We start from the raw sequence: 123,286 nt of genomic DNA on the forward strand, positions 1-123,286 counted from the left end.
GTGATGAGTGATAAAAAGGAGTCTCAAGGCCACAGAATGTTTTTTTTTAGTACTTTGTCACACATGGTGCCGCTTCCTTTCAGCTCATGCATGCAGCAGCAGAGAAATTGTAATGAGTTCGCAGTATTGTCCTCACATGCTCGAAATCTGTTGTCTCTGTACCCTTCAGAAGGCCTCCGCCCACTACCTGCCCACAAATTTGCCTTCCACCTACCTTTAGTATCCATATGCTTCCGCCCACCTCCACCCTAGAAGGACCTATCCAACACCGGGCCACTTCCACCCTCCAGATGCCTTCACCAACAAGAAGCCCGCAGCATTGAAATGTAAAAGTGATGGCGAAATACAATTCAAAGCCGCAACGGGAAAGCAACCATTGTAGCAGTGCAATGTACAACTAATACTGCCAGTGTAGATTTGTCGTGTCACCTCGTATGACCGCCTGTGCATTTTTTTATTTTATCGAGTCCACAAGGAAGATTTGATTGATTAAATGCTCAAGGTAAAGTTAGTGTTATGAGGTAGTCTTTTTGTTATGTCTACAACTGTTTCATTATGAAAACTACCGCACCCACGGAGAATGGTGTAAAAATTCAGTGGTTTGCTGACACATCCTGTGAATAAATAATACACGCAGCTAGCGTACTAAAGAAAATAGATAAAGATAGGATAGAATAACATAAACAGAATAACAGGATTTATAGGGGCTAATAGCTTGCTAAGCACATGCATACTCTATTGAATGAATGCTTTGCTTTGCTTAGTGTTATGTGGTTTAACGTCCCAAAGCAGCTCAAGCTATGAGGGACGCTGTAGTGGAGGGCTGCGAATAACTCGACCACCTGGGGTTCTTTAACATGCACTGCCATTGCACAGTACACGGAAACCTAGCATTTTGTTTCCATTTAAATGCAGCCATCACGGCCGACACCGAATGAATGTCAGCAGCCGAGTACCATAACCACTGAGCCATCGTGGCAGGCATAGGCAGCTTGAATTTTAGCCAGCACAAAGGAAATAAAGATGCAAGACGCACACATAGGACCCCCGAGCCATTTCGCCCTTTCCAGGAGAAGTAAGCAAAAGTTGTAGCTGTACTATCTGCATGGCCACATATGGACATTTCCTCACTCCCTGGCCAACACCTCCCTAATGGCGAAGTCTCATATATACAGATAACAATCTTGTTAGGCAGCAAGAGAACATATTTCTTGGTTAGGGCACACAAAGCCAGCATGTGTGACACTACCAACTCGATAGGAGGCTCCTCACACATTCACCCCTGTAATACTTGGCATAAGCACTGTACCACCACAAACTAATGTCGATGATGTGTAATTTCTTTTTATTTGTGCTTCCCTCATCACAATAGTGCCGTTATTGCAGTCAGTTGATGTGACAATTCGCTGTGCAAAAAAAATAACCATGTGTTAAAACTGAGCAAAAAAGGCAAAATAGGAAGCAAAACAGACCATGCGCTGTAAGCAATATACATTCAACAAACAAAAATATCGAACATCAGCACAAGGTACAATGGAGGCATCAACACAAGCACAATAAAAGTAGAAGCAAAAGGTGCACTTAGACTAATTAGCGAACAGAAATAAAAGGATTAAATAGAGGGAACGAAAGGAAAGATTAACAGCTGCGCAGTAGTCTGTTAGCTAAAACCAGTTGTTTTATTCCATTAATGCGGAAAAGAGCAAAAAAATGAGTTAAAAGGTGTTCACAAGTGCAAAGCTTTCTTGTTAGTTATTATTTTTATTTTTCTGGTATTTTATACATTGTACACAGCTGAAATACAAAGATTGCTGGTTAGTGCAGTTTTTTTTTTTTTTTTGTCGTCCATGCTGTTTATGAACCATATTGCACGGCAGCAGCATGGCATCAACACAAAGGTTGAAAAACAAGAGTTGCAAAGCGAAAATAATGAGTACGTGGCAAAGAAAGGTACAATTGCGCTCAGTATAACATGCAACGTGCAAGATATGGCCAGAGCTTTCATCACGAAGTAAAGTCACTGTGAAGGCTAAATTCTTGCTCCGAGCTCAAAAGGCACGACCTTATGCAGTGTCTATCACGGTGCAAACACTCGCTGTAAATTACAGATTGCACTAAAGCAGCTGCTGATGTGTTGTGGGCCATACTAGGTATGGGTGCACGCCACTTGCAAGCACTGCTGGGGATGCATCATGGTGGAGGTAGGGCTGAGCAGTTAGGTGATTAATGTGCAGGTATAGATGCACAATTTCATTTCTACAGATGTTTGTGTATGCATTCTAGTGTAGTCTCAATGTACCGTGTATCGGGAACTGATTGCATGGCTCCACTCCACACTTACGCTGTTAATTACTTAGCTATTTGTTACGATATGTCTATGCAAATCCACAGCATACCACATGCCTTCGCAGAGCTGTAAGCTCTGACGTGGCCATCGGAACTTCAAGTCTCTCCTTTTCGATCTCAAGAAAAAAAAGGCGTGTGGGGGGGAGGGTGGGGGGGGGCACAGAGGTTTCAACCCTTGTACTGCCTCCATGGCAACTAGCGACTAGACCTTTATTCAAGCATAACAGGTAACCATGGGCCGTGGGACAAAGGCTGCGCTGGCAGCCTCTTCATCACTGGCAGTACTGGAACTTGCAAGCTGCCACCACCACATCACCCTCGACGCTGAAGTGGCTGACGCGCTGCAGTGGCTGGAGCCGGTGTTGGAACTGGAGGTAGTGCTGCCCATTGACGGCCACGTCGTAACAAGAGTCCAGAACCTGCACGACAGAGCCAGGGACCACTGTACTGCACCACCTGAAAGTCTCAAGGTGCCCTTCGGAAGAATAGAAATGTGCTCAGCTGATGATGACCTCCAAGCTGAAGAAGCAAACAGGTGCTTTGCACGATTTTTGAATGAAAGAGTTTTATTTGGTGTAAATACAGCAAAGTCTGGATAATATGAGAATTTTATTTGAACTCGCAATCAATTCAAATACTTTCAGCAGCTCCAATATTGGTTGGTTTATTGGTTTATTGGGGTTTAACGTCCCAAAGCGACTCAGGCTATGAGGGACGCCGTAGTGAAGGGCTCCGGAAGTTTCGACCACCTGGGGTTCTTTAACGTGCACTGACATCGCACAGTACACGGGCCTCTAGAATTTCGCCTCCATCGAAATTCGGCCGCCGCGGCCGGGATCGAACCCGCGTCTTTCGAGTTAGCAGCTGAGCGCCGTAACCACTGAGCCACCGCGGCGGGGCCCCAATATTTAAGACATCAGTTTTATCGAATAATATGAACACTCAGGCTGCCATTAGAAGACAGTTTGTTGCTTTAAATGTAGCTTCCAAAACTCCCACTGTGGGTGGATGCCACACCAGTTCTCCATTGCCAGCCACTCATGTCACAGTAGTAACTCTAAGTCGGCTACATGGCACCCAAACTGATGTTTCCTTCTGGTGTGCTCGCTTAACCTTATGGGCCTTGGGAATTGCCAGTTTTAGGTGCTTCAGGTCTCTCTAAAGTAGCATTCTTCAATTCCTTCCTCACAGCGAACTATAGAGCAAGCATTCACATATGCTCTTGCTAAAAGCTTCAAATGATTTGTGTGGTTACACAACCAAAAATGCCGTAGTAAAGAACTTTACTTTGCACCCAAAGGTGCGCCCAACAAGGAACATGTCTGAAAAATGTGGCACCTAATGGGACTCATTCCTTATTAAAGTCTCTATGTTCCAAATGCTGCCACAAAGGCAGTGGCGAGCCTTCGGGCGAGCTTTGAAAATCGTTGATTTACATCAAGGAAAATATGAAAATACATCCTGCAAATGTTGGTATCAGTGTAGCAGAAATTCTGCAACCAGCAATGACAGTGACCGCAACAAGTCTGCCCGAAACAATGTCATGTTTGCATTTTCCATTCTACTTCCTTTTCAAATAATTTGAAAACCAACTTAATAAGACTTCCTGATAGACTTCGAATCGGCAAAGTTCTACTCTACTAAAACGTGGTTGAAAACCGAGCTGTTATATATATAGTCAGGCACGAATTGACAACTCTGTCACGTGTATGAGTGTGTGCATGCATGCATCCAGCTGGAGCCTTTTAAAGCGTGAAATCCTTCCTGTAAGATTCACTTACAAGGCTTGTCAATTCAGGCTGTGCAAATATCAAGATTTGCAAGTATAAAATCGGAAATGAAAAGGGTAGTAGCAATAAACTTGCATAAAAAGTGCCTGCAACGAGGACCTTGACTAGTATATTTCTGTCAACAAAATAAAATACAAAACACCAAATGGAAGAAACAAACTCTTCAGACTAGCAAAGCTAAGCAAAAAAAAAAAAAGGCAACTATAAAACAGAGTAAAAGACAAAATATGGCTTTAGGTTAATGAATGAAGGGGAAAGGAATGAGGGATAAAGGAATGAAGAATAAAGGATTTTAAGAAATATACAGAGAAAACGGTAAGAATGAGGCAGGGGTACCCGAATGAGCAGGTCAAAGTGGACGCCCGGGGCGAAGGGAAATCCGTGGCACTTGCGCTCTTCGGTGCCCCAGTCCCCGTCTTGGAAGCTGTTGCGCACCATCTCCTTGTGGCGGAAGCGCGGGTTGAAGTGGAAGGCGATGTCCGAGCCCAGGCCCCCGCACTGGAAGTTGAAGCAAAACCTGCGCCGCACACAACTCAGTTAAAAAAAAATACCCTACAACAAGGCCGCTGTCTATAGAGAGAGAATTTGGCCTCCACCCTTAACACAACTAGAGAGCAATGCAAGTGTCGCTATAAGTTTTGCGGAAAAGCTCCATGTTGGAAAAGAAGGTTAAAGGTGCACTGAAGAGGAATCTGAACTCGTGTATTTTTACCGCAAGAACTCGATCTACACGTTCTGAGCGTTCCTAGAAAGTGCGAATTATTGCCCTGTGCGGCCGATTTCCCTATATTAACTCCGATTAAACATCCCGGCTCCCACCTTTTTTTTTTTAATTTTTTGCAAACAATGGAAGGAGTCGACCAACCTTTCACCCAGTCCTGTGGCAGCTTGCCGCTCTGCCATTGGTGGAGTGATACATTGTGATCGGCGGAAGCAAAGAGTCCACGTGTATTTTTGTTTCCGTGGGCCTAATTTGCAGTTACGTAGGCTCTGACTACATCTATTTATTCACGGAAACCTAAAAGAAACAAAATAAAAGCGAAAGCGAAGTCGTCACGCGACTGCCTGAAAGGCACTCCACGCGTTGTTGACTTCTCCTACTGTCCGTGGAAAATTAAAAAAAAAAAAAAGGCGGGAGCCGGACGTTTACCCGACTCAAATTGGGGAAATCGGCGGCACAGGGCAATAATTCGAAGTTTCTAAGAATGATCAGAACGTGTAGATCGAGTTCTCGTGGCAAAAAGACGAGTTCAGATTCCTCTTCAGTGCACCTTTAACTGTTGCCCAAGGCAGGTTTGCCTAATGTAAAACTTCCTTCCCCCTAGAAATTTGGCCCCCAAATTCATCTGGCTAACACACATTCTTACCAGGATTTCTATTCACCTTGCCTTGCATATCCCCACTGGAGAAAGACCACTGGCCGTTAAAACACTCAGCTAAGCAAAGTGGTTCTTGTCAAAAGTGAGGAGAAAAGTTGTCTGCAAACAGATGCAGAAAAGCTCAACTCACAACAAAGCCAAGTCAAGAAAGATGGTTCTATGCAAGAGTACACGAGGAGAGACATGCAGCATACGGAGAGAGGCAGAACGGCGTGTGTTGTCAGGAGGAGGAGCAAATATTCAAGCACCAGATCCGCAGTGCTGACACTGGTGGTTTTCAAGTTTGCATCCACGTCCCACCCTTTCACATCGTAAGGCACCTCATGGCAATGCAGCTCCATGTAGCATCGGCATTAAACAGCACTACTAGCACTAGTCCAAACCAGCTTGCATGGAGCACCGAATTGGCACTAAGGCTATGTCGGAAGACACACCAACGGCTGTGGGTGCAATGCCAGTAATGCTCAATGGCTTTGCAAGTATGTTTGTGTGCTCTGAAACCTTCAACTTCCAGCAGCACGCAGATGCCAAGGGCTGAAACTGATGTTTTGGAGCTACAGAATTGTTAACGCGAAATGTAAGGCAGTGGGGGGTTATGGGTGCGAGTCCAAGTTTTGTGTTTAAACATGTCAAGCAGCTTAAAGTTTGTTAACACTGCTTAGATCCCCGTATTATTTTCAACTTTTTATATGGGTAGGTGAATGCTGCAATGAAGCTTTTGTGTGTCACACAAGTGCTATTGGCGGGCCTGTTTTTCAAGACTAGGCTAATGACTGCACAAATGTTGTGACAGTTGTTTACGCTCGTAACACAAGATAGGACAACCGACAAACAAAAGACATAGGGCGTGTGCACTTTGCTCCTTGTCTGTTGCCATGTTGCTCAATGCCTTTTGTTGCCTGTTCCTCTCAAGCTGTCCTGTTATGTCTTGTCTGTGCACATGCGTGCCCTAGTACCAGTGAAAGCTACAGCTGACAACAGGAAAGTTAGCTTGTCGCATAGCATAAGATAGCAGAAATAAGAACCCATGCCCACACAAGACACTACGTTTGTTTCAAGCACACAGTTTGCTCTCTTGGGAAAGATCTGGATTCTTCTTAATAAGGCTGCCATTGAGGGCCCTAGAAAAAATTTGCGTGTCTCTATCTCTTCTTCGCCTGATATGTTTGTAAATGCTGGTTGTTTCTTCCTTCTTTTTAGAAGGTCGCATCAACCTGCTTCATCAAATAATTCTCTCAGATTGGCCGGATTAACTGACAAAACTGATTTAATTAAATGGGTCAGTGACGCGGCTTGGGGGCGGGGGATAACAGTACAAAAAACAAGCAAAAGAAATGTGTACAAGCAGGTGTACATGATGACCTTGAAGGCCTCATTGCTTCTGAATCCTGAATCTCTAACATGCACTTTTTTCAAGTTTTTTTATGGATCAGTCAGATTAAAGGAAAGAAAAAGAAAAAAAAACCAAGACGAAGTCGGGTATATCATCTTCCAATATGCTATCGTCTTAAGCAGGGTATGGAATGACCCTGTTTAGTGTATTGAAACTTGATTTGGACATGTTCAGGTCGAACGAAAAACTACCTGGCCCAGCACTTGTGCATGCAGTGTGCGTGCAACACAAGGGAAAGGCAGCTCACGAGTTTGCCTCGCTGTGCGGCCGTCCACTGAGGTACACCATGAGCCCCGGTGCCAGGCGGCCACCGGGCAGCATGTGCAGGAACGGTGTGGGCTGCACAGGGATAGGGGGGGGGGAGAGAACAGGAGCCTTCAGCACAAACAGTCTTACGCGAGCGCTTTAGTCGCTGACCACAATGGACGTACAGCCTCCCTGATTTTTAATAATATAGCGCGAGCGTCGACCGAACTGCTGGTCAGCGCCTTATAACGGCGATAAGCGTGCAACAAGGCGAGAGTTCGCGCACGCGCACGAAGGCAGAGTGTCGTCTGCTATGCTGTTCCGAGCACGAGGGCACACGCCCTGCCACAATATCAGTTCGCTAGATCCCGCCAAGCCGTAGAGCGCATGCGCATGATTAATATGTGAGACTGCATGAGACATGATTTCTTTCCCTCTTTTTTTTTTGCCTACTACGGGAGGCCAGCCTGGCGATGCAAAGTTACGATAAGAAAAAATAAAAGGAAAGAAAGTATCACATATTAATCATGCGCATGCGCTCTACGACGTGGCGGGATTTAGCGAACTGATATTGTGGCAGGGCGTGTGTCCTCGTGCTCGGAACAGCGTAGCAGACGACGCTCTGCCTTCGTGCGCGTGCGCGAACTCTCGCCTTGTTGCACGCTTATCGCCGTTATAAGGCGCTGACCAGCAGTTTGGTCGACGCTCGCGCTATATTATTAAAAATCAGGGAGGCTGTACATTTTATTTTCCCAAGGCCACTACGCGATCTCAGGACTCAAACTTACAACTCCCTTTGTTGACAGTCTTGTAATATTAAGCGAGAAGTAGCTTAACACTACTATTTGCCTTTGCCGGCACTACTAATGAATTCACTTTTTCCCTGACCCTAACTACAAAATGATCACATCAGAATGACCCCTGCACTATTTAACTCTTCATTGCATCTATTGTCCTTTCCAGATTGCCAACACATTCCTTTTCAACTGCTCTGTATCGATGGTAATGCTGAATGTAGCACCGTCATACTTTTTGGTGCCCTCTGAGGAAGCGAGCATCACTTACCGGGTTGTACACGATGGTGGGCTCATTCGCCATTGCCATTGGCTGGGGGCCCTCCATGGGAGGCAGCTGCATAAATTGGTCAAAGCTGTTCAATTAAATACGGCGCTGGAATGTGAGTCGGACAGAAATGAAATGGTTCGTGTGACAAACAATTTCCATGGTTCACGTCATGCCAAGCGCTGCATACTGCTCTCGAACAGCACAAAAAGGTCGCAGACAGCTTGCTGCTGCAGGTAGTGGCACGCAGCTCCAAATACTTGAAAAGGACACACCTGAGGCACCATGTCTCCTAAGTAATGTACACATTAATGAAGGAGCGAGAACAAGAACAGGGGCATTAAGATCAAGTGACATGTCAGAGCATTCAGTGTCCCTTTGACTTTTGTGAGTGCTGTCATGAAACAAATGAGCGAAGAAAAACCCACTTTTTGGAAGCGCTTAGCAAGATTCAAGCATGGCCTGAAAGATGTCCTTGCTTAATCTTAAGCACGAGCAGAGCTTCTTGTTACAAGACGCTCCGGTAGATGGCACCAGCTGTACCGGCAATGCACCCTCCACTACCTCCACTGTCGGAGCAGCAGCCAGCCACCCTCGCAGGCGATGCGCCGAGCGCACGGGCCCGACGACCGCCGTCCTCCTCACGCTCTTATAGGCAAGGAGCAGACGACTCGGATTCCGGGGGGTCCCCACTTGAACAGCTACGCAGCAGACCCAGCCATGTATTCCACCTAATCAGACCTATGTAGCCCAGACTGTAATAAACGTTCAATAATCCCCATCTAAAAGAAATCCTCAGTTAATAGAGTCATCCTAGAATAGACAGGCACGAAACACTTCTCAAAGAGCCATCTCTGTCGTTCACTAACACAGAGCCTAATCCCTAATAGGCAACCCCTCAGTCAGTTGTAAGTGGGTAGGGTAGTAAGGCTTTGAAATCCAGTGTCTCAGGAACATGATCCCAGTTCTTTCACTCGGAATTCAGCCCGATGTGGACTGCAGGCACTTGAAATCACTTGACAAGTGTGAACAGACCAAGCCCCGATGCTGCAAATGGGTGCACAGCGACACTGCCCCCCCCCCCCCCCCCCCCCATCCCCATCACAAGATGCATGGCGGCATTTGTGATTGAGTCACCTCCTCTGTACTGTGACCTGGTTCTGTGGGGAACTAACTTCTTAATAGCACATTCTACTTCTGCCACCAGGATCAGGAGCGACGCTAGCTAGCAAATTTGAAACTATATGACACCTTTTCATCAGATGGACAGACTTTTGCCATGGCTGGTTACATGGCACAGGAGCAAGCATGATCTACTGAGGTCACGTATGTAGACCCTTACAAGCAACCTCAAAAAACCTGGATTCCTCGCTTCCTTTATGACACCACGTTCGCTTTCTACTTTCCTTCGTGTCAATGAACGCAGATCTAAACATGCAAAGCAGTCTTCACTTTGTGATAATGAACTCCGGGGTTCCTTTCCCCACATGCGGTTACCAGGGATCCCAGTGGCGGCTTGTGCTCGACACGATGGACCGTGACACAGCCGTCCATCTTGAGCCTCTCCACTGTAGAGTAGAGCAGCCGGTGCTTGAAGTCAGCAAAATGGTGCTGGTTGAAGGCTACCTGCAAGTGCGTACCAGCCGCAATCGGCAAAATTGTTTCTACGGCGCTACTTAGCGGGTGTTCAGAGCCAAGTAAACCACCCTCATAAGGCTACTTCCAGGAGCACACAGCAGCCTTGGAAGGCATAATCAAAAAATTGAGGGACAAAGAAAAAATTCTACTTTCTAGATTCTCACACGTTTTGGAGGACCTGTGGCATCAAGTGATCAACTTGGAAAGCAGTTAATGTGTCGACCCATCTAAAAAAAATGAAGAAGAAAAAAGTGGGTTTTTTTATTAAGCTTCGCTCCCTGGACTGACTTTTAAGAAACAGAAGTGAAAAATGTTAAAAGAAGTTCATCGCATTTCAATATAGGTCCCACCAGAGGTAATGAATTCCCACCATTAGTCTATGCATATGCACCATAAAAGCCAACGTAAGGCTACGTTATAAATGCTCTATTCACCTGTAGTGATGGTCCAAGCTGATTGCTGGCAAGATTAAAAAAAGGAAGAGTGGGGCAACAATGTCACCCTGTGCATATTTAAAGATCCTCCCCTTAGTTGTATTTTTGCCATATCACTCATTTAGTTATAAGTAAAAGAAGTCAACTGCAGTTGTGATCACTGCATTAGTCACTAAGATTTTAGCCAATTTTAAACAGAAGGGTATAGGTAATGTCAAGAAACAGCTAATAAAAGTTTTTCCAATAGACTATTTTGCTACCTTTCTTGCACTAAAAAGGAACGGCCAAAAATTGAAAAGAAAAAACAGCAATAATGGCCGATAGGGCCCAATTGGTCAGGCAGCAGGCTTGAGTAACGAAAATGGTATTAAAAATGACATGAAGAGATGAGGACAGTAGCACACATACTGTCCTCGTCTTCTTAACGTGTTGATTTCAGTCCTTGCTGTTATTGCAATGAAGAACCACATAGCCCACTCCCACAAGAAATACAACAGTTTCAAGTACACAATGAACTAGCAGGATTTCACTATTGTGCAATTTGCCAACTCGGGCGATACTTTTATTATGTGCTGAGTTCTGTGCTGCAGGCTGCCGGCACATCACGGAAAAAACATGGACACCTGTTCGTGCTGTCATGAGCTGTGCAAGGAACTGAACAAATAAAACAACAATTTATATTTCCCACTAGCAATAATGCATGAAAAACAGTGCCCATGATGTCAACCAAGCACCTAAAGCAACATCTTCTTTGCCATGCCAACAACGAAAGTTGTCACCATCAAACTGCAGCAATAAGAAGCACATGTTCGCTTTCTACTAAACATCAGCACACATCAGTTCATACCCATTACTAGCACTTACCATGACCTAGAACAGTGCACCACACTCAAAGGCTGCCAATTCCTAAGTCTAGCCACAGGATTTAGACACATGAAAAAACTCGACAGTCTTCGCATTTGAGTGTGCCTCTCTGAAAGTTGCATAAGCCTGCAAGGCCTCAAAAATGGGCTGCATATGCATACTCTCCTCATGCTCCTGGGATATGCAACAAAGAAATTGAGGAAACAGATTCCAGCTACAAATGTGCCAATTTTCATTTGACCCCTCAGATGATTTCTTTACCTCGCTGACAATGTATTGCGTTGTTCTTTGATATGTGATGCAACAAGAAAAGATGACAAGACAAATTTAAGAAGAAGTGAAGAAATTTGCTGGTGTAGGCGTGCTGCAGCAACAAGAGTGATATAACTAGGATGATGATGATCAGAACCTCAGTTAAGGTTTCCAGGCCACAGCCATCTGTCGGTACCAAAGAATCATCACTGAACTCAGGGGTGGTATGGTATGATATGGTATGGTACGGTATGGTATGGTACATAGGGTTTAACATCCCAAAGCTGCACTAGGGGTATGAGGGACACCGTAGTGCGGGCTTTGGATTAATTACGTCCATCTAAGGTTCTTTAACATGTACTAAGTAGTGCAGACTTCAAGAGCCTGTGCAAAACAGATGGAATATTTGTCAGACCACAAGTCGTGCAGAAAACTAGCGTACCAGAAGTAGAATACTTAGCTGCCATTCAAAGAGGCCGTGCTGAACGAAAGTGAAGTGCCTATTCCTCATATATATATATATATATACTGCCAGAACTGTTAAATTTAGTGCACTGTTAGCACTGCCTACCCACTGAACTCTGTGAGCAGTAGCTTGGTGACTGTGGCAGCTGTAACCACAACAGTGTCTTCTGAGATAAGAACGGGAGCAGTGAGATATGGCAGCCTGTTGGATATCTGGCTTAGTCAGCTAAGTCATACTGTAGGGAAGTGTTTGCATTGGACTAGGCCCAGTGACACTATCAGAAGAAGATGTCGCGCGGCAGGGCACTGATACTACAGCCTGTTCTGAATCTTTCCAACAGAATTTGACAGAGTATAAAAGCATACGTGGTATCTACACACATACACTATGAAATACAGGCATCTGTATACAGGCATCGATAAAAACTTCGCGCTCTATTCTGCAGTGCACGGGTTCTGTAGCGATCGATTTCTGCACCATACCTTGTAGCCCATCTCTTCGACGAGTATCATTGCCTCAAAGTTGTGTCCCTGTTGCACGGGCAGACTCTCAACGCGCTCTTCATCCTCCCAACTGCCGTTGCGGAACGTGTTGAAGACCACATTGCCGACATCGAAGCGCACGCTGATGTGCAGGGCTATGTCGCCCGAGCCAGTCACCAGGTTGATGTGGAATCTGCGCAGATGCAATGATCGCGCATATACGCGGGCTGCGATGCGCTCTCGCGCAGCAGCAGTACTCTACCTCTTGGGGCTGCTCAGGACATGGCCTGTCAGTTCGATGATCGTGCCCGGCACGAGCCTCTCCAAGGGTTGGTCCATTGGGACGGCCTGTCACCAGGAGAAGAGGACCACAGTTCAGGTACTAGTCTGAGACGCGCGCAGAGGGGCGCGGCAATGCTCACCGGTTCGAATGTCACCAGGCGTGGTTCCGGGTACAGCGGGAGACTGTGGAATGACGACACCTTAGCTGTCATGTGCCGATAGCAGCGGAGCAGCTAAATACGGCAAGCGATGCGCGACACGCACGACACAGTGAGCGAGAAACGCAACAGATACAACAGCACAGTGGGACGCAGATGCTGCTTCCACTTTCCCAGTGCTGTTGGGCCAACTGGCTTACCTCTGTGTACTCTACCTCTGTCAGCTGGGTTTCAGAATGATGATGACACTAGCGTCCACTCAAACTCGAACCTCGTATGTGTTGCCGTCGCCGCGGTAAAGCTATGGGATGCGGCCTCATAATTGTAGGTGAAAGTTAATCGTGTCTGCTCTTACTTTATCCTTCCTACTCCAGTGCCAGTGCTAGACTCTTGTTAACTTTAATTACTTTGTAAAACTGTGCGAATAAGCAGTTTCGGTTTCCTGCACGCAGCGATTTTTTCCAAGAGTTTACTCCTTTCTCGTAAGGAGCCCAGATGATGCATAAAGGTAAAAATTTTGAACGCTGCCGCGACCGGTGTAGGAGACGATAACTGGCGATGGTTCTCACCTCAGTGGAAACCTCCTCTCGTACATGCCGTTCGCATCAGCTGCATCAGCGCTCTTGTCCATCCCCTGGCTCTCGAGATTCGGTTTTGGTACCGCCTCTCGACAACGTGCAGGGGTGCGCAGGTAGCGTGTCACTCTGGTTCTGGAGATGCTGCTGCCGACAAATGTGCTGACGATATCGGTTCGCTTTGCCGCATTGCTGTGTCCCACAGTACACACCTGCCACTCTGACAGCTGACTACAGCGCGGTAGCGCCAACTGTGGTGGTGACGCCCCGAAGCGTACTAACGGCAGGCACCGTCGGCGAACCCTTTTGAACCTGCTCTAATCGCTCTTACTGAGCTCTATGTAATAGGGCTTATTCACGCTGTTGAGATAGAGAAAGAAATAGTTCTCCAAGAGTGTTTGCTGTTTGTTTGTCGTTGGATGCGTGCATGCGGATGTGCGTGCGCCAAATAAAGCAACATCAGTTCATTTTTCCCACTGCTAGTACCAGCCGCGGCGACCGTATTTCGGCTGAGGCGAAATGGCAAAACACCTTTAGGTCAAAAAAGGATTAATGGATGATTTTTTTCAGACCCTATAACTGTTTCACTTCTCAGTGGACACCTGAACCGTACCCCAACTGTGCCGTGAAGGAATTAAGGAATGATGGTGAGAGTGAAAGAAAAAAAAAGTACTGTACGTAGCGGAGGCGGGCTACGGAATAACTTCTACCATCTGTGTCTTTAACATGCAGAGACATTAAATAAAAGCACCGTAAATAATTTAGAACTCAACTTTTCACATGTTGTTTCGGTTTCGGTTTCAAGAGCCGTTTGGTGCCTATAACGACGGTATCAAGGAGGTCCTTGGAAATTATCCTGCCAAATATGTAGACTTTCATATGCTTGTCGCCGTGCCGGTTCTTGGAGCAGGCTGGCGTAAGAAGCGGACAGAATTATAAGGGTGAAGCAACGCCATTGTATCGCAGTTGTTGTATGCCTCACTTCACCTCGACGGTGTCTCAACCAACGTTAGTAGATTGCAGGTAATTTAGTAACGTTGGTCTCAACTCGCCTGTGGTATGGTTCCCAGAAATAGCAACCGCTGCCTTTCCACTGTTGAAATTGAAAACAAAATATGAATGAAGAAACTGAATTACTGATTGAATTAATCAGTTGGTGCAGGAAAGCTCCACGCGGAGATCCTTATATATTCAATTAAGCACAGTATTTTAAAGAAAAGCGAAACGTGCAACCGAAACGATTGTCCCTGGAAATTGCTTGCATCTGGTAAATATGCTATAATTTATTCTCTCATGTTCCGCGGTTTCGGCTTACCAGTGATCACGTCATAGGGCGTCAGGTTTTTTTAGACCCACAAAAAATTGCGATATCTTCACTGCCTTGTCGTTTTATTTCACTACAACTCTTACTCCAGCCTGCACCTAGAGCCCGAAGAACAAATTAACTATACAGCTATTATATCGCAATTTTACAGCGCAGCTCTTAGGCGCCCGTTTCTGCGTTTCGCGGCGTCGACGTAGTCTTGTAACCAACATTACCAAAACAAACTTCTAGTAACGTTGGATGTAACCAGGAAAGGGTAAAAGCGCAACCTCCTTCTCTCCTTAGCAAGAAACAAACTTCTTCGACGGCTGCATGGATGAATGGATGGATGATAATGGCTTTGCCCTTTGTATCGGGCGGTAGCTTTTGCCACCTAGCATATACTTCCCCCATTGTTAATTTATTTCTTTTTTTTCCTTTCTTTCACTTTCGCTCTTACAATGTCTAGTCTGGCTATCCTTTCCCCTCCAAATGCACCCCTTCCTTGATTTCCGCCACCAATCCTCCAACCTCCCCTTCGTCAATGTCGCACCTATAGTGAACTAGAATAGTCACACCTTTCCCATCCACTCGCCCGTCCTCCCCAGCAAAACCCAGCGCTATCTCTATGGCTGTTGCTGCCCACTCGCCCCCTCTGGGAGGGCTGGGCGGAGTTCTGCGCACCTCAGAACCAAGTGCTCTATGGTCTCCGTTTCCGTTTTACAAGCAGAGCACAAAATATCCACTTCTTCAAATTTGTACCTATACGTTTTTGTTCTCAGAGTCCCTGTCCTAGACTCAAAAAGCAATGAACTGCCCCGCGAATTATCGAATAACCGCTCTCTTTTGATGGCCTGTTTTCGTGTCCTGTACATACCTAGCGCCGATTTTTCCTGCATTCTTTCTTTCCGTCTCCTTTACCTCCGCTTTCACGTTAGTATTTTGTTGCGTCCCATCCCTCACCCGTAAATACTTCGTTCTTAGCTTTCGGGTTCTATTTATTTATTTATTTATTTATTCATTTATTTATTTATTTATTTCTATTTATACAATACTGCAGGCTGTTAAGGCCCAAGCAGGAGTGGGATAAACATACAGAGAACTCTGACGACCAGCAGAAGACGACGCCAACAGCAGAATTCAGTAGAAGGGATGTAGTAAATACGGAGCATGAAAATAAAACCAGTCGCAACAAACAACAGACAATATTCAACGGTCAAGTACTTGTTCAATGGCCGCCGCGGTGGCTCAGCAGTTATGGTGCTCGGCTGCTGTCCCGAAAGACGCGGGTTCGATCCCGGCCTCGGCGGCTAGAATTTCTTTGGAGGAGAAATTCTAGAGGCCCGTGTACTGTGCGATGTCAGTGCACGTTAAAGAACCCCAGGTGGTCGAAATTTCCGGAGCCCTCCACTACGGCGTCTCTCATAGCCTAAGTCGCTTTGGGACGTTAAACCCCATAAACCAACCAACTTGTTCAATGGCAGAAAGCACATTTTCGGATACAAACACATGAGGGGGTAGGTTGTTCCAATCTTCTATAGTTCGAGGAAAGAAAGAATATTTAAAGTTATTGGTGCGGGCGAACAAAGGAGATAATTTATGCGGATGACAATGCCTTGTTACTCTAGTTGTTGAAGGTTTCATATACAATGAAGGGTCAAGACCGAACTGAGAATGGTAGAGTTTAAAGAGGAATTTAATTCTTGCTAGCTTTCTCCAGTAATCTAAAGGTTTGATGTTGTTGATTCTCATTAATTCAGATGGGGAGTCATGTCGACGGTACCGGTTATATATGAAGCGAACTGCTGATCTTTGAATCTGTTCAAGTTTGTTAATGTCTTTTTTAGTGAAAGGGTCCCAAACCTCGCATGCGTACTGCAATCTAGATTTGATCAGTGTGTTGTAGGCCAGAAGCTTTACATGGGAGGGGCAGTATTTGAGCCTGTGTCTTAACTGGCCGAGTTTGCGGAGCGCCGAGGAGCAGGTATTGTCAACATGAGCGGACCAGCTTAAATGTTCTGTGATCGTTACGCCCAAACATTTAAAACAGTCAGTTTGAGTTATGGGGATCTGCTTGATAGTGTACTTTTTGTTTGTGATACGCATAAAAACAGTTTTATCAGGATTCAGCTTCATATCCCTGTGATCACACCAACTGGAAACAGCATTAAGACTTTCACTAAGCACAGCCTGGTCATTGCTATTTTTAACAGCCTTGAAGAGCAAGCAGTCATCCGCAAATAATCGAATACTGACGCTTTCATGTATGAAGGAGGTTAAGTCGTTTACATAAATTAAGAAAAGAACAGGGCCTAGGACGCTGCCCACTTTGAGTTAATACTTTTCATGTACAGATACTTGTGCGCCTTTTTGCCCACCTTGTTTCCTCCATTTGGGTTAGTCTCTGATCATATTTCAGTTTGCTGATTGCCTCCTGAACCTCGAACGACGCCCAACCCATATCTCCCTGGACTCCCTCATTCGGAGTGTTCCCATGGGCTCCCGAGGCTAGCCTTTCTACACTTATTTGTCTGACCTCTAGACTTGACTGTACTTCTGATTAGTGCACTGCACGGGCTCGGGCCAGCCCAAAAGCCCGGGCCCGGCCCGGCCCGCGGGCTGGGCCAGGCCGGGCCGGGACATGAGTCATTTTGGTGGGCCTGGGTCGGGCTCGGGCCTGAAGTTGCGGGCCCGGGCCGGGCTCGGGCTTAAAGCTGCGGGCCCGAGCCGGGCTTGGGTCCGTACAGAAACGGCTGGGGTCCGACTTTTCATTCACTATTGCAGAGTGAAGTAGACAACTGCGGCACTGAAGCAGCGACACGGATAAGCTATGAGTTATAGTACGCGCTGAAAAAAAAAACTAAGCTTTATTCATTGACTTATTTATTTCCTTATTTCCACGCCGCGGTGCAGTAAGAGTAAAATTCAACCGGCCTTAATTGGCCATTAATCGTTCGTCATCCCAAAAACATACCTATACACTATTAGAAATGCATTCGGGAAGAACATATTAGTTTAGGACGCTTATAGTCTTCAAGCACAAACCGTGAAATACTCAAGCCTTTTAGCTTTTCGTTTCTGCTGAGAGGCGACCAGTTCGGCTATGAGCTCAACCTGTGAGATCGCGTTCACTAAAAAAATGTCGTCCTACTGCTTGCTAGGCGGCTTTAATATTTATACTTCGCGGGCGGCAGAATGTAACTGATTACAATCATGTGGGAACGCAAAGTGGATCGTGTATGCAGCCCTTTTTATTTGACTCTCGGAACTTCCGAGTTTATCTTTGCCCACCTGCATCAGATCGGTCTCCAAAAGACGGGCCTGGAGAGCACTACTCTTAATCACTTCCCTCTGTTTTAAAAAGAACCAACTCTCTGGAAGCAAAACTGCGGTTTCAGAACCTTTGTCGGCCAGTTCCTTATCGGTCTAGTAGCAGTCTACTTGCTCAAAGTGAGCAGTAAGCCTAAAGCGTTACTGTGAAACGGACCGGGCCGGGTCCGGGCTGGGCTTCACTCCGGGATTCACGGGCCATGCCGGGCTCGCTAGAGCGATAAGTTAGCGAGCCCGGGCCAGGCCCGGGCTTGAAGCCGCGGGCCTGGGCCGGGCTAGGGTTTCAGGTCTCGGGCTCGGGCTCGGGCCTCAGATTGAGGCCCGTGCAGTGTTCTACTTCTGATTTCATGCACAGGACTGCATTTCCAAATGTGAGGCCCGGCACCATGATTCCCTTCCATACCCCTCTAACCAGCTCATACCTATTATAGTTCAATCCGAAACTCCAAAACTCCGAAACTCGGAAACTCCAAAACTCGGAAACTCCAAAACTCCGAACCTCCAAAATCTCCTCATAAACATCCCAGGTAAGTGTCTGCTTTGAAAGCTGAAGACGTCATCGACAATAATGCATGTTTCATAATGTCTGAATTCCTTTTTCCTTTATCCTTCAGAATCCTCTCATGCTCTTCCAGATATTTTTTCCCTTCACTTAGCCATACACCTAGGTACTTATAAGTTCTCGCATGTTACAGCAAGGCTGCTGTAACATGCGTGCCTCATTACCAGTGCTTTCTGCTTTGTTGGCTACTTCCTGAACGAGGACAACTTCTTGAGCGTACACTGGACTATACTATCGGACAGCTTTTTGTGGCCATGCAGCCAACTGCTACTCAAGAAAGAGAAGGAGACGAGCCTCTGTCCTCGTGCAGTGGAGTGTGGGTTGTTCTTTGTTCGGGCTGGGGGTGCGGTTTGAGGAAGGGGTAGATATTTCGCCGCCGCTTCCACCGTGATAGCGCGAGGTGCTCACGACAGTCCAGTAAAAAATATGCAGCGCCCAGTTGCAAAGTTCTGTAGCAGTTGCCCATTATAGGCGGCGGTCCGATAGCGCTATCACGGTCTACATTAAAGGGGAATCTTAATTAATGTCCTGCAAGTTATTAATTCTATTGTTTTGGCGATAGCGGAGCAGCAGTGCGTCAGACACGACACGTATCATTTGTTTGTTACCCATGCAGGTTGCATGAGGCTGCTCCGGTGAACCTTGACCACCAACAAAGTTCCGCTTCGAACTGTTCAGTTCCGCAGCTACTGAGCTGTCCACTCGCTATAAAGCCATTGCAAGCATGCATGAACTCTTAAATCCTGCGCCGCTGCTGCGAAAACCAGGCAGTGTGTGCTGCAGACCTCAAGCCTTCGACGAAGTCCAACTCCTGACTGCGCCGCAACCGCATCGCTCTTCTGTTTCACTGGTAGGTCACATCGGTTGATTTTTCAGTCTCGCACTGGGCTTTGCCGCTGTTGCCAATCTACAAATTGGCGTGCAATTACTCTTTATGGAATGCTGCAAACTGGTGTAACCACAAATTATTTCGTGTTCCTGTGCATACCACTCTGAACTGCAAGAAGATGAATTGTTTCTGACTTGTTCGTAATACGGGTTTTAATTTAATTGTGCCACTTACGAGTAGCCTTAAGTGCATAAGAAAAGAACGCCTGTCGATTTGAGTCGTTAGACCAAATCCGAATTAGGTGCTCTGTAGCGCTTGTGGCGATTGTTTTGTGGCGGGTTGGAGAAGCGCACGTTGAAGAGAGCAGCGGCCAGCTCCGAGATACTGCCAGATCTGTGATCGGACTCGGTTCACCTACAATTGAGAGTCCACTTTCAGAAACCGTACGACGGTTCTGTGTGGGCGGAATGGCCATAGCTGCAGACGCGAAGAGTCGTCAAGCTCCGGCGTCTGCCACTCGTCTTGAGAGGCGTCCATGGCAAAGTGGCGATAACTCGAGGTCATACGTGGTGCAGTGAATCGGTTGCGGGGACGTTCGGGCAGACCTCGGTCAACAAATATGTCGCCCACAATAGTATGAGATGCTCAGCCGTCGCATTTGTTATTGCTGATGCCAAGCCATGGACGAAGGCGGGGAGTCATCCACCAAGGAGCTCCAGGACATGTCAGCTGCTTGAGTTGGGAGAGAGACCGGTTCTATTCCGCTCGCACTCAGCCTAACTGACCGCCCTGGCAGGTGGAAGTTAATTTAATCATTGGCCGCGAGAGGCCCCTAGGGAAGAGCAACATGGGTCGCACAAGCCCCCACCAATGGCGGCACCTGCCATCGAAGAGAGCAGCGCATCTCTTAACCACCGCGCCAGTAGTGTTATAAGGACTTCCAGGGATATGTGAATGTAAGGTAAAGATTAACCAACACCGCAGATATGGGCATTAACGCTATGGCGTCATACGCTTAAGGCGAAGCTTAAGTGTCCCTCGAATTTATTTTTTAATCTCAGGCAGTGTTTTACTACTGTAGCTGTTACGGGGACGATGGGCCGGTTGCAGGGGAGTTGTGGCACCTCGTATGCTGGACGGGCGTGCAAATGCTAATGAAAGTGCATGAGGCAAGGTGAGCTACAAAGACGAAGATGGGAAGTCGACGTCGCAGACCTGTTGAGACCAGACAAGTGCCATGGCCGCGACGAACCAGCGCCGTGCAGAAGCCGGTGCTTGAGATACGACACGTGTGTCGCACTTCCTTTCTGTGAATCTTCTGTCGGCATCGTCATTAACTGACTACTATTTGCCTGTGGAGAATATTTTACTGACGTATAGCACCGCTTCATTGTAAGAACGAAAAAAAGGCTGAGTAAATAGAAATTCTGATGACGGAAAAATATGTTAAATTGTGGGAGCAATTTCCTGGGAAGAAGAAAGCATTATCTCGTACATGCCTGTCTTGGGCTGCAGTCAACCTTGTTTTCCATCGTCAACCTTCAGGGATGTTCTGATGTTGCGTTAAATTTAAGACCGGTTCGTTCCCTTTGTTTGCAGAGGTTCAGATAACCAAACGTGGTGATTCGGCGATGATGAAGCAAGAAGCGACGTTGGAGACGAAGAAATATGTTGTTACAGGTTTTGTTTACGAAGGCTATTTACATAGGCAAGTCAACCCGAGCTTGGTGCGTCAGCGGCAAGATGCCGACCTTGTTGTTGTTGTTGTTGTCCTCAAGGTGATAATGGCGCGTACCCACTGCGGGGGATTGGCCAAGACGCAGGCGGTGACTGATAGGTGCTCAAAACGTTGAAAAATGAAATGAAATTGCCCGGTGACGTTGCATGGGTGTGGGCGCCTCCCCGCAAAAGTGGCTTAACCCAAAAGCTGCTGCCCTGATACACAGGACCGTTCATCGTGCTAGCACGCCTCAATGACCTGAACTGTGTGGTCTCTTCCCAATCTACGCAAGGACGCCGCTCTAAGAAAACCCAGTTCGTACATGTCGCACGGCAAAAGCCCTTCCACTGTCGGGAACCAGAGTGATTGACTGGCCCAGAGGGTTTCGGCTGCGAACAGGGAAATGTGAAGCGCTAACTGCGGACTTCGAAGTGCTCGCGCACTTCTTTGTTTTACGTCGGACAAGGCAGACGCTACAACAATTCCGCAAAAGAAAGGGGGATCGTTGCCAGAGAGATGAATGCCAGTAGCCACCTTCTGTGGCAATGCAACGCCTAGCGTGCACTTCTGTCCTGGTCTCACGTGACAGACCCTTTGTCGAAGCGTCGCCACGACGCCGGAATAGTTCCTCGAGCTTCTCGCCGGCTCCTTTTGTATCGAAAGCTATATTAGCCACGAACATGCGATTTCGCTGTGGCGGTGCTGCGATAGTTGCACAGAGACCGATTTTGAGCCGTTGCCTAGCAACCGCCGCAGCTGGCAGGACGCTGCGCCACCTGGTATGACGTCACACCTCGCGCCTCGCCGCGGAGCTGCCGTTTGGTATGACGTCACATCGGTTGCCTCGTCGTCGCTCGTCTCCGCTCGCTTCGTCGGCTGTGTCGCATGCCTGATTACATGTCGGGGGATTAAAAAGGAGAGCTCGCGTGCGCCGCAACCACAGCACAGTTGGGGCCTTTCGCTACGCATATCCTGGCATAGCCGAGCTGAGCCACTGCCGATTTTCTTGATTCTGACGGCACACCTGCGTTCACTAAGAAGTGAAGGGCCCCCTTCCTTAACGGTTCATTATTTACATCAGCCATTGGGTGCCTTAACGGCACCCAAAAGGCCATAATTATTTGGAAATGTCCACACTGGGCGTGTGTGTGCGTGGGGGGGGGGGTGCCCACTTGACACCAGTGGTGCTAATACCCTGCATGCCAATCTATTAACACACAAAACAACAACGAGATCTTAAATGAGCGGCGGTCTTAGGGCGGGTTCACACTGGCGAGTCGCGGAGGGTGTGCGACAGCTAGGAAAGCGTGACAAATCGATTTTTAAAACTGTCGCGCACGACCTCCGCTACTCGCCAGTTGAACCCGCCTTTGCCGTTGCTCTCTCGGTATGCGAGTTTGTTGGGGAAGGCAAATCCGCTGTATGGCTCTTTCACCGGAATTCTTTTGGCGCAGGTTCGACACCAGCTTTCAGCGAGGAGAACCGGGTTCGGATGTCTGATTCCATTTCAATTATCGCTTCAGCCACTGCTAGATTGTTCGCAGCAGCTTCGAGAATGGGATCTGGGCCGTCGCACGAAGCAAGTACTACTTATTTTTCTTTTCTCCTGGTGTCATGTTTGACCTGACAGCCCGTAAACCTCACCTACGCCAGTTTTGTTTGCAAAATAATTTTCATGAAGCCGATTTTTTACCGTTACTCCAAAAATTATGATATGGCCACTATCCCATCTTAGCTTTGCTGTGCGAACATTTATTCTCTTTTCATCTTTGCTTTTTCGTATGTTATATTATTTGGTTTGGTGTATTGGGGCGAGCAGGAGCGAGTGAGAGCTGTGTCCCGCGCGGCAATCACGCCGTCCGTCGCTTGGAGTGTCGCCGCGAGGCCGGCGCCATCTCTTGATAGTTAAGGTAACCAGGAAGAAAAGAGTCATCCTGGGGAAGCAAAGCAAAGCGGATGGAGCGGAACGACGCCCCACAAGCTGTATGGTTTTGGTTTTATTGGGGTTTAACGTCCCTAAGCGGCTCAGGCGTTCCTTATAGCTTTTGTCCTCTCTCCTGAACGCCTTAGCTAGCAATGTATATGTAGGAGTCATGTTTGTACCTGGTCTCTTTCATTAACTCCAGTTTGTTAAATTGATTTCATGTGTAATGCCGTAGTGGCCCTTAGGGTATAATAAATAAATAAATAAATAAATAAATAAATAAATAAATAAATAAATAAATAAATAAATAAATAAATAAATGACATGGCTTCATTTCACTTTGCGGCTCCCCCGTTGCATATTGGCCCAGCAATTTACGCTCCTGCATATAGGAACCTCTGTGAGTATCGCTGCTCGCGTCACAAACCTTCGGGGCTCTTTGTTCTCTCGATGACAGGCGAAGGTATTGGACCAACCCCTGGACAGTCTCAAGCCGGGATCAGTCATCGAGCTGTCGGGTCGAGTCCTCAGCAACCACAACTGGTGGGTGGGCATGCAGGTAATAATAGCAGCTCACGTATATGGCGTTGCTGCTTCTGCGCAGGTTCAGCATCAATCTGTTGACAGACTCGGGAGCCGCAGCCATGAACGTGAACGTGCGATTCAATGAGGGGTGCGTGGCGTTCAACTCTTACCGCGGCGGCTGGGGAAGAGAGGGACTCGTGATGCACCTGCCCGTGCAGCAGGACAGCGACTTCGAGGTCAAGATAGTCGTCGCTGAGGACAGATACAAGGTATTACGTGTGCTGCCGTTGGAAGCGTGCACTCCGGTTTTGATGGCAGTGTACTGTTTGTGGCTGCTTGTGTTTGTGACAAACATCTTTGGAAGTGCGCAAAACAATCGGTAGTGTCAGATGGTCCTGTTCATTGGAAGGGCTGCCCCGCAACATTTACCAGAGCGAGCTGACGGCTTAGTTGGCACATCACTACGAAAACAATGGGGAAACCACAAGCAGAAACTTCTATGTCTCGTATTTTCTCTGTCTCTCCTTGTGTTCGTTCCTGGCGCTTTATTTCAGCCTGGAACGTTGCCTTTGAGGCGTGGTTTCGACTTCATCGAGAATTGGGCGAAATTTCTTCCGGTCAGGCATAGGATGACGTCAGTCGCAAGGCAAACGATTCACGCTGCAGTACTGGTAATGAGAGACTACATGATGTAGACGAACTGTTGTTCCTTATACAGACATAAATCATGCAAATGAGGACAATGGCTGCATAGGACAAAGAAAGCAGCAGCGACTACGTTGCACTTCATCAATCGCATCACATCTAGGGGCGCGGGGCACGGGATGAGGTGTTCAGGAGTCTTGTACGTTCAGCATTTGAACCGAGAATACTATACAAGGCTCACTTCCATCGAACTGACGAGACGACAGTGGACGGAGCTAGGAACAGTCAATAAGAACGCAATGCGCGCCATCACAGCCTTTGCAAAGCTTATTCCCATTCTGATTCTTCAGGAGTGCGAGCAGCTGAACATACTGATTAACTTATTCAGCAAAGAGCGACAACAGGGCATTTGAAGAGAATGTACGTTACGCCCATTGTAGCCGCGTACAATGAGATGACAGCATAGACATAAAAAAATGACGGACCCTTCTGCGTGGGCATGCAGGACTGTAACTGCAAAGACGACTAAACTCCATCATAAAGCAATGGCGTGAACTCTAACGATAGTTGATATTGTTCGAATAATGTGTACTGCTTGATCACACGTTGGGAATACGTCTTGGACCACCCTTATTCGCTTATGGTGGAGCTCTGTGCGCTCTCCGTGATGCGATGGAGTACCCGTATCTACACGGGCACCTTAGCGGCTATTAAACAACCCAGAACAAGTCAAATACACTAAGCATCACTCAGAAGACACAATCTCTCACAAAGAAAATAATGAAAACGCCTTTTCAGATACACTGCACACAAGAAGATATTCAGAGTGTTGCCCAGTGGAAAGCAGCCGCCATTACACACCTTACACACACACAAGTGCCTCCCCCCCCCCCCCCCCCCCTTCAATAGCTTCCCTTTTGGTCTCTGCTGCGCTCTTCCCATCTTGTGATCATCTACAAGGAGAGTGCCTTGATTCCCCCGTGCACTATACGCCCTCTCTGGTAACTTTAAGGAGATTGAAGGAGGTGTTCCTTAGAAGGATAAGGACTGGAGCTGCCCTTATGCTCAGACTCAAAGCCTTTATCAAAAACTGAGTGCCGACAACTTCCTCTAAATTTTCTGCTTCACCACTGAGGAGGATCTTCGTCGCAATTTGTGGACGTGTACAGGAGCGCACGCCTCAAGAGCAGAAAAACTTCCCCATGTAGCTAGCGGACAGCACTAAGTTGCGGATCCTGCTCGAGTTTCGACAAAAAAATTGCCTCCACAACTTTCTCTAGCTTATCCTCGGCCTCATCTTATGCGACATGGCTAGTCGTTGAAATAAATAAAAACAAATGTGGCAGAAACACTTAACACTGCTGATGTGTGAGGATGCGAAAGTGTCAAAGTGCTGAGTCATGCTACGTTTCTGAATTACTCATAAGTAATGACAATGACTTCGAGGCATGACTATGCATAATGATTGTACGGCTCTATACACCTTACACTGCATGTAAAGTTTTGAGCCATGCTACGTTCGAGACTGATTATGAGTCTGACTGCGCGTCACGAGTACGCATACTTTGTACAAACTCTATACAGCTTACGTAACGTTACTTATAAAGTGCTGAGTCATGATACTTGCAGAATGACTGGGTCATGAGTCATGGCTTTCATAGGTCATAGCACGTCACGTTTTATGATTCATGACTATACATGTTCGCTTACATGTGTTGTGACATCGTGCAACGGCGTACGGCATCATCCGAATTTCGTGTCACAGACGGCGGCGGAATTTCGGGCCACGGACGGCGACGTACGCAGGCTTTTGTGCCCACAGGAGATATAATGCCTCCGCATTAAAAAGAAATCGGAGTCGCAAACGAAGTCTAGGAAGGATGGACGTTTCAGAACCACCCGTGGCTTCCTTCCTCTGACTTGCTCAGTGAGCGGAACTCACTTCGAGGCTTCGAATCCAAGTCCAACACAAGCATCTCTCTACACTATGACGCAACCGGTTGACTCAGCTATCTTGATTACCAATGGCTTATCTCAGAGCACGCTTCCCTATCCGAGAAGTCATTTATGTGGCTGGTATGTGCTAAAAAATATGTTTTTGTGGAAAGAAAATGACGCAGTAACTGTCTCGCATATCTCGGTGGACATCTGAACCGCACCGTTAAAGGGGTAAAGGAGGAGTGAAAGAAGAAAGAGGTGCCGTTGTGGATAAATAAATAGCTCTCCGGAAAAAATTTCTGCCCCCAGGGATCCTTTAACGCGCACTGACATCGCTCAGCACGCGGGCGCCTTTTGCGTTCCGCCGCCATCGAAAAGCGGCCGCCGCGGTCGGGTTCGAACCGGGGTACTCCGGCTCAGAAGACGAGCGCCTTAACCACTGAGTCACCGCGGCGGGTGGTATGTGCTAGCAGAACATCATTGTTTGGGGAGTCAGTGCATAGTCAAAATCAACGAAGCCAAAATTCGCTTGTCTGCCGAACATATGTGCAATGAGTTCGTAGTTTTCATTGGGCACACCCTCCAATGGGACCTCTCCTTGAGTGCAGGTAGTTTTTCTAGCAATGTGAACTGATAAATTCTATCTCTTTTTCACTTGCCCTTCTAGGTTCGCGCGGAAATTTCCATGATTACCGAGATTACGATACCTAGCAAACCATCACTGAAATTCTGATCATCGCCACCACCCTGGTTGAACTGCAACTTTTTTTTAATGAGCGATGGTATCAAGATAGGCTAGAGCCTAATGAAAGCTTGGAATACCCTCTTTCCCAGGACTACATAACTTTTCGGTGCAGTTCCTACGGGCACTGATGCATTACCGCTATCGGTAGGCTGTGCGAATTGCAGGATGCGCTCCTGAAAAACGTCAATATGAAGATGGTTGACCACACTTTGGTGGTCGCCAAAGGGCACAGCTGAAACTATTTTTGCCAAAAAGGGTGGGTGTGTTTTTGCAGGTGTCTTTCAACGGGCAACACTTCGCCGACTTCAGCCACCGGATGGACTGCTCCTTGGTAAACCGGCTGATGCTGACTGGCTGCCTCAAGATTCGAAGGTTCGAGCAGAAGAGGAACTAGTAAACGCACACGGAAAAGGCATCCTGGCTACATAGTGCATCACTATGCTAATGTGAAGGTTTTTAGTTAGCATTGCATTTTCGATGTCCTGTAACTGACACACGAAAAGGCATATTTGCTGCTCTAAGAAAAACGGAAAACGTAGTTTTGTTTAGACTGCACTGAAGTTGGAATTAAAAATACTTCCCAAATAGGGTCAAATAAGTGACCTCAGTGAATCATGTCGTTATATCTGCTCGGAGCAAAAGTATGTGGCCTGACCTGCACCTAGGAGAGTTGACCACGAACCGAGCCCACTGACCTGGCTCATTATAACAGGTGGAATTGCTGATCTATACAGGACATAGCCTGTTCCAGAGGGCGCTACAGACGGCAGAGAAGGGCGCCCTAACGACACGTTGTAATTGGTCGGGCAAGCCGACTTGCTCCCCTGCTGATTTTCCTCATAAAAGTTGTCTATACGCTGTCTGCAGACCTTTCACAGACTGTAGCCTTCCTATAGATGTTTCCTTTTGTCTATTCATAATATGTAAAGTGTCTACAGACAAAGGTCTAGAAGTGGCTATAGACTGTTTATAGGGTTTGTATTGCCTGTAAACTAGTCTATAGGATTTGTGTATAGAAAGTCTGTAGACTTAATAGACAAACGTCCATGGGCAGCCTACGGACTATCTAAATATATTTTTGTAAGGGGTACGTGCGTGTCTGCACCGCATGCACGGAACGAAACTTGTTTTGCTCGCGCGCGTTCGTTCTTCCTCGCTCGTTCTTCGACGCTTTTCTGAAACTTGTATTCTCAACTTGTGCTTTGACGCCGTTGTGAGAGGAGTGCGGCTGCGCTCCCGTCATCTTCTCGCGCTTGGATGCCGTTGGGAAAGAAACTTATAAGTGCGAAAGGATTACTAGGGTATGACGGCAGTTTCGTGTCCGCCAAGGTGTCGGCAGCAGTTGGGTCGCTGTCAGCAGAGGTGGCACAGTTCAGTGGTTGTAATCGAAAGAGGATGATGGGCAAAAATTCGATGTCGATAGGAACATTAGTTAATTCACGAGAGCAAAAAATGTAAAAAAAAAACGTCGAAAAATCGTGGACGTCGATATAGTTAGTGGGCGGCAAAATAACCGTGGATGGTAAAATAGTAGAAAATCTCTTTCGCGCAGCCAAAGCACAAGCTAAGCAGACGGTCATGGTATAAGTATTACACTTCCGAAAAGGCGTATAATTCAACTACCCAGAAGGCCAAACGTTCCGCTTTTAAGAATGAATTTCCCAAAATACGATGTACTAATGCGCGAAAATTCTGGACACCATCAACACAAAACGCAAAGGCGATGTCAGTATCACAAATCAAGCGGGAGACGTACTTATAGTCATGCAGAGTATGCTCACATGTTCAATGTTGCATTTCAAACAGTGTTCACTAATGAACGGTGCCGAACACTTTTCTTTATAATTTTATGTCGCCTGTTGAATTTAACACTTTGGGTATAAAATGAAACTTTCATCTTCTGACGGTTTCGATAATATCAACGCCAAATTTATTAAGAATACTAAACCCACCAGTGCTAGTCATTCATGCTTGCCATTCCAGCAGTCACTCTCTTCTGGCCAACGTCTTCGAGACTGGAAAAATGGGAAGGTCATTCCAGTCTTCAACACAAATTCTCCATCAAATTATCGCCCCATTTCTTTAGCAAGTGTGCCTTGGGAGATCATGGAACACGTCATGGATCATGGAAGACTCGTCGTCTTGTGCAGCCGGCGAGACTGCGCGGAACAGGCGTGATGCGCAAGACGAGGGGTCTTTCAATGCGTGCATCCGAGCATGGCAGGGGAGCGCAGTAGTTTAGGCCAGAGCACTGGAAAAGCTACTTAGTCTCTACACAGCTAACGCTCACGTACATACAAGCGTACACAGGCGCGGTTCCTAGTTCGCCGAGTGAGCCACCACTGCAGGTGCTCCCGTCGAAACAAACACCCCGTGCGCTACACTGAGGAGCGCCATCTTTTCTAGATCCCAAGGTATGTGCTGCCATAGCACTATAGTGCTGCTAGCGCCACCGTGTCTGCTCGTGCCTGCTCGTGTCTCGTGTCTGCTCTTACTTTATCCTTCCTACTCCAGTACCAGTGCTAGTTTCTTGTTAACTTTACTTACTTTGTAAAACTCTACGAATGAGCAGTTTCGGTTTCCCGCACGCTGCAATTTTTTTGAAGAGTTTACTCCTTTCTCGTATGGAGCCCAGATGGTGCATAAAGGTAAAAATTTTGAACTCTGCAGCGACCGGTGTATCAGGAGCTAACTGGCGATAGTTCTTGACTCAGTGGAAACCTCCTCTCGTACATGCCGTTCGCATCATCTGCATCAGCACTCTTGTCCATCCCCTGGCTCTCAAGATTCGGTTTTGGTACCGCCTCTCGACAACGTGCAAGGGTGCGCAGGTAGCGTGTCACTCTGGTTCATGAGATGCTGCTGCCTACAAATGTGCTGACGATGTCGGTTCGCTCTGCCGCATTGCTGGATCCCCCAGCACACACCTGCCGCTCTGACAGCCGACTACAGCGTGATAGCGCCAACTGCGGTGGTGACGCGCCGAGGCGTACTAACGGCAGGCACCGGCGGCGGACCTTCTTGAACCCGCTCTAATCGCTCTAACTGAGCTCTATGTAATAGTAATAGGGATTATTCATGCTGTTGAGACATAGAAAAAAAAGTTCTACTGGAGTGTTTGTTGCTTATTGTTGGATGTGTGCATGTGGATTGTGCGTGTGCCACACAAAGCAAACGTCAGTTCATTTCTCCCACTACTAGTACCAGCCGTGGCGATCGCATTTCGATGGACGTCAAACGGCAAAACATCTTTAGGCTATGCGATGTGAGTGCAAGTGAAAAAAGGACTAATGGGTGATTTTTTTTTAAAGTGGCAGTTTTGAAGAATGACACCAAATATTCTTTGAAACGATGTATAAACGACAAACTTTCATAAGTTTTGTGTTTGCTTTTTGATGAAATTTAAGGCCCAACTGTTCACTTCTCAGTGGATACTTCTACTACCTTACATCAATCATTCCGTGAAGGGTGAAAGTGATAGTGAAAGAAAAAAAATTCGCTGTGGCTTAGCTTGGTTAAGCCCGGTAATTGCGAAAGCAATATCCGTACCTACGCTATGGTTCAGCTGGTAGTGTAGCTGGTGGTGGTGCTTGTGGTTAGACTTGTGGCGATGCATCTGTTATACAATCCAATCCAATGCAATCCAATCGAATACAATGTAATCTAATGTAATGTAATCTAATCTAACTTAATCTAATCTACTGTATTCTAATACAATCTAATCCAGTCCAGTACAATCCAGTCCAGTCAGGCCGCCGTCCATGTGCACCGCCGTTAAACCGCCGTCGCACACGGACGGCGCGAGATCGCGAAGCAGTGTTAAGCCGCTGGTGGTTGGCACAGCTACTGCTTTCTAGCGACGTGAGTCGAAGCTAATCTCTTCAGCGTAGCTAAAGCCCCTCAATGAAATAAAAGTAGCGAAAAGCTTTGAACTTTCCGACACTCCTCCTCTCCTGGCGCGCCGCCGGAGAATCGAGCCTCCCATTGGCCGAGGCGCCGTAGTCACGTGTTAGCGCGCGCTTTTTGGCTCCGCAGCAGACGCCGGCGCCATTGCCGGGGTTGGGAGTCGCGCTTCGTTTTCTGTGGTCGTTTTTCAGTTGTCAGTCGTGTTTTTTAGGACGATTTGGTGTGAAGCGCCAGCGGCTGCAGTCTTTCTTCGCACTAAATGCCGTTTTGCATGATTTTAAATAGACTCGTTCGCTAGCGGGTACGAAAGCCGTGCTGAAGTGCAGGTTTAATGTTGCTCGCATTGCGCGGCGTGTCGGCTTGGTTGCAGTCGCGCTCGTTCGCATGTTGTTTGAGCCCCGCCGTTTACTTTGCTCGCTATGCAGGTCTAGGCTTGATGTTTCGCGCATTGCTTGCCGTATTTATGTTGCTGCAGCTGGACTCCTGGGCTCACGAACACGATACTAAAGGGGCGGTACTCGCTGTTCGAGCCTACGCTGTTTATGCTGCTCGCGGTGCAGGTGTAGCTTTCATGGTGAACGCATCGCTAGACGTATTTGTTTTGTTACAGTTGCACTCCTTCGCTCACGAACTCGACACCGAAGGTGTGGTACTTGCTGTTGAAGCTCCTCCTGCTCATGCTGCTTGCGATTAAGGTCTAGCTTTCATGTTGCGCGCATTGCTGAACGTATTTTTCAAGCAGGGTTCTAAACCGAAATCGGGCGTTACTGTGCCTAGGCACATTAACGCAACTGTCGCTTGAATACTCGATATCTGCGTGGATAATACTTGAGAATGCAAGCAAGGACCTCTGTAAAACATAGTTTCAGACATTTTGGGTTGAGGCCGTCGTCGCTGTCCGCGAATTCCTGCGAAAATCACGCTGCGTGGAGCTATGTAACGTGGATAGGTGGTGTCAAATGAATCACTAACGCAGGGGCGCGCGCAATGATCCAGACCATTTCCGAAGTTCGACATTGGAAAAGCTCCTCATGGCTTTTAATGCGGATGACGTGTTAACACTTGTGTATTCTTTTTTCAGTTATGAAAGGTCCCGCTTTATATTTTTTTTCGTACCTTGTATCTCCCACGCCACAATCTCAATGCGGCCGAATCGGAGGCAGAAAATGCAACAAAAATCATGCGGGCGCGCGGTCCGCTGCGCGCCAAAACGCGAGCGACGAGAAAGCCACTCGTCGAGCGATAGTGCCGCGAACTGGCTCGCGCGCGCCACTTCCAACGTGTGCTCCGCAGTCAAAGCGATCGAAGAACAAGAAGTTTCTATAAAGCAATCCAACGTTGGTCTGTGCAGTTATTACAGAAACTGATTATTCAATCTCTCATTTCATGATGTCATTTTGACCGACGCCAAGTCTCAAAACGCAACACAAAGTTCATTTGGGCGCGCGGTCTGCCGGGCGCCAAAAGGCGAGGGTTGGGAGCGTCTGCTAGCTGCTCCCGGCCTAGGTGCCGCCACCGTGGGCGCCTGGGAGAAGCCGACAGAAGGAGCGCCGGCATAGGAGGAGGAGGGAGGAGATGTCGCTACTTTTAGTTTATTTAGGGGCTTTAAGCGTAGCGCCACAATCGCGCTCCTAGCGGAGAGCACAGGAGTTAGGCGCCGGTGGCGGCACCGCCGCGGCTTGTGACGGCGCGAGTCGGTAGCCCTTCTCTTCGGCGTGACGTCACAAAGCACCTGTTGCGCTCCTGGCGGAGAGCGCAGGAGTTAGGCGCCGGTGGTGGCACCGCCACGGCTTGCGACTTCTCTTTGGCGTGATGTCACACATGACGTCACACAGAGGTGAACTAAACGTCAATGGTGGCACCGCCGCGCCACGGCAAAGGCTGAAAGTGCAAGTAGTAAAGCTTTCGCTTGAAAAGAGGTGCCGTACGTAGCGGAGGCGGGCTACGGAATAATTTCTACTGCCTGTATCTTTAACCTACACTGACATTAAATAAAAGCCCAGTAAATATACAACTGAACTTTTCCCATGCTGTTTCGGTTTCGGTTTTAAGAGCTATTTGGTGGCTGTGACGACGGTGTCATGTAAGGTGCCTTGATGTCTGCTGCTGTGGCCGTCGAGGCACCCTAGTATCATGGAGGTCCCTGGAAAATAACCTGCGAAAATATGTAGACTGTCATATGGTTGTCGCCCTGAGGCTGGCTAGCGTAAGAAACTGACAGATTTATCACGGTGAGGCAATGATTGTATCGCAGTTGTATGCCTCACGTCACCTCGACATTGCGTCAACTCGCCTGTGGTATGGTTCCTAGAAACAGCAATAGCTGCCTTTCCACTGTTGAAACTGAAACCAAAATATAAAAGAAGAAACTGAATTATTAAGTGAATTAATCAGTGGGTGCAGGGTAGCTCCACGTGGTGATCCATATAATGTGTACGAGTACAAATATGCAGAATATTTTAAAGAATACGAAACATGCAACCGAAAAGATTGGAACTCACAGCCAAAGCTTTATTCAAGCATAGAGGGAAAACGAAATGCCTTCTGGGAAAGGCTTCGCATTCGCGTACTTTTTCATAAGTACTGTAACTTGCAAGATGCCAGGAGCACATCGCCGTCCACGCTGAAGTGGCTGATACGCTGGAGCGGTAGCAGCCGGTGCTGGTAGCGCAGGTAGGGCCGCCCATTGACGGCCACGTCGAAACAGGAGTCCAGAACCTGAGCAACAGAGCGAGGGACCACTGTGGACAGAGCGAGGGAGCAACCGAGCGAGGGACTGTGAGCGAGGAAGACATCCCTTGAATGTCTCAAAGTGACCTCCAGAAGAAATTAAATACGTCCAACTGATGCATCCCCAGACTGCAAAGGACGCCATTGAAGAGCAAACCGGATATTTGTGACGGGACGCTCTTGGTTTGGTTTGGTTTATGGGGTTTAACGTCCCAAAGCGACTCAGGCTATGAGGGACGCCGTAGTGAAGGGCTCCGGAAATTTCGACCACCTGGTGTTCTTTAACGTGCACTGACATCGCACAGTACACGGGCCTCTAGAATTTCTCCTCCAAAGACATTCAACCGCCACGGCCGGGATCGAACCCGATCCCGGCACGGCGCTTTTGAATGAAGGCATTTTATTCGGCGCAAATGTAAAACCTTAAGAAATCAAAACCGATTCGTTCAGAATATTTTAAGCGGCCCTAAAGTTTCCCATGCCAGCTTTATCAAGCACCCGTCGCAGCCAGGAGTTAAAGTCTGGCTCCATCGGAGGGGGGTCGATGGTGATTCGAACAGAGGTGGAAAGGGAAACAGAGAGAGAGAGAGAGAAAGCGGCTGGCCGCCTGTTTTACGTATAGTTTTATACAAAGTGGAGAAATAAATTTAAGGGTGTTTTTTTGCTCAGTTTGTAACAGAGTTTTATACAAAGCGCATGGAGAAATCATCAGTTTATGACCCAGACCTTAAACAAGCGATCCCCACGGTCTGCCAGTGTGCTTATGATAGCTGAAGTAAAACATCTTGGAAAAACGCTTGCAAAAAAAAAAAAAAATCGCTGTGTGCCGATTACATTTCGCCACTAACCAAAGACAACAAGGCGAGGGGGGTCTGAGACCCCTGAGACCCCTCTGACTTTAAGCCCTCGTCGCAGTCAAGCTTGGCCGCTGACTTCGTCTATTTTCTCAGCAGCTTCAGAGGCTGTTAATGCGATCTAACTCTGAATCACGATGTATCTCGGAGTAAATAAGAAGAAATGGGCTTGGACAGGCCATGTCATGCGAAGGCAAGATAACCGGTGGTCTTTAAGGGTAACGGAGTGGATTCCAAGAGAAGACAAGCATGGCAGGGGGCGGCAGAAAGTTAGGTGGGCGGATGAGATTAAGAAGTTTGCGGGTACACGGTGGGTGCAGCTGGCAAAGGACAGAGTTATTTGGAGACACATGGGAGAGACGTTTGCCCTGCAGTGGGCGTTGTCAGGCTGATGACGACGATGATGATGATGATAGACCTGTCAGCAAACCGGAGATCAATCTCACATTTTCATTTTCGGTTTTCGGGCTTATGCTTGTATGGGCCTCGTGAATTCGCAAGATTCGGAGGTTTCAGACAGGACTAAGTCAAATTCTGCACCTTCTTTTTCACAGTAAGCTTCAAGAGCGCACGCGCGCGAGGTCTTTTGGGCTTGGGCGTCACCATATTACTCCATTAACCGCGCTGAGAGCCTGCGTTACCACTTCAGTTATGCGTGCGTCAGGTATACACAACGTTTCAGCGAGAAAGAAGGGCGGTGCCCAGAGAACACCTGGTAGCGACAGGCGCACATACAAGTCTATAGCGAGCAACATGGCTACATATCTAGTGCAGGTAGGCCCTGGTAAACAAAGCATTCAGCTGCTGACTCCATGAATTGTTCTAAAGAGCGGTACCTCTAGCTACACATCCTTTATCGAACTGTCAATGCTCCTCGCACTGCAGCGCTGATGGGGACTTGGATAAAAAGCAAGCATTTCTGTTGGGCGCCGACAGAATTTGCCATTATTTTCGATTCATCAAGGAAAATGCGCAAACATCCTGCGAGTTTTTTAAACCCCAGTTTCAAACTCTGATGAACAGTGGTGGTGGCGCCCATGATGATGCTTGAGCTGTCACGTACTGTAGCAGTAGTATAATTAAATCTCGCCGGCAGCTTCTTGTATGCGATGGTGATCATCATCATCAAGAAGAGTGCGGTGAGGGGCTAGTTGGTATGACATTATGAGAACAAAAAATAACTGCGCGAAAGGAAGGGACAAGAGAAAGAGAACCACACGGGACAAACTGGACAAACGCAGACTGACAACTGATGATGATCCACCAACTCCTCTTTCTGAAGGAAAGAGGAGTTGGTGGAATAAATAAGTTGACAGTCTGCGTTTGTCCCGTGTGGTTCTCTTTCTCTTGTCCCTTCCTTTTGCGCAGTTATTTTTTGTTCTCATAACATCGTCATCAGCCTGACTAGGCCCACTGCAGAGCAAAGATTTCTCCCATGTTTCTGCAATTAACCCTGTCCTTCGCCAGTTTCGGCCACCGTATCCTTGCAAGCTTCTTAATCTCATCCGCCCATCTAACTTACTGCCGCCCCCTGCTACGCTTGCATTCTCTGGAAATCCACTCTGTTACCCTTAAGGAACAGCGGTTATTTTGCCTTCGCCTTACATGCCCTGCCCAAGCTCAATTCTTTCTCTTGGATGGATGGATGGATGGAAAAAACTTTATTGCTGATAAATTTAAGGTGTTCTTGACCCGTACGGGTCACTGGGCGCCGTGGTCGATCCTTGGTCCAGGATGCCGCACTTGACTGCTGCCATCGTGGCTCGGCGCACAAGGAATCGTTGCGCTTCCTCGTCCTCGCTGGCCAGCAAGTGCTCCCACTGCATCACACTCGGGTTTATTCTTGGCTCTAGGTCTGCCTTAGGGCAGGTCCATGTGATATGTTCTAGTGTAGGTTTACCCTGACACCACGGACATTCGTCTGCATATTGTGTAGGGAAAATCTTGTGTAGTTTGTGAAGGTGTGGGTAGGTACCGGTTTGTAGTCTGCGCCAGTCTACCGCCTCCTCTTTGGTGAGCCTTTTGTGTGGGGCTGGGTAGCGTTTCCGCTGACCCCTGTAATGATCGAGTATATCTGAGTACGTGGGGGTAACTGGGTCAAAGGTGCCTGTGGTGCAAAGTGCTGAGTCTGCTCGGTTGACGTATCCTCGAGCTAACTCGTCTGCTGCCACGTTGCCCCTCATCCCCTCATGTCCCGGAACCCACACTATACTATGTTTAGTGTTTTTGTGTCTTCTCGTCGTGTGTAGAATATGATTGGCGATGCTGTCGATCCTGCCTCTTGTGTAGTTTCTACATGCTTGTTTGGAGTCCGTCACTATAGTGAGGTTGTGTCCTGTTGCGTTGCCGTGCGATATTGCCAGAGCAATGGCGGCTTCTTCAGCTGCTTCTATGTTTGGGTTGTTTATCGTTGCGCTGGTTATTTCTTGCCCTCCTTCGTCTGTTACAACGGCGATTGTTTTGCGTTGGTATCGGTACTTTGCTGCGTCCGTGTAGACTACGTTGGGATTGTCGCTGAGTTCCCTGGTGAGTGCTCGGACTCTGGCTTGTCGTCTTTCATGATGTAAATTCGGATCCATGTGTCGTGGTATTGGTCTTACCCGGATGTTGTTTCTGTCTTCATTATTAATCTGTTCCTTGTCTCTTTGTGTGCCTAGAGGTAGCCGTAATTTCTCCAGTAGGTGTCTTCCCGTTCTGGTTTGAGTGAGTCTGTCTAATTGCGCACTACGTTGCGCTTCTCTTAGTTCGTCGAAGGTGTTTGATACTCCCAGGGCCATTAGTTTTTCGGTTGGTGTGGACATTGGAAGTTTGAGCGCCGTTTTGTACGCTTTGCGTAGTATGGTGTCGATTTGTACAGTCTCTTGCTTGTTTAGTTCGTGGTAGGGGAGGCTGTACGTAACTCTGCTTGTGACAAGGCTGTCAATGAGTCTTAGGGTGTCCTGTTCTCTCATCCCCTTCTTTCTACTGCTGATTATTAGCACGATTCTGGCGACTTGCTCTGTTGTATTCTTAATAGAGGCAATGGTTTTGCTACATCGGCCTGTGTTTTGCAGCCACATTCCAAGTACCCTGACTTCCGTTTTCTCAGGTATTGTCTCGTTTCCGAGTTTCAGGGTGATTTGGGAGTCGTATTTTCGTGTACCTTTTTTGATTCTTACGTATTCTGATTTTTCTGCTGAGCACGATAATCCTCTGGCCCTGGCGTATTGTTCAATATGGTCGATCGCTTTTTGTAGCCGCTCTTGTTTAGCTGCTAGGGAGCCTGTGGTTGTCCATATTGTTATGTAATCTGCATACATTGCGTAGCTGATGTTTTCTATTTCGTCCAGTACTTTCGTGAGTCCTATCATCGCTATGTTGAATAGTAGCGGTGATATTACTGAGCCTTGCGGGGTACCCTTGTTTGGCACCGTGAAGCTCTCCGATCTTGTATCTCCGATGCCTATCGTAGCTGTTCGTTCCGTGAGAAAGGCTTTGACATAACGGAAGGCTCTGTTTCCACAGTTTATGTTATTGAGACCTTCCATGATGGCCGCATGTCCCACGTTATCGAAGGCTCCCTTTATGTCGAGTGCTAGCACTATGTGTTCGCCGCTTCTTGGTATTTCAGTGAGGACATCCTCCTTTAATTGTAGGAGTACGTCTTGCGTGGACAGTCCCCTTCTGAAGCCAAACATGGCATCAGGGTAATATCCGTTGTCCTCCATGTAGTTTGTGATCCTTTCGTTAATCACCCTCTCGTATATCTTCCCTAGACAGGAGGTTAGGGAGATTGGTCTTAGGTTTTCAATTTGGAGTCTTTTACCCGGCTTGGGTATCATAATTACCTCTGCATGTTTCCATTCCGCCGGCACGATTCCTTTTTCCCAGATAGCGTTTAGGTACTTCGTAAGCTCGGCGATGGCCGTGTCTCCCATGTTTCTAATGGTAGCGTTATTTATTTTGTCCTTTCCAGCTGCCGTATTCTTTTTCGCTTCCCCTATGGCTGCCCTTACTTCCTCCTCGGTGATTGGCCTATCCATGTCGGGGTTGTTTTCGCCGGTGTATACTTGGTCTTGCTTTGGGTGCATGATTGTGCCGTAGCATTTTTCCCTCAGTGCTTGTGTTAGTTGGTCTTCCGTTCCAGGGAAGGTGTGGAGTAGTCTTTTCATGGACTTGCCGCTTTCCGTTTTGGTTTTTGTGGGGTCTATCAAAGCTCTTAGTATATTCCAAGTTCGGGCCGTGCCTAGTGTTCCTCTAAGTGTTTCCGTGAACTGTTGCCAGTTTTGCGTGGCGATGTTGTCTGCGTGCTCTGATGCCTTCTTAGTCAGTTTTCCGATCTGCAGTTTGAGTTTCCTGTTGTGTTTTTGCTGCCTCCATCTCCTGATAAGGCTCCTTCGTGCTTCCCATAGGTGAAGAAGGTGGCTGTCTACGTCTGGGTGTTGTTCCGTGCGGACGATCATCTTCGTGTATTTTTGTCTGACCTTCATAAGCTCCGTGCACCACTCTTCTATGTTAGTTATCGGTTTTATTATTTCGTCGCTGTGGTTTCTGAAGGCTTCCCAGTCTGTGATTTTGGCAGTCCCTAGGCATCTCTTCATTTCTCCTGCGGCTATTTCTAAGTTAAGGATGAAGTGGTCGCTCCCTAAGGTTTCCATTGTATTTTCCCATTGGATATTCTCGTTGTTTTTTGAGAAGGCTAGGTCAGGCGTGGTGTCTTTGCAGACGCTGTTTCCTATCCTCGTCGTAGTTGTGGGGTCGTTAGCTAGCTCCATGTAGTATTTTTCTGCGCTTTCTGGTATGCTTTTACCTTTGGCATTGAGTTTTTGGTACCCCCAAATGGGGTTTGCCGCATTAAAGTCTCCTAGGATCAACAGTGGGTTCTGGCCTGCCATGTCGCAGGCTTTTTTGAACAGTTCGTGTATTCTGGGGTTCTTTTGTTTTGGGGGGCTGTATACGTTTATGATGAAAGCGCTGTCATCCGCTGGTTTTTCTGGTACAATTTCTAGTACAGTGTGGTGTACGTCCGTATCCGTTATGTTGGCTTTGCAGATTGCAGTAATTGACTTATGTACTAAGGTGACGGCCTTGCCGGAACCGTCTCCGTCATACATCTCGTATCCTGTTATGCTTGTTTTAGCCCTGGCCCCGTATTCTTGGATGGCAATGATGTCCGGCGGTTTTTCTTGGTTCTTTATGAGATGGATTAACTGAGTTTGTTTTCCTTTTATTCCTCTACAGTTCCATTGCCAAATTTTCAAGCTTCCTTTCTTGTTTAGCCTTGTGTGTTTGCCGTTAGACATTTTGTATTCTTGCTTCCTGCTCGTCGGAATGGATGGGCCTATTGCTCATGTGTTCTCTCATGCGTTTGCTGTGTGCTTCCTTCGTTGTAGTCGCTACTTTCCCTTTAATGTAGTTGTATTTTCCGTCCATTTTCTCCAGGTCTTCACTGACTTTGACATGGTGTTTCATTATTGCTAGCAAAGTTGCTCTCACCATCTCCTGATCGAGTTCTTGGATTTCTTGTAGTTGCTGTTGTGCCGCCTTTATGGCGGCCACCTCTGCGGATTCTGTCCTACGTTGGTACGTTTCGACTTGATCGACCTCCGTGATGGACATGGGCTGTCTGACGTGTTCGAGGTTTTTTAGTGCGTTCACGTATTGTGCTTTTTGTCTTTGGAGTTCTATTTTAAGATGCGTGTTTTGTTCTTCTAGCTCTTTGACCCTTTGATCGCTTTGAGCAAGTCGCTGTTCTAGTTTTACTATTCTGTCCTCAAGTTGCATTGTCTTAGAGTGTGACACAATGGTTGCACAGTTATGTCCAATTGGCCAGCTCACCTTCTTCTCCGGTCTCTGCTGTGGCTGGTTGAGATCTTGCTTCTTGTTTTCGCTCGCCAGGCCAGGGAAGTCCCCTTTGCGTTCCTGGAACCCGCTGTTTTCTTTGCGCGTTGTCGACCTGGATCTGGATCGCATCGCTGATGTTGACCTCGATCTCGTGCGCTTGTCGGCGTTGCTGCTGAGTGTTGCGTTGTTGTCTGAACGAAGCAGTTGCTTCGTTGCGTCTGCCCCTTGTTTTTCTCTGGATGTGCTCGTTCGTGTAGCAGCGTCCCCGGTGTCTTGCGTTCGCTGTCCCGGCGATCCAGCGTCCCCGTTGTCTTGCGTTCGTTGACCTGGCGGGGTCTTGCCTTTCGGTTGCCCCGTTTGGTACTTGGCTTTTTTATACCGCATCTCGCAGTCCTTGTCTCCAGTAGCGTGGTCACCACCGCAGAGCTCACATTTTCTTTCTTCGCATTGATGGTTTTCCTCGGGGTCCCGGGTTCCACATGACTTGCATACCTCCACCTGTGGGGTGGGGCACACGTCTGTTCTGTGTCCAGGCTGCATGCATGTGTGGCACACCTGCCTTCGGACTCGGTACGGGTAGCATTGGTACTCAGCCCCTGCAAAAATCACTTGCTTGGGAAGGAATTTGCCGTCGAAGAGTAGCATTGCTGAGGAGGATTTACCCAGCATTCTCGCCCCGACGATTTCGACTCCATGCGTTCGGACTCTAAGTTCCGCCAGTAGGTCTTCGGTCTTGAGGCCCGGCTCGACTCCGTGGATGACTCCTCGGATCACATCATCCGGCGCCGCAGTGTACGTGTTGACTTCGTAGTTGACGCCCTTGATGCTGAGTTGTCTTATTTGCTTGATTTGTCTTGCCGTCTCTTCAGATGGCGTGCTTGTGATGATTATGTTGGATCCAGGCCGGATTCTGGTAATGAAGTTCTCTCCTCCGCATGCTGAGTGGTGGCCGGTAGCCGCCTGGATTGCTTTAGAGATGAGAAACTGTGGAAACTGTTTCAGTTGCAGCCCTTGCTTAGGTCTTATAATGACTTTCACGTCGGTCTTAGGTAGCGGTGGTATCCTCCGCGATGGCGCCTTGCCACCTGTCTTCTCCAAATTGGTCGCTGCGTCCCGCCCGACTGGCGTCTGTAGCCTCCTGGCTTCCGCTCTGGCTTTCTTTTCTTCTTTTGCTTGTTTGAGCTTTTCTCGTCGTCGCGCCCTGGCCCGCATAACTGGCGTCCAGTTATCCGCGCCATCGTTGTCGTTTTCGTCCGCGTCCGTGTTGGCGTCGCTCGCGCGTTCCCGGCACGTTTCGGTAGAACTTTCGTCCTCAGAAACTTCGTCTTCCATGTGAGAATCCTCGCACTGTGAGTCCTCACTTTGCACGCCCTTGGGAGCGTTTCCGCTCCCGCAGGGGCTAGCGAGCATCCCTCCGTCGGCTTCTGTCTCGGCGCAAGCGCCGAGGTCTAGCGGAGGCCTTCGTCTCGTTAGGCTTAGCTGCGGCGGTTCGCTGGCGAACTTTACAACTCGATAAAAAGTCGCAAAATTGGCCTACCGTTTTGAAGTTGGTATCCAGATGCGTCGGATATCTTGCTTTCCTCGCACACCAAAAATGGTTGGGCCACGTCTGTTTTAACCTGGTAAAATTAGCCCACAATGCGGGAGGCGGTCCGACATGCGTCCGCTCCCGCCACCAGGCTAGCTGACTCTCATTTCTTTCTCTTGATTTCGACTAGGATGTCACAAACCCGCGTTGGTTCCCTCACCTGAACAACAGGAATGCCTCTCAAAATCTGAAAGACATGGAATTAACAGGGCTCTACTATGTTAGGTTTTGTCCCAGACAATCACGTAGTCAAAATAGCTGTCATATATCAGCAGTACACACACATGTAGTATTTTATGAGCATCCATTCACCTAGCTGTAGCCTCAACTTTAGAATGCGATGCCTCTTTTTGCACGGAGTAATCTCTAGATTGCTAATTGGAGTAATTTTACAAATATTCAAGCTTTTCAAGTACTGCATGTACTATAAAAGGGTTACCGCACACAAAACGGGCTTGGAGTTAAGCCCTCCCTAGAGAAAAAGACAGCAAGAAATTTTCTGTTGCCACAACAAACTTTTCTGTTGTATTTTGATGCTTCACAACAGAAATTCTTGTGTTCCAGCAGGATTTTCTCTAGTACTGTGCTGTCAACGACAGAGCCAGCTCTGCCAGGACAACAGACATCGTCGCAATACTACAGAAAAATTTGTCGTAACGACAGGACGACAAACTTGTTTGTCGTATAGTGGGACCAGCTCTGTAGTATTTTTCGAGTGGGCTAGCTGAGCTCTTATAACTTCCACAATGCAGTAAAATATAGAACACAAAAGAAAAAAGAGGATAAATGAATACAGTAACAAAGCTAAGGAAGGAAAACGCAGATGTAAAAAGGATTAAATTAAATAAGGGCCGAAAATCTCGGAGAGCAATTTTTCGGACATAAGTGGTGTACATGAGGTTCACGTACCCGAATGAGCATGTCGAAGTAAGCGCCCGGCCTGAAGGGAAAGCTCGGGCAGCTGCGCTCTTCGGTGCCCCAACTCCCATTCCTGTAGGTGTTGCGCACCATCTCCTGGTGAGGAAAGCGCGGGTTGAAGTGGAATGCGATGTCCGAGCCCGGGCCTCCACACAGGAAGTCAATGCGGAACCTACGCCACAACCACCCAGTTAAAAAAATAAAATTACTAGGAACTTTAGCGGCTAAAGTGGTGAAAGGCGAAAGCCTAAGAGCTGCATTCTGCTACGCGATTGTTCACTGCGCATTTTGTTGGTGCATTAATTAACTACCAATTAATGACGCTTAAGCTTCGCCTTTAGGAGTGGAACGTGAGAGCGTGTTGTTGCGCTGCCACGGAGTCCAAGGAACGCCACCACCCGTTCGGTGCGATGCGTTGCCCTTTGAAGGCAACGCTTTTTGAGGAAAGGAAATGGGGCTGTAATTCTCTGTCATCTCGGTGGACACCTGAGCCGCACCGTACAGGAAGGGAGGAAGTGTGAGTGAAAGAAGAAAGAGGGGCCGTAATGAAGAAAATGAAAATTGTATTTGAGGAAAGGAAATTACGCATTAACTGTCTCACGCATCTCAGTAGACACTAGTCGAAAATTGTATTTGAGGAAAGGAAGTTGCGCAGTAACTGTCTCACATATTTCGGTGGACACCCGCCAAATTCGCGCGCGGTGACGTCACGACAATTTGGACCAATCCAAAACGCGGACAAATACGCCTTGCTCGTTGGTAAATTGGTTTTTGAGGAAAGGAAATGTATCTGTCTCTCATATCTCGGTGGACACCTAAACCTCACCGTAACGGGAAGGGAGGAAGATGGGAGTGAACGAAGACATCGTATTCACTAGACGTTCATTCCAAACCATCGAGCTGGCATGGCGGAGTGGTAGCGTGCTCGACTCGCACTCCGGAGACCGGGGTTCGATTCCCAAGCTCGGCCAATTTCTTACTCGGTTTTATTTATTTATCTGGTCTGACTAGAAAGGTTAATTAGACTGATTGTACTCATTCAAACTTACTTGGAGCATCACTATACACGATCCCTTTAATTAGTTGCACGGTTAGTAGCCAAGGTACAATTGGCCCCGTTTGAAATTCGCGCACTGTGACGTCACGACCGTTTCGACCAATTGAAAAGCGTGACATTTTTGTCGACAGCTCCTGCTTACAACGATGAGGCATTAAAGGCTTCCGCCTTAAAAAATGGCTGAGGCTTAGCTTAGGTTAAGCCTAGTCAGATGCGAAGCACATTGTCGCCGAGTTGCATATCGAGCACGCCGCTTGGCTAGACGTTCTTCACGCTCTTCATCAGTCTCTGTAGCACGCCGCAACTTTTGCTTCTCATTCCAACGAGCAGCCCTGTCTCCAGGAGGCATCTCTATCCCGTGTACGCCTAGCAGAGGCAGGCGCACCCCCTTGTATACCGCCGCTCCAGCATCACGTGTTCACTACAGCGCACCTAGCTGCAGAAGCAGGAAACACATTGGTCGCGACGCCGCGCGCGACGGCGCGAGCTGGGGCCCCGTTTCTCTTATGTCGTTACGTCACGCATCACGTGATCCTCCTTGGTCGCGACGCAGCGCGCGACGGCGCGAGCTGGGCCCCCGTCTCTCATCTGCTGTGACGTCACGCACCACGTGGTCATCCTTGGTCACGACGCCTCGCGCAACGGCGCGAGTTGGGCCCCGGTTTTTCATCTGTTGTGACGTCACGCATTACGTGGTATGACATGGAGGTCACGAAAGGTCAATGGTAACGACACCGCCGCGCTCGAGGAGCTGGGTTGGGCTATTTTAGTATGCTTCGCATAAAATTCTGGGGGCTACGTTGTTTATACTAAAGTGCGATGAGGCGAAAGCCATTTCCGCCTTTGTTGCTGCCCCCGTTAATGTGGTGATGACGTCATAGGTGACGTTACGCGCATGCGCCGGCAGCTGCCAGGGTGGAATCGGAGCGGCGGTCGGCGCTCCTATATAGACTGTGATGATGACGTCATAGGCGACGTCACACGCACGCGCAGTACATTTCCAGTTACGAAACACTACACCATTTGACGACGCCATCAGGTCTTAGTATTTAACGTTTTTAAAACTTTTTAAATAGTTAATTTCGTGTTACGACATACTACGCCATGTTGATGACGTCATCGGTTTGATTGACAGCTAGGGTGGGACAACTTCTGCGGACGCACATGCCGTTGAGTCATGAGCCTATAAAGGATTTCGCCTAAAAAAATGTTCTTTAGGAAGGCAGCTGTCTACAGAGCGTGCTGGCCTTCCACACAGCTGTGGCTCAGTGGTTATGGTGCTCAAGCTCCGTGCGGGTACAGCTGCAGCTAGTCACGGGCAATTAAGGTATCTCATATACATTAGGGTCATTTCTTTAATCTGCACCAGCTACACCAGTGCAGCGAAGCTTCATTGGAGGTATTGGACATTTGCTACACTGGTGTAGCTGGTGTAGGTTAAAGAAATGGCCCTATTATGGGCCACTAAAATGACACCACCCCTGCATTCGGAAGGCGTTTTTTTGGCTAATTGGCTCAGCAGAGCAGCTGCATACGAACACTTTTTTCTTAAACCACGTAAACCACGAAGTTTTACAGTTTCAGAACTGCGCTACTTCCCTCCAAGCTAAAACTTTTAGACTTTACAGGGTTGAGATGTGATCTAGCCGCTTCTTTCTCGTGGGTTTAAAACAGTGCTAAGGAGGGCGTGCACAAAACTGAACAAACGTGGCGCACGCTATGCGCTGTTTTTGTTCAATTAGGTGTTCGCCGTCAAATTTAGTGACGATGAAGCATCGCTGGACCAGCTGGGCGTCCACGTGGTTGTTGTAACCATGGAAATGACGCTGTCAGCCTTGGCTAGAATGGGTTACAGCGAACAGGCAACCATTATGTGCAAACTTCCAGGACGCGCTCAGAAAGGCTGTTTTGATTGGTCCTCTCATAGTGTCGTCATTGGGAGAGCGAAAACCATGGAAGATTGTGGAAAAGCAAACTGATGCCCGCAGAGGCCCCGTGTATACAAATTTCGTGCAACAGAAGCAGCTCACGACTTTGCGTCGCTGAGGGGCCGTCCGCTGAGCTGCACTGTAAGCCCTGGCGCCAAGTGGCCACCAGGAAGCATTTGCAGGAACGGCGTAGACTGGACGGGAAGCGGCGGACATGGCTGCACGGGTAGCAGCGCAGGATCGGGCAGTAGCACGGGCAGGATCGGCCTGGGCTGCGTACGAAAGGGAAAGGAGCAAGAGGAGACGGGGGTCTTCAGAAGCACGAACATCTTTAGGCAAGTACTCTGTTCTACAGCGATAGCTGTATATCTTGAGGTTTATGAGGGGGCTTCCGGCGCAAAGCTTTAGTAGTTGCGTTTACATGAACTCGAAAGTGGCGCTTCTTTCCTGTCGTCTCCTTTTTCCCGTGAACGTCTTTTTAGCGCACAGCCTTTTAAATACGAAAGTGGCGGGTCGAGTCAAGGGATCGACTTGAGCAAGGTCATCCCAACTCGACGACTGCGTGTTGACATGAACTCGATTTCAGCGAGTCGAGACCGCTTCAACTCCAGCGACACCAAGCGTCAAACAGCGCAAGCGGGAGAGGGCAGTGGCAGCCTCCAAGATAGCGGCACGGCACCGCTATAGCACCCCTGTCTCGGAGGCGCGACGGCGCAGGCGAGAAACAGGTTTGTATTTATCTTCTCCCCTCCCGCTAATCCGACTCTTCGACTCCGTGCTGTTAGAAAGGCGGGTCAAGCGAGTTGACCGACCCCCTGCAGGCGAGTTAACTCGACTCCCTCTGTCGCTTACTTTACTCGACCAGACTGCGTTTACACGAACAGGACAACTGGTTTTTTATCCGACAAGCAAGCTGGACTCGACTGTATCGAGTTCATGTAAACAGGCCTAGTGAAGACGGTCCGCGGTGCAAGTTCAATGGTGTGACCATAGGCGGGTGACGTCATACAGCTAGTATGACGTCACAACGCAGAGGAGAGGTGCAACAGCTACCACGTACACCAGACTTCTAAAGACCTTTTGGCCGCTAATGCCGACTCGCCTTCCGTCGAGCACCCGAAAGTGCTAACAGATGGAGCTAGCAGCGCTCGCAAGAATGCGCACCAATGAGAACGTCACAAACGCAAACGGGAGGAGGCAGAAGCCGCTATGGAAGCTGCCAATCACCATACCGCTCCTAACGCTGTGCCCCCTGGGGTAAAGCGACGAAGGAGATTGAACGGGAGATGCGAGGCAATTCGTTTGTCTACTGTAGCTAAACCGTATATTAAGGCGGAAGCCTTTAATGTCTCATCGTTGTAAGCAGCAGTTGTCGACAGAAAATGTCACGCTTTTCAATTCGTGGAAACGGTCGTGACGTCACAGTGCGCGAATTTCAAACGGGGCCAATTGCACTTTGGCTAGTAACCATACAACCAATTGAAGGGATCCTATAGTGATGCTCCAAGTAAGTGGGACTGAGCTTAGTTAATTGCTTAATTACCCAATTAGCCTAATTAGCTTTACTAGTCAGGCCATATAAATAAGTAAAAGCGATTAAGAAATTGGTCGAGCTCAGGAATCGAACCCCGGTCTTCGGCGTGAGAGACGAGCACGCTATCCACTCCGCCATGCCAGCTCGATGGTTTGGAATGAACAAAGCCGCGTCTAGTGAATACGGTGTCTTCACTCACTCTCATCCTCCTCCATTCCCTTCCGGCGAGGTTTAGGTGTCCACCGACAAATGACAGACAGATACATTTCCTTTCCTCAAATACAATTTTCATTTTCTTCATTACGGCTCCTCTTTATCTATCTTCTTTCACTCCCACCTCCCTTCCTCTACGGTGCGGTTCAGGTGTCCACCGAGATGACGGAGAATTACTGCGCCATTTCCTTTCCTCAAAAAGCGTTGCGTTCAAAGGGCAAGGCATCGCGCCGAACGGGTGGTGGCGTTCTGTGGACTCCCTGGCAGCGCTACAACGCGCTGTCGCGTTCCACTCCTAAAGGCGAAGCTTAAGCGTCATTAATTAGCTGTTAATTAGTATTCAGGCATTAATCAGTAATTAACAATTAATTAGTGATTTGCCATCACTTAGTAATCAGTACTGAAATATATGTGACGCCACCAGTGCCACAGAAACAGCGAAGGTGGTGCGGAAAACGCTTCCGCCTCTACCCACTTTAGACAGTCAAAGTGCCCCCTGAATTTTTATATCCACTATAGCTAAACCATATAAAAATACTGTAGCTAAATTATATAGATTTACTATAGCTAAACCATAAGCGACAGCTGTCACTGGAATTCAACCATAAGCTGAACCAGAACCTACCTTAGTTAACTTTTTTTTAAGGACGATGGACGCACCTGCGAAATGAGTAGTGAGAAGTCGCCTCTACAGCGCACTTTTTAATCCTGTCTGTAGACAGATAAAACTCAAGAACGAAGTTAAAAAAAAAAGTTGCATATGCCTTTTAAAGGAGGCCCTCCATGCAGTTAATGGCGTCAACCGGTTATCATGACGTCTTGTTAATCCGTGGTTGATCCCCTACAGCTATAGCGTTATAGAGGACTAACCACGAATTAACCGCGCCCTCACGAAAATCGGTCGGAGCCACTGGCTGACGAGCCTATTTCAGGGCATTTGACGCTTCTTTCTTGAGTTGTATAAGAACATCGCAGTTCTACGCGAAAAGTAGCTCCAGCGCCAATAACCTGGCTGTCCATGTGTTCTACACACGTGCCCTCTGTTCCCGCTAACCCTTCCCTGCACCATTTCACAAACCGGTCACTTTAGGAGGAGCTCACCACTCCTACCGGGCCCACCAACGTTACTAGATTACTTTTACCAGCTAACCTAATAATATTGCTGCCCACACTGTCCTCTGTTCTTTTCCACATTCACTCTCTCTGTATCGTTATCACATGGCTGTTCTAGCACTGACAGAGTGCATGGAGTTCACGGACGTCCCTGGGATGTTTGCGACGCTCACCAGGCTGCACGTGATGGGCGGCTCATGGGTCACCGGCACCCACGGGGCTAGCTGCGCAAAGAGGACACAGTTCAGTTCAGGGCACATTCAGACACAGTTGGTGAGCTCGGCGGCTGTGCCACGATGCAGTCATCAAACCCGCTCGTTTTCGCCACGCAGGTTTTTGCACCGCTCATCACCCAGAAAAATGTGACCCACCCCTTATGTAATACCCCCAATCCTGGGGTTCTTTAGGGTAGTAAAGTGAAAGTGAAGTGAACTCACTCACAAAAGCCCAAAAGGAGGCGTTAGAAGAGAACTCATCATGCGGTGCTGACTATGGTTTCTATTGCTTAGTGACAGCAAGCACGAGGTGCTACTTTTATGTAGGGCACATGAGGCACAGACAGTATGTTGGTGTATGTAGTGGCACCTGACCCAAAATACTTGAAAAATGCAGAGCTTAGAAACAATTGCAATTAAGGTTTCGTGTCTTAAAAGATAAAATTGAAGTGCTCATTAATATTATAATAGGGGCCACAACAACAGGTGTGAGTAGTGCTAGGTAAGACTAAACCTTTGTGGCTGTCTCTTTGGCATGTTTATTCGACTGTCATGGGCATGAAAAATGAAGAGAAAAACAAAAAGCTGGCATGATCCAGGTAGGCACGAGACAGGTTTTCGCGTGTAATCTTGAGACACGAGCAATGATTCTTTTGATTTTGAGCATGCATTCTAGTCTAAAATAAGCTTGCACTCTCAGTGGCTGCAAAAACGCAGGGTTAATATGCCGGGCTTTACAGAACACGTTCTTTTGCTGCGTAGGGATGTTTCGACATATTGGCAGTTTACCAATATCCCTCAAGAGGAAAGTACACAACAGCTGTATCTTACTGGTACTCACCTATGGGGCAGAAACGTGGAGGCTAACAAAGAGGGTTCAAATTAAGTTAAGGACAGCGCAGCGAGCTATGGAAAGAAAAATGATAGCTGTAACGTTAAGAGATTGGAAGCGGGCGGAGTGGGTGAGAGAACAAACGCGCGTTAATGATATCCTAGTTGAAATCAAGAGGAAGAAGTGGGCTTGGGCAGGGCATGTAATGCGAGGGCGAGATAACCGCTGGTCCTTAAGTGTAACAGAGTGGATTCCAAGAGAAGGCAAACATAGCAGGGGCCGGCAGAAAGTCAGGTGGGCGGATGAGATTAAGAATTTTGCGGGGATACGCGGTGGCCGCAGCTGGGAAAGGACATTGTTAACTGGAGAGACATGGCAGAGGCCTTTGCCCTGCAGTGGACGTAGTAAGGCTGATGATGATGATGATGATGCATGGCGGTCTGTCAGCCAGTCGACTCGTCCTGACTGCAATTAGGCTCCACGTGGCAGTCCTGTGGCCCCGTAGCACATTCTACTTTTGTATCAATGGTCAGGATCAGGATCTGCACTACTTCGCAGTGTAGAGGCCATGTTACACCTTCGTTACCTGTAAGCACCCACGCATGAAAGAAGATGGGAAGACAGCTTCCAAGTTCTGTCCATTTACATCCGACTCCGAATTTTGAAGCTCAGGTAAAGACAAGGGACGACAGAACTGGACAGGACAAGCCCTTCTCCTGTCGTCCCTCTCTTCACCTGATATTCTTAAGTTCGGAATGCTATACCAGCTATCCCATCAGAAAACTTTGTTCAACCGCGTCGGACCATGCATAATCCACTGAGATCATGTATTCGGCCCCCTATGGTGGGGTATTTTTTCTAAGTTTTAACTTAGAATGGCCCTGAAAATCGGAATTTTCCGCTCCCCTTGCAACACAACACTCCCAGTTGGAACCACTAATTCTATCAGCGTACGCATAATGATACTCATGTGCTAAGTAGTTTGGATTCATTTCGCGAGTGCGTTTACCGAGGGCCTCTGTGGCTGCTTCTGCTCGAACCGATGAATGGTGACGCAGCCATCCACCTTGAGCCTCTCCACCATCGTGTAACGCAGACGGTGCTTGAAATCAGCGAAGTGGCACTTGTTGAAAGCCACCTGGAAGCAGACACCCGAGCTTATTGCAAAAACTGTTTCATCATGGGTGCTTTTCGAATATCAAAAACCTTTCCAATCATTTTCATAATGCCGTTTTCCAACAGCACACCCTTGAGTCACTGGATAAGCTTTCAGAGTACCGCAATCCTTATCTCCCCGGCACCGGATTTCGAAGCTTCGTGACAGCCCCTGCCTGACGTTCCAAGCACTGCAGTCATCCGTGGTCCCCCGTGTACTCGCCTTATCAACGTCGTTATCTGTGTTTTGAGATAAACCTCTACGTGATTGGGGCAGCCAACTTCATAGATATTGCGGACACTGGGATAAAACAGGAAACAATAATTTCGTAACCCGAAGCTGCAACTTGCGCACGTATGCCGGTCCTAGAGGAAAGCCCGGAGGCTTTGGAAGGTCGGCGCTTCATGAAAAAACTCCGGCAAACATGGAGGAAAGAAAATTAATGAGAGGCCCTCGTTATCCGAGGTGCACGCTAAAAACTGCGACGGAAGTCACGTGCTTTCGCAAGCACTACTGGGAGTCTGGCCGACGGCGCAACCAATATTAATGCTGGGCGCAGTGGCGTCGTCGGATACAGTGTCTGCTACGCTTGAGCAAGCGCTCTGGAACGGTGGTCAAGTAGGCGAGGAGCAGGGGAGAGCAGGCTTCAAAAATATGACCTAATCGCCCCTCCTTAGTTCTTTCCTTCCTCCATGCCTGCAAGCGTTGGCGTTTGTTGGTTTGGCAACATTGGGCCGCAGCGTCCATACATGTTCCAAGTTCGGCGATGCGAGGAAAAGGAACGCGGTACTCTGAAAGCTTATCTAGTTACTCCAGCGCCCACTAGTGTACACTGGGCTGCAACGCGGCCTAGCGGTGGCAGAAAGTCGTCATTGCCTGTGCTGCTACTCTCGACAGCAGTCGCCATCTGTCGGCGCGCCCGGCCCGGTGGACTACGGGTCGCGCGAGCCGCGCTCGTAAAAATTCAGGGAGCACTTTGGCTATGTAAAGTGTTACAAGGCGACAGCCTTTCCTGGCGCACTGTTTGGCATTGACTACGAGAGTGTTTGTTCTGTACTAGTGCTTTATTTGACTACACACTTTGACTACACATTACAACTGCACACTTCCGACTTTGACTGCTTCTTTAGCACGACTCTCTCTCTGCTTCGATGAGTTCAGTTGTATCCATGGCTTTGTTCGCAGTAAGGAGGTGTGTAATGTGCTCACCCACGGACGCCTTGCGCCCCCTGTCGGAGCGGACGACAACTATTTTATTACTTGTCGTCTGCTCCAAAAGGGGGCGCCAGGCATCCGTAGGTGACCTCATTACTACGAATCCGCGCACTCTGACGTCATAACTATTTCGACCAACCGAAAAGTGTGACATCCCTGCTGACAACCTTCTGCTGACAACCTTCTGTCGACAACCTTCTGTCGACAACGATGAGGCATTAAAGGCTTTCGCCTTAAAACGCATGGGCTACGAGTGGAAATTTGCATTTGAAAGCATATTTTTGTGCTAGCGTCTCGTTCGTTGCTGACTCTTACGTGAACTTCCGACTATGACAAATGTGTGTCTGCTTTTTCTCATCTGCTGACGATTTTATGCATGAGGGTGTAGATTTATCGATTCGATGGTGTAATGATCTGCAAGAGGTAGCCGGGTTGGTCAGGTGCAGACTGCGGTGTTGTTCGTGCGAAACGTGTGTTTTCGATCGCCAGTGGTTGGAGTTCATCAACCTTGTGGCCAGCTTGCTGTTGCTCGCTTTAAACATATTTTATGTGTGGGAATGTAACCACGAGAGCTATGAACTTAAATCGCTGTTTCCTTATGTCAGAGGGCAGACGGCATGGCAAAGGGCTGACCGTAGTATCTTTTTGCTGTTGATATCTAACCGCAGCAAAACGCACTAAATTTCATTGTATTCTATACGACAGTTTCCACAGTTTCCAAAGAAACGTTCGCACCGCGACGCGTCGATCGGCAGAAAATGGCAGTGTCGGAGAACGGCACTGGATTCTGGTCTATACAGAAGCGTGCTATGCCCCAAGGATAGAAGATGTTCCAAGCTTCTGTTTGTATCTAACATCATTTAATTGATGACAGAGATAAGCATTTCAACTAGGTGATCACGTTGATAAGAATTGCAATGAAGTTTTGCTGGGCCCCGCCCTGTCGGGCGTTGAGTTGCTATCAGGGAAACCTGACAGTATACATATGAGCGCGAACTTGAAATGGCATATGAAGAGGTTATGACATTTGTCACATTACACCAGCTCAATAACAAGCTGTTTTCATGCCGAATCACTATATTACGAAAGCTACCATTACAGACAATGGAAAGCGCTAACTACACCGTCATTTCTGAAATGACCAGAGGCCATGCTAAATTTGGTCTCATTACTTCTGCCTATCCACTGACTGTCGCCAACGGATGCGCTTTTAAGGTGTAGAAGCCGTAGAAGCATTATATCTCAGGCAGGGAAGCACGCTGTGAGGTATGCCATTGGTGTCCGAGAAAGATGGTTTAATCGGATAAGTCTTTATGCAAGTCGTACTTGTGGTGGACTGGACATGAGAACATACTCGCAAAAAGACTAAGATGAAATGCTGTGCTGTAAATAAACAGGGCAATGTTACTACCTCATGCTCTGCGTGTACTTCCAGAAGCAAGCACTATCATGAGACAAAAGTAAGACACCCCCAAGTTCGACCCATGCCATTCTGCCTGGGGGCGTCACCTAAAAAAGAAGCACTTGCGCTGTCGAGACCGGCGCAATGACCCTGTCCCGACACCAGAAGTGGCTTGACAGGTGGTGCCTTCACGCAGAGTGGCACCGGTCCGAACTTTGACGGGGGACTCTTAATTTTGCACACGATGGTACAACTGAGAATGAGGTAAACCAGCGCGAACCGACAAAGGCATTGCTATTAACGCTACAGTGCACACTGTGCAGCATCGATTCCCACACCGAAATATGTAATAGTACCTTGTAGCCCATCTCTTCGACGAGTATCATGGCCTCAAAACTGCATCCTTGCTGCACGGGCAGGCGCCCGACGCGCTCCTCCTCATCGTCCCAGCGGCCGTTGCGGAACGTGTTGAAGACAACTTCTCCCTCATCGAAGCGGGGGTTGACGTGCAGGGCTATGTCGCCCGTGCCAGTCACCAGGTTGATGTGGAACCTGCACAGAAGCAGCGATGGCGCATAAGGGGGCTGCGGTGGACGCCCGCTAGCCCACAATACCTGTTGGGGTTCTTTAGAACTTGGCCCGCCAAATCGATGATCGTGCCTGGAACGAGTTTCTCCAGGGGATGATCCATCGTCGCCGCCTGTCACGAAGAGAAGAGCGTTAGATATATGGGAGGCGCGCGATGCGATCCTGCCGGTTCAGATATCACGCTAAGGGTATTTGAACCGAACTATGACGAAACGATGTCCCCTTATCTGTATGACCCCCCGATAGCAGCGAAGCAGCCATAGACACGGCAGACGTTACGTCAAGCGTCGCACGTCGTAAACGGGAAACGCTACCGATAGTACACAATGGCTCGTGGGTGTCGCTTCCATGTTTCCACGTGTCCACGTCAACTGCGTTTTGCAACAATAATACTTGCCGTCCTCTTTGAAATCCAGTGAGATTGCCGGCCGCTTAAGTGGTGGCTAACGGCGCCGGCGTATGTGTAACGTAGCTGAATAGAGACCACATTTACTTCCATTATAATTTTTCCCATACCAACGCCGGCATTTTGTTTAACGAATAATAAACTATAGAGGTTTGTTCTTGCTGAACATCTGAAAAGATTCCATTGATTTCTTCCCTACCCTGTTGGCTCCAAGAGAATTCATTGATGTCAAATTTTAATGTCTACGTCCGAAGTGGCTCTTGCCAACGATTCACTAGCTCGCTACGAGGCACTTTAATTCAATGGTATTTCGGTCAGCGTACTGATGAATTTTCTGGCATTCCGGATGAATTCTGGAACGATCTTTTGTCAGAGTGTCGCCTCATCGTGTAACTCGGGCTCCAGAGTCGGTACTGTCGGCAATGTATAAAAATGCGCTGCTGATATTTTTTTCTCGACCATCTCGCGGACCAGAGCGTCTATAACACGGGTACGACAACTTAACGGTGACAAATTATGAGTTATGGTTACAAATTACAAGTGTCCAGCATCAACTAATGTTTGCTGGCTCACTGATTTCAGAGGAAGTACATTCATTCGATATTTTCAAAACTTGTCCAACGCAAAAGAAGATAGATGCTTCAGATATTCTTGCTTTAAAATCCAAGCAATGACATGCTGACAGAAATGCAATCCAATGCTGAACCAGCTTGTCTAATTTTTAATATAGTTTGTTTATCATGTCGGCTAACACAAGTGATCCTTTCAAAAGAGTGTAAGAATGTAAAGCTACATCATATGCAAAAAAGTGCGCCTGGATGGGATATAAATGCCTGTGGAGTTATGGCAAGTATTTTGTCTTCCGAAGTGATTGCGGTCACCACAGACTGGAAATCTGGACGCTTAAACTTCATGTAAACTTAAGCTGTATATTGACCCATGCGTATTGTGTTTCGAAAAGTTATTTGGACAGTTCTATTCACTTATGCCAGACAAACACCGATACCCTCACTCAGAGCGCAGAAAGTTGCATCAAAGAAGCGTACACCATAACCCTTCCTGTTCAACGAACAGTTACAACAGGAGCTTTTATAGTTCGCTGGCTATCGAAAACAAAGAGAAAAACGGAGAAGTAAGACAAATCAGTGCATCAGTGCATATTTTTGCATAACTACATGCAGCGCCATGTATCCCGGCCACGGTGGTTGCATTTCGATGGAAGCAAAATTCTAGAGGCCCATGTACAGCCGGCCAAATCTGCTGGCGTGCGCGACGGCCGCTTTTTCTGCGCTCCTGAACTTTACGACGGCGAAAACTTGCGTAAAACTCAATATTAAGCAGTGGCTTAGTGAGCCTATGGTTAGATTTGATATTTTCGCAAGTTTGCTTCGTCATAAGCTGCAGGAGTACGGAAAACGCGGCCGTCACGCACGCCAGCTAAAGATTTGGCCGGCTGTACTGTGCGATGTCAGTGCATGTTCAAGAACCGCAGGCGGTTGAAATTTCCGAGCCGTTCACTACGGCGTCCCTCATATCCGGAGTCGCTTTGGGACGTTAAATCCCCATAAACCGGATTATGATAAAACCCCATAATCTCTGCCGACCGGATTGTGACAGACTGCGCGATATCCAAGGTGGCAGTTAAATCAACGATTGCTCGCGAGAGGTTGCTGGGAAGAGCAACCTAGGTCTCCAAGCACCACCGGTGGCAGACGATATCATCGCAGGGCAGTGGCGCATCTCTTAATGGCTGCACCACTGCGCCAGGAGTAGTATAAGGACTCCCAACGACCTGGAAATGTAGAGGATGTGCAATTTCGCTTATAGGAGAATTAATCCACTAACGCTATTGTGTCATAACCTTAAGGCGGAGCTTAAGTGTCCATTCCAGGTATAGTGCGCCATCACTAAGGCCCCACACACCGATTTCGCCCATTCTTGCCTGAAGCCTGCTTCACCTTGAAAACCGAGCTTCGAATCGTAATCAAAGTGCTAATGCACTTAATTCGCACTTGTCATAATCACGCTATAAATCGCCCAACATTTTTTTCTTGTGGTTATAACAATCAACTGCAAAATACTGAACATGACCTGAACTGTACATGATGGAGATGACCGAGCTGGGTACATTCGGGACATCCTGCCTCACCCTTAACTCGTGCAAGTTACCCCCCTCCACATCACAACACCAACGTTTTCACTCAGTGTCAACCTCGCTACTAAATAGGCACAACTTTTCTGCCCCGATCCTCTCTCATCTCGTTCTGCCAGTGAGCAAGCCTGCAGATGAGTGCGAGGACGTCCATGTCTGGTCACATGCTGCCACATTTTAGTTTAGAAGAACTTGTTGTTGGGCTAGTTGGTAGTTATTCATCATTAAAATCAAAGGCGCCAAACCACACAAACACACACACACACACACACACACACACACACACACACACACACACACACACACACACACACACACACACACACACACACACACGCGCGCGCGCGCGCGCGCACACACGCACACACACACACACACACACACACACACACACACACACGCACACGCACGCACGCACACGCACACGCACGCACACACACACAGACAGGAGTTTAGGTTGACTCTAGTGTTCTCACTCCTGTTTACATCAGGTTTTTTGCAGTTCACATCTTTCTCGATCCAACCGACCCAGAAAAAAAATTAAAGCGGGCACTTAAACTCCCTCTTAAGAATAGGACGCGATAGCGACAATGAATTAATGTCCTTATATGCGGAATCGGTCACCCTCAACTTTACATTCATATGTCCCTGGGAGTACTCACACCACTGCTTCCGCAATGGTGCAGCGGTTAAGGAACGCGCAACTGCGCACAATGGACGTCAAAACTTTAATTGATGTCCTGAGAACGTTCAGGACGTCCATGGGACGTCCCAGGGAGTTTCAATGTCCATTGGGTGCCCTGCGATGGAAGGCGCTGCCGATGGGTCTTGGTGACCCAGGTTGCTTTTTCCGACCAACCTCTCGTGATCAATCATCAATTAACAGCCCACTGCCACGCTGGTCAGTATTGTCACAATCCGATGGGCAGTTTGCAATGACGCCACAAGGTCACGTGACCCTAATTGCCCACCTAGGTTGCTTCTCCGGTGGGGGGGGGAGCACATGGGTAACTCTCCGCCACCCTATTTTTAGCTTACAACGCTGACCACACCGACGCAGAATTTTCTACGTAATCGGGTTTTTAACGCTGTCGCGTGGAAATAAAGTAAGGGTCGACACTACCACCTCAACCCTACAGGCTAACTCACAGCATCTTTATTTCAGCATAACAAGGAAACCGAGGGTCTTTTTGCGAAGGCTGTGCCTGGAAGCGTTTCCTGTGCAGGAACTGTTCAGTACTTTCAGTACTGGAACTTGCAATACGCCAGCATCACATCCCCTTCCACGAACAAGTGGCTGACGCGATGCAGAGGCTGCAGCCGGTGCTGGAACTGTACGTAGTGCTGCCCGTTGACGGTCACATTGAAACCGCACTCCAGCACCTGAAACAGGAAGAGGAGTCGCTCTTCTGCATCGCCTAAATTCTGAAAGGAGTATAGCTATCAACAAGGTATCGATAAGTGATCGATAACTGATCGATAAGTTTTCGCTAAGTGATCAATAAGTGATAGACTTCCGGTTTGAGGGTCTCGACTTCCGGTCACGACTATTAGTTGACGTGAAAAGTGTGGAAATCTTTCTTGGCCGACGTCGATGTCTTGGTGTGACGTCATAAGGTGTGACGTCATGCTTACGCATTTCTCCAATGCGGGTGCCGCTGTGATCTCTAACGTTTTTGTATACGGATTACCACGCGGTATCCGCCTACGACCGCTAAGTAATCTATAATCGAATTCCTTTCTCGTGGAACTGTTTCGGTTTCGGTGAGGACCTTCGAAACAGAACCGGCGGAGGTGACGTTCACGTACCCGAATGAGCAGTTCAAAGGGGACACCCGGGGCAAAGGGGAAGCAGTTGTGGCCCTGGCGCTCTTCGGAGCCCCAGCCACAATTCTCAAAGCTGTTGCACACCACCACCTTTTGATGGAGCCGTGGGCTGAAGTGGAATGCGCTGTCAGAACCCGGGCCCCCACACTGGAAGCTGACGAAGAACCTGCGCCGCAATAACTTCGTTACTTAGAGTATCCCACTGTAAGGATAACTATTTCACGAAGACAATTTGCCTCTCACACAGACATAGCTAGCCTTGAGAGGGTCTTGAGAATGTTACTCCGCTTTGTGAATGCAAGCTTCGCATTCATTCACAGTGCGCGGTTTGCTGTAGTTAGCAATTGTAGTTCCAATACCCTAAGAGTAACTTTAGGCGCGCCCCAAGGGTCGGTGATAGGTCCACTTCTATTTTGAATTTTAATTAACGACATACCCAGCAATGTGTCTTCTAATTTTTGCACGTCCGCCGATGACTGCGTTTTTTACCGCACTGTTACTAATATCTCCGACCAAACAACGCTTCAAGACGAGCTTAACCGCATGCAAGAATGGTGTGACGATTGGTTAATTCAGCTTAACACTCATAAATGCAAACGGTTGTACTTTCACCGCCGCTGTAACCCACTTGATTTTCCCTTCGTAATAGCTATTGTCCATTTGCAGTCCGTTCTGTCATGTAAGTATTTATGTGTCGCCTTGTGTAGTGACTTGACCTGGACCTCACACATTACCAATATCATCGTGTCTGCTTATAGAACAGTTGGATTTTTACGCCGCCATCTCCACTATGCTCCTAAATTCGTAAAATTATTAGCTTATAAATCTCTTTTAAGATTAAAATTTGAATGCGCATCGCCCATTGGGAACCTGCATCACGCCTACGTCATAAATGCACTCGAATCACTTCAAAACAGAGCAGCCCGATTTATTCACTCTTCATACAACGACAGCGTGTCATGAGTGAAAGCAGTATCCGATTTATTACATCTTTCACTCCGTCGCCGTATTGCCAGCCTTTGCTTATTCCACAGGTTTTTCCATAGTTGACTTGGCTGCGCACCCTACATTGTCCCACCAGCCCGCAATCTCACCGCACACGTCATCCCACGTTCCCGCGCTGTCGCCTTTGCCGCTTCATTTTTTTTTTCGCGTGCAGCTGCAGACTGGAACGACCTATCCAACGACATCGCTGCCATCAAGCCTTCATCCGCGTTCGCCAAAAATTTTGCGAATCCCATTTCGTTGAATTAAAGGAATATAGACACCTAATTTTGGCGGCATGTTTTCTTCTCTATAATAATGCGTAAGGCATTATTCCGACCTCCTACGACCGTTAAATAATTTATAATCGAATTTTTCTGTCATGCTGTTTCGGTTTCAACAGCCAAATGATGGCTGTGAGGTCAAAGGTAGGTTATAGGTCACGTGCGGCATGAAAAAAACGGCGATTTAATCACTGCTTCATCCTTTTAATTCGCCAGGCAAGCCTTCCTCAAGTGCCGGAATGAAAACGTATGTGGAAGCATTGATTGCAGTTTTTCATGCATCACGTGACCTATAACCTCTCTGAAGCCACAGTCATCGTTCGAGTGTTGAAACCGAAATTGAAACAGCCCGTGAAAAATTCGATTATAAATAGTTTTCGGTCGGAGCAGGATACCACGAGGTAATCAGAGTATAATAACGCCTACGCCTCATTGCAAACGAAGAAAACACGCACCCAAAAGTTAGGTGTCTATACTCCTTTAACACTTGCTCATCGCAAATTTGTTACCATTTCTTATGTAACACCCGTCATCGGGTATTTAAGGAAATGAAATGAATCAATATGCAATGAGAACCGGGTTGGTGTGATTTTCGTCACAGCTCCAACCTTAACCGTGAAATAAAACAATTCATCTTAGAAACGTGTTCATGTGGGCAGGAGAACTTCTGCAGGCAGGGAACTTTAAAGAGGGAGGGAACTCACGACTTTGCATCGCAGAGGGGCCGTCCACTCAGTTGCACCGTGAGCCCTGGCTGCAGGCGCCCACGGGGCAGCGTATACAGGAACGGCGTGGGCTGCACAAAGGGGTTAGAGAGAGAGAGAACGATGCCTTCTAGAAAAGTGATTAACCAATTTTTCACTGCAAGACACCGGAGAAAAGTGCCCAGTGTTCTTATGGAAGATTATTATCGAAGCGGAACGGCCTCTCAGAAGTGAGCCCTGCAGGCACCTTTTTCAATCATGTCCTCCTGTGAAGATATTTATATTTCGAGGACCTTAAATCCTTTTAGGCGCCTCTCGTCTTTTCTCTTAAGAAACGTCTTTTTTTTCCCGGCTATACTGTCTATGGAGACCCCCCCCCCCCCCCCCATCCCTCAAAAGTGAATTATTAGCCACATTTGCAGCGCAAAACGCCGCCAGTTACTTGTTTGCAGACACATGCACAACATTTCCTACAGAATGTCTCAGTTATTGAAAATTGTACCATAGAAACACAAGGGTTTGTACAATCCATTCACGGGACATCAGGGGACAATAAATTTTTCATACTCATTATGCGCGTAAAGCTAAAAATGGTGGTCAGGTATTTAGGGGAAACCCCCATGGTTCAGTAGATTTGTAATAAGGGAGCAGTTACTCATTGACATCTGCCCAAGCGCAGCCATACGGTTACAAAGGAAAGCTGTACAGCTTTCCCAGAAACTTCGTAGTTAAAGAAAAATTCTTCCTGGTCCGGGGTTCGAACCCGGGACTACCGCTTCACTGGATCAGTCACTCTACCATCTGAACTAACCCGGACGGTAAGCTTATGGTAGGGCGAGAGCGAATTCATCAATAACTCGAAGTGGGAACAGTGTTGGTCAAATGTTTAGGAGAAAATCAACAACATTTGACCAACCCTGTTCCCACTTCGAGATATTGATCAATTCGCTCTCGCCCGACCCGGTTAGCTCAGTTGGTAGAGTGACTCCTCCGGAGAAGCGGTTGGCCCGTGTTCGAACCCCGGAGCAGGACGAATTTTTCTTTAACTGCTAAGTTTCTGTGAAAGCTGTACAGTTTTCCTTTGCAGCCGTATGGCTGCGCTTGGGTGGATGGGAGTGAGGAATTGCTTCCTTATTATAAGGCTAGAAATGCAGCAAAAAAAAACGATATTACGAGTGACAAAATCTGGCTACACGAGGATGTCGCAGGACGTGTATGAAACTCATTGTTTTGAGAAATGCTATTTTTCGCGGTCGCTATGAAACTAGAAAAAGCAGCCAAGTACCAAAGCGAACAGCGTAATTAAACAAACAAATAAGTAAATGCTAGCGGTCGCACGCTTCCAGCAAAGTTGCGAATTCGCTAAGTACATAACTGGGTACTATATATAGATCCTGAAAGGGTTAGCTTGCCTGTTCCAGTGGTACAAAAAGACCAATTGCTTCAATTGCCCCCGCTAAAACCGATCACTTTTGAATTAGGTCAGCCCTACCAATCTGCCCATTTCGTGCTCTACCCAGTTCCGTTCCACAATGCAAACAAGTTCCCTTCCATCAACTTTGCGTCACTATACAGCGCTGATGTACCGTGCATGGTGCATCACACCGCGCTCGTCAACAGATTTGGTGTTGGATGGCATCCTTGGAATGTGCGCGTCACTCACCGGGTTGCACACGATGGTTGGTTCACATGGTGGCAGCACTGGTTGGGGTACCTGCGCAAAGAGGACGCAGTTGTTGAGCTAAAAACGGCACTCACTTGTAGGGGTGCGCAAATAGTATTCCTTGGAATACTATTTGCGTCCTTGGAATGTGAATGTTACTCACCGGCTTACACACGATGGGTGGCTCATATGGAGGCGTTATCTGCATGGGTGGCTGTGCACAAAGGCCATACATGTTCATTTAGTAATGTCACTAAAATGGCATTCAGGAGGGAAAGAATCATGTGGTGCTGACTAATAATTGTTTGTTTTGTTCGCTCTGCATTGTTCGCATTGCACTGGACATGAGGTAGAGCTTTTAAACAACGCAAAAAAAAAAACATACACAATGTCCTACTGACGGTAGTATCACACATACTCGAATACCAGAGAAGGACTGACTTGAAAGTGATTTAAATGCGCTTATCAGGCTATGTGTTTGTAGTTATGTATCGAGGAAAAAGTATATGTGCGCATTAATAGACGGGTCCATAACTACACATGTATTGCGCCTACGTAAGACAGAAATACTTTTAGCTACAACCGTGGCTGGTGTCCCTTCAACTGTCAAAAAAATTTTCATAAATCAAATCGCGAAAAAAGGAAATCAAGTCTTTTGCAAGCAGTTTGCAAGATTCAAATGTAGCACGAGGGTCTTTTTTGCGCGTAATCTTGTGACAGAACAATGCTCCTATGAGAACTATCTTTCTTGTTTGCTAGCTTAAAGACTAGTACGTAACAGGCTGGCTTCTCCACTAGTTGAAATGATGGAGTTTATTCAGACTGAGATTTTCAGCGAACTGCGCAGCCTACTAATACGGCACTGTTATTTTGTTTTACTTTGATTTCCCGTTCTAACGCATGTTCTATCTAAGAGTCAGACCACGTCATCTTGCTGCGAAAGGATTTTTTGACATATTGTATGGCTGCTAGCCAGTCGCCTTTACGTGACGGCAATGAGGTTCCAAATGCCCCATCTATAGCCGAGTAGCCCTTTATACCTCTACAAAGGCGAGGAGCTGCACAAGTTTTCACTTTCGAGACTATGTAACAAATACAAAATATGATGGAAGGGAAGCTGTGTTGGTCAGTCCCTGTGCAGCGAACCATGCACGATTCTTTGGAATCGTGTACGTAAACTTGCTTTGCGGCATTTCTGAATTGAAAATTTAAGGCATCTTAAAAAAACTCCTTAAAATTTTTACTTCCATTAATGCTGAAATCCATTTCTGTTTTTCCTCCGTGTGTGTCACGGATGGCATGACAAATGCAAAACAGTCATGCAGTCTTGACATGATGTTAGTGTTGTGATAAATAGACTGGATTCCTTTTCCAGGTGCAGTTACCGCGTAACTCCGTGGTAGCGTCTGCTCGAATCGGTGAATGGTGACGCAGCCATCCACCTTGAGCCTCTCCACCATGGAGTAGTGCAGCCGATGGTTGAATTCAGCGAAGTGGTGCTTGTTGAAAGCCACCTGCAAGCATTGGCAAAACTGCTTCATCAGTTCTGCTCGGCAAGTGCCCAAAGCTTGACCAACCATATTCATAGTACTGTTTTCCAGCAGCACACGTTGCCAGCAGCATAGATCCTACCGACAGTAGTAGTAGGAGAAGTAGTAGAGTTTATTATTTAAAAATACAAAAAAAAGACGGGGAAAAATGGGACAGGGAGAGGATATCTCGGAGTAAAGAGGGAAGAGACAGCGAGAAAGGACAGGGCAGAGCTTCTTGCGCTATTTACAAAAATACAAAAAGTGAACAATTTTGAGCTGCTGGCTCAGTGATACTGTCAAGAAATTAAACCTTGATGATCACGGAGATGAGAAGTTCTAGTGAGGTTTTACGGGCACGCCGATCTGAGACTTTGAGATTGCTCTATGCTAGAAAGGTCGTCATTAAGTGAACCGCGAAAGTGGAGCTTAAAAGTGTACGTGAAACACCACATGAACGCTATCTTCAAGCCGAATGATAGCATAACCCAAGATCTCGTTCAAGCACCACGCTTATTGTGAAATAACTGCGCCCACTGCTCGTTGGCGCAGCTGCTGAACTTGGCTTGATTGCCTTTGCCTATCCGCTGGACCCTCTCCAAAGGATGCCATACTAGAGTGCGGCAGCCATAGAAATTTTCTCTGAGAGGGAGAAAAAAAGTCGCGAGACACTCCATCGGTGTTCCAGATAGCTGGATTATCCAGCCACAGCGTAATGTAAACAGATGTTTGTATTGTGGAAAAGCTGTCGCACTGACGAAGTTGCAACTTTGCTGTCGGGCTAAAAGAAGACAGAATTATACTACCGACTGCTCTGCTGTTTCCAGAAGTGTCTGAACAAGGCAAAGCAGCCTGAACTGACAAGACCACTGCGACATATGATGCTGTGCTTGCCCTGTAGATATTGATTCCCCCACCAGGGCGCACATACCTTGTAGCCCATCTCTTCGACGAGTATCGTGGCCTCGAAGCTGCATCCCTGCTGCACGGGCAGACGCCCGACGCGCTGCTCTCTCTCCCAGCAGCCGTTGCGGAATGTGTTGAAGACAACTTCTCCCTCATCGAAGCGGGGGTTGACGTGCAGGGCTATGTCGCCCGTGCCAGTCACCAGGTTGATGTGGAACCTGTACAAAAGCAACGAGTACGCGTACATGTGGGCTGTGATGCCTGCCCACACAGGCCCCGTACATTACCTCTTCGGGCTGCTCAGGACGCGGCCAGCCAGCTCAATGAGCGTGCCCGGAACGTGGACCGTACCAGGCACGAGCTTCTCCAGGGGGTGGTCCATAGCACGACCTGCCAGCAAGGGGCTCTGAGTTCTGGGACTTATTTGGGACCTTTCTGGGACGTGCGCAGAGCTGTGCAGTGATACTCACCGTTTCGAATGTCAGCAGGCGTGGCTCAGAGTATAGCGGCCGAGTGCAGAGCGACGATACCTTAGCTGTCATCTTCCGGCAGCAGAGAGACAGTTAAATACAGCAGGCGTTGCGTGACACGTTCAACGCACAAGGCGAGAAGCCGAACCAACACCGCTTCACGATTGGTAGTTGGTATTGCTTCCGCTTGTGCAAGCTTTATACTCCGTGGCAGGGATCGGAACCTTTTATTTGACTTCTCCCTCAGCCCCGCCATGATATTGGTCTGCGCTGATGTGCAGGGACTAATTCAAATAACATGCTCGGGGTAGCGGTGGGTTACGAAACACCTTATCTCTCAGCTACCAAAATCAGCGGATCAGGTAAATGTGGAAGGTATTAATTGAGGTACACTGTTTACGTCGTAGGCAAGAAACGGGAACTGTATAGCAGCCAAATACGTCAATGATGCTGCATCTATTGTTTCACGCATTACACTGATTGTCATGAGCGGGAACCGTTATATTCAGTTCCTTTTAAATCTCACCATACGCCCTATGTTTACGCATTACGTATCGGATCAAACAGCACTTACGGTATAATGGCAGAATATGAGACTATGAGTCATATGTTCCGCATCAGTGGGGCATCCAATAAATACTTCAGGCGTTAACTGTGCGAGAGGCCATACATAGAATGCTGCAAATGTTACCTGTATACAACTAAACAGCGGTTCGTGGGAGTTGTTTTTTTTTGTTCACCTGCTTATAATTGCCCTCTGCTTTTCGGATATAATTAAAGCTGAATTAAAGGGCGATTGCCGAGGTTTTAGACTTCGACGAGTTTAAAGTGGTCGAATGTGTGAAACTTCGAGGTAAAACATGCGAAGTCTTTTGGGCTAGTATTTTAAATAGCGACGTAATCACCGACTAAAATTTCGACAGCCTTCAGGTTTTTGAGCAGAGCACAGAGCCATGTGGCGGTGCACGGTGACGTCGTCTGCGGAACCGATACATTTATAACGCATGAACACTTACAAGGAAAAAAAAAAGTCGTCGCCATTGCAAGCAAAGCCCTCTTTGGCAGCACCCAATGAAGCTCATAAGCGTGTGTTTGACAGCGGCGGAAATTTGAAATCTGAGCGTCCATGAAGTCGTACCGAGCTTCGCAGCACTCCTCTGGTGCTGTGAGTCCAAGCCTAAAATTTAATCGTTCATTACTTCGGCATTTAAGACCTAGCGCAAAACAACTTGGCATGCTTTACCTACAGCCCATATTGATTCGAATACTTTAATATGTCTTTGCACATTTTCCCGAACGTCTGTTTTCGGGCTCTCATAGGGCGAGATATGATTTTTGATGTAGAAATGGAAAGCTTGTTAGTCTGTGATGTGTCATATAGTACCCCTATTTTGTACGTTCACCGTGATAGCCGCTGTCTTATTTCACACAGTTATCTGTTCTACAGGTTTATTTCTTTATTTATTTATTTTAGTGGACCGCCGCGGTGGCTCAGTGGTTATGGTGCTCGGCTGCTGGCCCAAAAGACACGGGTTCGATCCCGGCCGCGGCGGCTAGAATTTCTTTGGAGGAGAAATTGTAGAGGCCCGTGTACTGTGCGATGTCAGTGCACGTTAAAGAACCCCAGGTGGTCGAAATTTCCGGAGCCCTCCACTACGGCGTCTCTCATAGCCTGAGTCGCTTTGGGACGTTATACCCCATAAACCAAAACCATTTATTTTAGTACCTCAAAGACCCCAAACAAGGGGCATTACGTAAGGGGTGGGTTCTACAGAAATATCAACAAAAAACGAACATATTCTATACAATGCCAACATCGAGGTTCAAAATACAAATGAAGCAGGCAAACAGCTCTGATAATCAAAATGCAAAACGCTCAAATGCTTTCTAATACAAAAGAAAACAAAACAAGACAAGAATAAAAGACAGGAAGAAGCGCTGAACGCTGGGTAAGAATTCAATTACGGATTAGAGAACAGTAAAAACAGCATAGTAGGACAAAGCGCAGTAGGTCAACGTTAGAGGGGAAAGGTACACCAAAACCTAAAATGTGTCTAAAGATTTAAGCTTATCTTTGAATGCAAGCGTGTCTTCTATTATTACAGTGGCATTGGGAAGGCCATTCCATTCTTTTGCTGTTCGGATGATGAAAGACTGCGCAAATGTCTGTGTTTCTGGGAAACGGTATGGCACCTGTTGACTGTATTTGTGACGAGCTGAAAACGGAGTGTTTTGTGACGTAGATGCTTAACGGAAATGAATAGTAGAAACGATGAAAAAGGGCTAAACTGGCTAGTTTTCGACGGTGCTTTAATAATGGCAAGCTGGATCGGTTCTTCAGATCGGATACACTTGTGCAGGATGAATAATCGGAATGAACAAATCTAATGGCGTAATTTTGATTGTTTATATGCTCTCAGAAAGGTATTCCTCAGGTGGGTTCCAAATGCCGGCTGCATATTCTAATTTTGGACTTATTAATGGGGTGTAGGCTAGTAATTTTACATGTGCTTGGGCAAACTTCATTCAGCGTTGAAGATAGCCAAGGGATTGCCTGGATGCTACAGTGATGTGGCTGATGTGCGTTGACCACGCAAGACCGTCAGACAGGTGTAATCCAAGATATTTGTATGCTTTGGTAGCATGCAAAGAGAACCGCAGATAAGATAGCTATGTGGTATTAAGTTGGAGCGTCTATGGAAATCCATGACCTCACACTTAGCAATATTTAAAGACATTTGCCATTTGTCACACCAGTTTTCTTCTGCTAGTAAGTCACGTTGTAAGCTAAACAGGCTGGTAGTTATACGAGTGCCATTCGTACGGGACTGTCGAGGTATCGTGGTCCTGCCGTGCCCTCATAGTTACTTTTGCGCTTCATGACTTGCACTATCATTTAAAATATTGTGAGATAAATACATCTGTTTTGTTTGTGTGTTTTACGGGGGGTTTAACGTTCGTATGCGACTCAAGCTATGAGGGATGCCGTAGTGGAGGGCTCCGAAAATTTCGACCGCCTGGGGTTCTTTAACGCTCACTGACATCGCACAGGACGCGGGCCGCTAGAATTTTGCTCAATCGAAATTCCCCCGCCGCGTAAATATATATGAATTTTGTACGTTAATGGTTACGTGAGCAATATTCATATATAAATCCTAGATAGATATGAATTACATCAGAATACTGTTCACGTAACAGTTAGCATTTAAAGCATGAGCTATGGTATAACATCTTAACGTTCGCCATTGATTTGTCAACAAGAAAGTGCAAAAAATTGTTGTACAAATAGAGTTTAAATAAAAAAATCGTTGTTTCTATTTTTTTTTTGGTATAAGGAAGTCCGTCCGCCAATCCCACGAACCAATAGCTGAGACCGCCACTGGTATAGGACAAGTCGCGTAGGTTTTTATTTGTTTCGCATAAACAACATAACATAACATAACAACATAAGGTGTAGTGGCATAAACAAGGAAGTTTCCATAGCCGATTACGACAAAATATCAGAGACAAGCGTGAATTTTGCCAGAATACTTTACCAGAATATTAACCAGAATATTTTTACCAGAATTTACCAGAATATTTTTGCCGCCGACTTCGCCTACTTTCTCAGCAGTTTCCAAGGGTTACTGCAAACGAACGCTGCGCAATTTCTGCACCATGATTTACCTAGAAGTAAAGCCCCGTCAGTGAATCGGACCTCAAACTGATATTTTCATTTCCACTTTTAAAGCTTATGCGTACGGCCATTGTGAATTCGCAAATTTTATAGGCTTCACCTGACAAAGCCAGCTTTTTGCACCTTCTTTTTCACAGCGAGCTACGGAGTGCGCATACGCGCGACATCTTTTGGACTTGGGCGCCGCCATATTGCTCCATTAACTACCCTGAGAACCTGGCGTTACCACTTCAGTTATGCTCGAGTCAGGTACAGACAGAATTTCAGCGAGAAAGAAGGGTGGTACCCAGGGAACGTCTGGTAGCGACAGGTGCACATGCAAATCTAAAGCGAGCAATATGGCGACATATCTAATGCAGGTAGGCCTCGTTAAACAAAGCATTCGGCTGCTGACTCCATGGTGCGGCAAGTGCGGCATGTACCAAAGCAGCTCCAATCGCAAGAAAAAAAATCTCTGCCTCTCCCGTAAACGAGAGTAGAGTAAGCATGAAATGTTTACGGGCCTAATGTCATCTCGGTGGACACCCGAACCGCACCGTACAGGAAGGGAGGAACGCCACCACCCGTTCAGCGCGATGCCTTGCCATTTGAACGCAAGGTTTTTTGAGGAAAGGAAATGGCGCAGTAATTCTCTGCCATCTCGGTGGACACCCGAACCGCACCGTAAAGGAAGGGAGGAACGCCACCACCCGTTCGGCGCGATGCCTTGCCCTTTGAACGCAGCGCTTCTCCCCCGGATCACGTATGACAACGAAGTGTAACATGACATTTATGTGCTTTTTGCACGCGTTATTAGAAATCGGAAATTATAATTCCGTGCATTATCAAACCCACAGCTCCATTGATATCTTGATAAACATTGAGAAGGCACTGGCAGCAGTTATTTTTTTCTCGTTTGGAGACCAACCGGCGCTTGCATGCCGGTCGCGTAGGAGGGCTTAGAGAGTCTCGTTAAATCTCGTTGTCTCGTACGGTGCCCGGATGTTCTCGTTTTAGAGCCCGCGGCAGCAGTCGCCGTCGTGTTCTTGTTTCATAGCTTTTTTGTACCGAGCGACACTAGTCGCTGCCTTGGTGTTTTTGTCTTTGTGAGGGACTATGGTCCCTTTGTATGAATAATCAGTCCAATAAACTTCTCTGCAAGCCCGGATGACTGGAATTCAGTGACCGGATGAGTGGATTTCAGTGCCCGGATGACTGGAATTCAGTGCCCGGATGAGTGGATTTCAGTGCCCGGATGACTGGAATTCAGTGCCCGGATGAGTGGATTTCAGTGCCCGGATGATGGCTCTCGGTCTCGGCGTGACGTCACCACACTGCCGACAACGGGAGCTAAAAGCATTTCATGCTTAAAATCTGGCGGGCAAACTAGAGAAGATACGTTCGAAGTAGTGCGGAGACCGAGATTTGCCTTCTTGTCCAAGGCATGGTCTTTGAATAAACAGGAGAGGTCTTTGAAATTATCGCGTTTTATGGTTTATGAGGGTTTAACGTCCCAAAGCGACTCAGGCTATGAGGGACGTCGTAGTGGGGGGTTCCGGAAGTTTCGACCACCTGGGGTTCTTTAACGTGCACCGACATCGCACAGTACACGGGCCTCTAGTACTTCGCCTCCATCGAAATGCAACCGCCGCGGTCGGGTTCGAACCCGCGTATTTCGGGTCAGCAGCCGAGCGCCGTAACCACTGAGCGACTGCGGCACTGCTTCTGAGACCGACTGCGCCACGAACCGAAGTTCTTGTACAAAATTCAATTATGCACTTATTCCATTGCCTTGTGTATTACCCGGTTATATCCTGCGTAGTTCAGGGATGGTGTAAGTTTCAATCGTGCCAATGGTAAAGGCTTGGGTGTACTCCTAGCCAGATATTGTGCGCCGCTGAAGGACTACACACAGACATCTGCGACCAATGTGCAATAGTTCGGTCATGTGGTGGATCTTGCTTCTTTATATCCCCACGGGCATGCCACATAAGTGGTAAGGTCCACCCCAGGGCTTTTTTTTTCTTATGAAGACTGCTTCTAATCTCACGAAGTTATAGGAGAAAAAGTTCGCAGGAAAATGAGCGAACTTCGTTACATCTTAATGCCGAAATGATGAAGGGGCCAAAGAAAAGTTATTAACTCGGAATTGTGTTACCAACCTAACCACATTAAAAAGCTAGCAGAAAATTTTTGTTAATACTGCTAAAATTTTGAGAAAGCAGTACGTTTTCGAATTCGCAATAATGAAAATTTGGTGGAATTGAATAATGAGATCAGAGCGGCCAGGAGAAGGGCTTCGAAGTCGCACAAGTAAACAATACAGTGCGAGGAGCAGGTACTGGCAGAGGGTTTGGACGAGATGGCATAGATTTCAGTGGAAGAGTGGGAGCAGACACAGGCGTGGTGGACCGCGCAGTAGCTTTTTTAGGGAGTCCGCGAGAACTCCGGGCATAAGAGTAGGTGGATGCGATGAAGAAACCGTAATATTAGAGGGTGAGGCCAACAAAATGGAGACTACAGTAAAATCAAGAATACAAAATAAAATAAACATCATGATCAGTTATATAAACATGCGAAGGGCAGAAAGAGAACGAAATGGTTGGGAATAGAACAGCAGTTAAAGGAATAAAAAACAGGAGCACACACTCAGTGCGAGGCACATCTATCTAAGGGGTATAGAAGAAGGGGTATAGAAGGGGTATAGAAGGGGTATAAGGGGTATAGGTATATAGTGCTCCTGATAGAAGACAATCCGTTTATTGATAGCTATGTCTGGGAGGGGTGCTACAGAACAACAACGAAGAAGAAGGGAAGAGGGGTTCGTATACTGATGCATCAAGGAACACATTGCCAAATAATAAAACCGTCTTGGAATGAACTTCTCTGGGTATCAGGAATGGTTGCAGGCAGAAGGATATGGCCAGGGGTGGCCGATCTGTATGCAGGGGACAACTGCAGGCACGAAAATATGAATCTGGGGAAAAGTCTTAACGACCATCTAAGACAGGTGCTGCGATGATTCTATTGGGGGATATGAATGGCCACATCGAAGATATGGATGGATAATCACATTGTAACGGGAAGTTAATCCCACATCCCATAGCTGCTCCACATGTCCCCTGTATTTACTGATGCACAGTTACATGCAAAAGAGACAAAGTGCACACATCCACAGAAGGAAGTGTACTCCACAATTTTTCCTTCTGTGAGCTGAGTTAGAGCAGAGGACCTTTATAGCTTGCTGTGTGCGGCGTCGAAACAGTGCTGGAATGGAGTGCAGTAAAAAGAATAGCACAAGCACTATCGCACAGCTTGGAGGTCGACTTGGGCACGCGAGGAACTCAGCATCAGGCAGGACTCCCCTTGTTTCTTATCACATATTATCGACACTTATCGCTTATTTTGGTAACATACCCAGCAATTCTGGACAAACGCATTTTTTAGCGCAAAACCGTTTTGAAAGCAATTTTTTCATATAATGTAAGATTTCACTATAACAATCAGTATATCCGCCGGTCACCTGACGGCAGTCTTGTATTTTTTTATTCACGTCTTTGCTATCGTCAAAAACATTCCACATTGATTTTCTATGGTCTTCTTAACTGCTTGATGCGATCGATGGAAGCATTTTAAAATAAATATTTTGTTACATATCTGAATAATGGACCACTAAATTCAATATTTCCACAACAGCAGTGTCCTACAATTTTCCAATTTTAAAATTTTTTTCTGCAGAAAGCTGGGCATGAGATACAAAGAGGAGCTGAGAAGCTAGTGATTATTGCCTGGCTATACGCCCACAATCGCTAAGAAACGGGGCTTCCCGCAATGAATTTTATATGACTATTTTGGTGCAGTCCTAGTGAAAGTTTTTTCAGGCACCAATTGAAAGGCTCAATTTGCTGGTGCCGCCTGAACCTGCCTGAATTCCGTTACACATGCTGCTTGGCATTTGGAAGCGCAAATACGGGCTATTTCACCTGAGGTGTTCTGCATGTTTAAAAGATAGGCTTTTTCAGTTAGAAGACCACTTTTTTCACATAGGATTGTGAGCGCTGCAGCTCTATTCAGTAGCGTGGCTTTTTGGGCTTGTTGGTACATACTTCAAAGACACTGTAGCGCAGCAAAAGACGAGGACACAAGAAACGAGAGACGAACACCACGAGCGCTAACTTCCAACAAACTTTATTCTCCTGAAGCATCACACTTTTATACACCAGAAAACAGTAATCACACGTGCGAACAGTATCAATTTCTTAGAAAAACGAGCTCTTTATCTGAGAGGAGAATGGAAGGTGTGCTTACACACGAGCATCCTGACCTATTTATCTTTTCGGCTTCAATGATTTCGCGCGTTAACCTTTCTCTACTTTTTCCTATTACCAGACTTTTATCAAAGTAAGGCTTACAGGTTTTTGACTTGCATGCGAGAATGTGGTCAACCAGCGATCCGCCTTGCCCGTTTCTGACGTTGCGAGCGTGTTCCATTAGGCGCTCGTTCAGACATCTCCCCGTCTGGCCGATATAGTGCTTCCCGCATGACAAGGGAATTTGATATACAACACCTTCATCGCACGTGACGTAGGGCTTCTGGTGCCTAGTTGCGCAACCGCGCGCTTTGTTGGTGTTAGTTTTTCCCAGTTTGCACAACGTTGCAAGTTTTTTAGGCGCCGAGAACACGACGGTCGCATTCGCTCGTTGACCAATTCTTTTTAAATTGTGGGAAATCTTGTGTAGGTAAGGTACTACAACAAGGTTTTTTCGTTCACGAGGAACCGGGTTTAGGTTACATTGATTTTCTGGTTTCATTCTCTTAACAAGTTTTTCGGCAACAGAAACTTGAACATGAGAGGGGTACCCGGCATTAGTCAGCCTCTTGGACTGCTCTTGAAAACTATCGGTCATCATGTGCGGACATGATTTCTGGAGAGCATTTTGAAAACATAAATTGACAATACCTCTTTTTACCAGTTTTGAATGAGCGGAGTGATATGGCAGTATCGGCTTGTTACTACGCGGCTGGTAGGCCCAGCATATGTGATGAGCGCGAAAGATGAAGTTAATATCTAAAAATCTAATGGAGTTATCGATGGGCAATTCGCATGTTAAAACAAGCGGTTTAAAATGTTCTCTCATGGTAGTTAAAATGCTCTGAGCCTTTGACTCAAGTGAGCCGTGGTCACACTTAACAAGAATAAAAAAGTCATCAACAAATCTAAAGACCTTGATTACGTCCAAGCTGTCTAGGTGGCTGGAAACAGCCTTGTCAAGTTTTGATAAAAACAGATTACTCAGAATCGGCGCTATGCACGACCCGATGCATATCCCTTCTTTCTGAAGGTAGGGTTTTCCTTCCCAGTTAATAAACGTTGACTGCAAGTAAATAGCTAAAATTTCTAAAAAACTGCTCGCCGACACACCAGCCGCATTCTGGAAAGCAACACACCCAAACTCATCTATGCACTCCTCTACACAGCACAGCACCTTGTCATTCGGCAGCGAGTAATAAAGATCCTTAACATCTACAGAAAATGCAACCATGCTGTCATCAGAGCGCGACCGAACAAAGTCTAAAATTTCGTCAGATTTCTTAACCATAAAGGGGTCGTCAAGCGGTAAAAGGTTAAGTTTGCTTTGTAAGTACATTGAAACCGTTTTTTGCCATGTGCCAGTTTCAGAAATGATCACCCTGAATGGTTTTTCCGGTTTATGTGTTTTTGCACTGAAAAACACGTCTAAAAAATCTTTTCGTGCATCGCCTATTTCTTTAGCCAGCTTGGTAAGGTTTAACTTGTTGCATAGCTTCTTCGCTTTAGCTTTTACTTTTGACATCATTACTTCGTTGCGGCAGTTAAATACAGAAGACACGGCTTCGTCAGCCTTTGACTTGTAAAGTTCACAGGATAGAATTGCAAAGCCACCTTCTTTGTCAGCAGGCAGCACGATCAGGTCCTGTTCCTTGATGAAGGACTCGACGCGCTTGAGGGGTAGCTTGGAAGATCCTGGCTTTGAGAACTGCAAAACGTCGACTCCTTCTGAAATGCAGCGGTCGTGTTCCAGTTGCGTTGCACGCTGCGATACTTGGCGTACCATCGCAAGTAGTTGTGCAGCTGACGGCTTGGGCTCCACAGCGAACTTTGGTCCTAACGATAGAACCCTTGACACGTCATCCGGTAGATCCAGGGCCTCCATGGTGTGGACGGTGCTCCGGGCTGTCTTCGTCCTGCTCGCAAGGTCGGCCCGTAGTTGTGGCAGATGTTGAGCCCACAAGCATTCGGTAGCTTGAGCAGAGATACGCTGGTATTCCCGAAGAGTTCGCCAGGCTGCCTGACTTTCGCCATTCTCGCATGCAAGTCAAAAACCTGTAAGCCTTACTTTGATAAAAGTCTGGTAATAGGAAAAAGTAGAGAAAGGTTAACGCGCGAAATCATTGAAGCCGAAAAGATAAATAGGTCAGGATGCTCGTGTGTAAGCACACCTTCCATTCTCCTCTCAGATAAAGAGCTCGTTTTTCTAAGAAATTGATACTGTTCGCACGTGTGATTACTGTTTTCTGGTGTATAAAAGTGTGATGCTTCAGGAGAATAAAGTTTGTTGGAAGTTAGCGCTCGTGGTGTTCGTCTCTCGTTTCTTGTGTCCTCGTCTTTTGCTGCGCTACAGTGTCTTTGAAGTATGTACCAACAAGCCCAAAAAGCCACGCTACTGAACTATATTTCTAGTACAACGGGCCCGCTTTTTAATGTTCGCCAGAATCCCTGTGCTACAGTTTCACTCATAGCGCTTGCGACATGTCGTGCACGCACAATGTCGTTCTGCATTCGCAACAAGTTGCTGCCTGAAGACGTGAGGCGGTTGTTTGGAGGATTCATCCCATCGGCTGGTCACGGCATGAGGGCGTGCAAGCTTGCCAAATCTGAGTGGTACAGGCAAGCCCGGCTTCACAGGCAGTGCCTCGAGGCTCAGCTTCTCTCGAATGGCGAAAGTCAGGCAGCCTGGCGAACTCTTCGGGAATACCAGCGTATCTCTGCTCAAGCTACCGAATGCTTGTGGGCTCAACATCTGCCACAACTACGGGCCGACCTTGCGAGCAGGACGAAGACAGCCCGGAGCACCGTCCACACCATGGAGGCCCTGGATCTACCGGATGACGTGTCAAGGGTTCTATCGTTAGGACCAAAGTTCGCTGTGGAGCCCAAGCCGTCAGCTGCACAACTACTTGCGATGGTACGCCAAGTATCGCAGCGTGCAACGCAACTGGAACACGACCGCTGCATTTCAGAAGGAGTCGACGTTTTGCAGTTCTCAAAGCCAGGATCTTCCAAGCTACCCCTCAAGCGCGTCGAGTCCTTCATCAAGGAACAGGACCTGATCGTGCTGCCTGCTAACAAAGAAGGTGGCTTTGCAATTCTATCCTGTGAACTTTACAAGTCAAAGGCTGACGAAGCCGTGTCTTCTGTATTTAACTGCCGCAACGAAGTAATGATGTCAAAAGTAAAAGCTAAAGCGAAGAAGCTATGCAACAAGTTAAACCTTACCAAGCTGGCTAAAGAAATAGGCGATGCACGAAAAGATTTTTTAGACGTGTTTTTCAGTGCAAAAACACATAAACCGGAAAAACCATTCAGGGTGATCATTTCTGAAACTGGCACATGGCAAAAAACGGTTTCAATGTACTTACAAAGCAAACTTAACCTTTTACCGCTTGACGACCCCTTTATGGTTAAGAAATCTGACGAAATTTTAGACTTTGTTCGGTCGCGCTCTGATGACAGCATGGTTGCATTTTCTGTAGATGTTAAGGATCTTTATTACTCGCTGCCGAATGACAAGGTGCTGTGCTGTGTAGAGGAGTGCATAGATGAGTTTGGGTGTGTTGCTTTCCAGAATGCGGCTGGTGTGTCGGCGAGCAGTTTTTAGAAATTTTAGCTATTTACTTGCAGTCAACGTTTATTAACTGGGAAGGAAAACCCTACCTTCAGAAAGAAGGGATATGCATCGGGTCGTGCATAGCGCCGATTCTGAGTAATCTGTTTTTATCAAAACTTGACAAGGCTGTTTCCAGCCACCTAGACAGCTTGGACGTAATCAAGGTCTTTAGATTTGTTGATGACTTTTTTATTCTTGTTAAGTGTGACCACGGCTCACTTGAGTCAAAGGCTCAGAGCATTTTAACTACCATGAGAGAGCATTTTAAACCGCTTGTTTTAACATGCGAATTGCCCATCGATAACTCCATTAGATTTTTAGATATTAACTTCATCTTTCGCGCTCATCACATATGCTGGGCCTACCAGCCGCGTAGTAACAAGCCGATACTGCCATATCACTCCGCTCATTCAAAACTGGTAAAAAGAGGTATTGTCAATTTATGTTTTCAAAATGCTCTCCAGAAATCTTGTCCGCACATGATGACCGATAGTTTTCAAGAGCAGTCCAAGAGGCTGACTAATGCCGGGTACCCCTCTCATGTTCAAGTTTCTGTTGCCGAAAAACTTGTTAAGAGAATGAAACCAGAAAATCAATGTAACCTAAACCCGGTTCCTCGTGAACGAAAAAACCTTGTTGTAGTACCTTACCTACACAAGATTTCCCACAATTTAAAAAGAATTGGTCAACGAGCGCATGCGACCATCGTGTTCTCGGCGCCTAAAAAACTTGCAACGTTGTGCAAACTGGGAAAAACTAACACCAACAAAGCGCGCGGTTGCGCAACTAGGCACCAGAAGCCCTACGTCACGTGCGATGAAGGTGTTGTATATCAAATTCCCTTGTCATGCGGGAAGCACTATATCGGCCAGACGGGGAGATGTCTGAACGAGCGCCTAATGGAACACGCTCGCAACGTCAGAAACGGGCAAGGCGGATCGCTGGTTGACCACATTCTCGCATGCAAGTCAAAAACCTGTAAGCCTTACTTTGATAAAAGTCTGGTAATAGGAAAAAGTAGAGAAAGGTTAACGCGCGAAATCATTGAAGCCGAAAAGATAAATAGGTCAGGATGCTCGTGTGTAAGCACACCTTCCATTCTCCTCTCAGATAAAGAGAGCTCGTTTTTCTAAGAAATTGATACTGTTCGCACGTGTGATTACTGTTTTCTGGTGTATAAAAGTGTGATGCTTCAGGAGAATAAAGTTTGTTGGAAGTTAGCGCTCGTGGTGTTCGTCTCTCGTTTCTTGCGTCCTCGTCTTTTGCTGCGCTACAGTGTCTTTGAAGCTCTATTCAGCTAAGACGTGCTAACGAGTAGGCTGTTTAAATAATGTTGATTAAGTAACTTTTTCTACTATATCTGTTAGTCTCCTTATTTATTAAGAGACGTGCAGCCCACCGTAAGCAATGTATATACTTTTTTTTAATTTCGAAAATGCAGTTACCCTTGGCGCTGAGGCCGAGCAAATTTGGGCTACATCACGCTAAAATTACTGCGCTTTCGAGAACCTTGCAGGCAAAGCAACTCCTCTACTACACGTAACTCGTCGAAATAAGCAAAATTTGTTGGGTCACGTCACCGAAGATCTTAGTTTTTGAAATTCTAAAGAGTGATATACATATCACGGTAGGTTACGTGCTTCTCAATAAATGTGAGGACTAACTGCTGGAGTTAGAAAGTGATTTCTCAGTATTGGTTAGCCAGACTACTAGTTAGCATATTTCAGCTGTTTTCTGATGTGCTACACCACTGATAATGCAATGGCGATAAAAGTGCTCCAACTCAAAAAGTCTATTTTAAAAAGTGCAGACCATAAACACCCGGTATTTGCGGCCCCGAGTGCCAAGCAGCTGTCCTCAGTTACAAGTCAAAATGCACAGGGCAATATATATATATATATATATATATATATATATATATATATATATATATATATATATATATATATATATATATATATATATATATATATATATATACAGGCGATCATAGGTGGTGATGCTACAAATCTGTGATAGAGGCACTGGTTGTGCACTTCGCTTCTACAAAGATCGGCTTTTCGATGCGTCTTCGAATCGCATTTTGCCGTCGCTTTTTCGTTCCCGTGTTGCGTCGGCTTCTCGTGGCCGGCGGCGTCTGAAGGGTGGAAGCGAGTGGACGGATGCAGGTGAGTGTTTAGTGGTGGGTGGGGGTTCTGTAGGGTTGAGGTGGGTCGGTCGGTGCAGGTAGCCGGCTCTTGGACGGGGAAGATGGGTGGCGGGTGTGGGGTTTTAAATAGAGAGATAAACACGTTCTCCCCGTTTAACCGCGGCTGACAGATTTCAAAGCCGCGCCAACCCCACACCGTGGTTGCGTACGCTACCGAGCGCACGCCGACCACGGCGGGCCTTGCTCTGCGGGAACAAAGGAACGACACACTGGCTGACACAAACAAGGCATTTATTGCTATAACAACAATAACGCCAGCTAGCAACAAAATAGACTGAGGAATCGAGGATGTCCGACTCACCAGCACGGTTACGAGCGAACGTTCGCCCACGGTAGGGCAAGAGGAAAGCTCCGAGGCCAGACGGGACGAGCTGAGGGGAACATATTTCCACACGACGTCGCCCGCGGCGAAGAGCGGAGCTTTGCGCGTGAACGTCCACACGCTTCCCGGTCCCGAGCAAAAGAGCGTCTCTCACCGCGCGCGCGCAGCAAAATGCCATCCGTGGCGTTGGTGTCGCTGCGACGCGAGCGCCCTCCCCTCTTAGTCAGAGTAACACAACTGAGAAGGGTGCGTTGCGGGGGAGCCAACCACAGTAGGGGGTGCAATGCGGGAAAGTGAACGCAGGGGACGAAGGCATCCCCACAAGGGCTGAGGTAGGTGGGTTGAGGCTTTCTGGAGGTCGAAGGCGGTGGGTTGGTGTTGGGTGAGCTTCTCGAGATGAAGGTGGGTTGTTTGGTGGTGGGTGAAGAATTCTGGAGGGTACAATGGGTGGAGAGTAAAGGGTGGGTGAATTGTGTACGAAGGCCTTATGAACGGTGGATGAGGCAGCATGCAATATTGACCGATTTTTTGAAGATGAGGTTAGTAATGCCAATGGATTGAAAAAGTCCGTAAAGGTTTCGGCCCCTTTACTACCTATACTACAACTCTTGATTGCACTTTTATTTAGGCATAAAGGGGAAACCCCCGATCGGACATCCTGCAAAGGCTCTGCATTTCGGAGCCTTTTCAACAGTAGTACCGGAACTTGCAGGATGCCAGCAGTACATCCTCATCGACCATGATGTGGCTGATGCGTCGCAGTGGTCGCAGTCGGTGCTGATACTGCAGGCAGTGCTCTCCATTGACGGCCACGTCGAAAGCGGAGTCCAGCACCTGCACGAGAGACCGAAGGGCCGCTATTATACGTCTCCTAAATGTCTAAAGGTGCCCTTCTGGAGAAATAACTTTAACAACTGATACCCCGACAGACAGAAAGCAGAGTTCGAAAGCAAAGACACATTTTTGAGACGAAAGAAAACACCGCAAAGATGTTTTCGAATAAAGATGTTTTATTCGGCTCAAACATTGTAAGACGGCAATAATTTGAAATTGATTTGCCCAAATTTCTGATCAATTTAGAACATTTTCAGGGGGCTCAAAATTTCTGAGGTTAACGTTATCAAATATTTTGAACGGCTACTGTGCCACTGACTGAGTAATTCGTTAACATTAATTGTAGCGTTTCAGACTTCCCATAGGTAGGCACATTGAACAATTAAATTATGGTTAGGCACTCCTCGTCATAACCACCATCATCAGTAGCAGCAGCCTGACTACGCCCACTGCAGGAGAAAGGCTTCTCCCATATCTGTCTATTGAACTCTGTCCTGTGCCAGCTGTGGCCACCGTATCTCCAGAAATTTCTTAATCTCATCCGCCCACCCAACTTTTTGCCGCCTCCTGCTACGCTTCCCTGCCTTTGGAATCCAGTATCTGTGCCTAGCTAGGAAACTAAACACTCAAAGTGAACAAACGCAGCGCTTCTGATTGTACACACCTTATCGAACGATCGGTGCTCGGCAGAACGCCGCGTTAGAGCTTTGCCGCCGAGTTCAGGCACACTGTGGCGAACAGTGACTTACATCTATGCAGGCAGAAGCGCAACTAGGTCCTGCGTACGATAAAATCGGTGACGTCAAAGGAATTCTAGTGATTAGCGGCGGTGGCAACCATGAAGAGTCGCTTCTAGTTGCCCCAGTAGCACTAGTTAGGCGCTCAACAAATCTCAGCTGCAGATGTCTTGATCAAAGTGGAAGCTTGGGTAATTTCGTGCGCCATCTTCGGAACAGTGCAAGAACACGGAGGAGTAATAATCATGGAGACTGCACGCTGACTTACACTTGAAGTTTATTCAGTCATATTCATAGCTTACTGTCTATAAAAAACAATCTCAAATACTTTTTTTTCGGTGTCTAACCCACCATTCAGAAAAAAAAGTTATTTTCTTATAATGCTAGTAATGCGTTGCTTACGCGCTCATACGAGGTCTGTTAGAAAAGTATCCGACCTTTGGCCGTAGAAAAAAAAATGGCATAACTGGAGCGTTGGAAACCTAATTACCTTCAAAGTAGTCTCCTTTGGACTTCACACACTTCTCCCAGATGTGCTGCCACTGTTGGAAGTATTCCGAAAAGGCCTTTTTCGGAATGGAGTTTAGCTCAGCTGTCGTTGCAGCCATAATGTCCTCTCTTGTCTGGAATTGCGCTGTTTTCAGTGGCCTTTTGATTTTGGGAAACAGCCAGAAGTCGCAGGGGGCCTCACCAGGAGAGTAAGGAGTGTGTTGAACTACAATAGTCTGGTTTTTTGCCAAAAAAGTCTGAATCGAGTGCGAAGAATGTTCAGGAGCATTCTCGGGAAGGATGCGCCAATTTCCTGTTGACCGCAACTCCGGTCTCATGCGCCGCACATCATCATGTAGGCGACGGAGGACATCCCTGTTGTACTCTTTAAGCATTGTTTGACCCTGGGGCGTGCGTACTCGTGGTGTGCCACACAGCTAGAGTTCGAGAAAGCAGTCAGCATCACTTTGACGTTGCTGAGCATTTGGCAGGCCTTCTTTGGTCTTGGGGACGTGGAATGCTTCTACTGTGACGACTGGGATTTGGTTTCCGGGTCGTACCCGTACACCCAAGACTCGTCACCAGTGATTATGGTGTTGATGAAGTCGGGGTCACTGTTTGTGGAATCCAGCGTGTCCTGTGAGACTTCAACACGAAGCTGCTTTTGCTCCACCGTGAGCAGCTTCGGCGCGAATTTCGCCGCAACTCTCTTCATGGCCAAATATTCGGGGATAATGGAATGTGCAGAAAAACTACTGATGTCCACCTCTTCCGCAATTTCTCGGATAGTCACACGACGGTCCCCTATCACCAGAGCGTTCACTTCGGCAATGATCTGGCCATTTCGGCATGTTGATGGCCGACCGGAGCGTGGCTCGCTCTCCACCGATGTGCGGCCATTTTTAGACCAGTTGTACTATTGCTTAATTTGTGTGCTGCTCTAAGCATCGTCACCGAAACCCGTCTGAATATTTCGAATGGTTTCCAATTGGCTGTCGCCCCGTTTCTGGCCAAAATTTGATGCATTAGCGCTGCTCCTGTCGCACCGCCATTTTGCTTGCACTAAAAAACCGACGAGAGCACTGCGCTCTACCTCACTCAAACGCTGCCTCCCAGCGATTGACGCTATCGGCAGGCGGGAAAAAATTCGTGCATGCGCACGACACTTCAAGATCTGCTGGTGCAAGCGCGCTTGTTTCTTATCCATCAGGTGTTCGCAAAAAAAAATAAGGTCGGATACTTTTCTAACAGACCTCGTATTGTTGTCTGTCAGTTTTGTAAGTCTCGATTAATTTCTCTCGATGTTTTATTAGAACTTGTCTAGATCTTGCGCTGACTGAAAATGGGAAAGCAGTCTTTGCAATCTCTGCAGTGAACGCCCGGCTGTCTAGCCACCTAACTACTCAAGGTTATTTTGTGCTCCCGCAAATGGTCATTCATCTTCCTCTTTTTGTCTAGTGTAGGGTACCTTTGTGAGTGGTAGGCACAGCATTTGACAATCACCCTCGAGGCTTGCCAGTTAGGGCCGCGCAAATATTTATTCAAGCTTTACAATTATGAAACGCAGAATAAAAAGAGTCTCGCGCACAAAAGGATCTGTTGTAAAGTCACTAAATTTCTCAATCTATGACCGTTAATAAATCATGAAAACGAAGGGCAAAAAAGACAGGATAAATGTTTAATCGGCAAGCAATGCTCATTAGCATTCACCCAAGCGCTGCCATACGCCTACAAAGGAAAGCCACGAATGACTGACACGAGTAGGTGGTGGTCCAGGGTTCTCTCTCTGGAACGGTAAAAATTTTTCTTCAGCTACGAATCTTATTTAATAAGTAAAGGCTGGCTAGTTGGTTGTGCAGTAGCAACGTGGACAAGAAAAAAAAGGGACGCAAACATAGGCGCTTTCTATTAAAGCTGCATAGCCTTCCTCTATAGGTCTGTATGGCTGAGCTTGGATGGATGATAACAAGCGATTACTGCGCTATTACAAGTCTGTTGCGCCTCGAAGGATACCTCTAAATATCGGTCTACAAGCGTAGATATTTATACCAGTATTGATAACCAAGTACAAAACAAGCTAGAATCATGAGAGAAGAGGCTCTTCAGGAAACAAGAGCTTTCGCACAGAAAGGTGCAACGTTTACATACCCGAATTTGCAGGTCAAAGTGTACGCCCCGGACAAAGGGAAAGTGTCCGTACTTGCGCTCCTCAACTCCCCAGCCACTTTCCATGTTGGTGTTGCACGCCACCATATTGTTACGGAAGCGACGGAAGTGAGGCCTGAATTCGAATGCGATTTCCCAGCCCGGGCCCTCACACAGGAAGCTGACGAAGAACCTGCACCGCAACAAGTTAGTTGTGTAGTGTTACCATGCCTACGCAGCGTACATTGTCAGCAGACGAACCTTTATGCACTCATTTCATCGCACGAGACAGAAAAATTCGCTGTGGCTTAGCTTGGTTAAGCCCGGTAATTGCGAAAGCAATATCCGTACCTACGCCATGGTACAGCTGGTAGTGTAGCTGGTAGTGGTACTTGTGGTTAGACTTGTGGGGATGCATCGGTTATACAATCCAATCCAAACAAATCCAAAATAATACAATCAAATCCAATGCAATCCCATCCAATCCAATCCAATCCAATCCACTCCTATCCTATCCAATCCAATACAATGCAATCGAATCCAATCCAATGTAATCTACTATAATCTAAAGTAATCTAATCCAATCCACTCCAGTCCAATCCAATCTAATGTAATCCAATGCAATCTAATCTAATCCAACTAATGCAATCAAGGTCAAATGAAGGTCAATGGTGGTCACCGCAGCGGCACGATGGTGGTCACCCTGGAAAGTGCAAGTAGTATTGCTTTCGCAATAAAAGGTATTCAACGCCAGGTGCAAGCCATCCGTCGTCCAGTGGTCGAGCATCCTCCGCGATCGATCGTCCAGGGGCCACGATTGAGGACTGGCTGGACTACACGCAGGTGACGCCATTTGACACGGTATTTATCGCTTCCTGGCTATGGCCCGCTGCTTCCTAAAACCATTCTGCAGTCGCTCTGCCGTGGCAGAAGCTGTCACTTGCCAAGCAGCCCACGTAATCGGCCCTACATTGGAAAGGCATTGGTAAAGGTGGTGGTGGTGAAAAACTTTAATCAAAGAGAGCTTGAGGGTTAAAAAAATAATAATAACCCTGCTGCATGGTCGGTATCCTTAGTCCGGGACACCGCATGACGAGGCCCCGTCTCGCGCCCGCTTGCGTCATGCGGTGTCCCGGACTAAGGATACCGACCATGCAGCAGGGTTATTATTATTTTTTTAACCCTCAAGCTCTCTTTGATTAAAGTTTTTCACCACCACCACCTTTACCAATGCCTTTCCAATGCCTTTGGGACTCCAGTGTGGAGCAGTTGAGGAGGGCAGTCTCCCATGCCTCTCGGGTGGGGGGGGGGGGTGAGGATTCTGAGTACATGCCCACACCATGTGAAAGATATCGCAGATCTCTCCACAGTGCGGGCAGCGCCCATCTTTGTTCGGATCGAAGTGTTTTGCTATTGCAGGACAGAGAAGGGTTCCTGTCTGCAGGCGCCGCAGAGTTCGCTCCTCCGCCTTACTCAGGTCGTACAAAGGTCGGTCGGTCAGGTCAGGTCGGTCGTACAAAGGACCACAGTGAAACTCTCTCTTTCCAATGCTGGGCCGGTTACCTTTGCTTCTTGGGTTAGTGGTGCTTGGGCAGAATTGCTTCACGAACCTCTTGTTCACATTTTCGGACACCGTACTTTCTTTCGTCGATGTAGCCAGTTTCTCCCATCGTGGTTCATTTAGCGTCTATCCTGCATTCGTAAATCTTGGCTCCATTCCTCACTTCTGCTCGCTGTTTTTCTGCCATCGCTTCTCAACGCTTACATGGATCACTTAATTTTAGAAGCGGAATTGCCTCCTAGAAAAATGGATGAGTACAATGCGGCGATTGCCGACAATCGTCACACACGCTTCTACTTTCTACTCTGTGCGATGTCAGTGCACGTTAAAGAATCCCCCAGGTGGTCGAAATTTCCGTAGCCCTTCCCTACGGCGTCCCTCATAGCCTGAGTTGCTTCGGGACGTTAAACCCCAATAAACCAACCAACCAACTAATCACCCAAGGAGCGTAGATTTCAGGTAGGCCTTGCATATATTCCTGCATTAATATCTGCAAGCCTATAACCTTTCATGCAAAGGGTACGCAACATGGGAAAGGCGGCTCACGACTTAGCCTTGCAGAGTGGCCGGCCGCTGATGCACACCATGAGCCCGGGTGTCAGGCTGCCACCAGGCAGCATGTGCAGGAACGGTATGGGCTGCACAAAGGGAGGACCGAGAGGGATACAGTACTGAGATCAGTGCGAACAGCCATCGTGAGGATTTTCACGGCGCACCACAAGAATATAATTAGATAACCTGTGAGAAGTCTACACGGCAGCCGCTTCTTAATTTTGTACAGCGTTACGTAGCAAACGGTACGTAGTTCAAGCACCACTAAGTAGACTGTTTGAGGTTTCCATATGGGCCTGTTTTCTTGCTATCTTGTGACGAAAAGTTCGCACTAGAGCGAGATTAGCTTTGTTAATCTTAATCTACATTTGTTACTACATTTGTTAATCTACTTTGTTAATCTACATTTCTTCCCAACCCGCTCTGTGCCATTATCTAAGCGAAGTTTAGCGCTATCACAGTTGCGGCGTTCCCATTCCTCATTGTAACTTAAGCGTCACTCACCGGGTCGTATATATTGGTTGGTCCATTTGCCAGTAGCACCTGACCGCAGCCCTCCATGACAGGCAGCTGCGCAAAGTGGCCGAAGTTATTTCACTTTAAAAGAAAAAAGGCTGCTAAAAGGGGAGCCAGAATAGAAAACAAGTACAAGCGGTGCTTACATAAAACAATTTCTAGAGTTCAGATCACGTCAAGAATAAGGTACTATCAGCGTCAAATGAAACGCGAACAAAACAACTGGAACGCGAGCACAAAAAATCAAGCATATTAGTGGCTGGAGATGAAATACAGGCGTGGGCTATTAACATTTCAGAAGAGCGGTCTTTTCGGCTTCGATGGGAAAATGAAGTGCTCATGTATTTTGCCTCCCTAGTATAATATCTGCGAGTTGTGCTGTTCGCGTTTCAATTGGCTTGTTCGCGTTTCAATTGACGCTGATAGTACATGTAACGCTTTTGTTCAGAGCATGAAAGAGCACACAATGTTCCGCTGCTCGTTGTGGCATGCAGCCCCCACATACTTCAAGAGGACACAAGTTACGAAGCGTTGAATTTAAGCTGTCACGACTTCCAAGCATACTGCATGTTAACAGGGCTCTGGTGCCAGGGATATTAAGTTTAGGTAAATTATTAAAGCTTACAGCTGACGTGAAACCTTGATAATTCGATATCGGTACATTTATGAAATAGGACTAATTCGACGATTTCACGCTATCGCGCAATTTTATTGTAAATTCAGCAGGTAATTTGAGCCGGCAGCCTACTAAAAAAAAATGGCTGAGGCTTAGCTTAGGTTAAGCCTAGTCAGATGCGAAGCATATTGTCGCCGAGTTGCATATCGAGCACGCCGCTTGGCTAGACGTTCTTCACGCTCTTCATCAGTCTCTGTAGCACGCCGCAACTTTTGCTTCTCATTCCAACGAGCAGCCCTGTCTCCAGGAGGCATCTCTATCCCGTGTACGCCTAGCAGAGGCAGGCGCACCCCCTTGTATGCCGCCGCTCCAGCATCACGTGTTCACTACAGCGCACCTAGCTGCAGAAGCAGGAAACACATTGGTCGCGACGCCGCGCGCGACGCCGCGAGCTGGGGCCCCGTTTCTCTTATGTCGTTACGTCACGCATCACGTGGTCCTCCTTGGTCGCGACGCAGCGCGCGACGGCGCGAGCTGGGCCCCCGTTTCTCATCTGCTGTGACGTCACGCATCACGTGGTATGACATGGAGGTCACGAAAGGTCAATGGTAACGACACCGCCGCGCTCGAGGAGCTGGGTTGGGCTATTTTAGTATGCTTCGCATAAAAATTGACAGTGGTTTAACTCTTCTAAAACTATAGTTAGGCAGAGCGAAAGCTCCATTACACTTGGCTATGCTTGGTTAGACGCTTGAGACTCCTCGCCGGCGTTTTAGGCACACTCAGCCGCGCTCTCATCCATGTCGGAACAACATGCTAGAGCGGAGTTGCCTCCTTAAGCGAACGCCAAGTCGCGTGCAGAATCACATGACCACATCTGGCGAAGCGGCAGTCGGCGCACCACGGTCGCAGCAGCGGCGCGGCGGCTGTAGCTGTGGCAAGTCACGTGGTCTGACGTGACAGCCGCACCTCCGGCGCTTTTTCTGCCGAAGGTCAAACTGCAACACCCGCTGAACTTGGCGAAACATGGCGTAGTGGAGCTCTCGCTCCAAAATGGTGTTATTTATTCATTTATTTATTTCAAGATACCCCTAAAGGCCCTCTTCACGAGTGTATTATATAGGGGGTGGTAAAAATTACAAATTGTATACATAGAAGAAACATTTAACATGAGTAACAGGGCAAAAAAAAGAAGCAAGAAATGAGCAATAACTGGTAGTCAGCAACAATCGAAATGTGGCGGAACAACAAGACGGAAAAAAAATAAAAACATCGGAATAAACAGAACGAAAAGCGAAACTCAAACATATTACGGTGAACAGAACAGAACTAGAAGAAAACTACACATCGCTTTGATTTTTTAAAAGTTCATGAAATGATGTGCGTTAGTTTCAGTTGCGATTGTGGAAGGCAGCCGGTTCCAATCAATAATGGTTTTGGGTATGAATGATTTGGCAAAACTCTAAGTGTGACATGTGATGCGTTTGATCTTGAAAGGATGGTCACGGCGTGGAAACACTGCTGTGGGTAAGTGAAAGAAATCGTCGTGAAGCAAAGTATGATGGTAAATTTTGTGAAAAGGAGTTGATCAGGAGAGTTTACGACGATGGGAAAGGCTGTCAAGACCAGCACGAGCTTTTAACGCTGTGACGCTAGTAAAACGTGAGTAGTCGTAATAAATGAAACGAGCAGCACGGTTTTGCAGGGATTCTATGTTATCTTTGATGTAGGCTTGATCTGGGTCCCATATGGCGGAAGCGTACTCAGTTTTAGGTCGAATTAGTGTAATATAAGCAAGTTTACGCACGTGTGCCGGAGCATGTCGAAGGTTACGTATTAAAAGGCCAAGAGAACGGTTAGCAGCTGCTAGAATGAAGTTAATATGATAGTTCCAGGTTAAGTCTGATTGAAGGTAAACTCGTAGATACTTGTAAGTGGAAGTTTTTTCAACTGTTATGTCATTAAGAGAGTATGTGGTTGGGATGCGATAAGAATTTCTAGTAAAGGAGACGAGCTTTGTCTTAGAGGGATTTAGGGTCATAAGCCACTGCTGGCACCAATTGTTAATAGATTCGAGGTCAGTTTGTAAAGACTGTCGGTCAGAGTCGTTTGTAATGGTTCGGTACACAACACAGTCGTCAGCAAACAGTCTAATTTGTGAAGAAATGCAATTTGGTAAGTCGTTAATAAATATTAGAAAGAGAAGGGGACCAAGAACACTTCCCTGGGGCACACCAGATGTGACATGCGCCAATGTAGAGTTAGAACCATTAACAGAAGTGAACTGAACGCGAGATGAAAGGAAGTCTTTAATCCATGCTAGTACCTGAGGGTGAATATTAAGATGCGATAGCTGTTATAAGAGGGTGTTATAAGGTGTTATAAGAGGGAACATCCGAGGTTGATCTACTTGGGAACACCCGCATTCAGCCAAAAACGCAGTGTCGCGCCGCTGATACTGCCGCCTAATCGAACTCCTCAATGCTTTACGCCCCGTCACGCAGACAGCGGCGATACTCCGTTAGACAAAGCAGGACGTTTTGTTGTTCAACCGTGCGTGACGCATTCAAACCGCGCCGACCTTCTGGACACATATGCGCCACGTCAGCTCCGGATTTTCCGCATGTACCACGTGGTTTCTTTGACCGGAAGCTTGTCTGATATTCCTCCATGTGCAGCGGTGGGCAGTGAAATGATTATTTTTCTGCATACCCGATAATCGCAGTGCTTGCCTCGCATACTTTTCAGTTTGCGCGGAGCCACGCGTTAACATGAGGTATCTGAGCTTGGCCTCCACCCTCAAGCGTGTATAACGGAAGAGATTAAAGCGCGTGCGAACATCTCGCCCAATCATTGGGCCCCGTCAAAAGAGCCGTGCGACCACACATTGCGGACGCCGAAACCTGCATCACCGAAATTCTCTCCAGGGGCGATGGCGGCGGTCACGACGAGTCCAATAAACTCCCGCTTATAGCAGAACTGAAGTGCAAGGCGTCTATAGCAATTGTTTTAGTGGAGTTTTAGTGACTCGCAAGTGCTGCAGGCGGTGCAGAAAGGTTTGCGCTTTCATTTTCAAAGCGAAAGTTGTTCTACGGATGATTACTTGGTGATTTGTCTGGTGTAGGAAGAAAACATTTGGTAACCGTGCGGTTGTTGCGGTGGCTGTGGTAGCAAGTCGCTCAGGTTGCCGAATATGCTGTAGATCTTAGGTAGCATAATGCAGGCATCAGCATGGTGACAGCTTTCGCTAAGTTCAAAGCATTATGCAGCAAATAATAAACATTTTTGCGCTGTTTTTCTTGCGGGGGTGGGGGGTGCTTCGAAAACCCTCTCGTTCGAATATTTGATGTTGTCCGAGAATCCATGAGTGGATTCACGAGAGTGAGAGATCTACACCCCCCCCCCCCCTCCCCCCTATCTCCGCGGCCCACTAAGCTAGGAGTCTGGAACTCAATCAGGCTCTCGAAGTCGACCTCCTGAAAGGCTGGATCCGACTAGGACATTTAGTATTACACACTCAATTTTGCATAACCAGGCAAGCCTCTTACGTAGACTGATATGGTGTTCTCTTTCATGTGGCAGTACCCGCACTTAACTGTATTCACGGACTCATCAAACTGCCTATCTAGCCACGTCAATGAGACTGTGGACCGCGCATAATCGCAGTATGCCGCGCTTTCCGAGAGCAAGCCACATGCGGCGGACCTTGCACAGTACTGGACGCATGGCCGAAGATGTAGAAAGCTCTCCACGAAACGCGGGCGCCCCTTCGTTTCCAGCACAACACAGGTCTGCATTCGCGATTGTGATCAGCTGCCCTCCCCTTACTAAAATTTCTATATACAGTCTATAAGTCTTCTGTTTATGAAGTCTATAGACTGGCGTAGACAATTCCTAGAGGATACAATAGAAGATTTGTAGGCAATACAAATCTGATAGACAGTCTAGATTTATGACCATACAATTTAATAGACTTTTTCTAAAGAATGTCTATATACTATGTACAGACAAAAATATATCTACACTAAGGCAATATAGTCTATAAGAAGTCTGCAGACTTCCTGTAGACCATTTTTATAAGGGTCCTTACGTGCCTCTATACCCTCCAGTGTGCAGGTTGTTGCCGTTGTTGCGACTGAGAGAAGGATGAAGAGAATAATTCAGGCTGCACTTTAGCTCTCTAATGTGCTGCAAGGCGAAAGCGTTTCCTGGCCACTGTTTGTTTTTGTTTACTTTTATTTTCATATTTTGTTTTTTATTTATTTTTGCTCCTTTTCTTTCACATTTTTATTTTCACATCTTATTTTTATTTAGTTTTTATTTTTGTTTATTTTCTTTTGTTTATTTTCCTTCTCTTGACTTTACTCCTTTTATTTTATTTATGAAGCCCATGCATTCACTAGATGCGCCTTTACTCATGCTCGAACCTTGAGCCTTTTAAGCAGTGACGCCGAAAGGCGGACAAATCTGCCGACGCGTCTGTCGACACGGCTGCCGACACGTCTGCTAACGACAGTATGAGGCATTAAAGGCTTTCGCCTTAAAAGAGCCTGCCGACTGGCTCGAGCCGAGCCACCGCCGCTGCCATGGGCAGATAGAGAAGAGTTAAAAGATAAGAGGAAAGAGTGAAAGAAGAGACGCGCGTCACAACAACCGCGTCCGCCGAAGCGAAGACGCTGGCTGAAACAACAGACACACCGAGATCCCCTAGGACTCCAGGCAGGCACGCCAAGAGACAGGGGGTGGATCCATGTCCAAGAATTTCGCACAAAAATTTTGAAAGTTGGAAAGTTGTAAGATACTTTTGCTGTAATATAAAAGGTAGTCATCCATTCTTCTGGTATGTAGCAATATCTCCCTTTAAAGTGTTTCCATAGATCGCATCGAACAGTTGAGACTGGCATGAAAGGCCAAAGCGGGACGCTTTTAGCGATAGCAAAAACGGTAATTAAAAAAGTTCAAGACTGCCGTCTGGTGATCTGCAGATATATTTATTGTTATAGTGAAATCTTCCATGTTATGAAAAAGTGGGTTTATAAAAGGTTTCCTACTAAAAATTGTTTTTCTCCAGAATTGTTCGGTATGAGGGTAATGGGTGACTGAATGGCGACGGGATAAATGAAACAGTTGGGACGAGACGGATTTAGACGGAAATGGTAGAGGGGGAATTGCGTCAGAATGGTGAAGACATTCCTTTGAACTTTACTTCCGACGTTGTATTCGGTGATAGCGAGGAAAGACTGTGGAGCTGGAAGACAGGTGAGATCGTACCGAAGCTGCCTGTAATAGCGCTTCAAGTCGCGCACATACATCACACATGGAAAACGATCAGGTAGTGTTCTTAACATAATACTGGCTCACTATGTACCGTCGACCACTTCCCCGTACGCACTTACCAACGATCTCAGCGGCGGCTTTTGCTCGATCCAGTTAAGAGTGGCGCAGCCTTCCACCTTGATCCTCTCCACCTTGGAGTAGTGCAACCGGTGGCTGAAATCAGCAAAGTGCTGCTCGTTGAAGCTCACCTGCACAGGCGTACCAGCCATTGCTCGCAAATTTTTTTTCCATCAGCGCTGCTTGGCCAGAGTCCGAACCCTGACTAAACATCATCATGATGCTATTATGAGGCATCACACCCGGGTGTGATTTCTGCCACAGATAGGATGCGCTCCTAGCTCCTAGGGGAAAGTGTAGTACGTAGAAAATTTTCGAGCAACTATATTCTGATTGCACCAGTTTATAGAACGTAGTAGCTAATGGCGATAACGAGAATATCAGCCAGGATGACCACGGCGAGTACAATTTAAATTTAGGTCTTATGGGCGCAGTGACCTCAAACGATGAATTGGCCACAGAGAAGGTGGTCATCATCATCAATATCAGTCTGTCTACGCCCACTGCCGGGCAAAGGCCTCTCCCATGTCTCTCCAATTAACCCTGTCCTTTGTCAGCTGCGGCCAAATTACCCCCGCAAACTTCTTAATTTCATCCGCCCACCTAACTTTCTTCCGCCTCCCTTACTAAACTTTTTTAGACAATCTGTAGACTCCACGCATTTTTTTCTATAGTCTATAAATTGTATAGACTAGTTATAGGCAACACAAACTCTATACAAAATTATAGATTTATGCCCACACACTTTTTGTAAGCTATAGACAATCTATAGATATATGCCCATACACTTTTGGTAGACTTTCGTCTATATACAGTCTATAGGCTATGAATAGACAAAAGTAAAATCTACAGGAAGGCAATAGTCTATAAGAAGTCCCCAGACAGTCTATGGACCATTTTTATAAGGGTAGTTAGATAGCACAAAGAGAAATTTAAAGCATGTGAAATAACAGAAAGAGAAATTTTAAACATATGAAATGCTACTTCAGAAACTTGCTTTCTTGTTAAACACAGAAGCCGCATTAAAGCGAGGTCGCGTTAAAGGACTGTGCCCAATTGAAAATAATTGTGCGCACTTATATGCTCGGCAGACTGGACATATTTGGTTTCCTTCCGTCTGCGTCTGCACTAAATTGCACATAAAGATGCCATGCTGGGATGCTTCAACCGCAGAAGTGCTTTTCGAGATACGGAGCATAGCAGTGAGATACGCCACATGTGCTCTAGATAGATCGCTCAGCCAGCTTAGTCGCAGTGCAGGGAACTGACTGTGCTCTGGGACTCCCAACAGAAACATAGCCGAAAGAAGTTCTAGAGCTCTGCTGTCAATGAGCGAAGGAGTCATACCACCAGCCTTCGTGAGTAGAATCTACAAAACTCTGCAAGACGCTATATAAACATTGTCAACAGCGCCGCAGCCCAGGCTCTGCGGCAATCTGTTCCCACAGCAGCTGAAAAACAGTCTATATACAATCTATGGACTTCTTATAGAGTCTGTTGCCCTCCTATAGATATTTCTTTTTGTCTATTCGTAGTCTATAGAGAAAAGTCTACCAAATGTGTATGTCCATAAATCTATAGTATGTCTATAGACTGTCTATATCATTTGCATTGCCTATAGACTGTTCTCTAGTATTCGTCTATAGAGAGTCCATAGACTTAATAGACAGAAGTCTATGGACAGTCTATAGGCTGTCTAAAAATTTTTTGTAAAGGTGTACGTATACCTTGTAGCCCCCCTCATCGACGAGTATTTTGGCCTCGAAGTTGGTTCCCTGCTTCACGGGCAACGATTGGACGCGCTCCGCTTTCTCCCATCTGTCATTGCGGAACGAGTTGATGACTACCATGCCGGTACAGAAGCGAACGCTGATCTGTATGGCTACGTCACCAGTGCCAGTCACCAGGCTTATGTGGAACCTGCAGAGAATAATCAATCACGAATAAGTTGGCTGCGATACGTGCCCACCTGCATACATTACCTCTTGGGCCTCCTGAGGACATGGCCGGACAGCTCGATGATCATGCCAGGCACGAGGGGCTCTAAGGGGTTGTCCATCAGAGCCACCTGTCACCAATAGCAGTTGTCAGTCGGGGTCCAAAACGCGCTTAGGGTGACGGAGCGAAGCTTACGAATAAAATATCCCTAGACCTTACTCAGGTTACAATTTTCGGTCATGGAATGACAAGAGGAGTGCTATTGGCGACTGGTGCGCTCTAGCTAGACGAGCATGCGTAGCGTGACACGACATACGTAGTTGAAGAGAAACGGAACCGATACAGTCATACGACTGATCGAGGGTATTGTCTCTTCTAATCGACGGGTTTGTTCAATGGCACGATTCGAGACCACGTGCTGTTGAGTCCCTCTACTTCCTCTAGGCCCATTGATAGTATTTGTCCATGCTCACGCACGAATTCAAATACCACGGTTAAGGAAACAGCAGACTGAAACCAAACAAGGACACCTTATCTTTAATCTACCGCCATTTGCGGAGAACAGCAGGTAGTGATTGTAGGTCGTGCCCCACACAGGCGATAAGCGGAACCAGTGCAGCAATACAATGACAGTGAAAGGTTCCTCCTATTGTCCATGGGGTTCCGCATTCCAGTAATGACCATACTTGCCGCTCTCGCTGAAACCCATCAGAAGCCTATTTCCAGCGAATGAGGTGGCTGCTCATAGCTGCGTTGCGTATGTAGCGTAATTAAATATGCCTGTATTTGCTCCCGGTACTTCTCGTACGAGTGTTGGTGTTCGTGTCTTGTTTGGCTAATTATGTTTAACAACCAATATGAATTTCATGTTCGCTGCATTATATGAAAGATCCATAAGACTCCATTGTAGTTCGGTTGGAGCCCAGAGTGTGCATAACGATAAAATTAGCAAGTATACCTGCGATGTGGTGGTTACCGACAGTTATCCATTCCTAAAACGCTCTAAAGCGTGGCATCTTGCTTCGGAGTGCAATCTTCGGTTTTACTACATTTTTCGGCGCGTCAGCTAGCACAGTTTTTGCTACTTATCTTCCCCATAACAATTTGTAACAATGATAAATTTGGCCCGTCTTTTTTGTATATTTTCGTAGACGATTGGGCAGCTTCTAGGCTTAACGTGTAACATTGGTTTGCTGCAAAAGTGGTTCACTTTATAAAAACCAGATAGCGCCACTCTCACTGGAGTTAAAATTACGTGTGCGTTCGCTTACACTGAATGATGTGACATAAAGTGTAATGCCCCGCATAATGCTTGTGTTTCATGTACGGAAACATTCATTCGCTATTCTAGAACTCTGTTAGCTGTCGGAGCTTTCCGTATTGTGATCATGTGAGGTGTGTGGCTTAGAATGAACTCGCTCATAATGTGGATGGTCAGTCGCCAGCGACGGGTCAGTGCACTGACGCGTCCGACTTGCCAGAGGTGGTTTTTGGGCTTCACTTACGGTTTTCCGTAGCCGAAGTGCTGTGTGTCTGCTTTGATCTCGCAAGTTAGCGCGCAGGTTAGTTTTCAGGCGCTCATGGGCATGGGTGAACTTCGCGCAATAGTGGAGTTCTGTAAAAGGTCGCCTGTGAAGTCGCTCACCGCATACAGGAAGAGAAACGTGGTAACAATTCTTTTTGGCTGATTCTTTTATTTGTTTACTGAGGGGAAAAAAATTCCTTATAGAAGCAACTTAGGATTCTTCCAGTGTCTGCATAAAAGGAATGCAAAAAGAGAATTACCGTCTGCATAGAGGTTCGCTAACAGCAGCAACTTTTGTTTAGCGATGTTGCAGACGGCAAGTCGTCACGTAAACTTCCTGGTTCAGCACGGCAGCGAATGTGGATTATGTACCTAGTGAGCGGGCGCCCCACAAATCATTTCCGCTAATTTTCTCCTCGAGCTAACTGTAGAACGCCGTGCTGTGCAAACAGGCTACGTGTCTTTTATTTGCCATCGTCAGTCGACGTCTGCAGTGGGCGTCGTCACCGCAAAGTTATTCTTAGATACGTACATTATTTTCTTGTCAAGTAAACCTCCGGCCGTTACGGTGCAGAAAAGCGTGCCGAGAACTTATACCGTTAAATTGCAAAATACTAAAAGTAATCTGGAAAAGACGTCACGCAGGTGTCTTTGCTGGCTTTGTTCGGGACATCCTGCTTCACCCTTAGTCCGTGCACGCTATCCTCGTCCGCATCACCGCATCATCATTTTCCCCCACTGTCAATCTTACAACTAGACAACATATTTTTTTTGCGCCTATCCTCCCTCATCTCACTGCATAAGCAAGGCTGGAAGCGAGGGTGAGGAGGCTCATGTCCGGTCACATGTAGTCACATTTTGAAGCGATAGCGTTAGATGTCTCGTTCTCCAGAAAATTCGGTGTAGGAGGCAGGTGGGCCACCTATAGGTCACGTGACCTTGCGGCCTCATCACAACCTGCTCACCGGATAGTGAGCAAACTGCTCATCATGGCAGGTGGCAGTTAAATTCTGGCAGCACCTGCCATCGCAGGGCAGTGGTACATTCCTTAAAGGGAAGCTGAAACGGTTTTTTGAGAATTTGAGGTTATTCAAGAATTCGAATCTATCAAACTTCTAGATAAACCATGCAAAATATTTTTGCACTAGCATTTAAAATGGTGACATAATCGTCGATTAAATCCGCGAGGATGTTCAGGCTTCTCCTCACTACGTTGGAGGAGTGCGACGAAACTCGGCAGTGACGTCATTATCGCCGAAACTTCAGGTGTCCGCTGCTTAAGCCTATATGCTACTGTGCGTCGTCAGGTGGCGCCAAACAATGCATTGTGAGCTTCACCTTCGATGGCGTCGGTTTTCTTCCATGGAATAACCGTTTCTTCACTGAAAACTTAGTGCCGTCATACGTGACGTCATTATCGGGGCCTCTGCCCGTCGTTGTGCACTTCAGAGAAGCCTAAACGCTGACGACGACGTTATTCGGCGATTACGCCATCATTTCAAATGCTAGAGCAAAACGATTTCGCAGGCCTTACCAGCACATTTCGCACATTCGGCAACCTTAAACTCATGGAATTCTAAAACCGCTTCAGTTGCCTCTTAACCGCTGCACCACTGCGCCGTGAGTGGTATGAGGAATCTCATGGACCTATTATTGTAAAGCATAGAATAACATTCTGCATATATGGGAACAAACCCGTCACGTTATGGTGTCATATCCTTAACGCGTACCACAAGCTTTGGAAGATGAAGCTCTGATGTTACCACCTGAACTTCAATTATTTGCTTTCTTGATCTAACAGATCAATAAAAAAAAAGGCACGAAGAGTTTTTTTTTTTCGTTAAATTATCCGAAAGGTCTATTTGGGCAATAAATGAGGCGGACATCACGCAAGAAAAACAATGAAAAAAAAATCAACAGCAATATAACGGCATTTCAAGACCATGCTGGAATACATAACAACAGGTTTAGTGAGTTAACAACAACAACATTATGAATACAATATACAAAAACTGAAGAATGCAATCATGAAATAAAACATACTCAAAGGCTGAAGGAAGAGAAACAAACTAAAAAGTACGAAGAATGCAAACAAACCGGTGAAAACATGAATCTTGCGCACCTACTCTGTTAGACTATCTTTTCGTTCGGAAATAAACTTACTACAATCAACAGCACTAACTAAACAACGGAGAAAGGCATTCGATTATATTAACACCCGGTGAAGAAACGTCTGCGTTCAGGTTTTTTATTGCGGTCAAGTCGATGGAATGTAGCCTAATTTGTGGTGCATAGTAGGGTGCGGAGTTTGAACATAATTTATGAAAAAAGGCAAGACGGGATATCTACCGTCTGCTTTCCAACGTTGGAAAGATAAGGATTCTCTTTTAATGCGTAATCATTGTATGGCTATGTTTGCGGTTTCGTGTCATCACGACCTTGTCCACATGATTACGTCCGAACGAATGGGTTTAGGCGATAAAGAATGGGACCATCGGATAGAGCATCAAAAAATCTCGTGCGGGAAATCGGGGGGTTGAGGTGGGATAACTAGTTAATTAGAGCTAGGAATGTCGAAAAAGTGGTCGGAGCCAGAGCAAAAGTGGCGAAAGATTTGAAGACGCCGGAAGTGTGGCACCACGTGACCGGAAGTGTAGGCGGAGCGAACGCGTGGCCCCAAATTTGAAAACGAAGCGTGGCGCGAAGTTTGAAAAAACTCAGATATGCAATTGAAGGAGCTTCATGAACTAAGACAGTTAATTGTGGTATTGATAAGGTATCGCCAACGTTTACGCATTTCTCCAATGCAAGAGTCGCAGTGATCACTAACGTTTTTTATTACAGTGATGCATGAGTAACGCGAGTACTGATGTGCGATGAATGTACTGGACTTTTTTCCAGTGTATAAATTGTTAATAAGGTTTCAACATCTGTACTGCCTGCATTGTAACTAGCGACTAACAATTTATTCAGGTGTAACAATGACTCCATGGGCCCTCCGAAGAAGGCTGCGCTGGCAGCCTTTTCGTCACTGGCCGTACTCGAACTTGCAGCTCTCCACATCCACATCGCCCGCCACGCTGAAGTGGGTGAAGCGCTGCAGTGGCTGCATACGATGCTCGTAAGTGATGTAGTGCAGCCCATTGACGGCCACAGCGAAACCAGAGTCCAGAACCTGCGCAACCCAACGAGGAATCACTGTTCTGCACCGCGTTAAAGTCTCGGGATATCCCTCCGAACAATGCAAGTGGGCTCTGCTGACGAAGACCTGCAGGCCATAAGGGAGGCAATTGCAAAACAAACAAGCACTTCGTGGAATATGTGAGTAAAGGTGCTTTAATAAGTGTAAATGCAGTAACGGCTGGATACTTTAAGAGCATTTTGTATTAAATCGGGTCTCGTTTAAAGATTTTTAGCTGCCCCAAAATACAAGAGATTAGTTTCAGCGAATAATTCAAACACCCAGTGTGCCAGCGGCCGCATATATATATATATTGTCACGGAAGATAGGGCGACACGTCGCTAACCAGCAGAACACGGCAGCCAGCCAGCGCGAGATACTTCAACATCTTTCTCGTCAAGCGCCAGCTGTTGATCCAACCTAGTTTTCCGTGTACCTCTGTTCCCCTATATACCGGGTGTCCCAGCTAAATGAAACCAAACTTTTAAAAAAGGCGAAGTGTCCTAGTCTAGTGAAACCAACTGAGGGTTGTTCATAGTCGCGTGGCCTAGTCTTGAGTATTTTTTCGCTCTTCAAAGTTAATTAATTAGTTAAGTTTAATTAGCTAACTTTTTAATTATTGACTTCAGGCAGAAAGTGTCTATGAAAAAGTTTTAGATCGCCTCGAAAAACCGCTATTAATGCTGTTTCCGTCAAGTTACGATTTACGTAGCTTCATTTATTGACCTTAAAAGAGAGTTGTCACGTGACCAGCTGCTCGCTCACTTCTCTGCCCCAATGTGCACCCAACCTCTCATCTAAGAGAGGACTTCAGAAAAAAACGGGCTTTATTCTTTAGGCCGCGTCTTGGGACGTTGCAGGGGCACAGTTGTCATGCGGAAGCTTTTTCCTATTGTGCGGGTTGTGGTTAAAGGCCGGTAAAAAAACTACTTTACGTAAATATTATTTTGCTGCTGTTTCTCAAAGCGATCTACAACTTTTCCATTTACGCTTTCTCTCGCAAGTCAATAATTAAACAGTCAGTTAATTAAGCTTAACTAATTAGTCAACCTTGAGGAACGAAAAAATACTGCAGACTAGGTCACGCGACTCTAAACAACCCTCATTTGGTTTCAGACGGCTAGGAAACCCCGTGTTTTTTAAAATCTTGGTGTATATCATCCTTTTCCCCGTGGAAGCCAACAGAACCTACACTCATAAACACACACACACAAGTGTGTGTGCAACTCACGCTATGAGGGACGCCATATGAAAGGATCCGCGTGTGTGTGTTTGTGTGTGTGTGTGTGTGTGTGTGTGTGTGTGTGTGTGTGTGTGTGTGTGTGTGTGTGTGTGTGTGTGTGTGTGTGTGTGTGTGTGTGTGCGCGCGTGTGCGTGTGCGTGTGCGTGTGTGTGTGTCACAAACTCTGCAGTGTCACACTGACGTCAAAGCAACGCTCAGCAACTTGAGAAAGAAAGTGATGTTTTGTCCCGTCTACGGTTAGCTTGTGCGCCCTTTATGGGCCCTGGGAATGGACAGAGTCAGGTGATTCAGGCTGCACTAAGCTAGCATTCAATTTCTCCCTTCTTCACAGCGAGCTACAGAGCAAGCACTCACACGCACAGATTGGATTCTCTTACACAAAGCAACCGATTTGCGTGGCAACGCTACCAAAAATGCTGTAGTAAAGAACTTTACGTCCGAAGGTGTGTTCAACTGGGAACATGTTTGAAATGGTGGCACTTAAAACCCCATTATTCATTAAACTCTTTTTGTTCCACATTCCAGTACAAAGTCTCTGATGATCATTCACGTCAGCTTGGTCAATCATTTAATTACACCAAGGAAGATTCAAGAACATGTCCTGCAGATCTCGGAATCAGTATTGCAGAAATTCTGCAACCAGCAGTGATGGCGACCAAAACAACTGCGCATGAAATCCCAGTGTTTCACGCTGTGGTGTTTGCCTTTTTTATTCCAGTTCCTTCTCAAATAACTTGAAAGCCTTCTTAATAAGAGTACTTCTCTGGAGTCTTCCAATTAGCAAGGTTGTACTGTACAAACACTTAAAAAAGCTGTTACATACTCAGGCATTAACTGACAAGTTTATCATATGTATGGCTGCGTGCATAAGTGCATCCAGGAAAAACCTTTTTCTTTAAAATGTGAAATCTCTCCTATCGGACTAACTCTCAAGGCTTGTGGATTCAGCCTGTGCAAATTTCAAGATTTTCAATTATCAAATCGAAAAAATGAGGGTAGTAGTAATAAAGATGCATAAAAAGGGCTTGCAGCGAAGAACATGATTACTTTATTTCTTCCATAAATTACGCTAGAAAACACTAAACGGCAAATACTCTTTAAACTAGCAGGACTAGGGAAGAAAAAGCTATTACAAATTGCAGTCTCGGTAAATAATTGGCTTTAGATGAACGAAAGAAGAGAAAAGACCCAATGGGCATTGAAACTTCCTTGGACGTCTTGCGTATGTTTAGGATGTCTGCAGGATGTCCACTGGAGGTTCAGTGCCCATCGGGAAATGAGGGAGAAAAAAACGATGCATCTCGGGAAAATTAGAGGGAAGACGGTAAGTATTAGGAAGGAGTACCCGAATGAGCAGGTCAAAGTGGACGCCAGGTGCAAAAGGAAATCCGTGGCTCGTGAGTTCTTCGGGGCCCCATTTCCCATCCCGGAAGCTGTTCCGCACCACCTGCCTGGAGGGGAAGCGCGGATTGAAGTGGAAGGCGATGTCCGAGCCCGGGTCTTCACTCTGGAAGTCGATGGAAAACCTGCGCCGCAACAATTGGGTTAAAAGAATACCGTGCAAGAAGGCAAATACAACAGCGCCAGGCCAAGAAAGATTAAATGCAGCAGTGCACCGGAGAAGGCATGTAAGCATGTTGAAATAGGCCATGTGTGGTTAAGAGGAGTAGAGAAGTAGAGGACATTAGAGGAGGTAGTAGAGGGGGTAAGTAGAGTAGAGGAGGGAAGAAGTATAGGAGGTAGTCTTTAATGCTAGCTGGGATACATTTGTAGTCCTCGCGCTTGCGCTCAAGTCGCTCACCAGTTCGTTCTGCATCCTGAGGTGTCTCAAATGAGGACGTCTCAATAAGGATCGATATAATCGAGCACAACCAGCACTGGACGAAACTTGCTTTAATGCAGGTACGAGCAGTGGCACAGAGGCAACGTCTGAAGACACACCGACTGCTGTGGATACAGTACCAGTAATGCGCAATACCTTTGCGAGAACTTTCGTGAACGTCTAACCTTCAACCTCCAGTAGCATGCATATGCCAAAGACTGGGACTGATATTTCAGAGCTACAGAATTGCTTACACGAAATGTAAGGCGCGAGGGTTAGGACGCAAGTTCTAGCTATGCGTGTAGTCTAAACTCGCCAAGCAGCTTAAAATGAACAAGGGAGGGGAAAACCTCAGGTTGCTAGAGCCAACGTTTCGACAAGGGGACTTGTCTTCGTCTGGGCAAAGCGTTCATCATCGGCAGGGATTATATAGGGCCTTCGCTCCGAGGAGGGGGGGGTGGGGAAGGAAAGTGGTGTGGGAGGGGATGCGTGTCAGGAAGGGGAGGGAGGTGAATCATCATTCGCTAGGCTGCAATAGTGCAACAACCTATATCCGGGGGGTATGCAATGAACAAAAGGCTTTGAAGGGGCTGCGACGGGGGGGGGGGGGGGGGGGGGGGGGGAGGCGCACAAGTCCCCTTGTCGAAACGTTGGCTCTAGCAAACTGAGGTTTTCCCCTCCCTTGTTCATTTTGTGATCGCCAAGGACCATCTACCGCACCCTCTCTCTACCAAGCAGCTTAAAGTTGGTTTACACTGCTTGGATTCCTCTGTTATTCTAGCTTTTGTTATTTTCAGGTTCTGTTCGACTGGATGCTCTAACGTCTTTCCAGGGTAAACGAATGACTGGGTAAATGAGGCAGTTTTCACGCTCAAAACACAAGATGAGAGAACCGAATAAAGAAATCGCACAGTGTGCTCTGTTTTTTGTCTACTACAATGTTGCTCAGTGCCATTCGTTGCCTATTGCTTTCAAGCTGCCCTCTTTTGTATTGTCTGTGCACATGTTTGCATTACTCCCAATTATAGCAGTAGGTGCCAACAGGAAAGTAAGCTGCATGTTTAACAACGTGAGACTAAAAAAAAAAATACACAAGCGCTTGATGGAATGGAATTACGAGGACACTTTGGCAACTAAAGTGTTGAGAGGCGAAATCCGAGGACACTATGCCGTGACGACTTCCGGTGGATGTTACGTCACACTGTTCCCGTGGTTAACCAACGTTCGCGCTATTTCGACGCAATTTCGACATTTTTTCCTATAATTAATTAACTAATCAATCTAGAGTCCTAAAACGTGGCTTCTAGGTTCATTTTTTCCTCCTCTATCTGAAGCAGCCATTGGGTTTCTTTTATCTTTTTTAGTTCCCGAGTTAAACGCATGTGACACCCTTTGTTAACGGACGACAGTATGAGCCATTAAAGGCTTTCTTCTTAAAATAAGACAACCCTTGCCTCACACGGGAGATAGACTACTTTTGCTTCATCCACAAAGTCTGCTGTCATGGGAGCAAGCCGGTGCCCTCAGAGTTAGGCTTCCATTGGGGGACCTAGTTGTTTTCGTACATTAAGTCGGCAAAAAAAGCACATTCTCAACAGTTTTGTGTTTTACTTTGAAAGAAGACAAAGGAGGTGTCAGAAAGGGCATCATATCAAGGGAGGGTCTGAGGATCACCCTGGTTGAATTTGTCATCATCTTGTCCTTTCAGTGAACCATAAGGCTCTTGTTCTTTTTGGACTTGTTGAAGTAAAAGATCCCCTGAAAAGTGCAAGGAGATTGCGGCTCACGACTTTGCTTGGCTGCGCGGCTTTCCGCTGAGGTACACCCATAGCCCTGGTTCCAAACGGCCACCGGGCAGCATGTGCAGGAACGGTACGCGCTGCGCACAGAGAAGAGGGAGAGAAACGGGAAGGGGACACTGTAGCACTCTAGCTCTTGGTAACCCTTCACCCTGCAAGTAAGCGGCACTCACCGTGTTGCGCACGGTGATGGGTTCATTCGCCGGTGGCACCGGCTGAAAATCCTCCAGGGGACGCGTCTGCGTAAAGTAGTCAAAGCTGTTCAATTAAAAATGTCGCCGAAATGGGAGTCAGAAGGGAATGAACCACGTCGTGGTGACTAATAACAGTTTCGATGGTTCAGATTAGGCCACACGTGCGATACCGTTCTCAAACTGCGCCAAAAAAATACAGATGGCCTTCAGCAGGACCCGCCGCGGTGGCTCAGTGGTTAGGGCGCTTGGCTACTGAGGTGGAGTACCCGGGGTTCGAACCCGGCCGTGGCGGCAGTGTTTCACTGGAGGCGAAACGTAAAAGTCGCCCGTGTGTTGTGTGATGTCAGTGGACGTTAAATTTCTCCACGTGGTCGAAATTATTCCGGTGCCCTCCACTGCGGCACCTTTTCCTTCCTTCCTTCTCTCAGTCCCTCCTTTATCCCTTCCCTTACCGCGCGCTTCAGGTGTCCGCCGGTATATGCGAGACGTATAGTACGCCATTTCCTTTCCCCCCCAAAAAAACAAACAATTTTCCAATGTTTCCATTCTGCAGGTAGTGCCTTATACCTCCAAACACACGAAAAAGACAGAGGTTAGCGATCATTGAATTTGCTTGCGTGCGTGCGTGCGTGTGTGTACCACTCACTAGTTGCAATTGATTGACGCTCTGTTTCATACTAACGCGAGCTTCAGTAAGGAGGGTACTAGAGCTAACGCTCTGAAAATATGGGTTTCTTGCTTCACAACTCCACGTTCCCTTTCTATTCCCCTTGGTACCAATGACAGATTATCTAAACAGAGAAAGCATTCATTTTTCATGCTAATGTGCTACGAAAATGCGATTACCATCAATCCTGTTGGTGCCGTCTGCCGGAAACTGTGAACCCTGAGGCAGCCGTCAGTGATAACCTTTCGCACCCTGGAGTAGGGCAGGCGGTGCTTAAAGTAAGCAAAGTTGTGCCCGTTGAATTCCACCTGCACGCGCATGCGTACCAGCCACAGTTAGCGAATTTTTGTCTGCACCACTGCTTAGCAGGTGTCTAGAGAACGGTCATCCACATGCCCTAACAATGCTTTTTTTAGCTGCACTCACTAAACTTGCAGGTCATGATCCGAAATTTGAGGGTGCTGTAAAACATCTGCTTTCTAGATTTTCCTATGTATAATGTGCTGAGGTTATCTGACACGAAGTGATTAAATTGCCAAGCAGTTAATGTGTTGAAAACTGTTATAGGTATTATTTACGGCGGGGTACACGCCTTTTAATAATTAAGGAGCCTAGTCGTCATCATCATCATCATCACCAGCCTGACTACGCCCACTGCAGGGCAAAGGCCTCTCCCACGTCTCTCCAATTAACCCTGTCCTTTGCCACTTGCGGCCACCGTATTCCCGCAAAATTTCTTAATCTCATCCGCCCACCTAATTTTCTGCCGTCCCCTACTACTCTTGCCTTCTCTTGGAATCCACTCCGTTACCCTTAAGGACCAGCGGTTATCTTGCCAAGCCCAAGCCCATTTCTTCCTCTTGATTTCAACTAGGATGTCATAAACCCGCATTTGTACTCTCACCCACTCCGCCCGCTTCCGGTCTCTTAATGTTACACCTATCATTTTTCTTTCCATAGCTTGCTGCGTCGTCCTTAACCTAATCTTTGTTAGCCTCCACGTTTCTGCCCCATAGGTGAGTACCGGTAAGATATAGCTGTTGTATACTTTCCCTAATAGTAATAGTAATAGTTGAAAAGTTTCGAGAACGGGTTTACCTTCGGCGCTGTGACCAAACTAATTTTGGCTATTGCGACCAGTTACATGCACTGGAGAGGTTGTTTTGCCTGCAAGCTTCTCGAAAGGGCTTGTATTTTGGCGCGATGTAGCCAAAATTTGTGGGGCCACAGCGCCGAGGGTGAAAGCATTTTCAAAATTCTGAAAACTGATATCGATAATACTTACGGCGGGCTACATGCCTCTTAATAATTAAGGTGCATAGCAGTAGTGGTTAAAAAGGTCACTATTCATTAATACTTACCCAGCCTGCTAGTTAGCATGTCTTAGCTGTATTTTGATGTAGTACACCGCTGACAATTTATGACGAAAGAAGAGCTCCTCTAAATCAGAGAGGCTATTTTTAAAAAAATTTGTAGTCTTAAGTGAGAACACCCTGTATATATGTATGGTGGAAGAATGATGAGACAGCGCTGAATATCAACGGTAAAGTGACCACAGTGGTTGAGTTGAGCATTCTTAACACATTTTCTGCTTCATTTTTACGTTCATATTGAGATTATTGATTTGACTACGGACCGTATTAATAATCTCGGCTGTGGTAAAACTAATATTTCTTTGAATGCATTGATTGCGCGATACGGATCTACTGCCGGTGCAATTTTCGGGGTAAATTCAAACTTTATCATAGAAAACGGTCATAGAAAACAGACTGTTTACATAGCCTACATGGCTTACATAGACTCCAAAAGAAAAGCCGAAAACAGGAGGAAAATTACAGTAGCACGTTTTTGCAGTCTAGTTGATTGATTGCAAAGATAGGTACGACTGCGCGAATAAAACGTAGAGAAGAGGCAAAGAAACGAACACTACACGGCCCTCGTCCTATTTGCGCAGTTTTAACTTTACCACAATTAAAGAATCAAATGTTTGCCATAACAACATCTATATGGGAGTTAGGTACTAAAGTACAGGCGCTCGGGCTTCCACTGGAATTTGAAAACAGAAGACTAGATACATATGCATGACTCAAGATATTCTCCCTATTGGCGAAATCTGCTGATTACAAATAGTTAAATGAGATAAGTTGTTAGCATACAACATTGTAACGTTCCACACAGTGCTAATAACTATCACATATGCAATGTTCGCGCAAGTTGTGATTTATATGTGACCTTACATTCAAAACATCAAAATATGCAATGCAGTGGAATGCTTGCCCTAGCTATCAAATAATCTCTGAAAGGAGTCAATTTCCACATTTCATCTAATGAGCCTTTGAGCCTAAATTTACTATTTGTACGATCTTTAAAACCACATCTGAAAATTGCTGAAATTTCAAAATATTAAGTATGTTGGGTACATGGCAACCGATTTTTTTTTTTTTTTGCAACATTTGATTGGACAAAACATACATTGGGTTCGTGTTGCTTTCCTGTTGATTCAACACGATCTCTACAAGGAGTCAACTAAAGCTCGAAAGTAATTTTTGTAAGGGGTTTACGTTGCTATGCACATGACCTGGAGCAATTGTTTCCGACACCATACCTTGTAGCCCATCTCTTCGACGACTATCATTGCCTTAAAGTTGTGTCCCTGTCGCACAGGTAGACTCTTAATGCTCTCCTCATCCTGCCAGCGGCCGTTGTGGAACGTGTTGAAGACCGCTTTGCCTTCGTCGAAGCGCACACCTATGTGCAGGGCTCTGTCACCTGTCGCAGTCACCAGGTTGATGTGGAACCTGCGCGCAAGCAGTGATCGCGCACATACGATAGCAGCGATAGCAACGATGAGTTCCAGCGCAACTGAAGCACCCTACCTGTTTGGGCTATTCAGGACATAGCCGCTTAGTTCGATGGTCGTGCGCAGCACGAGAGTCGCCAGGGGATGGTCCACTGACATGGCCAGTCACCAGAAGAAGCGGCCCGGAGTTCAGGAACAAGTCTGAGACGCGCGCAGAGGGGCGCAGCGATGCTCACCGGTTCGAATGCCACCAGTCGTTGTGCGAGTACAGCGGCAGACTGCGCAACGAAGACACCTAAGCTGTCATGTGCCGACAGAAGAGGAGCAGCTATATACGGTAGGCAATGCGCCCCACACACGCCACACAGTGGGCGAGAAACGAAACAGAAACAACAGTACAGTGGTGAGCAGCCTTGTCTAGAGCGCTTGAGCCGTGCGCACTTGGTAACAAAAACTGAAATTAGAGAGCAGCCCCTCATTACAGGGCAAAGTTTTCGTGCCTGCTTTGTTTACGAGGATATATCTGGCGCTACTTCCGTGCAAGCGTTGCAGCTGGACCCTAGAGGCTGCCACAAAATCTGGATTTGTTTGCAAGGAAGTGCACCGCCCGAGCGCTCTAGACAAGGCTGCTCACGACTGTACAATGGGTGGCCGGTGTTTATAGTTTATACTCATTGGCTTATCTGTTTGCTGTGTTTTGCAATAACGGGGAGCCTTGCGCCCACTCAAAATTCGCAGGGACGTGTTTACGAACGATACGGTAGAGCTATGAGTTGCAGCCTCTTGTGCGATATCATAATCATGATCAACCTCACTACGACCACTGCAGGGCAAAGACCTCTCCTATATAAGTCTCCAATTAACCCTGTGTTGTGTCAGTATCGGCCACGCTATCTTCGCAATCTTCTTAATCTCATCCTCGCACATAACTTTCTGCCGCTCGCTGATACGCTTGCCTTCTTTGGAAATCGTGTCTGGCGCCTAATACATCTCATGCCAGTCCGGGGGCTAGTCTTTAGTCTCGGCTTCGTGGACGCTGCAGTTCTTACAAAATTCTATAATTAGTTCGGTAATTAAAGTGGAAGCACATCCCTATTCAGGCCATAACGTCGACGGCGCTGGAGTCAGCAGTGACTTTCGTTGTGACGGCTGTAGACGTGACCGTACACCTTTTGTATGCCCCACTTGCGTGTTTTTGAACATAATTCGTGATATCCGGACGAGTTTCGGTGCGGTTTGTTGAGCCGCAAGCCAGGAGAGAGGATGCGTCGTAAGTTTCCACAAGTTTATCGCGGTCAGATAGGGGCGACAGCTATGAGGAGCGCCGTGGAGCGAGATAAGTTCGCCGACGGATCGGCTGCGCGGCTAGTACTGCATTTCTGCATCGCAATATGATAGCTCGTGTCTCATAATGCGCATGGTGGCTCTTCATTCGCGCGGCAAACAGTGGAAGAATCAACGCCTGCGAATGGTTCGCGCTCTGTCGGGTTCTTATTACGAGAAGTTTAGATGCCATATTCTGTGTGCGTATGATGTTAAGGTGAACGCAGGGGACCCTTTTCAGATGCCAATCACACGGGCTACATGCCGAGCTTCTTTTCGAGAAAAGAAGGCAAATGAGAGTCTGCGTGTCGCCTACAGCGTTCATAGCGAGTCCCCAAGCGCGACGTTTGAAGCAAACTCGGGTATACAGTGGCGCAGACGACCTGTTTGAGTGCGGGAGCACTATTCTGGTGGGTAAACACAGAGCAAGATCTCGCCATGTTTGTATGCTTGCGGTGCCTGTGGGTTTGTGCCGAATGAAATAAAGAAGTAAATGATATAAACATCCGCGACTGTGATTCGAACCCGCGTCTGCGCGAGGAGATTGCTTCGGTTACCACTGCGCGATAGCGCTAGGCGATCACCGCAGTCGAACACGCCTTGTGTTAAGCACAATGCACTCTCGCGCTGCGCATTGGATACCGCTTACTTCATCAACTAATGCTGCTACCGAACTTAAAAATTCAGGGGGGGGGGGGGGGGCACTTTGTTTACTTAATGTGTGGTGAGGCGAAAGCCTCTAGCGTGGTGTTCCTGCTTGTGTCCCTTATGTGTGGTTAAGATGTTAATTATGTACTCCATTGTTTGTGAATATTAAATGCTGGAGACACTGGAGGCGTTTGGGAGGCATCCGTCTGATTCTACGACTTTCTGCAAACACTCTCTCCAGCGTCCTAGACAAGGGGAACTACATATGCGTTGGCAGGAGGTAGCGTAGCCATTAGCACGCTCGGCTGCGGAACGGAAGGTTGGTGGTTCGAATACCATCGTGCACAAAGAGTTTTTTCCCTGGTCTGACTAGAAAAAGCGTGAAACCTTTGCTGACAACCTTCTGTCGACAACGATGAGGCATTAAAGGCTTTCGCCTTAATATCAGGAAAGGACCGAGCTTAAAAGGAATGGGGGTTAACTCATCAGGCAAAGGTCATTTTGTTATATCTATCAAGCAAAGAGCATGTGCACATCTATAAATGGGGGCCTCAAACACATATTGTTCCCATTGCTTCAAATATAATGTACCGCATTTAAACAACTAAAGAAAGCATGCACAGTGCCCTGCTGACGGTACTGTAGTGTCATGCGTGCTCTAATGCCTGTAAAGGCCATACTTGAAAATAATTTAAATTAGCTTATCAGGCTATGCAGTGTAGAATAGGCCACCGGCGTACATTTGGTAAGTTGGCATTGAAAAAGTTGAAGACGGGCATAACTGGATGCCTGGGTCAGCGGGCACCTCAATCGCGCTTTGAAGTACGTGGCGGCGATGTTCACCTGCAATAAAACTGTGCTTTCGCACAATATTTCGTACTCAGCAATGCTGAAGCGTCTGCTATTTTTTCCCCTGTATTGTAACTTTCGAGAGCTTGAACAAGCTTGTCTTTTACCGCTCCCGGAAAGCGATTAAACGTCGCTAGGGGCTCGGAGTGTTATTCCTTATATTATTTTCACAGGTTATCTACGCAGTGTTATTTTCAAGATTACCTGGATTCTCCCATGGCAGGTCGATCAGAACCTGGCAAAAACAGCAAATATGCCCCACCAAAAGCAACTCTAATCAAGCTGAGGAAGTCATGCACTTGAATGCAAATTTTAAAGTACGCAAAATAGGTTAAAATATTCAGCGCTGCATTGCAAACGTAAATTTCGCTGGAAGCATCCAGGAAAACGTTTACGTACGCGTTTGTGCGACTCTCTCAAAGCCATAAGAACAAAAAGAGCGTTCTCGCGAACATCACCTGTGATGCGAGACGTCGACTCATGCCACAAACCTCTATTTCATCAAGCAGAATAAAGCTAGCATTTAATTACGCTGGGCACTCAACAAAGTTGCCAAGAACAGAGAGATCTCATTTACCTTATCCAAGGTAGCTCTATATGACTTTAGCGTGCGTTATTATTGCACGTTCTCCGGGGAGAGGTGGCTGAGGAACCAAGATGAGCATCACGAGGTTCGTCATGCGAAAAAGCTGCTTCGCGTCACGCATCACTTCGTCCTACTTTTCACTTAACAATGCTGTAACGACCCAGAAATTGAGATGTATGATTAGTTTCTGTAAATGCCTCGTGCTTCTTCGGTTTCATTAAACAAGTCGACGTAACAGCCTGCCATAGTCGCACTGTTGCTGCCAACTAGGAGCGAAGAAGGCGATGGAGCGCTCCGCCTAATGATTCCCTCTAACTAACAGGTTCCAAAAGTGCAGAACTTCTCTCCGGGCATCAACAAAATATTTCCAGTCATAAGCGACACGCATGCTCCGCAATATTCCCGTATATGCGACTTGGTTTCGGTGGCGGCATCGCTTGGTGCGGGGTAGGTACGCTTCAGGAGGAAAACGGCGCAAAAAAACGTGGACAAAAGAGACAAAAGAGACAAACACGACAGGACCTTTGTCTCTTTTATCCACTTTTTTTTGCGCCGTTTTCCTCCTGAATCATGAGCCAACTAGCCCAAACTAGAGTTCTTCGTAGGCACGCTGTGTGCTTGCCAACATCCCGCATCGCTGCCGAGCGCAGCGCCACCTCTGTTTACGAACATGATATTTGTCTATAAAGATACATTTATCAATAGAACATGACCAACAGAACACGAAAGAAGCAAACACCGAAAGGAGACTTCTGCGAAGTGATCAAGACAGAAAGGTGCGTGATAAACACGGAAGCTAAAAGCTAATTTTCAAAGGCAAAAAAAAAACGCAATTCAGCACAATGTTTGTTTTTATCGATTGACAAAATAATTCCATCAGGTTCAATGAAAACAAACGGCCAAAAGGCGGGGGGGGGGGGGGGGGGGGGGGGGGGGTTATCAGGGGTGCAAAAAACCGCAAGGTAAGAAATTCTGGTATAAGATCTGAAGACTCATTGCTGAAGAACATGACTATGAACGAAACCTTTTTTTATAGCTAGACATCTCTAATAGCCAACAAGAAACGCTAAAAAAAAAATGAAAAATAGAAACTTAGCAGGGGATGGAAGAGGTAATGTGTACAATAATGAGCCAGACCAAGAGCAGGACAGAAATAAAATATGTGTTTAAAAACGGCGTAGGAGACAGTGTAGCTAAAAACTATAACCTCGTGATAGATAATTCTTTCTCTAAAAGTGAAATTGTAGGCCTGCTTACACACTGATCATTCATCGCTCGTATCTTGGCAGCTTCTATTATCTCACTTGTTGGTACATTTTTTTTGTTTCCCTGTAACTGTATTCTTTGAAAATCAATGCGAAGATAGCGTGCCTGTTGGACATTTAAATTGTAATTGCGCTCTTTTAAGCTCTCATACAGACAACAACTCATCTGACGTATGCACTTTTTTGCCGCTTGAAAGATAAATGCAGGGAATCACCGATTCAGGGCACTGAACAATGCGGTGCTGGGGATGAGTGATGAAGATAGTCATTCTATTCTAAGCACGGGCTGCTCACTGGATTTCACAAAAACTATATGATAGGGAGACATCAGAACATGCTTACACGTGAAATAATTGAAGATGCCAATTAAAAGCGATGAACGACCAGCGTGTAAGCAAGCCTTCAATTTCACTGCCAGATAAGTATCCTTTCTATCACGAGGTCCTAGCTTATAGCTATACTCTCTCGAAAGCCATTCTTGGACGCATATTGTATTTCTTTTCATGTCGTTGGTTTGGCTCATTACTGTGCACATTGCCTTTTCAATCGCCTGTCATGTTTTATTTTTATTTTCTCCCGTTTTTCTTGCTGGCTTTTAGTGCTTGATCACCTTAAAAGAGGATTCGTTCACCGTCGTGTTTTCCAGCAGCGTTTTTAGTTCGCAAATGTGACACCGAAATCCTTTGCCTTGCGGTTTTTAGCTCTTGTGTACATCCTTTAGACGTTCGCACTCGTAGGCTCTTATTACATTATTTTGCCAATTAATTTAAAACTTCTGCAAGTTCATTGTAACATGTTTATTTGGTAGTTGGTCTCAAGATGAAAAAAATATTTTGTTGACTTGTGTTTTTTGCTCTAGAAAATTTGTTTTTACCTTCCGCGTTTGTCCCGCACTTTTCTATCCTGATAGCCTCGCAGTAGTGTTCTTTTCGTTTCCTTCTCGTTTTTAGTTGAGTAAATGTATCGTGCATTCCCTGTCCATGTCCATTTCTGTTGTGTGGTTTCAGCTGGGATTTCATCACCAGTTTTCTCCTCACTGACCCAAGCCGCCCATTTCGTAGGCCTTTTAATGTCGCCGTTATAGTTTTCAGTTACCGCTCAGTAACTGCGTTAGGTGAGAGTCTTGCTTTAGGTAACGTAGCAGCAGTAAAACGCGCTAAGACAGTTTTTCGTCTTATCAATTACTCTGAGGAGCTAGGCATTCGTCATGTTTTCTATTGATCACTGTCAGGTATTAGTGCCGTTGAATGCGAGAGGTCAATGCTTGTCAGTGTGCCGGTATAGCTGTGCTCTAGGGTATAGGTATTTCCTGTGTTCGTTGCTGTAATCCCATCGTGAGCATTAGCAATTGTTGACCTAACACGGGAAAGTTGTGTAAAAGCTTACAGGTAAATTTTTTTATTCTTAAATAAACGCTAAAAATTTATCATTCAAGGCTAAAGGAGCCATGTTTTGACCTCTGTTAAGCCGCTTGCTGGTCGAAGGAAGCTTGCTGGTTTGACAACACGAAAGCGAGATAAGTGACAAGCAACGTGAAAGGTTCTCGGGCTATCTGCGTGCGACTCGTAACAATTTAATTGGCAACGACCCCTATCCGTTCGAGGATAAAGCACTCGAGTGTAGCTGCCAAAGCTTGGGTATTATTGGACGTCAACTCGCGGAGGCGGAGGCTGGCGAGCCGGGTAATGTGAGATCTTTTTCAGCTTTATATCTTATCAGTTGCCGTGCTGATTGGGCCGATTTGGCGAGAGGTTTATTGCATCGGCAGGTGACAGTGATAACGGTTACGGTAGGTACGGGATGAAATGAGTTGTTGGAGTGCCCGACCACTTGTTCCTGCTAACGTTTGTTTACGTAATTTAGGTACTGAGCAACACATTCCTGATTCTTTTTTACCTGTTCCTTTCTACCGGAGCATTCCACAATCGATAGTGACGCGAAAGTGAGTCGATAGTGACGCTATTTTCGACTGCGCTCGTCAGTAACAGGGCCCTGTGATTGCGGGTGGTCGCCTTGCTAATCACGCGTATTGTTAGTGAGTTCCTCCCGGAGCAAAGCGATAGCAGGGCGTGTTTGTGCGTGTACAGGAACACGGTGAAATTCAGTGAAAGTCGCATTAGATGCGGATTTTTTTTGGCAGTGTGTCTGTCTGGATAGGAAAAATAAATAGTGGAAAAGAAATAAAAAAAGACCCTTGAATCTGACTGTGCTCCATGACCTCTATGGTAAACTAAATGAGCCGGAGTACCCAGGTTCGAACCCGGCCGCGGCGGGCGCGTTTCGGTGGAGGCGGAATGCAAAATGCACCCTTGTGCTGTGCGATGTCATTTCACGTTAAAGATACCCAAGTTGTCGAAATCATATTCCGGAGCACCCCTCCCCCCCCCCCCCCTCCCCATCACTACGGCACCTTTTACCCTCTTTCTTCTTTCACTTCCACCTTCCTGCCTTTGGTCACCTTCGTTTTTCGAAACGCATATTGAGATTGGCATTAACACGTGGAGCTGCTCATGGCAGAAGCTGGCACGAGATATTTTTTCTCATTGTGTACGCATGGGCGCGCACCTGCGCGAAATACAGCAATCACAACCGGTCGGCTATCTTGAATCGTATCTCAGGAGCATGTGATAAAAGCCTCTTCGTGTCGTGCATTTTTGTCATCCGATTTTCGCAAGCAATTTGCTTGACAACTCTTGGCACTTTTGGACATTTCAAATTTTTATTTGACGTATATCAAAAACCTGTGGTTTTCTATCGCTGCATATCTACGCGTACAGATTGTTCGGTGTGCCGCTTATGCAAATTGGGAAATAAGGATATCCTCTTATGCGGTTTTCCGGTAATATTCTCTTAGTCGTCGATGATCGGGACACCGAGTGACTGGATATATTGGTGTTTCATTCTGAAAACATCGGTTAGCGACTGACAAACAAGAACATAGAAGGAAAAAAGGTGGCAGGGTTTTGACGTAGTTAAACTGAGTAAAACACGTTGCGGGGCTAGTCGGTTATGCATTTTCTTTCGTTAAAATTTAAGCAGCGCTAACATTTAGGACGAATACACAGAGGACATGACAGGACGGGCGCTGACTCCAACTATGTTTATTGAACACGTTTTTCGTAGAACATGTAAGAAAAGACGACCGTGAGCGTAGGAATGTCTGGCGATGATATTAGTTCGAAGCATTTTTCATCAAGGCAAAAGGCGACATGTGTGTCAGCACCACTTCTGTCTCCCTGCATGCCAGCGAATTCAGATTGCTTAAAAATAAGGGACGAAATGCGTGCCGCCCACATTAATCTACCTTTGCTGTCATCTTTGTCATCTTGGCCTTTCCTTTTGTGGTCTGTCGCAGATGCGCGTGCACTCACGGTCGTCTTTTCTTATATGTTCTACGAAAAACGTGTTCAATAAACATAGTTGAAGTCAGCGCTCGTCCTGTCATGTCCTCTGTGTATTCGTCCTAAAAGTTAGCGCTGCTTAAATTTTAAACTGAGTAGACGTTTGTTTAGCCTGTTTCATGGTTTTGCTTTTCTGGGTCGTAGGAATGTCAGGCGACGATATTAGTTCGATAGTAGTATTAGTTGCTGAAAACGACGATGTGCAGTGCACAGCGCGAGAGTTTGTTGCAGTTTAACACGAGGCGTGATCGGCTGCGGCGAAAGCGTATAGTGCTCTCGTGCAGTGGCCAGCGAAGCTGGTGGGTTCCCGCCGCCATGGGTTCGAAACCCCAGCCGCGGCAATATTTATTTTATTTCTTCAGGGGCCGTTGTTATGCTAGGTGTGGCCAAGGGCACCCTCAAGGCCAAGCTTCACACAAACTCCATCAGCCAGTTAGACCGCGTGAAGTAGTTTGTTTTCGCTCTAAAAACCTCCCGAACACAAGCTCATTTCCATCTCCATCTGGACACGATGCGACGTGAAACGTTCACTGCATCACTTACTGCACGCACCTGTTAGCGTAAGCGAGGATTACGATCTTCAGGAAAGGAATTGCAACGAGTGGATGATGAAACCAGTTTTCATCGTAGCTGCGTATAATAAATTACTCTCGACTGACTTTGTAAAAAGCGAGGTACGCACGATAGCACATAGCGTTTCATTCCGCTTTCGGTTCGATGCTAGGGTTTCAAGGTCAGGCTTAAGTTCAGGCAAAGGTAAGCGAAATTGGTGGTTAGTGGTAGAGCAATGTAAGATTTTGGGACTGCTTAACGCACCTTAAGATATCACTGCGATAGCTGTGTGTTCTGGATCTATTGTCTGGAAGGTTATTAGACGACGATCCATGCAATGCACAGCACGAGCCGAGGTCTTACGACACCTGGAGTTGCCACAAACTCTTACAAAGCGGTCCTCCCTCGACTTCCTACCTGTAATGTTGTCCTCAAAGTTCTGTGTGCTGACCTCAAGTGTCGCCCGTACCGTGCTCCCGACTTCCGAGGCGCACTTGCGCAGACTTTGTACATCCGTGACATTGTATTTATCGGCCAGTACTGAATCAGCCCCGTTTGGACGGTTGCCTGTGATAACACCCTCTACAGAACAGATTTGCGGGGGATAAATCAGGCCTTTGGCATTTCGCGGGTGGCGCAGTTCTCGCCTCAGGAACCATGGCATCTAGAAGAATGGGGCGCGTGGAACGAGCACGTCGAGCCCGTTTCTGCAAAAGCTTATAGCATGCTAAATTTTGTAAGAAGAAATTTTAAAATGGCACCACTAAAAGTTAAAGACCTTCTATATTTCACCTATATTCGGCCAATATTGGAGTATGCTTGTGTTGTTTGGCACCCCCCAACTTTAAATTTAACCGACATGCTTGAGCGTATTCAGAACTTTGCCGCTCGGTTTGTCTAAAGTAATTACGATTTTAACAGCAGTGTTACTAACATTAAACTAACGCTGGGATGGGAGCTGTTACGGAAACGACGTACGAACTCCCGGTTAGAAATGCTGTATAAAATCTTTCACCGAAAAATAAAAACAGATAAAGAAAATTATTTGCTTCCACCGCATTTCAGGTCAAACAGACTTGACCACGGATGGAAGATTAGAGAAATTAAATGCAAAACTAACACTTATCAAAATTCATTTTTTCCATCTACCATTCATGACTGGAATCGCCTACCCCATGAAATGGTTGAGTGCCGTTCCGAACCTAAGTTCCGCGTGTTGCTGTCGGATGTATGAGTGCGCAGTTGGCTTTCTTTTTTTTTCTGTCATGCCTTGTTTTTTTTTCATATTTCATTCATTTTGTACTTGCTGTGTCATGCCTTGTTGTATTGCTTTTTTTTCTTTCTCTTTTTTTTCTGGCCTATTCTTCTGTTATGTATCCCCCCCCCCCCCCCCCTGCAATAATGCCTAAGGGCGCTGCAGGTATTTCCAATAAATAAATAAATACATAAAGGGAGCGGTGACGCGAAGGTGGGCGCCGGGTGGAGGAGACGCGGAGAGGGCGACTCTCCTGGAGGCCTGTAGCCGGTGGAGGCGGCGGTGTTGCTGGCTCCCTACGATGTCAAAGCTGGGTCACGTGACCAGGCATTCCGCAAGAGTAACACATGGGGCAGTTGTCACTAATATACGCTAGGAATTGCCGAACTGTGGAAGCGGCCGAAAAATAGGCTTTGGCGCTTGAGGAACTTGAGGCGCAGGCGCTGGAGCCATATAGCGTGGTTCGGGCGGCAGTTAGATGGCCTGGTTCATGCGACGGTGGCTGCGTTGGTCGGGGGCGCAGCGACAGGCGGACGGACCGGTGGAAGGGCCTCAGCCACTTGTTTGCTGTTAACATGGCCACAACAAGGATGTGCACAGTAGCCCTAGTAGCACGAAATGTCGCCAGAACGTTATGGCAATGTCGCCAATGTTTTATAATGTTGTGCAACATACTCCAACGTTACAGCAACATGTCCATAAGTTGGTCAGGATGACACTCTCTGCTAACATTGCAGCCAAATGCTCAGAAATTCGTTAGGATAACATACTATCTGCCATCTTTGGAACAACATCGAGAAGCAACGTTGAGGCAATACAGCCTGATGAACGTTATTATAATGCTTGAATCATAACAATAAAGCAACATTACAAATATATTTCAAGCACAGAGTTCCAGAAGTTTTCTGACTGTTGCTACAGTAAACATTTTTTTCAACTAGCAGTACTTTGCAACTAAACCTCTTCTGTTGCGCCTGCTATAAATTGCATGCACAGCTCGATTAATATATCGCAAAGCTTCGTTTATTACCTATTCGCCACTGTCACCCTTGGGACACCCTTCAGGAACGGCTATATAAGCTTTCTGTGTTATTCGATCGGAGGTGAGTGTATGAGTTACATGTTCAAGTGTCGGTCGCTCTCGTTGGTCCTCGAAAAGCGTTATGATATGTTGTGAAGCTTACCAATTGGCAGGCCTGCATGCTTGTGCAGGATTGCTAAAATTTTCAAGAATGTTACATTGATGTTATGAAACATTGTGGCAACGTTGCGGCAATGTTGTACATATGTGGACACAACATCGTGGGAAATGTAGCAGCCATGTTTTTCGCGTATGTTGTCTTGATATTGCCAAAGGAGGACACTAGCCACGTTAATGCAGCCTAAATAGGTAACATTGCTGCAATGTTCCAGCAGCAATCTGTGCTACTAGGGAGCGATGATATTATGCTTAATAATCTTAAAGTAGAAGCAGTGAACTCTTTTAAAGTACTAGGCGTACTTTTCAATGAAGAAAGGACATGGAATGATCCTACTTGAAGGAATTGGTGAGCGCTATAAAAACACGGAAAATGGACTAACACACAGGACGAAGCGCTTAGAGGAGGAAGATGAGGAACAATCATTCCCGATGTACTAGAAATTAAAGTCAAAAGAGCTACTACTGGGGCTAGTTGGAAATGCACACTTGAAGGAATTGGTGAGCGCTATAAAAATTATCATACGAATGATCATACGAATTACACAACATCTAAGCTGTCACTAGTCATTCGCTTGATTTACGCTCACAAACACATGCTCCCTAAAAAGTGAAAATACTCCTTCATAACTCGTTGTTCTGTTGATGCCTGAATTATGGTCATTTGGTACGAAGAAAAACAACACTCACATATCTGCGGAAATTGCAGATTCATAAGGAAAGAATGTTTAAGAATAATGTATAAACAAAGAATAATGTAGCGTACGACCAGCAATCTAAACAACTTTTCGAGAAAGACGACATAATTCCAATTTATGATGTGAGGGTTGTTCAGTTATGACTTGGACTGCTTCTCTGAAACATTTATTTCTGAAAATTACTCATCAGAACTTTTATCTCCTTCAAAGTACTCTCCATTGGGCTAAATGCATTTGTCGAAACGTGGCTGCCATGCCCAGAAAACAGGGGCGAAACCATTTTTCGCCATGTGGTTGCAAACCGCCTCCAAAGCCTCGACTATACTCTGCTCCTTATCAAAATGTTGTCCCTTCAGTCCCTTTCTTGCCATAATGTACAGAAAAAAAGTTGCAGGAGGCCAGGTCAGAACTGTAGAATGGGTGAAACATTTTTGCGTTGTTTTTCTGGGGCGAGAAACCGGACCACTGTGTTCCCAACGTCAGCCTCTGCATCGTCAAGGTGCAGTTTCGAATTTCCCACAACTTCGGGCTTTTTTTCTGAGATGTGTTCGTTTATCAGTGTCTCCAAAACACTTCTGTAGTACTCGGCGCTTACTGTCTGGCCTGTAGTAATTGCATGGAGGCAGACCATTTCTTTTGCCTTTGCCTTGTTTGCCAATATTTGCAATTTAGCCTTCCCCAAGCACCACAGGTAACCGGACCAATACTGGAAATGGATGGTATCACAGTGGCCCTATGTTGCACTATCCTTTACCAATACATTTCCAATATTGGCCGCCTAGCTGTGCTTCTGGGGTAATTGTTCAAGTTTCGTCCCGCTTTTCAATGCGCTGAGCGTTTGGCGCTTCATCTCTGCATTAGTTTTGTGCGTGCTTCCACTAAAATCCTCAAGTATTGGACAAGTTGCCTGACAGTGACTTGTCCATCGGTAGTTCATCATTGCAGCCTCTGTACTGATGGTTCCCTCAGGAAAGGCTGAAAGAGCTGTACCATCCCCTTCCTACAATTCAGGGTCACCCCTGCTCTCTTTAAACTCCTTGAAACACCGGAGACAAGTTGCACGAGGCATGACGTCCCCACCGCATTCAAGATCTGGAACGACATAAGCTTCTGTGGTCACTTTCTTAAGCAGCACACAATACTTGATGGTGTTCAGTCCTCCACGCAAGGTCACCAAGCCAGCCCACCTGTCGGCAATGAAATACTCAGGCACCAACTGTATCTCCGGCACCAATTGCATGACTGCACTTCATGCATTCACTCTGAACTACTCGACTATTTGTTATAAAAAGTGTGTACAAGAACACAGGATACTACACGCTTTGGCAGATGTACTAACTCTGATGAGGCCATGTGAACTTCAATTTTAATTTCCAATCCATATAATTCATCAAGAAAAATTTGGAAAGGCACTTAACCTCCACCTTAAGGATATGGCAGCAAAGTGGGTAAATTCACGTCATCACTGCTTACATGAACTCGATAGAGTCGAGTCGAGTTTGCTTGTCGGGTCAAAAACCAGTTGACGCGCTCATGTAAACGCTATCGGGTCGTGTAAAATAAGCGGCAGAGCGAGTCGAGTTAGCTCGTCTGCAGGAGGCAGGTTATTGACCCACCTTTCTAAAAACCTTGACGCTAGGTGCCGCTCCGCTACTTACGCGCTTGAACTGAGTTCATGTAGACACCAAGCGGTGCGAATCAGGGTCGAGTGACCTAACCCGACGCTGACTCTACCCGGTCCTGTCGGGTTCATGTAAAAACAGCTTTATATATGCGGAACTGGTCATTCTTTACATTCATAGATCGTTGGGCGTCCTCACATTACTCCTGACGCAGTGGTGCAGCAGTTAAACGATGCGCCACTGTCCTGCGATGGAAGGTACTCCCAGCGGTGGGTCTTATGCGACCCAGGTTAGTCTTCCCGAGCAACACCTCACGACCAATCATTAATTCATCTGCTACCTGCCACGGTGGGCAATTTTCTCACAATCTAGCGGGCAGGTTACGATGTTGTTACAAGGTCACTTGACCTGGTTGGTCCGCCTGCCATATAAGGTTCTTCTCTCGGAATTTTTTCCTGCATTCTTTTGGTCAGTGCCAACAACACAGTCGCTGAGTTTTCTGCCACACGGACTTCTTGGCGCTATGGCGTTTGAAAACGGCACACAGAGTTTTCAACCTTCTCATTGCCTTTATAGCTTCTAGCGAGTAGACATTTATTCAGGCATAACAAGGAAACCGTCGGACGAAGGCTGCGCTGGAAGCCTTTCCATTACTGGCCGTACTGGAACTTGCAACACGCCACTATCAAATCACCCTCCACGCTGAAGTGGCTGACGCGTTGCAGTGGCTGGAGCCGGTGCTCAAACTGGAGGTAGTGCTGCCCATTGACGGCGACGTCGAAACATGAGTCCCGGACCTGCGCAACAGAGTGAGGGAGCACTGTTCTGCACAACCTGAAAGTCTTAGGGTGCCCTTCGGAACGACAGAAAAGGGCTCAGCTGATTATGACCTCCAGATTGTAAAGCAGGAAATTCTGAAACAAACAGGTACTATGCGGAATTTTTGGAAGAAGGTATTTTATTAAGTGTAAATACAGTAACGCTTGGATAGTTTGGGAGCATTTTATTACAAATCGCTACTGAGTAAAAAAATTTGCCAGTCCCAAAATTTAAGACGTAAGTTTCATTGAAAAATTGATATTGACTGTCTAAAGTGCGTACAGGCGAAAGCGTTTTGCTGCGAAAGGAACACTACGCGAGTCGCCGAGATATTTCGCGGAGCCGACGAGAGTTTGCAATAAGGGCTCCCTGGGCGCTGCCATATTGTTCACTGGACTGTCGTGAGCAACGTTCATGGAACTAAACTCAGTTGCCAAACCGAGAGCGGTTTCGCGGCGCCGCCACCACTGGCTGCTTTGAGTGGCGCTGCAGTCGTACCAGGCTTCAGCCGGTCCGGCCAGTTGCTGTACTCCTAGTACTGTGCACGCATGTCGTAGAGTGCTTTCGCGACGCGATTGCTGCTGTGATCGTTGTCTTTGGGCTACGTGCGCTTGAATGCAGAGTTTCAGGTGCTGTAGCTGCCATGCCGACGTGCTGTGTGCCGGGCTGCACGAGCGGTTACAGAAACAACAAGACTGCGAGGCATTTTTTCGCGGCTCCTCGTGACGCGGATCTCCGTGCGGCATTGGATCGAGCCATTCCCCGTGTTGACAGAAAACTCTCGCACAAATCACGTGCGTGCGATCTTCATTTCCGTTTTGAAAGGAGCGTGGTTATAAGAGCTTATTCACCAAAGTAGCATATTAGACACCTACTTTAAAGGTGGAGATCAGATCATCGCAAGGCTCATCGTAAGTTCACTTACCAGCTTATCTAAACGCGAATGTCTGGCAGGCACTGGTGCAGTGTGTTTTAAACATAAATTAGCAATACCTTCAGAGCGCGAAGTCCCGCATTTATGGCACTCGAAAGCAGACCACAAGTACCTACGATTTCATTTCTGTGGTGCAGTTTTCCGAAATAAGCAGATTTTACGCACAGCGTTCACTTCGTGAATGACTCCGCCGCTGCTCACAACCCGAGCTGCGAAGGCAGTGAAGTTCCTCGGGTTCCTGAGTCGTCAGTTTCTCTTTCCCTGCAACAGCGAGGATGCCTGACGCCAACTCCAGACAAGAAATTTCAGTATTTTGAGTTTATCGCTCTCCCTGTATTGTTCCTATAGCGTGCGCAACCGTTCCAACAATATTTTTCGATCCTTCACGCAGTGCACTACAGCTGGACACAAACACAGAGATACTTTTACATTTTATTCTCAACACATTTCGCGCACGCATCCCTCGACGAGGCTCCACTTACTCCTCTCGATTTTTGCTTCTTTCCCATTAATAACATGGGTGTACGTCTTTAGCATGTCTTCTTCGTGAAAATGAAGGTCGCACACATGTGATTTGTCGGAGAGTTTTCTGTTAACACGGGGAATGGCTCGATCCCATGCCGCACGGAGATCTGCGTCACGAGGAGCCGCGAAAAAATGCCTCGCAGTCTTATTGTTTCTGTAACCGCTCGTGCAGCCCGGCACACAGCACGTCGGCATGGCAGATACAGCACTTGAAACTCTGCATGCAAGCGCACGTAGCCCAAAGACAACGATCACAGCAGCAATCGCGTTGCGAGACATGCGCGCACAGTAGCAGGCAGACATTCGCGTTTAGATAAGCTGGTAAGTGAACTTACGATGAGCCTTGCGATGATCTGATCTTCACCTTTAAAGTAGATGTCTAATATGCTACTTTGGTGAAGAAACTCTTATAACCACGCTCCTTTCAAAAATCATGACCGCCCGCAATTTCGGCCCACGGTGGCATTGGCTAGGCAGCGATGATCTATCACTCGAGTTGCTGCAGCAAAGATTTGTGGCATACTCGCCGCACAGGGTTCGTAACTGTTTGGTGTCTTTACGAAAAACATCGCTAAGTGCGATATTTGGGACGCCAGTC

General features: G+C 46.8%; 7 protein-coding genes across 15 annotated transcripts in view; 1 reads left to right on the forward strand and 6 right to left on the reverse strand.

The window, feature by feature from the left end:
* Positions 1 to 1,328: 1,328 nt before the first annotated feature.
* LOC149331388 (galectin-4-like) lies at positions 1,329 to 13,656 on the reverse strand. Of its 2 annotated transcripts, none has more exons than XM_089556516.1 (9): positions 13,362 to 13,656; positions 12,775 to 12,817; positions 12,615 to 12,700; positions 12,353 to 12,545; positions 9,714 to 9,842; positions 8,220 to 8,285; positions 7,156 to 7,247; positions 4,473 to 4,653; positions 1,329 to 2,765 (listed from the first exon to the last, which is right to left on the reverse strand). In XM_089556516.1, exons 1-9 carry the CDS (start codon positions 13,421 to 13,423, stop codon positions 2,619 to 2,621), a joined length of 999 nt encoding a protein of 332 aa, XP_089412642.1. In that variant the 5' UTR covers positions 13,424 to 13,656; the 3' UTR covers positions 1,329 to 2,618. The 2 variants fall into 2 exon arrangements, with proteins under 2 accessions (XP_089412642.1, XP_089412640.1); XM_089556514.1 differs by lacking the exon at positions 13,362 to 13,656 and adding an exon at positions 13,008 to 13,247.
* On the forward strand, positions 2,492 to 27,424 carry LOC149331389 (galectin-7-like). 3 transcript variants are annotated; one of them, XM_089556517.1, is made up of 5 exons: positions 2,492 to 2,881; positions 19,179 to 19,412; positions 23,493 to 23,578; positions 23,640 to 23,829; positions 27,163 to 27,424. In XM_089556517.1, exons 2-5 carry the CDS (start codon positions 19,287 to 19,289, stop codon positions 27,280 to 27,282), a joined length of 522 nt encoding a protein of 173 aa, XP_089412643.1. In that variant the 5' UTR covers positions 2,492 to 2,881; positions 19,179 to 19,286; the 3' UTR covers positions 27,283 to 27,424. The 3 variants fall into 3 exon arrangements, with proteins under 3 accessions (XP_089412643.1, XP_089412644.1, XP_089412645.1); XM_089556518.1 differs by lacking the exon at positions 2,492 to 2,881 and adding an exon at positions 11,992 to 12,731; XM_089556519.1 differs by lacking the exon at positions 2,492 to 2,881 and adding an exon at positions 22,566 to 22,690 and having other exon boundaries at positions 19,274 to 19,412.
* Positions 27,425 to 28,974: 1,550 nt separating this feature from the next.
* LOC149331390 (galectin-9-like) lies at positions 28,975 to 54,129 on the reverse strand. Of its 6 annotated transcripts, none has more exons than XM_089556522.1 (7): positions 53,987 to 54,129; positions 53,729 to 53,924; positions 50,609 to 50,737; positions 48,726 to 48,776; positions 45,795 to 45,964; positions 42,699 to 42,879; positions 28,975 to 29,139 (listed from the first exon to the last, which is right to left on the reverse strand). In XM_089556522.1, the coding sequence occupies exons 1-7, from the start codon at positions 54,061 to 54,063 to the stop codon at positions 29,005 to 29,007; spliced, it is 939 nt and encodes a 312-aa protein (XP_089412648.1). In that variant the 5' UTR covers positions 54,064 to 54,129; the 3' UTR covers positions 28,975 to 29,004. The 6 variants fall into 6 exon arrangements, with proteins under 6 accessions (XP_089412648.1, XP_089412652.1, XP_089412646.1 ...); XM_089556526.1 differs by having other exon boundaries at positions 29,112 to 29,139; positions 42,699 to 42,803; XM_089556520.1 differs by lacking the exon at positions 28,975 to 29,139 and adding an exon at positions 33,239 to 33,512 and having other exon boundaries at positions 42,699 to 42,803.
* A 3,631-nt stretch (positions 54,130 to 57,760) lies between these two features.
* On the reverse strand, positions 57,761 to 64,957 carry LOC149331391 (galectin-4-like). The gene is made up of 8 exons (XM_089555490.1): positions 64,882 to 64,957; positions 64,703 to 64,805; positions 64,441 to 64,633; positions 63,332 to 63,494; positions 61,981 to 62,027; positions 60,318 to 60,409; positions 58,328 to 58,511; positions 57,761 to 57,901 (listed from the first exon to the last, which is right to left on the reverse strand). The coding sequence occupies exons 1-8, from the start codon at positions 64,955 to 64,957 to the stop codon at positions 57,761 to 57,763; spliced, it is 999 nt and encodes a 332-aa protein (XP_089411616.1).
* A 14,730-nt stretch (positions 64,958 to 79,687) lies between these two features.
* Positions 79,688 to 93,903, reverse strand: LOC149331392 (galectin-4-like). Its single transcript, XM_089555491.1, has 7 exons — positions 93,827 to 93,903; positions 93,572 to 93,764; positions 91,847 to 91,975; positions 85,823 to 85,888; positions 85,313 to 85,404; positions 83,209 to 83,398; positions 79,688 to 79,834 (listed from the first exon to the last, which is right to left on the reverse strand). The coding sequence occupies exons 1-7, from the start codon at positions 93,901 to 93,903 to the stop codon at positions 79,688 to 79,690; spliced, it is 894 nt and encodes a 297-aa protein (XP_089411617.1).
* A 4,373-nt stretch (positions 93,904 to 98,276) lies between these two features.
* Positions 98,277 to 104,612, reverse strand: LOC149331393 (galectin-5-like). The gene is made up of 5 exons (XM_089555492.1): positions 104,393 to 104,612; positions 103,526 to 103,591; positions 103,341 to 103,432; positions 101,077 to 101,257; positions 98,277 to 98,482 (listed from the first exon to the last, which is right to left on the reverse strand). Exons 1-5 carry the CDS (start codon positions 104,531 to 104,533, stop codon positions 98,336 to 98,338), a joined length of 627 nt encoding a protein of 208 aa, XP_089411618.1. The 5' UTR covers positions 104,534 to 104,612; the 3' UTR covers positions 98,277 to 98,335.
* Positions 104,613 to 120,974: 16,362 nt separating this feature from the next.
* The window catches only part of LOC149331394 (galectin-4-like), a 21,136-nt gene continuing 18,824 nt past the window's right edge, over positions 120,975 to 123,286 (reverse strand). Inside the window, exon 8 of the mRNA XM_089555493.1 lies at positions 120,975 to 121,207. Within this exon, the coding sequence (XP_089411619.1) occupies positions 121,061 to 121,207 (147 nt within the window). The 3' untranslated portion in view covers positions 120,975 to 121,060. The remainder of the gene's footprint in view (positions 121,208 to 123,286) is intronic.

Source organism: Amblyomma mixtum, chromosome 8, assembly GCF_055824585.1.
Source record: "Amblyomma mixtum isolate Tamu chromosome 8, ASM5582458v1, whole genome shotgun sequence".
Taxonomy (NCBI): Eukaryota; Metazoa; Arthropoda; class Arachnida; order Ixodida; family Ixodidae; genus Amblyomma; species Amblyomma mixtum.

Coding starts and splice junctions, on each gene's coding strand:
- LOC149331393 (XM_089555492.1), bottom strand. CDS start 104,533: ATGCGCGTGCAGGTGGAATTCAACGGGCACAACTTTGCTTACTTTAAG. Junction 103,592..104,392: donor CGGCACCAACAGGATTGATG/GTAATCGCATTT, acceptor TACTTTACGCAG/ACGCGTCCCCTGGAGGATTT. Junction 101,258..103,340: donor CCGCGCAGCCAAGCAAAGTC/GTGAGCCGCAAT, acceptor GTTGCGGCGCAG/GTTTTCCATCGACTTCCAGA.
- LOC149331388 (XM_089556516.1), bottom strand. CDS start 13,423: ATGGACAAGAGCGCTGATGCAGCTGATGCGAACGGCATGTACGAGAGG. Junction 12,818..13,361: donor GAGAGGAGGTTTCCACTGAG/GTGAGAACCATC, acceptor GTCATTCCACAG/TCTCCCGCTGTACCCGGAAC. Junction 4,654..7,155: donor CCGCACAGCGAGGCAAACTC/GTGAGCTGCCTT, acceptor TGTGCGGCGCAG/GTTTTGCTTCAACTTCCAGT.
- LOC149331389 (XM_089556517.1), top strand. CDS start 19,287: ATGCATGAACTCTTAAATCCTGCGCCGCTGCTGCGAAAACCAGGCAGT. Junction 19,413..23,492: donor ATCGCTCTTCTGTTTCACTG/GTAGGTCACATC, acceptor TCTCGATGACAG/GCGAAGGTATTGGACCAACC. Junction 23,579..23,639: donor GTCCTCAGCAACCACAACTG/GTGGGTGGGCAT, acceptor GCTTCTGCGCAG/GTTCAGCATCAATCTGTTGA.
- LOC149331391 (XM_089555490.1), bottom strand. CDS start 64,957: ATGACAGCTAAGGTATCGTCGCTCTGCACTCGGCCGCTATACTCTGAG. Junction 64,634..64,702: donor GTCCTGAGCAGCCCGAAGAG/GTAATGTACGGG, acceptor GCTTTTGTACAG/GTTCCACATCAACCTGGTGA. Junction 63,495..64,440: donor TCGAAGAGATGGGCTACAAG/GTATGTGCGCCC, acceptor CAATGCTTGCAG/GTGGCTTTCAACAAGCACCA.
- LOC149331392 (XM_089555491.1), bottom strand. CDS start 93,903: ATGGACAACCCCTTAGAGCCCCTCGTGCCTGGCATGATCATCGAGCTG. Junction 93,765..93,826: donor GTCCTCAGGAGGCCCAAGAG/GTAATGTATGCA, acceptor TATTCTCTGCAG/GTTCCACATAAGCCTGGTGA. Junction 85,889..91,846: donor AGCCGCCGCTGAGATCGTTG/GTAAGTGCGTAC, acceptor CACTTTGCGCAG/CTGCCTGTCATGGAGGGCTG.
- LOC149331390 (XM_089556520.1), bottom strand. CDS start 54,063: ATGGATCATCCCCTGGAGAAACTCGTTCCAGGCACGATCATCGATTTG. Junction 53,925..53,986: donor GTTCTAAAGAACCCCAACAG/GTATTGTGGGCT, acceptor GCTTCTGTGCAG/GTTCCACATCAACCTGGTGA. Junction 42,804..45,794: donor CCCCTCAGCGACGCAAAGTC/GTGAGCTGCTTC, acceptor TTTCCTCACCAG/GAGATGGTGCGCAACACCTA.